The sequence below is a fragment of the Dermacentor variabilis genome, chromosome 1, assembly GCF_050947875.1.
Source record: "Dermacentor variabilis isolate Ectoservices chromosome 1, ASM5094787v1, whole genome shotgun sequence".
NCBI classification, from domain to species: Eukaryota; Metazoa; Arthropoda; class Arachnida; order Ixodida; family Ixodidae; genus Dermacentor; species Dermacentor variabilis.
The window spans coordinates 10,317,784-10,461,962 of NC_134568.1; the positions used below are offsets into that span (position 1 = coordinate 10,317,784).

Here is a 144,179-nt window from a genome sequence, read left to right on the forward strand (position 1 = left end):
GTTTTCAGCTCGCTTCGGCGCTTTCGAAGCAGCCGCTGTGTCCACGTGATCACGTCACGCCGACGGTGGCGCCAGCTTTTCCAGTGGTGGAGCTCGCCCTAGTGAAGTTAAAAGAGCTAGTTAATATGACTATGCTTCACCACTTGCGCGCATACATTAGTACCTTTTACTTCTTTTATTGGGATAGCAATCATATATGGACAGTCCAGGCGCATTTTTGCCGTCGCCGTGATATTCCGTATAAAGTTCAAGGGCGATAACACCATCGCTACGCGTGGTATCAAGTTTGTATAGGTGTTCTGTGGTGGTATGCTGTATGTGCGAGTGCAAGCGCACGAGGGAAGCCGACGATCGCGGCTTAGGCATGTGCGCGCGAAGGAAGAAAGCAGAGCAAACGCACCATCTTCCATCGCGCGAAAGGCCGCGGGGGGGGGGGGGGGGTGGAGGGGGGACGGTGTTGCGCTCCGGTAGCAACTGCGCATATCGCGACCGGGCGCAAAGGGAACTGACAATTGCGGTTCAATCTCGTGAAGGAAAGCGGGGAGGGAGGGGGGCGGCTTCGAACCACCAAGTGCGTGCACGGCCGCGCGCGCCTCATCTTGAAAGGGATCTGCAGACGGCTCACACCTTTGTGCGCGCTGCGTACCGCACGGTCAAATTCGCTCGCTGCAGCTGCCGCGTTTGCTCACACCAGCGTTTTGACAGTGTCCGCGCTGACACCATGCTCGTTAATTCAGTTAGTAAGCGAAAATTTCCAAGTTTATACGGCCGGTAAAATTACTATCCTTACTTCGTATAGATGTCTACTATTTGCTATCGCAATCGATGCTTCGCCTTCCGGGCGAAACTGCAACTTTTTTTTTAATCCTCTGTCAAATACAAGTTATGCCACTACGAGTATGAGAGGCAGTGCAATGGCAGGATCACCATCTGGCTTCACACAGGTTTGTTATTTTGTGGCAACACTAAAAACGTAGCATTTTAGCACAAGGGTATTTTTGCATGATTACTGCGTGAGAATGGTGTGAATAATCGTCAATTATTTTAAAGGAAGCTTTAGCTCGGGCCCACCTCTAACGTAGCCTATTCAAATACATGTCAAACGCAAAAACGGTTTTTTTTTAGATAACCCTGGACCGATCATAATGAAATTTGTTGCATTTGAGAGAAAGTTAAATTCTAGTGACTGTTGGAAGCAAAATTTCGATTTAAGGCCTGAATTTCATTGAAAGAATTTTCATAAATTTGAAAAGAAATAGAAGCACGAAGTTTAGAAATTAATAGCTCTCTGTCAAGAACAGATATTGCAGTTCTGTAAACGACATTCATTATATCATTCAAAGCGGACAAATTCGATATGTCAATTTATATATTATGTGGTTTTGTTGTGTACAAGGGTTCTGCAAATGCTGTATTTACACATTACTAAATTTTTTGTGATTCATGTGTAACACTTCAATTTTGTCCGCTTTAGATGTACTATAACATGCAATTCACAGAATTATATCATTTTTCATTGCCGAGTTATGGAGTTGTAAACCTGAGTTTCATTTTCTGAAAATTTATGATTTTTGCCAATTTTTAGTAAAATATTGACGACCTAAATCAAAAATTAAGAACCAACAGTCAGTAGGCTTTAAGTTTTTATTTTAAATGCAACAAACCTCGTCAAGTTTGGTGAAGTGGTTGCCGAGAACGAATTCTCCTTTTACATGTATTTAGATAGGAGCACCTGAGCTAAAGCTTCCTCTTAAGAGCCAGCCTTAAGTTCTCTTTATTTTAGAAAATAAGGGCTGCTACCTTCCGTCAAATTAACACCACTTTGCTAAACAGCGCATATATTAGCCGGCAGCAACTCTGCTTCATCGCGTACTGTGCATACAGACTGCAATATTATATGCTAACCTCTTGTAATACACAATTTCCACTTTCCTTTTATAGCAGATAATGAAACTATGAAAGCGCGAAACTTTACTTACGAGGCAAAATTCTGCATAGTGGCACATCCACATAATGGAAGTGCAGCTCAAGAACAGCTAAGGATGGTCGCACAACGACTAAGCGACAGTCATACAAATGTATGCTTAAGGTCAACTGTATCCTTTGATATCAAATGAGCGGTTAAAGTTTATTTCCTACTGCTGACTGACCTCGCGCCACCTCGTTCATGTTTCGTGGTATCCCAAACATTGCACAAAAATCGACATATCGCTACGAGGAATCATTAAAGTTAAAAAAAAAAGATTAAATTATGGGATTTTACGTGCCACAACCACAATCTGATTATGAGGTACGCCATAGTGGGGGACTCCGGAAATTTAGACCACCTGGGGTTCTTTAACGTGCACCTAGGAGCAGTGAGAGGTAGTGTAGCCGACCGAGCACCGAAACAAGGTTGTTCTTTCTCATCGTCGTTGTCTCTCTCTTAGCCACACCCCCACTGCTCCCTATTTTACAGTACAGTTATCTCCCCCGCGGAAAAGGAAGCCGTCTTGGCGACCTACCGGTAGGACAGCACAGGCGGATCATAGTAGGGCTGGAGATGCTGGGCATGCACACTTTCGCGTCCACGACGGCGATGATCCAAAGGTAGCTCGAGGGGTTCCACGATGGGGCCATGGCGGCCCCATCGAAATGGGGCCGCCGTGGCTGGGATTTGATCCAGCGACCTCATGCTTAGCAGCCCAACATCATAGCCACTAAGCAACCACCGCGAGTTAATTGTTAAAGTGCCACGTTCACGTATTGCAGGGACCACTTTATTCGTTTAAAATGATGCAAAGTTATTTTTTTGCTAATTGCTTCAATCGCAATGCAGCAATAAAATTTGAATGAATGCGACGAATGGAGGGCGTGACAATCACACAATCATGTGCTCAATATGTGCAGTCACTGACATTATTGCAGCACAAGCCAAATGAGGCTTTACATCATCCAAAAAATAAGTACTCCTAGTTACAACTGCACTACAACCATGGAACAAGCAGACTTTAAATATGTTAAGAATAGTTGCGCATACAAAAGGACGAACGCAAGAAAAAAACAAACACTGAAATACAACTTGTGTTTGTCCTTTTGTACGCACAACTCTTCCTAACATAGCCGTGCACCAACTCACCCAGCAAGTTCTTCTAAATATAAATGATATGTGCGCTGTACATGTATATGTAAACAAGTATAGTGGCTAGCAAACGAAGACTCTGCTCAATCTCGCGGCCTATAGGCCTAGGTAATTGGGGCCTGTCAAAATCACAATTAGAGTTTAACTAAATAATACTCTTTAGTGTCCCTTTTATGGCAAGGCTTAAAGTTTCTCCGGCAACTTGCTTGCCGAGCTAGCTAATGCCAGCAGTCATGGCACAAATACTTGGCACCCATACTAAAGAATGGTGTTGAGCATCGAGTGGCTGCTCTTCGCTGCCACATCTCACCTTTGGTGCTTGCTTGGATGCTAAACAGAAAATGTTCACAACTTTCAACCATGCAAACTAATCTAGAAAAACTGGAATGGGGCTTATTCAGCTTTCAACTCTTGGTGCAGCAGTCCACAATCATACCAGCAGCGGATGTTGGTACGCAAAATGATCCGAACTGTGCTTGCCGAGGAGAAAACTTGCTCTGCTGCAGCCATGTTGCTCCATGGTCACAGCGTAAAGAGCAGCAATGCCGTACAGGAGCTGGTGCTTCAATGGCTAGTCGACCGAAGCACTGTCGGGCAATGAGCAAAGCTGTCTGAAGTGAACTATCAGGTCACGAGGCGGTCAATCTGTCACTTGTGGCAACGTTGCATGCAAAACTGGGGTTTAGCCTCGTTAGTCCACTGCCTTTTTTACAGTACGGGGCATTTTGTGTTATGCTACACAATTAGAAGAGGGGAAAAAAAGGCATTGCTGCTATGTGAACTCCACCATGCAAGTGTATTATACAATGCAAAGGAGTTGTGAAATTTAAACAATGAACTCAACAGCATAACCTCAAAGGGGATAGATGCAGCATTTATCCACAACTGGCCCATTTTGAGTAATTCTTTGAAGGAATGCATGCTTTAACGTAGTCAGCATTCAGATTTGGTCCTCAGTCAGTATGAACAATGCAAGACAACACTCCTCTCAAACTGAGAAGGTGGGTAGAGGGGGGGGGGGGCAAGTAAAGTACAAGTAACTTTTAAAGCCAGCCAGACAATTGATAGAATTGGTGCGCTAAATACGTTTTGTATGATGTATCTGCCATGACTGCAGCCCATCTGTTTGCAAAATGGACTAAGCACGAGCTTTGACGATAAGCAACTGAATATATGTTCTTTACAATTCTACAAAATGTAGTGGCCTTGTACAGCTGCGTGCTAGTGGTTTATCCAGAATAACTATTTTTTGGCCTAGTTGGTGTTAACTGGCATATTTATTGCTAGATAGGCAAGACTTGTTTTTGAAGGAACAACACATCTTCTCCAGGTTATAAAAGCTGAACACAGCACAACCTGTAAATTAATGCGCATGGTCAATCACTAACATGGCCAAAAATATTGAACCAATTTCTCTTTATGGTAAACTGAAACTTTGCTAAGTAAATAACAAAGCAGGTCCAAAAGTAAAAACTGGAAAACCTTGCACTAAGTGCTCTAATGCCCTGTCCCTTGGCCTTTATTTTAGAAGATGGCTGTAAGTGGAAATACGGGGTTGTTTCAATAGAGGCAACAAAGGGTAAGTCAGTGCAGTAAAGATACAAATAAGTGATATTTTCGATTATATACATGTAACAGAGGACATCAGAAACTGCATGATAATTGCCAATAAAATTGACAAAAATTTCATTAAGCAAATGAGTAACCTCGCGGTACTTGCTGTAAGCACAAAATTCAAGCCTACTGGCATTCAGCGCATGGCCATAAGCTACGAATCTTGAAAACCCCCTACTACTTTTGACCCATTCAATCCCAAATATGTCTAGTAAAATACTGATATAAATTGGTGTTCCCCTGTATCATTACAAATGCAAGAGTTTCTTTAAAATTATCAGCTGAAGAAAGTGCCTGATGTCAGATTCAGAAGCATGCTACATTGCCGTACACTCAGAAGCCGGATATCTCAAAAGTGGTACCAGTCTGACATTCCTTGTATAGTGGCATGTACTGAGATATGACTGGCTTTAAGCCTACACTTGCAGCATGTGATCTAAAATTGAGAGAGATTAGTGAATTCTAGTAAGCTAATGAGGTCATTGGTGACTACTACACATTTCGTGAGTTTAGCTGCTGCAAATGATACTTCACCATAAAGAATTGCCTAACTTATCTTTACTGTCCTTATGAATTGCCAGCATCTACTGTATCACAAAGTGGAAGTATTCAGTAAATAAATGACATTTCTGCAGACTCCATATTTTATTTGCATCACCAATATTTTGCACACAATCAGCCTCTCGCAACGATCTTACTCATAATTTCAAGAGTTGAAATCTCTGTATCTTGATGTTTCATACATGTTCTTGTAGTCATTCTATGTACAAGGAACACTTGCAAGCCAAGCTATAGAGTGCATACTACACATCAACAATGCCAAATGGGCACTGTTATATCTCGTTCTGCTTGGAAGAAACATGCTAAAAACCTTACACTACAGCTGACAATCACTGCAGCAAAAATTGCTTCAACACACTACATAAAGTATAGTGTGATTATGCAACCGATCTCATGAGATCAGATTGAATAAACAAGTCAACAAGGTAAGATAAACAAGTGTGGAGGGCATATGTAGCAAGGTTACTAAAAAAAGCAAGCAACATTTGTGCTTGAGCCGCTTGGAACTAACCCTGCAAGTAGACACAGTGAAGTACAAATAAAGGTGCTGTTCAATATTACAGAGTGTGCAATTAAAGGATGCTGTCACTGCACCACAATGCACTTTGCTGACACACAAGCAACTTCGAAAGTAAAATTCAAAATTCTATCACAACAGCAAAGCTTACCAAAGTCTAGGTTGTTTTACACATGAGTTATATGTCCTCCAAGGCATATTTCTGGCTTTTGCCAATTTGCATGAACAAACTGTCACAACCAGTTAAAAAATGTGGACAGAACCAAGCAGGTTCAGACGTGCCCATAATAAGACAAACAAGCAGAGTCTGTATGTACTCACCCATCAGTATGGTGCCCATTTACAATTGCAAAATCTATTACACTGTTGGCATATTCCTTATTTTCTACAAGACAAAGAGAAGTAATACAGACCAGACTCTGTCTTCAGCAACACAGCCGCAACTTGAGCCTGCAACCACGGAAGAGTACTAGAACCTTGCATCAGCTATAGTATACTACAGCTATAGTACTAACCCACCAGTGTACTGCCATGGTGTTTCGGACGTACCTCTCTTTGTGCCAGAGCCTGCTGAATTAAGTTAGGAGTTTGAATTATGTTGAGCAACAGTGTGTTCAAGAGTACAAAATTAAGCACCTTTCTCACCACTACCAGCAAGTAACCGGCAAATAAACAGTGTATTTAAGGCTTCAGTAGCAGTGCACTATGTCACACCTACCCTGTAGTGTCAACAGAGCAAAACAAAAGATAGATGATGCAGTAAATGAGATTCTACCACAGAGGTAACCAGTAATGCATATTATTGCACAAGAACAGAACCCACAGCATGCTGCACAAATTCTAAAACAACCTTGCAACATCGTCAAGCCTGAACAGAACTTGTCCTTTTTGTGAGAGAGAAAGTGTAAAGCAAAGCCTGCACGACAAAGACAGTTTATGTTGTGTGACCTAACTAACCTAACTAACAGACTTTATACCAAAGATGTAGGTCAGTATTTCTCTACAAGGTAAAAGCAATTGCATGTCCTATTGCAGTTTAAAAATTAAATTATGGGGTTTTAGGTGCCAAAACCATGATTTGATTATGAGGCATGCCGAAGTGGGGGACTCCGGAATAATTTGGACCACCTGGAGTTCTTTAATGTGCACCTAAATATAAGTACACAGGTGTTTTTTCATTTTGCCCCCATCGAAATGCGGCCGCTGTGGCAAGGATTCGATCCTGCGATGTTGTGCTTAGCAGCCCAACACCATAGCCACTAAGCAACCACGGCGGGTCCCATTGCAGTTTGGCGGCTAAAATGTTGCCATGTACCTTCTACAGCAATGTGCACACTGCATTAAAACTCTAAATCTCTGAGCCATACACCTGCTATGTACAGCTGCAGTAACAAGTACAAAATAACAGCCAAAATCATTGTCTGTGAAAATGTGGTAGTCCATGTGTGCATACTATAGATAAAATAGAAGACCACCACAATCTTGATAACCTGGCCATTTGGGCTGAGGTAACAGGAAGGCGCATGACTCTCCACTGAATATTAGTGGTAAAATGTAGCAACACTTCTCTGTTTTTTTTCAATGTACATGGACTAAACCTGTGCCTCTCAAATGACCTGTTGAGGATGGTATGGTTCCATAACCTTCTCAGGTAAAAATACCTACTCAGTTGAGGTGTTATAACTGGTTAATTCAGTCTATAGTGTTTTTTTTTTTACAGGTTTCTTATGCTCATTACAAATAGAAATGGAATGACCAAGTTAGACCAATGAGTTACAGTTAAAAGACTTAGGGCTTTGGCTCTCAATCTGCAAGTTCTACAGCTGAGCTGATTGTAACTGGTTCTCCCGTTACATTTTCTTACGCATACATGAGATTCAACTACAGTTGGATGTACTGAAACCTACACGAGGACATACATGAGAACAATAAGCACACACAACATCCTCCAGTTTGTCATAAGCCTACAGATGACCTTATTGTTATGTGGAATATGAATTCACAAATCTGTATCCAGCTAATCCAACTACAGAATGTAAGTAACTTCAACAAAATTGCCAGAATGCACATTGTTCGGCATTTTTCCTATCCATTTTCCCTATTCAAGACAGTGTGTGTGGCAAAATGTGTGCAATGCATCAGCACAACTCACTAAGTGCAGAGTACAGGAAATAAGTGGGCCAATGTGATCACAACGATGAAATAGTGAAAAGTTGGCAGGCCTGCAGTGCTTATGAAAAACCAGCTCGCATGTAAAATAAAATGTCTGCGAACCAACGTTCGAAAGAAAACTGGCAGGGGCTGAGGAGCAGTTGGAAAAAAAGAGACCTGGCAGGTTACAAAAAAGAAAATAGCAGTTATGAGCCCTTAACTTCTTTATGCACTTGAATACCAAGTGATCTCGAGAAGAACCTCCAGGTACTCCTGGAGAACATTAGGAGCAGTTCAGTACCACTCAAACAACTAGAAACTCCTGGACCACATTAAGATGACCCTTCCCCTCCGTAACCTCAAGAAGCATGCATCAGTGAACAGATGTGCTGTCCATCAGTAAGTACACATTCAGTTAGTGAGCTCTCTAAGATAGCCTTCACTGAGCTTGCCTTTAGACCTGGCAAAATTTTTTTTATTTGCTTCACAAACCTGCAAACCTCGCAACAATCATGTGCAATGCAAGCATCACAGTGCACGTGTGGGAATGACACAAGCAACACGTCTTTATCAGTGCTGCATATGACTGGGCACCATGGCACAGCGCATGGGATGAGCCTGACGGAATGCCATCTGCATTTGTCAGCCCCCAATGCAGGTGTTATCTGTTAGCTTATGCAAAGCAGTTGTGGTGTAGTGGTTAGAATGTTTGGTTTGAAAATGCAAACTCGTTGGTTCGAACCAAGATTGAATATCTCGTGCCGCATTCTTTTATGTCACGAGCCTGAACCAAAGTGTGATGAATGAGTGCACCCATGAACAAATGAAAATAACCAAGCATGCAATAAGCAAAAGAACAAATGATATCTATAACACAGAGAGACAGAAAGATGGTAGTTGTGGATTAAATAACACGTACAGCCAGCTAATATTCTAGTGCAATTTCAGAGAAAGAAGTGGAGCTGGGCAGGTCACGTAATGCGCAGAGCAAATAATCAGAACTCTACTGGTGTAGGTGAATGGATGCCAAGAGAAGGGATATGCAGTTGAAGGTGGCAGAGGTCAAGGTGTCGGCTGACACAGAATGAGCAACTGGAAATTTTGCAGTGGATTTGAACAGGTTGATGATGATGTAGGGAGTCCTAGCTAAAATACAGCTGTTGTAGTGTGCCAAAAGATCCACAATGAATACTATGATGAAACCTGCACTATGAGCCTAATGCCTTGGAGGACTCGTCCTTCAGGTACATGCACTAAGTGGCTGACACAGCGTGTTGTACAGCACTGAAACATCTTGAATTAGGCTGTTAATGAGCATGATGCAGCCCCATGTTCCATCGTGTCTATTCTACTGTACATTCTGCAGCTTCAACGATCAGTCACACATGATAACCGTGGATTATTTGCTTTAGCGACTAAATGTGGCACCACAACATGAAGCCATGCCTGTAGTGTAGAAGCTATAGCTGTGGGAAAAAAATAAAAAGATAGAAATTATTAAAAATAACACTTAAAGTTGATACCATTAAAGAGCTTCCACCCATTAACAATGAATTTTGTATTTCTAATGTAGAATAAGATGGTAAGCTATTCCACTTTCAGCAGATGTGCCTTTATAACTTAAGGTAAAAGAGCATAGTAAGTGGAAATATACTTTTTACCACAAGTGGATCAGTCTAACTGCTTTCACTGACCCAACCACTCAGTGCATGCAGCTGGAGGACAGTCCCTGCAGGAATTGAAATTGGAAAATGGCCCCAGACCACACACACATACAGGTCTAGTAAGACATTAAAGTCTTAGAACAGCCCTGCTGGAGACTTGATAAAGAATACAAACTTTGACATGTGTCAAGTGCTACAATGGACACCAAAATGTTTCCGATTAAAAAGCCCACAACTGAACTGAATAAGAGGACATAACTACATCTAAACAATGCTTGTAGAACCAAAATATCAATGAATGCTTTAAAGTACACCTTTTTTTTTGCTTGCCTGACATAAACTAAAATCAAATCTTTAGTGCTTGATCTCAATGTACTATATATAGTCTGCATTATAGATTACCTGCTCAGCAATATGTGCAGATGCATGCACAACAGCCCAAACTGTCAGTGCAAAGTATTCTGTAGACATTGTGCTCTCTTAGGGCAGCACCATTATTCTTCCCTTAGAACTGTATGCCAAAATTAAGCACAAGTGTAGTGCATGTCAGGGAATTCAGAAAATGCAGCATCCACATAACAGGAAGGTCATCATGACTAGTTTCCTTCCGGCAAAGGCTGTAAGTACATAATATGAAAATAAGTCACTTTCCATGGTTAACAAAATGCTTCACAAAAGTAGAAAAAGGAGGAAACATTGCACTAAATACTCAACCAAATGCAATCTAAAGTTCCTGACACTGAGCTTTGTAACATTTAAAACATACATGCTGTGCAAGTGCAGAGTCTAAAGTGACCTGAGGATGACTGCATTAACGTCGACTAAACCAGACGTCCAAGCCACTTCTCGCAGCAGTGGTGGCTTTCCTTACTGTGACGGTAATAAACACAGTGGCAGAGATAAATGGCCAGCTGAAGAGATGCCATTTTCTTACTTTCTCTGCAAAAATCAGCGCTGCAGCAGATGCCTAATTTGGTACAGTTAGCCTAAAAGTGACCACCTCCAAACTGCTTCACGCTGTATGCATTGCAGTGCACAACCAGGGCTTGTTCTACTTTACACCGAGCCCCGTTTGGCTGCACTTTTTGCAAATTTAGCATGGTTCAGCAGGCATATCATGGTCACAGAGCTGATATCCAGTATTGCCTGCCTGAAGTCAGAGACGCTTGTGCTGCAACACCTTCAGAGCAGGGATTGTTGAGAACTATCCCTGTGAGATACATGCATATCTTCAGACTGAGTGCCACAGCTGTCTAAAGCTTGTTCTGCTTGTTCCAGCCCCACTGGACTGTGCAGAACAAGCAATCAACTCAAAAAGTGACCTAACAATCCTGTGCATTTTCTAAGCAAGTGCCACCTTGGTAACAAACAAAACTGCTTACGTAAAAAAGTGTGATAATAAGCAGTGTGCCTGTAGGTGACCATTCAAGATGTGCACAAGTGCTGTGTACTTTTGCAGGGATAAACAAGTAAAACTTTGTGAAGCAACTTGGAACTGATGGCATCCTGTTGTCAGGTGCTGTTGCATGCTGTCAGGTGAGCCATGTACACACTTTCAGCTGTCTTGACTCATGACAAAACCAGCGCCAGTAAACCTCCGAAGCAGCTTAACAGCCCAGGCCACTAATGTGTGCCAGGCACACATAACCACACTCCATCTCACGACACTGGTGCAGTGCAGCCAGAGCTACAGGATGCGATGTGTCACCTAGGACAACTGAAGTATTTAGTACAGTAGAAGCTCGTTAATCCGAACTCCAAGGGGACCGAAAATTTATTCAAATAAAATGGAGTTCAAGCTAAAGAGAGCCCAATCAAATATAGCACCCAATCAATTGTGCAGTACAGCACACAAAATAGCCATTAAGCTCGCATTGAAAGTCATCTTTCTTGTTTCGTCGGGTGCTTCTTCCAGCACACGACGACATGTGCTGGAAGAAGCCTAAGTTCCATATAAAGTCCAAATCAGATAAGATTGCGCCTCGTGTGCAGTTTGCTGTGGGTGTGAGAGAAAACGTGCAAACGTGAGCCGCTAAGTATGGTGGCTTGATGCACGTCATTCTCCTGCATGCCAAATGTTGGCGATGACGTGATCAAGCTCGCACTAAGGTCTCCTTCCTGCTTCTTCTAAGCCGGAAGGAAAAGGAAGGCATGTGCTGCTCTGCTTGCTCCAGTTCGGTCTCAGCTCCTAGTGCACCTTTTCCTGTCATTTTTATGGCGTGCAACATGATTGCAGCTAGCGATGCGTAAAGCCTTCGCCTTTGGCTCAGGTTTGTTTGAAAAGCGCTCCATGGAAATGAGAAATTTTGTTCAAAATAACTGCTGTGTGGTTTTTTGAGGTCGAATTCAAGGGAGTTCTTCTCAATTCGAATACAACACAGGACTTTGTCAGGACCCTGTTATCCGTCAATTCGAATTAAGAGATTTCAAATCATCAGGATTTCACTGTAGTATCATTGGCTGGGGCCAAGCAATGACACCTAACAGCCAGGCTGATGACAGTAAAGCGACTATGTGAGGGGCTCTGGCTTGGTGCCAGCATCTGTGAGTGAATTGCACATGCTGAGTAAGCGGGATACCACCATGAAGTATGGCAAGATGCTTCAATCTCTGCTTGTGGTGAGCATGGCTTGCTGTGCTTGTGCAGGACTATCTGCTCCAATCATTGCATTACACAGTGTGTAGCTTTGGCTGCACTACATAGACAGTAGATATCAGGGATTCCAACACATTTCACATAGGGTAGCCCCACCACTTTTTGAAAAGTACTGTCCTTTGCTCCTCATGGCACACATGCATGGACTCTTTGTGAATGTCCACACTTACAGCACTGAAATAAAAATAAAAACAGCACTTGTATTAAATCAAAGAGTCCACCTGGTTTATTAACCAAACAGTCACTGGGCAGTTTGGACAAGCCTCAAGTGTACTGCTATATCTATAGTTAGTTCCAGTACTGGGTGCACAAGGTACTTGAAGACACAGCTTCAAATCACCACAGACATCCAACGTTTTCATTCCATCTGTCTAGGTGGCAACTTCATTTTCACCAACCCCTCTGTCACCATTCTAGCACACTTATTCCAGGGTATCACCTTTCAGTCTGACACAAGAGATGAATCCATATGCTGTCCTAGTTCCTTACATAAGAAAACGAAGACTTGGACATCACTGCCTTATTGAATGTTGGCAAATTCTTTTTTTTCTTTGGGGGTGTGAGGCAACAGTTTATGGCCTTGGCCAATTATCACCCAAGACAAAGACAAAAAAGCAGTGCCAGTGGTCAGACACCCCTCAGGCAGTTGAGTTTCTCCAGCAAGTGGAGGCCATGATGAGCGAGAACCATGAAAGGTCAATAATGACCATCGCCGAGCAGCTTCAAGTGGCAGAGCCAACAGCCAGGCTTTCTGTGCATGAAATCACTAAGCACCACTCTTTAGTAATAGATTTGCTTACTCCCACAGGGCCTGCATGACCGAAGAGTGGCTGGCTGCGACCATCTACGGCCACGCCACCCTCAATGTGCTGTCCCTGGTTCCCAACATAAATCTACTACGCTGCTATGTATGGGCAGCGTCACTGAGAGGGAAGCTGACAAGCAGCCACGGAATGTTGAAAACTCGCTGCAAGCTGCAATTGTGGAAGAACTGCCCAACATTAACCCACACTATGTGAGCCAAGCATGCAGCCGTTACCAAAGTCGAATTCATTAAATAATTGAGGCTGAAGATGGTTTTATTCAACAGCCTCAGAAAACAGTGGTAAAAGAAACAATTTAATTCGGAACAAATATTCATATTCTTGACTGAAATATTGTTGCTATTCTTGAAGTCATCATTATGTAGTCAAACACCTTGCGCACCCAGTACTTAAATTTCACAGTGGATAGGACCGAGAACAGCTAGGTCATAGCACACTTTATGACAATAGAAAACAGCCCACCCACTCACCACCAGATGTCAGAGGTGTTTGAGATGAGAGCTGTCACCTGCATTAATTCTGGTTCAGACAGGGGCCGAAAACACCGCTTGTAAAACCTTTTTTTCCGGAGCCCAGCTTAGGATAAGTAAAACTTTGTTGGCAGGCATATCCCACGTGTCTTGAAAAAGACTACTTGCCAATATACAGAACATGAGATTCGAAAAATGGATGTGGGTGACAACGGCTGTGGGAATAAACAGAATAAAACAGCTAAGATAACCAACCAGTGGCACTAAAGGGGCCCTCCAACCCAAATTAAACTGTGGCTTTTCTTTTTGGTGGCTGTACAGTGCGGCTCTTGAAGATGCTCCTGGCATTTGTTCTGGTACCCGACATTGAAGTATTCATTATTGTAATCAGTCCAAGAAATCAAGGCACTAGTGCTGACTGCATAACCACACAAACAGAAGTGCTCTAAAGGAAGTGACTTCATCTGATGATCAACTATGCAACATTTTTGTCATTTTCTTAGAAATGCCCTGCTCCTGATATGACTGGTGCCTTGAACATTATGCCCAGCGCCAGCCTACAGTTTTCCTAAATTGATGTTTGCCTTTAGTGCCCTTCTGCATACAAAACGTAACATTGCTATAGTTTGTGGCTTCCCTACTTGCATCACATACTTGTCATAAAACCCCTCTGTGAGAACTACAGAGATCATGTGCATACTTCCAGAAGTCAAGGAGCGGATGAAGCGGGAAGCAGCAAGTATTGCAGCATTGCTAAAAAAAAAAAAATACCACAAGAAATTGCAACGGGAAATGCCTTCAACAGCAGGCACACACCAGGCACACAGCCAGGGTTTTCTTCTGGATAGGAAGTTTACTGATCAACTGAATCGGTGCATTTAATGTCTCAAAGCAACACAGCGGCTATAAGAGATGCTGCATAGAAAGCTTGACATTAATTTTGACCACTCGGGGCTCTTCTTAATGGGCACCCAAAGCTCTATGCATGAGCATCTTTGCATTTCCCTTTGACTGTGATGCAGCAGCAGCTGTGATGGCCAGAAACAAACTGGAAATTTTGTGCTCAGCAGCAGAATGCTGTAGCCACTCAGCCACCACAGTGGGAGAGGTGTATGCTAGTCTATTACATTAAATAATAGCTCCTCAGTTCAGCCAACTGCCATTTTGCCTGTGGCCACCCCCTGGCTATGTGACTGGCAAACACACATACACACATGCGTGCCATCAGTGGAAAGTTGGCAGAAAACTTCCACTATAGAACCGTGAAGGCTTCCCTGGGCACAATTGGCGCCATACAGAGCCGCACAGCTGCCATGCAGCAGGAAGGCAGAGGACGGCACAGACAAACAGCACAACCAGGTAGCCAGCCAGGTAGAGCAGCCGGTCCGGGGACCACAGCACACCGTATGTCAGCACGCGATCAGGATCTGCCATTGAAGAGACAAGCAGGAGTTTTTATTTATGCATTTTTTTTCCTCTGTGACTTGTACAGGACTAATAAATCAACAGTGAAATCGTGCATAGCTGTCCTGTTCTCAGCTCTGTACACTGCTTTGTTTAATTCGAGGTCACTGGCTGAAGTTCACCATACTACTACAGAACAAAACCTCGTTAATATGTACCTGCTTAAACTGTACCAACGGTCAAGATGTAGTTGCAATGAATCCCCCATGACCCAGTCTCCATAACCATTTCAGCTGTAGTGGCTTGTCGCATGCCTATCGGTTAGTGTGCACCACGCTTACTTTTTGTCGCATAAAGGTCAACTGCACTGCCTTGACTTGCAGTGTGGCTGACACCATGCCATGCCAGAAAAGATCTTCTGTCTTTTCAGAAAGTGCAGAGCCCAGTCTAACACTGATTCCTGCTTTGGTATGAATATGGTGATACCTATAAGGATAAGCATTGGAAATTCACTGAGGCATGGTGGCGACCTCAGCAAAGAATGTAACCATCATCAGGTGCGGCAATATGACTTATCGCTGCCAACCTATCGTTTAACTATCTCCTTGGCCGTGCATGTGGCATAGTGCATAACACCATTGTATACATACTGCACACTTTTAATAGGCGATTACAAATATTCACTTCCATTCTTAGCCGCCTTCTTGACTGAGATGGCTTCAAGTACACATTGCTTGCAGAAACGAAAGCAGCCTGCCATCATCATATAGGTTCAACAAGATGCACGACAGACCAATGCAGGGCCAGTATCAGCAGCAGCATGAAGAAAGCTCACTGCACAGACACTCCTACGAAACTTGGGGGCAGTCTGCCAACAAACATGCATGCATATGTTACAGCAAGCATCCAGGTACAATGACGGGGTGCGCTTAGAATGTCACACGTTGCACACATATCGCACAAGCTGATTGGCACCATGCAGCAGCAGGTAACACATTTGAATGAATAAAGCGGTGTCGCTTCTCACTTGGCAGCAGAGTGTTGCACAAACGTGTGCATACGTATTGGAGAAAGCCTGACGACCAAAGTTCTGAAATGCCGCTTGGTCGTGCAAGAGTGCCACAATTTTTTCACAGCTTTATAAAATAGAAATAAAAAAAATCTTTGTAGTGCAAAATTTAGGTAACAATTATGGTGGCATCCCATTTATTTCTTTGTTGGCAGCAGCAGCGCACGTCAAAAGACGCAAATTTGTAGATGGCAGTTCAGTAAATACCACTGTTAGTGTGTAGTTATGCCACATTCTCACCAGGTACACATTATTAAGGTTTCACTGTACCGTGTTTCATATTTAGCAGGCAACGCTGCAGAAGCTACAGAAGGAGTGCAATCACAGAAATCATGGACTCCACACATTTCACATTATAGTGGTTTCCAACCTTCAATGCCTCCTAAAGAGTGAATCCATTACACTATTACAATTATAGCTCGGGGAGCTAATGTTAGATCAAATCACCATTGTTTGTGCATGCTCATGTTATGTTATGCAAATACAAGTGTCATTCAGCTTGGTCCATGGTGAATAGGATCCTATCTCCAAAACAACTTATGTAATCATTTCTTCATTGATTGTAATTATAGAAGTTAACATTATACCGAATTACTAGAGATGGGTGAATATTAACTTTTTCGAATATGAATTGAATAGAAATAGTAAGTATAGTAATAGTAAGTAGGTATCGAATGGTCAAATGCAGACTTTATTTTTACAGCAGAAATATTTAGTTTGGTATAATTAGGTACCACACCTGTACTGAATAGCGCAAAAAAAAAAAAAAAAGCGAACTGTCAGGGACAAAGGATCAGTTTTAAACACAAGATCACTAATTGTCATTAAAATAACTGCAGAAATAGCCTCTCAGCTTCTATAGTTCCTGGTTGCAAACAAGCTTTCCAAGAATGAATTGCTGCTGTATGACAAGCTTTCAAAAAGCAATAAATAAATGGTTGCTGAAAAACATCAGAAGTTGTGTAAAAAGAAAAAAATAAAGCTGCTGAAAGACTTGTGTGGCATAAACATATGTAAAAGGGCCCATTGCAAGGAAAACATCACTGGTTGTAGTGTAAAGGCTAGAGCTGCTATTTGACTAGACTGCTGCATTACCCATTTTGTTACTGCCTTGCTTTGAAAATGTTTGTCATTGTTTCAATTCTAATAGATTTCGATACTTTGTGGAGATGGAGAACAGTAACAGGTAGGGTGTGTGCGAAAATTGAATAGTAGATTTCAAATCAAATATAGAGTCGAACATTAAAAGAAATCAGCAAAAAATATATTACAAAGTTTAGTGCTTACATCATCATCATCATCAGCCTGGTTACACCCACTGCAGGGCAAAGGCCTCTCCCATACTTCTCCAAAAACCCGTGTCATGTACTAATTGTGCCATGCTGTCTCTGCAAACTTCTTAATCTCATCCGCCCACCTAACTTTCTGCCACCCCCTGCTACGCTTCCCTTCCCTTGGAATCCAGTCCGTAACCCTTAATGACCATCGGTTATCTTCCCTCCTCATTAAATGTCCTGCCCATGCCCCCCCCCCCCCATTTCTTTTTCTTGATTTCAACTATGATGTCATTTACTGGCGTTTGTTCCCTCACCCAATCTGCTCTTTTCTTATCCCTTAACGTTACACCTATCATTCTTCTTTCCATAGCTCGTTGCGTCGTCCTCAATTTAAGTAGAATCCTTTTCGTAAGCCTCCAGGTTTCTGCCCCGTACATGAGTACTGGTAAGACCCAGCTAGTTATATACTTTCCTCTTGAGGGATAATGGCAACCTGCTGTTCATGATCTGAGAATGCCTGCCAAACGCACCCCAGCCCATTATTATTCGTCTGATTATTTCAGTCTCATGATCTCGATCCGTGGTCACTACCTGCCCTAAGTAGATGCATTCCCTTACCACTTCCAGTGCCTCGCTACCTATCGTAAACTGCTGTTCCCTTTTGAGACTGTTAAACATTACTTTAGTTTTCTGCAGATTAATTTTTAGACCCACCCTTCTGCTTTGCCTCTCCAGGTCAGTGAGCATGCATTGCAATTGGTCCCCTGACTTACTAAGCAAGGCAATATCATCAGCGAATCGCAAGTTACTAAGGTATTCTCCATTAACTCTTATCCCCAATTCTTCCCACTCCAGGTCTCTGAATACCTCCTGCAAACACGCTGTGAATAGCATTGGAAAGATTGTATCTGCCTGCCTGACGCCTTTCTTTATTGGGATTTTGTTGCTTTCTTTATGGAGGACTACGGTGGCTGTGGAGCCACTATAGATATCTTTCAGTATATTTACATACGCCTCGTCTTCACCCTGATTCCGTAATGCCTCCATGACTGCTGAGGTTTCGACTGAATCAAACGCTTTTTCGTAATCAATGAAAGATACATATAAGGGTTGGTTATATTCCGCACATTTCTCTATCACCTGATTGATAGTGTGAATATGGTCTATTGTTGAGTAGCCTTTACGGAATCCTGTCTGGTCCTTTGGCTGACAGAAGTCTAAGGTGTTCCTGATTCTATTTGCAATTACCTTAGTAAATACTTTGTAGGCAATGGACAGTAAGCTGATTGGTCTGTAATTTTTCAAGTCTTTGGCGTCCCCTTTCTTATGGATTAGGATTATGCTAGCGTTCTTCCAAGATTCCGGTACACTCGAAGTCATGGGGCATTGCGTATAGAGGGTGGCCAGTTTTTCTAGAACAATCTGCCCACCATCCTTCAAATCTGCTGTTACCTGATCCTTCCCAGCTGCCTTCCCCCTTTGCATAGCTCCCCAAGGCTTTCTTTACTTCTTCCGGCGTTACTAGTGGGATGTCAAATTCCTCTAGACTATTCTCTCTTCCATTATCGTCGTGGGTGCCACTGGTACTGTATAAATCTCTATAGAACTGCTCAGCCACTTGAACTATCTCATCCATATTAGTAATGATATTGCCGGCTTTGTGTCTAAACGCATACATCTGATTCTTGCCTATTCCTAGCTTCTTCACTGCTTTTAGGCTTTCTCCGTTCCTGAGAGCATGTTCAATTCTATCCATATTATTGTTCCTTATGTCAGCTGTCTTACGCTTGTTGAATAACTTTGAAAGTTCTGCCAGTTCTATTTTAGCTGTAGCGTTAGATGCTTTCATACATTGGCGTTTCTTGATCAGGTCTTTCGTCTCCTGCGATAGCTTACTGGTATCCTGTCTAACGGAGTTACCACCGACTTCTATTGCACACTCCTTAATGATGCCCATAAGACTGTCGTTCATTGCTTCAACGCTAAAGTCCTCTTCCTGAGTTAAAGCCAAATACCTGTTCTGTAGCTTGATCCGGAATTCCTCTAGTTTCCCTCTTACCACTAACTCATTGATTGGCTTCTTGTGTACCAGTTTCTTCTGTTTCCTCCTCAAATCTAGAATAATTCGAGTTCTTACCATCCCATGGTCACTGCAGCGCACCTTGCTGAGCATGTCCACATCTTGTATGATGCCAGGGTTAGCGCAGAGTATGAAGTCTATTTCATTTCTAGTCTCGCTATTCGGGCTCCTCCATGTCCACTTTCGGCTATCCCGCTTGCGGAAGAAGTGCTTACAAATTTTGGGCAAATAAACACAGCAATGCACATGCTCGGGACTCTCCTAGCATTGAATAACAAGAATGTAGCGAGCTATTAGTCATTTGGGCACACAGAAAATCAAGATATACAGTTTGGTCTACATTTACTAAAGGGAACTCCAAATTGGTATACCAGCACTGATTACAGCTCAATTCTAGCATAAAGGTCTCGAAAATATTTTTTTATCAATAGAATGTCAGTAGAATAGAATGATGTGATATTTTTACCTCTGAAGCTAAAGAATTGTGATGCTATGTTGCGTTGAATACCAATCAGGCTCTTAGTTTAATAGTAGACCTGTGTATTAGGCAACCTTTTATTGCATAGAAAGTTCTGCTTTCCAGTTTTTCCTTCAAAATACAGAAGGTCTTTCCCATTTTTATCGTAAGGTCAATTTGTGTGACAAACAAAAGTGCGGAACGTGCATCACGACTCAATCACCACTCTGTGCATACAGTTAGTATACTGTATATAGAAAAAGCTGGGTGGGAAAAGTGGCAACCACAAAGGTGCTGCCTTGCTGCAGCTGCTGACTTTTTTAGCATTGAAAATAATCAAAATATTGTACACGTGTCAATATGTTTCAACATGTCAACGTGTCAACATGTTTATCTTTCTCGAGCGACCACGCTTCACCGCTTAACAAATGTTATCACGCAGCGCCCCCGGAGCACGGACTTCTACCTGAGAAGACCAAGAAGATTGTGGCCAAGACAACCACAATGGCTGCCCCAGTGTCACCCATCGTACTTCAACAACCCAGAGAGCCCCCTACTTTCCGTGGAGCTACGTCGGAGGATCCTGAAACCTGGCTCGAAACCTTCGAAAGGATCTCGACCTTCAATAACTGGACCTCTGAGGTTAAGCTACGACATGTGTACTTCTCCTTGGAAGATGCCGCGAGGACTTGGTTCGAGAACCGGGAGTTCACCCTAGCAACTTGGGAACTGTTCCGCAGTAACTTCCTGAGGACGTTCACAAGCGTTGTCTGAAAAGAAAGGGCCGAAGTTCTGCTGGAAACCCGAGGCCAACTACCCAATGAGACCATCGCCATCTTCACAGAAGAGATGACCCGTCTTTTCCGGCACGCCGACTCGGAAATGTCCGAAGAGAAAAAAGTGCGTTTCTTGATGCGAGGCGTAAAGCAAGAACTTTTCGCCGGACTAATCCGAAATCCACCGAAGACCGTAGCTGAGTTCCTGACAGAGGCTACGACAATTGAGAAAACGTTAGAAATGCGCACTAGGCAATATAACCGCCAAGTGCTCACGCCTCAGTGCGCACCAAGCGCTGGGCTCCGTTTATCTCCAAGAGACCATAAGGGCCATTGTGCGCGAAGAACTGCGCAAGGTCTTGCCTTTGTCGCAGCCTCAAGTAGCATTGATTGCTGACGTCGTGAAAGATGAGGTTCAGCGATCGCTGGGAGCTCCTGAGGTGCAACCTCAATTACCGCAGCCCCAGCCAGAAGCGATGACCTACGCCGTCGTCGCAAGCCGTCAAGGTCCCCCTCCGCGACTGCGCCAGACCCTGTCACGCCGCAGTTCCATTGTCCGCCGCCACCGGTGCCAGCACGACCACCCGTCGCCCAGCGCACCTACGCGAGGCAGACGGACATTTGGCGTGCCCCCGACCACCGCCCGCTCTGCTGCCACTGCGGCGAAGCCGGCCATGTGTACCGCCGATGCCCATACTGTGACCTGGGATTGCGAGGATTCGCCATCAACGCACAGCATCCGAGGGAAGGTCAACGCCCTCGTGACATTGCCGACTACCTCGCCGCTACTCAGTGGAGCCCTCGACGACCGTCCCGTTCGCTGTCACCAGGCCGCTACCTGTCGCCGCAGCGCCGTCCATACACTGGCCCAGCCCGGGGCCAATCCGTGAGTCCATATCCGAAAAACTAAAAGCAGCAACCAATGGAGGTGTGGTTGCTATTCGTCGAACTGACGAAGATCCTCCGCCGCCTACGAAGACTACGAAGAGACTGCCTCGACAACATAACAACGACACGCCGCTGTCCCGACGAAGACTGGAAGCAAAGAATACGCCGACGAAAGACCACCTGACGACGCCACGTATCAGCCACAGGTCAACGTGACGCAGCCGTGATCCGACGCCAAGGCCTAATTGTAACGCAAGACAAAGAACCACCGACCTCAACGTGCTTCTCGACGGCCACGCAGTCACTGCTTTAGTAGACACAGGAGCTGATTACTCCGTCATGAGTGGTCCCATCGCAACCCAGTTGAAGAAAGTTAAGACTGCATGGGAAGGCCCATTAATTCGGACCACTGGAGGACACCTCATCACGCCGACTGGAATCTGCACGGCAAGAATTACCATTCATGACCGGACTTACCCTGCCACCTTCATTATCCTGCAACAGTGTTCACGAGACGTCATTCTCGGCATGGACTTCCTGAATCAACACGGCGCAATCATCAACCTGAAGTCGAAGTCAATAACGCTGTCGGAAGATCAAGTGATACCGCCAGAGAGCCCTCGTAGTCACCACGCCTTGAGTGTGCTCGAAGATCAAGTGAGCATCCCGCCTCGCTCCAGCATTGTTATCTCGGTCGGCACCGAAATGCCCGCTGACGTAGAAGGCGTCATCGAAGGCGACCAACGTCTACTGCTCGACCGTGAAATTTGCGTCGCAAGAGGGATCGCTCGACTGCATGGAGGAAACACGAAAGTGCTACTGACAAACTTCATCCAGGAGTTCAAGCACATCAACAAGGGCACGACGATCACATACATTGAGGAAATTCTGGAAACCAGCAATGCGTTTGTCCTCTCGGATTCTGTCGCATCTACCCCGACGACCGTAGTTCCCGAGCCAGACTTTGACAGAAATCGAAGTCTCCCTGTGATTAAGCGGCAACAGCTCAGAAGTCTGCTTCGACGATACAAAGACTGCTTTTCTACGTCATAGAGGATTCGACAAACACCAGTCGCAAAGCATCGCATAATAATCGAAGAGTGCGCTCGACCACTCCGCCACAGCCCTTACCGAGTTTCGACGCGAGAATGCGATGCTATAAGACAACAAGTCGACGAAATGCTGCGCGACGACATCATCCAGCCGCTGAAAAGCCTGTGGGCGTCTCCAGTTGTTTTAGCGAAGAAAAAGGACGGAACCCTACGTTTCTGCGTCGATTATCGTCGACTGAACAAAATCACAAAGACGTATACCCCTCCCACGGATAGACGACGCATTGAATCGGCTCTGCAATGCTAAATATTTCTCATCGATGGACCTCAAGTCTGGCTACTGGCAAATAGAAGTCGACGAAAGGGATCACGAAAAGACCGCCTTCATCACGCCAGATGGCCTCCATGAGTTCAAGATTATGCCATTTGGACTGTGCTCGGCGCCTGCAATGTTCCAGCGCGTGATGGACACGGTTTTAGCAGTATTGAAGTGGCAGACCTGTCTTGTTTACTTGCAGGACATCGTCGTCTTCGCCGGAAATTTCAATAATTACCTTAAGCGGCTTGCGACAGTATTAGAGGCCATCAAGTCATCAGGGCTCACTCTGAAGCCGGAAAACTGTCGCTTCGCTTACGATGAGCTTCTATTCCTAGGCCACGTCATCAGTAAACCTGGGGTACGCCCCGACCTGCAGAAGACAGCTGCCATCGCAAAGTTCCCGCAGCTAATCGACAAGAAGGCAGTGCGCAGGTTTCTTGGCACGTGTGCCTACTATAGGCGCTTTGTCAAGGATTTTTCACGCATCGCGGAGCTGCTAACACATCTAACGAAATGTGATGTCGAGTTCAAGTGGGAAACGCCGCAGACCGACGCATTTCAAGAACTCAAACGACACATGCAGTCGCCGCCGGTACTTGCACACTTCGACGAGGACGCCGATACTGAAATCCACACTGACGCCAGTAGCCTAGGCCTCGGTGCCGTCCTAGTCCAGAGGAAAGATGGACTTGAGCGGGTTATATCTTATGCTAGCTGGTCGCTGTCAAAAGCGGAAGGCAATTACTCTACGACTGAAAAGGAATGCCTCGCCATCATTTAGGCTACAGCAAAATTCCGCCCTTACCTCTATAGCAGGCCATTCAAAGTCGTCAGCGACCATCACGCATTGTGTTGGCTAGCTATCTTAAAGGACCCTTCAGGACGGCTGGCGCGGTGGAGCCTCCGACTGCAAGAATATGACGTCACCGTAATATACAAGTCCGGAAGAAAACACTCTGATGCCGACTGCTTATCACGCGCCCCCATCGATCCCCCGCCGCAAGACGACGAGGACGACGACGCCTTCCTTGGAATAATAAGCGCGGAAGACTTCACTAAACAGCAGCGAGCAGATCCGGAGCTAAAAGGCCTCGGCGAGTATTTGGAAGGGAACACCGAAGTTGTCCCTAGGACATTTAAGCGCGGGTTGTCTTCGTTCACGCTACAAAACAACCTGCTTGTGAAGAAGAACTTCTCACCAGTCCGCGCCAGCTACCTTCTTCTTGTACCGTCAGTGCTGCATCCAGAAGTACTGCACACATTACACGACGATCCAACCGCTGGGCACCTCGGATTCTCCCAGACGCTGTCGAGGATACAGGAAAGGTATTGCTGGCCGCGTCTGACCGCCGACGTCGCCCGTTACGTCAAGACATGCCGAGACTGTCAACGACGCAAGACACCACCGACAAGGCCAGCAGGTTACTACAGCCGATTGAACCTCCTCGTTGACCATTCCAGCAGATTGGGATGGATTTGTTGGGGCCGTTTTCGACGTCAACATCCGGGAATAAGTGGATTGTCGTGGCGACGGACTATCTCACCCGCTTCGCTGAACCTAAAGCTCTACCAAAAGGCAGCGCAGCCAAAGTGGCGAAATTTTTTGTCGAGAACATCCTGCTGCGACATGGTGCCCCAGAAGTCCTCATCACTGACAGAGCAACGGCTTTAACAGCGGAGCTCACCCAAGCCATTCTGCAATATAACCAGACAAGCCACAGGAGGACAACTGCCTACCATCCGCAGACGAATGGTCTCACGGAGCGTTTAAACAAGACCCTCGCCGACATGCTAGCAATGTACGTTGACGTCGAGCACAAGACGTGGGATGCGGTACTGCCATACGTAACATTCGCTTACAACACGGCGGTGCAAGAAACAACACAGATCGCACCATTGAAGTTGGTTTATGGCAGGAACCCGACGACGACGCTCGATGCCATGCTGCCGCACGTCACTGACGAAGAGAATGTTGATGTCACTACCTATCTCCAGCACGCCGAAGAAGCCCGACAGCTCGCCCGCCTACGGATCAAGAATCAGCAGCGCACAGACAGCCGACACTACAACCTCCGACGACGCTTCGTCGAGTACCAGCTCGGCGACCGTGTTTGGGTATGGACCCCGATACGCCGACGAGGACTGAGTGAGAAACTATTGCAACGCTATTTCGGACCTTACAAGGTCATCCGACGTATTGGCGCACTGGACTACGAGGTCGTGCCAGACGGCATTTCGCATTCACAGCGGCGCCGCGCACAATCTGAAGTGGTCCACGTGGTGCGTCTTAAACCCTTTTATGGACGCTGACGAACTTCTTATTTTGTTGTTTTCATTGCTACGAGTGCTTTTCTTTATTACTTTCGTTCGTTTGCAGCATCGGGTCTATGCTTTTTAAGAGGGGGGTATTGACACGTGTACATGTTTATCTTTCTCGAGCGACCACGCTTCACTGCTTAACAAATGTTATCATGCAGCGCAGGATGCGCCTGCATGTATAGGAAGTTTCTGGAATGTTATCAATGGTTCCATCCACTGTCTGTCACCGAACCTTGTGTAAATCTGTTTGCATGTATGCGCGACGCGAATAGTGTAGAACTTTGTGGAAGACACGCGGGTCCCAGCGACTAGTCTGGAACATTCAACGATTGTTGTATAAAAGCTGACACGCTTGACCCGCAGATCAGATTTTTGACGATCGCTGACCGTGTTCGCCGCTATCGTTGAGCTATAAGTGTAGCTTGTTTCTGTGGGCACAGGTTCGCCCAATAAATGTTAGTTTTGTCTTTCACAGTATTGCTACTGTGTTCTTCAACGTCACCACCACGTGACAATATTAAACAAGCATTTACATGGAGCATGTACATATGGACAAAGTTTACAGTTCATCCCATATATATTTAAGATCCGATTTCTATTTATAAAATACCTATGTAATATTTATGGTGTGTGAAATGGTATGTTTGAAGCCACCTGAACTAGATCCACCATTCCGAGGGAGGCTTGTAATTGCGTTGATTAGGCATCTCATCGTGGTTTCATCTAAATCGCATTTCATTGTCTGTGCCTGCATACCTGCACAGTGTAGCAGCATGGCAGTGCCCTTGCAGCTACCGATATAAATGCCGGGGCACTATGGGAGCTTTGCCTCTAGAGCTGGTTACAACAACTCTATGGCTCCGTGCGTAGCTATTGTTGGTACTGTGTGGGTCGACTGTGGTCGCCACTGCCGGTAAAGCAGGCACCTTTTCACCATCAGCCTTGCACATAAAGACAAAAGGCGATTCCTGCATTAGCGTTTCGTCAGTTTTACTTCACAAAATTTCAAATTTTCGATTTGGTTTGCTCATGGTTTCTCTGGCTTTCGATAGCTTGTCTTGCGATTTCAACTATTTTGTCAGCATTCCTGCACGTGCAGCGAGTGCAATGGTTGTGTGCATGTATGATTTTAACCACGCGCCACGCATCCTTGTTAAACCAGAATAATCTCTCTATTTAATTCACGAGCATTATTTCTTTCAAAGACTTGCAAAATGTGGTGGCATAGCATTAAGTTCTATTTGTGCCTTAACTGCAGGAAGATTGTGCACCAATTCGTCTTTTAATTTTACCACCACAAAAAATTCTGCAGATCTGAAATCTGGCCTCGACACTGTACCAAAGAATACACATTTGAGTATTCCTGTTTAACCGTCCGAAGGTCACTGCTGCGGACATACATTGGTGTAAACAAGTCCCAAATGGTCATGAAATACTGACGTACTAAGGAATTAAATGACTGAACGTTTGAAGAAACGTGCCTTTTCAGAACAAAGTGCTGCCTACAGTGTCACTATGGAGGAGCTGCAACTTTCTATGAGTCACAAATAATGTATTATGCACTACCACCCCTTGGCTTTTGCCAGAACTGAGCTTTTGCTTCATGCTATGCGGCCTGCAATAATGGTGGCCTAGGAGTATTACCGTTCACTTAATTTACTGCCATTTGCTAACGCCCGTGCTTGTATGCTTCAGATTCGGCATTGCTATGTGTGGCCTTTTGAGTTAAAGGTGCCATGAAAACTGATTTCTATTTTGTTTCCTAATTCTCAAAGCCTTGCCGTGAGATGCTCGCCCACATGGCTCTCCCGTACATGCATGATCATTCTGTTTTCAGGTGAGCGCTTGCAAAGCAACGATACTTCTACATGTATGTCTATTGCCGTGAAATGTGAAAGAACTGACCGTATCTTCTCTTCTCATTCGCCTCGTTTGTCTAACGCGTGCACAAACCTTGAGATTTCTAGCGAGCGTTCACATGGCATGCCTTGCTTTGTTGTGCATGTCCTTACGCTGTCTTCTTTAATGATCTAGACACAAGTGCTGACTTGATTATCAAAACTGGAATTTTTTTTTGAAGGAATGACTCAATAAGTCAAACCTTAATATAATGAAGTTGTTCATGCAACACAGAACTTTGCGAAATTGAGAATTTTGTTAATTCAAGGTTAGTTCAAGTTTCAGCAACAAAAGAAGCTTAAGAAGTTCCCAGAACGTTCCTGGTGGATAGCATCTTGTCCGTAAGCACTCATAAACAAACTGCAAAAGGTTGGGCTGTAATAGTGCGATTATTAGTGCCAGCACATGTGGTGCAGATTGCGCAGAGAGCAATGCATGGGCCCTGCTCATAGAGTCAGAGATTTGCGTGTGTTGCGTTGCATGACGCTGTAAATTTTGGATGGCATGGCTGACTGTGCTTAGTGCCCGCAGCTGTCATCATATGGTGGCCAGAAATAAAAACAGAAGTGTGAAACGATACGGATATTCGTACTGACAGGAAAAAAAAAAGAAACGCGAAAGTTACAGTTCCTCCAGAAAGATGAGCATTGATGGTGATAGCAAAGGGACAACTACACAAAGTAAGGTTCACAGTTATATCGGTATCACGAGTGCTCAGGCAGACATAAACAAATCTCACTCGATGACCGCAAACACTCGATGACCGCAAACACTCCCTGTCACAACTCAAGTGAATGCTTCGCATTAGGTCATGGAAACTTGAGATTATGCAACTGCCAGCACCAGACATGCAGGAACACGACGCGCATCAAAGTGCCAGCCATCTCGACTTGGCCTTTGCACTTGCCATAGATTACCTCCAAGATGCGGCGCATGGCACATGTATGGACAGCCATGTGCAGCCACGGCAAGGGTAGAGGAGGAGATGTGCACACAAGGGTAAGGGCATACAGGCGCTTGTCTCCTGTAATGTCCCCCCGTCCCTAGCATGTGCTTGATCACATTACCGCGCGTTCAACCCCTCCTCCACTCCCCGTGGCCTCCCTCTGCAAGTTTTTATGAATGCAACAAATGGCGCAGCAGTTTCCTGCATACCATGTCCTACCGTGGATGCTTCGAAGGCCCGCTCAAACGTTTTATGTGGAAGGATGCTTGCAAATAACTTTTGTATAATTTTTATATAGATTTACCAGTCATACAGACACTAATGACATGCTTGAAATGCCCGAAAACTTCATTAAATCGAAACCATGTTATGAAATTTGTTAAATTGTGTAAAAAAATAAATAAAGGCAGACGATTACGCTCCTTGGTAATGCGATCTTTGAGAGCAGCTGCTGCCTTATTTCAACAACAGGCAACCGCATACAGAACACGCAGTGCCGAACGGAGGCAGTTCTGCGTTTCGGATTGGGCAGCACACACAGTGATCCGCATCTATCGAGCTGGCACTCCGGTTTCACGCCGCTTTGCCATGTTATAGTGGGTCACCGCCATGGAGAGGAGGTGGGGGGGATGATTATCAATTATTATTTAATGTTTTTTCTAAGGTGGGATGAGGAAACAGGTGGAGAACAGGGGTATATAGCAGAGGTCATACATTCATTCACTCACAGACAAGCCTCAATGTGGCCGCACAAGGTTGGGGTGGGAAGCAGAAGTAAAGGGAAGAAACGCTATAACTGTCTTTCGAGTCAGCGCAACGACACTGTGCCAGGAGCACTGCCAGAGACGACAAACGCCACTGAGAAACGCGCCCCGCAAACGAGGAAGTGAGAGACATGGCTGACAGCCACGCAACGAGGAGACGGAGGAGCGGAGAGCCATGGATCACGTGTGAGGCAGCAAGGAGCGCCCACTGCCGGCACCGTGGCAAAGCTGCGACAGAGGGAGAAGGGAGGGCGAGGGCGAAGTGAATGGTAGCGGCGAGAGTCACTGCAACGGTGCTGTGTGGAGGAAGGGGGCAAGCGGATAGGCGAGAATATGTGATCCGGCTTTGGAGGATAAGGCAAGAGCAAGACTCGCGCTGTGCGAGAAAGATGGCAGCAGAAAGCAGGAGTGCGTGTAGCTCGAGCAGTGCTCAGATGATGACTTTGGTTACGGCGAGGCCAACAGCGACGCGAAATGTGGGAACGACCGCCAAAGAGCTGCGTTTCACACACACGCATGGACGCGCGCGCGCGCGTGCACACACACACACACACACACAAACACACACACACACACACACACGCACACACACACTTTTAAATGGAACTATGACAGAGAAATTAAAACAGCTCACTACATTGCAAATTTAGTTTAATCAAGGTTTGGCTGTATACACTGCAACTGTGCATGTGCCTGCAAGGCAACAAAAGACTGTGACAAGGGATTGTGGTTAGATCAGTTAATACAGAATACACAAAAGAAAACGGAATGGAATTACAAAACAATCAGAAGCAGTGTGCTGGTTGACTATCACAGATTTGCGTAATCTAAGAGGTCTCTTTTTCTAAGTTGATTTTGTCACCTAAAGTTATTAATTTTTTTCTTGGAATAAGTCACTGAATTTAAAATCTGCAATAGAAAATATGACTTACACGGGGGGACGCCTTTCTCGAAAAGATTTACCCTCAACGGGTTAAAGAAAGACGTGCACAGTGAATCAACCCTGTATGAAGGTCTCAAGCATCTTACAGGAGGGTACAGAAAGTGTGATCAAAGCAACTGCTGGGTTCAAGGTACAGTGCCCATGTCTATGTGGTGTACGTGTGTGAGGTTGCCCATCCATACATACAATACACCTAAAAACCAGAATCTGTGGTCAGACAGTGCTTTCTTTGCTTCATGGTGCACCATGTAGTGCTTTACACAAGGGTAATGCGCTCGTACATGTGTAAGGTAAACACAATCTCAAGTGGCATAAATGAATGAAAACCGTCTGCATATAAAGCCTTTCATTATTAGTTCAAATTAAAAAACCTCCACCCCCCCAATCATTCCATTACAGGAACAGACCTGCCCATAGTGCCCCATCAGCTAGCACTCACCAAGCAGTCACACTGCTGTCCTGCTAGGTTTCAGCCACGGTAAAATGCAAGCAATTTTTTTTCTGTCAGCTTCCGCTTTATGTAACATGTCTAATGATACCATTTTACAATGGTTGCAAATGAAAAGAGTTACACTTGTCTATCTTGCACAAACATGACAGATGGCAGATGTATGTGTCAAACATGCAGAGAAGCTCATTTTAGGAACCAGTTACTTGGCATCCAAAAACTAGGAAGGAAAAAAACTATGCTATAAGAGAACTCCTTCCCCTGACATGATGTTTTATAAATATGATGCAGAAGACTGAGACAAAACATTAAAGACAAGATGATTTTATCCTTGTCTCTCTGTCAGTGACTCTAAACGAGTAAAGAGAGAGAGAGGTGAGGAAGAAAAAGCATGCCTTCCTAACATTTAAGCACTAATTCAAACAAGAAAGCAGCCAGAAGAGGCCCATCTTGACTGCTTTCTTGCTTTTTTAGATGGTAGAGGACAGACCTTGAACTGAAAAACAAAAACAAAAACAGCCGCTCTTTATTTTGCAAATAGTATACTGGCTGTTTTAATCAAGACTTAGTGGTTCTTAAACAGAGCCAGTAGAGATAAAAATATAATTTTACAGCAACACCTTACTTGTGACCCAGTGTATGAGAAATTAACTAAGGTTTGCTAGTACCTTATTAATCAAAGGTACACTGAAGAGCAACATTAAATCATTTAAACTGGTAATATTCTCTCAAGACTACTGCATTTACCTGTGTGATGACACCTGCACTTCTAAACATCTTTTTTACAGGGTGTGGGCCTTACATGAGGCAGGCTTATGGCTACTCAGTGAAGCCTCAAACTGCACTCACAGCGCTATGAAGAATAATGCGATCACTGGAGGAGGCTGCCAGTGAACATTTTAATTCAGTTGTCCTCCTCATCACTTCCACTGCCCTTGTCGTTTAATGAGCTCGCCTCATCAGCGCCCTCACAAAGCTGGTCATCTTCCGTGCTGTCCAATCTGTTTGAGACGCATGTCACCTTCAAGCTCTTGACAATGGTCTCGAATGAAACTATATGCATATGCAATCACCTGGAGCTTGAAGGAGTACTGGCAAAGAAATTCCCACCTTTTCCCCTTTTTTTGGTATCCGTCAACTCCATTACATTATTACAAAGCCTCCATTCCTCCAGAGTACCACAAATAACTACCGAATTACAGCACCTTTCATACCACCTGTTCCAAAACATGCACCAAGTGTGGCAGACCCAAAAAAGGCTCATCCCGTCACCAAAACTGGAGGTCGCGGTCATGCGGTATCACAAACAAGAGTCCGCCAGCCAGCCTGGTGTGATGGTTGAAGGACATACAGTGATTATGTCGCCAAAAGCTGCAAAACTGGATCTTCTATATAGATTGGATTGGCTTCTATAGGAAACAAAGGGGCACATATCCTTCCATCTTGTCCTGTTGATTGCTGAATGGGCTCAGCTGTTGGGCAGCACAGTCTTAATAGAGTGTCTGTGTGTGTGTGTGCATGCGTGTGAACTGGTCTTATTAAAAGGTAATGTAACTAATTACATGTTGCACTCTTGTGGAATTGAGGCTCCAAAGAGTAATTACTGGGTAGATGGCTATTTAATAAAGCAATAAAGACGAGACAAAATTTTGTTAGCACCCCTTTGAAGGCCGCAGTACAGTAGAACCGTGTTGATACAATACCCATTATGTACAATTTCCCGGCACCAACGTTTGTGATCGAGAAAACAAAAAATTACTCAATACAACTACACTTCTTTTTTTCTGTTTCACACATTCCCAGAAAACAAGATCTTCTGGCATCAATGTTCAGCACATCGCCAAACTGTGATTGTATGACACATTATGTGGCCGCTACATCCCATGCAAACGAGAGGAAAGGCGCAAGACGCGCATAATGGAGAACAGTAGCTGCCCGCCGCAGTGGCTTCCCCACAATACTCGCCCACCCATCTAATGTGAAAACACCGGCGCACACTTAGCTTCCTATTCCAGTACCAGCAAATCCCTCCCGGGTTGTTGCATGCTGCATTCACAGCTATTGCTGCCAACCCTATCGCGATAAGCATCTTCATATATCTGTTTCACAGCGCATGGGGTGTAGTGCTGTTGCAAGTGTACTGCATGCTTTTAAAGGGACACTAAAGGTTACCAGAAACTCAAGTTAAAGTGGTAGAGCAATGTTCTAGAACGTCTAAGGCGTCAATATAATCGCGAACAGAGCTTTAGTAACCGAGAAATTGAGGTAAATGCATGACACGATTTGAGACCCCCCAGCGACATTCCGGTACTAGCCCGATGACGAAAGGACTCCTCATAATTTGTGTTACTAATACTCAACTACTCGTATTAAAAATATCATTTCATTCGATTATAAGACGGAAAAAAATGCTACTTGTCTACGTCTATTCGATTCTAAGAAAAAATAACATTTTGACGTTGCCCTTCAGTAATATGGGTGTTTGAAAGGTTTCGTTTTCGCTCGACTCTGCGCGCTCGACTCTGCGCCGCGCACGCTTTGGAGTTTCAGTAGCTTCGTTATCGCGTCGTGCTGTGAGGGTTCTGCTGGCTCGCGAAACTTTCATTTGGAACAAGCAGCGAGAATGCCACGTCCATGTGATGTCGTGGGAAGCCCTCGTTGCTTTCCCGCTCCGGAGAGCCGGTGTCGAGGCCGCCGTCGTAGTACGCAACGACGCCGGCAGTGCGAGCCCTCAGCAGCAGGTCGCGCTCGTCGGTGCTCAAATCGCTGAAGTTGAGCCCACCATCGCGAGCCAATCTGTCGGTGTCAGGGTCCATTGCGACGAGCGTCGAAGTTAGCGTCATAGAATGAAGTACCAGCTTATGGGCGTCTTGCGCTGGAGTTTGAGGTATAGTAGCGGCGCCTGGTGGCGGTGCGGGAAACGACATCTGGGTCGTGCCAGCTTGGGTCGTATTGAGCCCTGGCTGTGGCGAAGCACGTTTCTAGGCCGAGTTTTGCGTCGATTCGCACATTTTTATGCCCTGTTGCGAGTGTGAAAAGGCTCGTCGCTTCTTATAGACCACGCCGACCACGCTACGAGCTCGCCGCAGCCTATAGTTTAACGAAAACGGACTCTCTGTGTGCCGTGGGACGTAATGTGGCACGTAATTCGTTTCTCCTTCCGCTAGCCATCATACTCCCGCTTTCGCTCTGCTCTCGGCTCTGTCTTGGCTCTGTTTCTGGCCGCGCGTTCGCGTTTTCCGCAGAAAAGCCGTAGCGCCGTCTGCGGACGCCGTTCTACTCACCGATGGTGCAACGTCACTATGAGACCATGATGTCAGTACTCCTCGATCAGAGGGCGGGCGATTTGAACTGCGCTAGAGGTACGCGGACGCTTCAGAACGCATTTTCTCTTAAAATAAGTCTCTCCTTGGCACGAAACAAGCGTTTCGAGGTTTCTGTGATGGTATTTCAATAGTCCACGTTGACTTAATAGTAACCTTTAGTGTCCCTTTAATAGGCGGTAACCTAAACATGCCACTAGCTTGACATGTGCCGGCGTCTCATGCCGCAACGTTTTAGCACCAAGTGGGCATGTCAAAATTTCCCACAAGAATATCCTGCTCGAAGTAGCTGCTGAGCCAGGCCAAATTCGAGCAGCGCAAATGGAAGCTTGCCCAAAACCGCAAACGCAACGTTAGTCTCGGACTGCATGGGCCCCACCAGCTTGGTGCACATCAGCGTCTTGTGCTGCATTGATTCGCGCAACGCTTCGCATTACGGAGATGTGAACTACAGTTGAGTCTGTCAAATGTTTTAGTGACTTCGGATTGTACGCTTCCCCGGTTAATATGCTTTTTCTTGCTTCCCTTTCCAAAACACATGAACGAGGTTCCACTGTATATAGCGTTGGGTCCTTCCCCATCGTCACTAGTGAAATGCACCTGAAAGTATGTTGCAGCTAAACAATGTGCCACAGCACTGCTGATATCGTTGAAGCACACTGGACCTATGTCGTGTGATCTGGTGATTATGTGATGATGGGTTGTCAACAGGACTGTAACTATTGCCATATGGTAGTGGCTCGTGGAAATTAACCAGCACGCAGGTATGCACGTGACACTTAGTGCAAGATTTTCTTACCAATTTTCGTGCTCCAAAGTGAGGGTGCAGGCCTCGCACGCTGGTAGCCTTGCATGAGTAACTAAATACAGTATTTTCAAATTTTCATTGAAAAAAGGCAGATTACAAGGGGAGCACAACCTTTTCACGGCAAACCTCCTATTAACATTAATTTCATGTCATATTTTCATGGTTTCATGTGTTTTCATGTTTCATGTCAAGTTTTCAGATACCCTGACAGGACTGGCCATTTCTCCAGCAAGGCAGTATGATGGACACTGTGTTATTCCTAAAAGTGATCCTCAAGAATATGGCTCCAAGGAGAATAGAAGGCGGCAGTAGAGAGCTAAAAACTGTTCCGGCAGCATTTCTGTGTATTGCTTTTTTCCATTTGTGACTACCACCTTACCTTTTTGGGGAAAATTATCTGCATCAAAAAGAGCTCGTAACTGCTGACAACAACTTTTTTATGCCCTGTCGACAAGTGTGAGGCCTGTACCCTTACATCACACTACAGCTGCATAAATCACAAAAGAGAAAATTCAGAGAAGCCCAAACAAGGACAATGCTTGAGGAGTCCCTTCCCCTCCTCATGCACCACTTGCCGAGAATGGCTGCTCCAAAACCGACCCAGTGGGTGCCCATGCGATAGGAGCAAGGGGGCAGCCGGAGCTCGTGCAGGCGTCCTGCTGATAGGTCCATCCTCACGGGCCGCCGATTGGAGCCCAGGCGCAACTCCAGGTGCTCTACACTGCCGGTGTTCTGCTCGGCCACTAGGTGCACAGACTGCGGCATTCAGAGGAGACAGACTGTATTACAGCTCGAAGCACACCTTTTGAAATGTGGTTTTGTGCATTCTACAATTTCGTGAGCAAATTCCAACTCCTCCAAAGTAGGCGATCACATCTGGTGTGTATGTTATCTGTGTCATTGCCTTTACGTGCCTTATGCTTGAATATGTGTCCAATGCCTTAGCGAGCTTCATCAAACGACACTCGATTAACGGCAGAAACTGGTTTTACAGAGGACTTTCAAAAAGCTGAGGCAGAGAAAAGAGCTGAAATAGGCAACGGCTTTAGGTGCATCGTAGCGAAGCACATGCAAGCACACATAAAAGTTTGGTTGACACGTATTGCCAGCGCAGATGTAAGCCAAGAATCGACATCTGTGTATCAAACACTACGACTGATGCACTGGTCAGACATATGGGCCGCTGCTCCATAAGTGTTCATGTGTGCCTTGAGCTACAAGTAACAAGGCAGCTTGGGGACTCATCTTGCTCACGTCGTAGGTTCATAATGTGCTTCAAATGTGCATCTCTCTGTTTGGATGTACACTGTTCCCATTTGGCACTGTCTTTAAAGCTACCTCGATACCACATAATATGAAAATACGTCATCTTTAGAAACAAGTTTCGAAAATTCCAGATTTGGGGACAATGAGTGATGGCACTGATAGGGTATTGACGTAATAGTTCTGCGGAAACCCGCAAGGTGGAGAGAAGTAATTAATAAAGGAAAAATCAGACATCCACCCGTAGCATTTGCTTCGAGTTGTTGACAAATTCGACTTCGCCCCACCATCTGCTAGCCGCCTGGTTAGCTCAGATGGTAGAGCGGCTGCCCCGGAAAGGCGGTGGTCCCGGGTTCGAGTCCCGGACCAGGATGAATTTTTCTTCAACTGCGAGGCCTTTCTTTTGAGGAACCCGTATGGGTTTTCTTTGTAGCAATTGCTACGAACTGGTGAATGTCTGACTTTTCCTTTATCATTGATAGGGTACAGCCAATTTTAGCACAAAAACCCTTTCCAAATGTAAGCTGCAGAGTAAGAAATCCTCACCTCATGACGATGCCCAGCCAGCATCACGTCAGGTCTCAGTTCTTTCACTACCTGTGGATGTGTAAAAAAAGAAAAAAACTTTTGTGAGTAGTATGCTAAACCACAGAAGCCACAATACAACAGATGAGTGGTAGGTCAAAACAGATTGGCATCAGCATAAAACAAGTTCTGGCATGACATGAACTTGCAAATTAACTTTACACGACAGCATGATGAACACGTTGAAATTGTAGCGAGAATGAGCTTTGTGGTTGCTGGCAACCAGATACAATGCATTATGGCCGTGATTTCTCTGCAAGAATAACACCATGGTACAATACCAGTGAAAGGGGAAAATTGGCAGCTACCCGAATTGTAGCACGAAGCTACAAAGGGAACCAATACAAGTTTCTCAGAAAAGAAAGCCTTGCAGTTGAAGAAAAATTTGTCCTGGTCCGGGACTTGAACGCAGGACCAATGCCTTTCCGGGGCAGTCACTCTACCATCGGAGCTAACCAGGAGGTTAGCCAATTGCAGAATGAGGAGGAATTAATTGACAACTCGAGGCAGTGGGGCACTGAAATGGCACATCAGCTCTGCGGAAGCCCGCAAGGTGGAGTGTTGGACTGTTTGCAAGCCAAAATGCAAACAGCAGTTCATGTGGTTGCACAATGTGAGATGTTGATGCATATATGTCACAAGGATGAAGGTGATGTTTGTTGAAGGAAGAATGGTGAGGAGGGGTGCACGCAGAGAAAAGTGCGACCCATGTAAATATATTTAAGGCTTCTATAACTTTTCTTTCACAGTGGCACATACCCAGTCGCCCATGTATGAGGTAGGGCAAATACTATAATAATTAGAAGATAAAAAAAGCCATTAAATATCAGGCACTATACCACTGAAAGGTCTGTGTGCTTAAGAGATACCTGTGAGCTGATATTATACTTAAAGGTTTTATGCAGATTTATTGTTTGAAAATGCAGAGGCAGATTCACTAGCGTTACTTTGCTGGTCAAAGTTCCATGCTACGCCGTGTGCCCCAGCTAACGTTGCCCCAAGATGTTAAAAAAAATTATTAAAAAGACATGGGGTAAAATACAATTATAAGACCTACAATGTTCGTTTGTCAGGTCTCTGACAACCAAAGACCATAGGTTTTATAACTGAATCTTACACAATGTTTTTTAAAATTGTTTTTGCATTGAACAGCTTGGCTAATGTTATTTGGCACACCCTACACAAGCCGGAGCATCTGATGACGGCACATATACAGCTTGTAAGAATCGCGTAGCACCAATTAAGCAAATCAAATAAGCTGTTCAATATCGTGCACTGATTTATTAAGAAGTCTGTGCGCTTTAGAGATACCTATGAGGCTACATCATATGCACAGATTTTATGTGGCGATTTATTGTTTGGTTATGCAAAACACATGTGTGCTCACTGGCACTACTTTGTTGGTCAACATTCAGGGCTATACAAGTTGTTTATTCCACAAAAAATATGCACACCATTACACCTAGGGGAGTTAGGCAAAGAAAGCTTTGCTTTAAAAAGCACAGGGCACCACAGGCAGTGGTTCATCTCTAATGCCCTGTTTGGAGCTTCAACTCTTAAAAAGACACTTAAGAGAAACACTAAACCTGTTTAGACTTGCAATGTATATTATTTCAAAACTCTATTTACATTAATTTTATGGTAACAGGTCAATTTTTAAAAGATGAAGGCCAAATTTACATTTTCAAAATTTCATACCTAAGCCTCAGCGCCAGTACATCAGTATGACATCACGGATTTCAGCACATTCTTTCATATTTGGCCATTGCTGTGCAGTAAAATTTCTGCAAACTTGCTAATTGACAGGCTCCTTCATAATACCATGCAGTCCATTTTTACCGATGAAAAACTAACTAGGCCCAAGCCGACCCTGTCAAAATACACACCGTCACGGTGAGCTGGTGCAGGAACTTCAAGAAAGCATCGCTAGCTTCCTTCTGCGTCTTTTCTCACCTACCAAGCCTATTCTCACCATAAGAGTGACTTTTTTTTTTGTATTGTAGAAGGCTAATTTACTAATACAGCTTAACTAATTTTTCTCTTTAGTGTCCCCTTGCCAAGGCTTTATTTGTTTCCACAGTTCGAAACAAGGTTGTGAAAGCAGACTCTTGATATCCAGATTGCAGCAGTCTACATGAAAGGATCCACGTTGCTCAAATTATTTTGGGTCATTCACATCAGTTTCCAAAATGCAAACCAGAATTCTTTTTGGCCACTTAAAAAATTTCCAGGGCTGATGACAGTGCTTTTTAAAATGCTAGAGACAAACCTACCAGGTGGCACTCCTAACAAAGTAAAGCAGGCTAACTGGTGCATTAAAGTTGGTGCTACCATTTGGCAATCCTGGAGATTACGCTTCCCAAAGAAATTCACCCACATGCGCGCAGTAGGATGTAGGAGTGCATAGTGTTTATATGCACGCATCATATTTGCATTTTTCGAAAAGATGGCTGAAAAGTTTCGCTCCGGTGCCCAGCAGTTGTCTGCTTTTCATTCAGCATGAAGCATGTGATGCTACCAACATTGTGCAAACTATTGGCAAAGAGAATAAGAGGACATTTAAAGTATGACTTGCATGCTAATGGCCAACAATTCATGCACAGTTCACGGCACTGGTACTGGGCAAACTTAAGCAGTGATGGGGCAGTGCACACACAGTGCTGAGGATGCCAGTGGAGCATGTTGCATGCGCATTTGAATAAAGGCACATAAAGGCATGTGGATAAAGGCACGAGAGAGGATGAAGTGAACGTTGCTTCCCAGCTGCGGCAGGTGAGACCGGCAGGCATATGAGGATGTCACTGAGGTGCCGAATGTGTCCTCTGCCTGGCGTAATTGTTCAGTGGCCTGTTGTATGTGGCCACTTTTATGGTGGAATGCGAGTTTCCAGTGCATGTTTTCAGTGTACTTTTAAAGGGGCCGCCGGTGGCGGTGTCCTGCCTGTAGCGTTATGTAAGCTGGCTTCAATGTCGTGTTTTTCTTTGATAGGAAATTGACGGGCGCTGCTGGCAACCCAAACTTACGGTCGCTGTTATTATAGTAACATTAGTCTCGTGACTTGCTGTGGCTCACTGCAGCTCCCCGTGGCAGCTGCAGTATCTATGCTATGCAGCAGACACAGCTACGTGCAACTGTAGTGTGCATAGCGCAACATGTGCTACATTCATTTTCTTCACAAAATTGAAAAATCAGCTCAAAAGTTGTTTTGCAAAGATTGCTCAAATCAAGCTCAAATTGCAAAAGGAGGCTCAACTCCTTCCGGAAAGAAGACTTCCAGGACATATTCACAAAGTGGCAAGACTGCTGGGAGCACTGCATTGCTGGCTATTTGAAAGGTGATAGTGCTTCAATGCACATAAATTACTTTCTTCAAAACACAGCCAGTCTGGAACTTTTTGATGCCAGCATGTATTTCTGCCATAACGAGTTTGAGCCTTCTTGCAGTCTATTTTATAGTTTATTATTTCACAGTATATTAGAATGAAACTATATTGAGTGAGGTTATAGTAGCAAGATAGGCCATTTAGGTCGATAAAGATGATGTAAGTGACATTTCACCTGTAAGAGCAGCTTTTATATCAGAGAAAAGCAGAAAATTGAGCAGCAAATACTTCTGGAGTAAAGCAAACTGAAATTAGAAACAGAAAGTAATCCTTCTGGAACATGTTTGTGCACTGTTCAATACAAGTTAGTTAAAAAAGAAAAAGATCACAGTGTTATTAAAAATATCATGCACATGGATGTCAAGAGCATAGCACAATACGAAAGCAGAACAGCTTTGGTAAGGTACGAGTATTGTTTATACCTCCTCATTTTGCATCCAGGAGAAAGAACCTAGTAAGGTAGACAAGTGGGCTATTGGTGGGCCAATAAAAAAATCAGACAACAACATAGTTGGCATTGATTTCTAACACAACTTTCTTCACTAGCTGGCTTTCACAGAAGATAACAACAAGGAAGCTGTATGCATATTGGAATAATTGAAAGATATTCATTAAAAGTTAAGCTATTGTGATAAAAAATGTTCAAAAGCTAACACCAAGTTTAAGTGACATTGTTTTCACAACCAACCTCTAAAGCTAGAATGCATTCCACACCCACAAAGGAGAGATAAACGGTTGCACTAGCTTGCAATACAATTACTTGTTCAGCACAGAAGCGGCATTAAACAGCTCATACCTACTCAAACTTACAGCGTTCACTGCCCTGTAATGGGATAAGGCACTTTTCTACCTTACTGTCCTTTTCTGTTTGGCACTCTCCTGAATACAATGCTTTCTTAGTATCTTGTGTGAGAAAAACTGTAGCACACTTACATCCTTGATATAGTGACCATAACTTGTGGATAAAGGCACATGAGAGAGGACGAAGCGAACATTGCTTCCCAGCTGGGACAGGTGAGACCGGTAGGCATATGAGGTTGTCAGGTAGTTCACCTGGGCAAGCAGTACAGAGATTGGAAGGTACACTGTTGGTGAATGCAGACACGATGTCCCCATGTATTCATCATGCCGAACCTGGCTGCAAATATATATATATATATATATATTATTTTCACAGATATCACATTTCTGAGTTGATAAACACAGGTATGGCATGAGTGAAAAAAAAGTAGTAGTACATTTCTTTAACAGACAAATTAAAATTAAATTAAATGCTGGGGTTTTGTTTGTACATAACACATTACATGTCATTAATGCCAAAACCACGATATGGTTATGAGGCACGCAATAGTGGGGGACTCCAAAATAATTTGACCACCTGGGGTTCTATAACATGCCCCCAATGCAAGGTACAGGGGCATTATTGCATTTTGCCCGCATCAAAATGCAGCCACTGCGGCCAGGATTCACTTCCATGCCTTCGGACTTAGCAGCACAATGCCAAAGCCACTATGTCAACATGGTGGCTTTAGAGATAAATGATAGCAACAAAAATTATATGTTACAATAGATGGTATTCAACAAAAAAGTATGAATGCATAATAATTAGGGCTATAGAAAAGATAAATGTTAATGCTCATATGTATTGCCAATTGTGTATTTGGTATTCAAGTAAAGATACAAACTCAACTAAAGAATTACTGCCAGTTACAAAGCTGGACAGATCATTCCATTCCATACATATTGTGAGTCAACAAAAGAATGAATATTAATTACTGTCAATAAAAGTTAAAATGATATTCCTTTAGCATCAGTAAGTGTTTATCGCATGTTGGTCATGTATTACTACAGTTGAGCCCTGCAATAACGAAATCAGTGGGAAAAGTGAAGAAATTCACTTCCGCGAGAATTTCACCGTTGCGAAATGAGACAGCACAGACAGAAAATGTGTTGCAAAACAAAACTTAACAGTCAAAATTCCATTTGCCTACTTTGGAAAGCTTTGCTTGAGGTTATAGGCCTTGTGTACTGCACCTTTGAGCCGAACATGCCATTGCATAGTAGTAAACTATGGAGCGCCATGGTTAAGAGCTGAATTCCTCACAGAAAAAACAAATCACATCTGTGTACTCTTATACAGTCGCCAACTGATAATTTGGACTTGATGGGGCCACCAAAATGTCAGAATTATCGGAAATCCGAAATGCCAGATTCACCCAAAAATAAGTTACTTTATTCCACAAGCGGTTAAAAATGGTGGGCCATATTCTCGGATCATAACTTTCAGAAATACCTTCAATTTCACTCCACTATAGCTGAAGATGCATCGGCATCTATGCACTGTGCCAAGCATACCATCTTTCATGTGACTAGCGCGATATGCATCAGCATTTACAAGTGATGTCATTCTTGGCAGAGTGCCAAGCGCGCTATATTATCAGAGTGCGGAAATGCTGCCGCTTGTCAACGTGTCTGGTGCTAGCAGACTTGTACATAACAAATTACATATCGTTAATTACTTGTAATCAATTACATATCCTGGTAATTTTGTAATTTAACTATTACTTCATTTACTAGGTAACCTCACTGTAATTCAATTGCATTTTTTCAGAAACCAATTACATGTGAACAGTTACCTTTTTGACGAAACAAGCTGTAAAAGGCAACGCAGCGTTGTGAACCTGAATTTAGCGGCAGCTACAGTAGAACGCCTAAGGTCATGCCACGCAGCTGCCTTGTGGATGCGCATGCACACTGAGGTGGGCAAACCCGGGAGCTAAGCATTTGTTTCCTCATCTGAACAGCTCCACCAAATGTTAGTTAGTGAATTGAAGCGCTGCTGGTATGTCTCAATAGTGAACGCTACTCAGGATGTTAATGCCAGGAAATAGTATAGCACGATCAACTTTTTCAGCTTTTCAATGGCTCAGCTAGGAGCACCTTCTGAAGTGTTTCGTGAACAATGAAGTGGTTCTACTTCATTGTGGACCCAGATGCTGAGAAACCACAATGTTGTGTGCGAGATCTGTATGCATTACAACATTGCTTTACCCCCCAGCGTGCACATTAAGCGAGTTTTCAGTGTCACTGCTCACGTCTTCATAAGAAAAACAAGGGAAGACGACCGACGAATTAATCAGAAACCAACTGTTAGTGAAGATGAGGAATATGTGAAGGGCTGCAGAGAATGTGTTCAAAGTTCCAGGCCAGCATGTTCTGTTTACTGTATATGTGCAAGGTTCTTAAAGGGACCCTGAACCACTTCTTATCGAAGCTGAGAAATGTATTTGAAATTTAAATAGACTATCTCAGAAACACTTTGCTGCAAAAAGTACTTCAATGTGTTCAGCAGTAGCAGAGTTAGTGGCAATCAAACATCCCCAAACTGGTGCTTCCGCTACTTCAATGACTTGCATTGTGAAGGCTACAGCAGATTGGGTTGTGCCCACAATGTCCTGCCTACTGAACGCCACCGTGGTGCACAATTCGAAATTGATTATGGATGTTCACGTTGTTCCAGTGTCCACCAAAGAACATGCGACATGGAAGCAACAAGAAGAATGACCCAGTCTGCTTTGATGCGAACGCAGACATCGAGGATTTTGAAGCTAGCTTGCTCGTCGCGTACTTCGCTTACTTGAGGCCCTTTCTTGCAACTAACCAAAAAGCGGTTAGTTCCACGGCATAGAAAACACATTTTGCTGAATGCTAGGTAATGGCCACGTTCGTGGAAGCGGTTGCACCTAGAACATTTGAATTGCCTGTGTGTTTTGACCTGCACCACTTCCTTCTTTGCTTGAGCCTCATTTTGCTCAGAACATTCGGTGCATTGTTCACAAGCTGAATATTTCCATTGCCTGCACATTTTGATTGGCGCAACTTGCTTCTCTGCCTGAGCCCATCCACTGTTTTGCTCGGCACATACATCTTCCACTTTGGGCCTTATGAGGTCCTTAAAACTTTCAGCATCTTTTCAGCAGAAGTAGAAGACCCCACTACATCCGATTTAGGTGCCTACGACACAGCGGGCCACTGTGTGCTCAGCCAACAAACTTGTCGCGGTACTATGTGGCAACCGCGGTATCTACGCTACATAGCAGACCACAGCTATGTGCAACTGTAGTGCATAGGCACAGCGTTTGCTTTGTGCATGATAGTGCTCGAGTGCGTGCTTGCACTTGGCGCTCATATGCTCCAGTCTGGCAGTGCTAAGTAGTGCGGACCGGCTTTGTCCTGTACCAGCTTAACCGATGGATAACAGCCACATCCAACTTGCACATTTCGAAGTGCTTATCAGTAGCTCAATACAAAGTGAAGTCTACCAAGGCATCTAACCAGGAATGGCCAGAAGTGAGCGCACGCTGGCAAGCTTGCATGCGGTCTGATCTTCAGTTTCGCGTGGTTCGGTGTGTTGCGACGCCTGTTTCTCGAACCTCGACCGGCGTTACTATTCGGTAGCGTGGTGATGTTGGCAAGCTGCAGGCGTCCGGTAGACTATGGCGACCAGGCAGGGACGAGACGATTTCTAGTACGAAACTTGCACTGTTTATTCAATGGTTGGTGAAGGACATAGAAGAAGAGAATGAATGGATTGAAGAAGTACATTGCGGGGCCCCTTAAATAGGCCCACTAAAATCCTAGGCGGGATCTTGCTCTCGTCAACGTCACGTGGCATGCACGGAGTCCCCGTCATTGCTTTGCGGCTGCTCCTTTTCTCCTGGGTGATGTCGCACGTGCTTGCCTCCTCTGGTGGCAACCCGCAGAGTCTGGTCGGGGATGGGCGACTGATCCTTCTCGAGAGTCGGACAGTTCGCGGAAAGTTCTCCCCTTGGTCGCACAATTTGCAGACGGAAAGGGTCCTCCCTTAGAGTTGCACAGTTTGTGAAAAGGGCTCTCCCCCAGAGTCGCACACACACAAAGGGGCCTGTCATCACTGCGGGGCGCCTGCCAGATCGGCAACCACTCGAGACAACCATAGAAAATTAGGAATTCATCCTCCGTTTTGGTTAGGCATGGTCTTTGAGCATCCTTTCTGCCCAGGGTGTTATACGCCAACCGTAACAGCATCTCCGGCAGGGAAGGAAGATCCCGACACGTCGGGGCCAGCAGCCACTGGGCGAGCGATCGGCGTTTCAGCAGCAGAATTTCCCTCCAGGGTGATGAACCCTTGGTTCGTAGCCGGTAGATTCCTAGAAGTCGTTTATCAGTCCTCGTGGCGCAGTTGTGCCTTTTCTCCCTGGTCCGGCCCAGTGAAACTGGACTTGCAAACCGGTCTCGCAACTTTTCGTCTCCTGTTTGGGCAAGCAATCACTCCAGAACAGTGCCAGACCCACAACCACGAAGTAAGCCAGCACAAGGCCACCCCCCCCCCCAAGATACATCAAGCTCTTAAAAAAAAAAAAAAAGCCACTGCTTTCCCATCCCTTTCGCGTGTCCTCCCCCCCTAAACACTAAAAACAGCCATTTCTTGAAGTTAAGACATTACTAAAATAAGCTAACAATCAACTACAACTTCTCGATAATAATAATAAAAAAAAAACGTATGAAAAAGTACCAATGTAAAAAGGCCACGGAAACCCAAGTGAGCATGAGGTTTTCGCTACTCTAGGGGCAACGACTCAGACCATCGGCATTGCCGTTAAGTTTACCCTTCTTGTAGCGAATATCGAAGGTGTACCGTTGACGAGCGGGGGACAGTGGTCAGTCTTTATGGTGAACCTTGAACCAGCGATATAGCAAGCTAGCTTCTGCACCGCCCATACCACGCAGGCGCACTCCTTTTCTGATGCACTGTATGCTTCCTCACGAACTGAACGCTTTCTACTGGTGCACAGTACGAGGTGTTCATTTTTGTCAGCTCTCTTTTCACAAAGCACCACCCCCACACCACTGTCGCTGGCATCACACTGAAGAATGAATGGCATAGAGTAGTCGGGCGCGTTCAACACTGGCTGACTCGTTAGTGCCTCCTTCAGCATACTAAAAGCCTTTTATTTTGCGTCATCCTACTTTACCATTTGTGGTTCTGTTTTTCTGAGAGAATCAGTTAAATAACTTGCAATCTCAGAATAACGCAGGATTATCTTTGGTAATAGCCTGCCAAGCCAAGGAATGACCTGATGTCCGGCTTAGTGCGTGGTTGCGGGAAGTTGTCTATTGCGGTCAGTTTAACCTCGGAAGGCCGACGATGGCCTTGCCCTATTACATGACCTAGATAAGCTACCTCCGCACGTCCTAATTGGCATTTAGGAGCCTTGGCAGTTAACTTGGCCTCTCATAGACGACACAACACGGTTCGCAAGTGTTGCATATGGTCCTCCCATGATGAAGAAAAAATTGCTATGTCATCGAGATACGGAAGTGCAAAGTCCTCCATTCCACGTAGCACCTAGTTCATAAGGCTAGAGAAACAATAGGGAGCATTCTTCAACCCAAAGCTCAGGAAGCCAGTGAGAAGTACGTGGCGAGATGCTTGTGGTGATCTCGCCTCAGCATTTCTTCTGGATTTCTTAAGTTGACAGGCTGCCGCAGCAGCCTTCTTGCAATTTTTAAAAGGCCCCTTGTGGGGCCACTAAAGTGATGCCTCAGCGGTGCTCGCAAATTGCTTGCCACCCGTGACCTCTTTGCAGTTGTTATAGCAGTGCTATTCTTTAACACCGGCAGCTGCGACTTGTTACACGCGATCGGAGCGCCCAGGAAGCAGTTAAACAAGTGAACACAATCAGCAGCCGGGCGGAGGAAGGTGGTAGGGAGGGGCACTGGCCTCCCCACCATTATAGTTTTCTCACATCAGCTCTGCCATCCCCCTATTTTGATTTTTTCTTGTAACCCGGTTAGAACAATTATTGATTATAACGATGGAATTTTCGTGGCACTTGAATATTGTTATAAGTGGGTTGGACTGTATATCGTACCTCAAGACGGCGTTCAGCCCCTTCTTAAAAGAATTGCAGCCATAACGAACTATCCCGTACCTACCTGTACTAAACAGCTTCAGGTATTCCTCGGAATTGCGACATATTTGCGCAAGCAAATCGCCAACTTTGCAACTACTGCTGCTCCACTCATGGACCTGTTTAAGAAAGAAGCTCCATTTCAATGGGGACCTTCGCAGGATGCTGTTTTCTGGACCATAAACCACCAGCTGACACAGAGTCCTGTTCTGTGCCAATTCCATGAAGACTGGAAGACAGAAGTGTACAATGATGCTAGACAGGATGGTGTTGGGGCAATTCTGATCCAGTGCGATGCTAACGGACGTGAGCACGTCATTGCCTACATCAGCCGTAAACTCTCGGATGCGGAGCGCCATTACCACTCGAACGAACCGGAGTGCCTGGCCGTTATTTGGAGTGTAGACGAGAAGTTTCGTCACTACTTGTTCGGCCGCCAATTCACTGTTGTAACAGATAACTCCGCTATTGCATGGATGTTTGCAAAACAATACCTCAAGCACAAGTTTGCACGGTGGAACGTTCGGCTGCAAGATTACACTTACGACATCCGACACCATGCAGGAGCACAAAACCAGGTTGCAGATGCTCTATCACGAAACCCGATTGAGGAAGGCTCACTACAAAACTGAGAAGGCTGGCTCATGTTCTCCCAGCAAGATGTTTTGAAGGCCCAACGTTTTGACAAAGACTTGGTGCCGATTATGAATTCCATAACAGATACGGGGCGCAATTCCAAGTTTATTGGGCCCAAAGGTATGTTGTATCATTGTTATTGGGTCAACAAGGAAGACGAACGCCACCTTCTGGCCATTCCTAACTCCTTACGCTCAAGCATTTTGCGTGCCATAAATGATACACCTGAAGGAGGCCATGTGGGATATCGAGCCACCTTGTCCAAGGCATAGGAGTGCTTTTGGTGGCCGAGACTCGACTGAAGTGTGCGTTCGTATGTCGCAGGCGGTGAGGTGTGCGCAGCACAAACGACGTCCCGGGTGTCAACCTGGATACCTTACCCCTATCATGCCCCCCGAGACAATTTGGCACACTGTGGGAAAAGATTACATTGGGCCTTTTCAAGAATGGCAGCGGGTACCCGATATATTGTACTCGCTGTGGACCATTTGTCGAAGTTCATAGAGGTCACTGCCGGACCTTTGCTGCCACCAGCCGTGTCATAAAGTGCCTACGAGACCGCTTCAAATGGAGACATGTCCGCCCTAAGCTCATCTCTGACAGGCCGACCACGTTCCGCAGCCGCAAACTCTGCACTTGCACTCATCTACAACTAGCTGGAGTTGAGCACCACTTCGCATCAGTGCCCTACCCACAAGCAAATGGTCTGACAGAAATGTCGAACCAGACTATCCAAGCTTGTCTTGCACCGTATTGCAGAAACAAACCAGGTGAAGCTGATCGGGAAGAGCACCTTCAGGCGGCTGCATACACAGTTAACACGGCATTACAGAGCTCTACTGACACCTCCTTGTACGAGATCGAGTATGGCCAGCTTCCAACGCTGGGCACTACACTCAGTTTGGACACGGCTGCAAAAGTGGGACGTTCCATTGCACATCAGACACTCTGCCGCAACATCCAAACAGAGGAGTGCAGAGGAGTGTGCATGCCCCACAGGCGAAAAAAACGGTACTGCGTCGCTGCTGCCGTCTGGCATTGGATTGCAATATCGGTGATGAGGTGTGGGTGCAACAAGGTGCACCATCATCTTCAAAGAAATTAGGCGCAAAATTGGAAGGGTCCTTCATTATTACCGCACCCGTGGGCGAGAACACTTGGCGTGTGCGGTCCTCGGCATCTGATTTGCATGCAGACAAGAGAAAGCGAAACAACTTTCGCGTGTGTGTGTCGCTTATGAAGAACTGTGTCTGTCGGCAAACCTAACGTGCTGCAATGCCTTTCTTTCAATGGCACATCAGCCGCAGCGTGGCCGAGTATAAAGACAGAGCGGGCTGGGCTGCTCGCTCGGCAAGTGCGAGGAAGCAGAGGAAGATGATGCAGAATAGAACAGCCAGCCTGGTGATTGGGTGCTGTCTCTGTTTCTCCTTTACACTACACATGTAGCGTGGAGCCTGCAATTTCGCACCAAAGATTGCCTGCTCTTTCTTTTCAGCTTCCCAAAAGCTCCACTAGTTTTCACTTATATTTCCATGCACTTAGAAAGACTATGGTTCTTGGCTGGGTTTCTTTAGGCATCATAACTGAGCAGCAATTGTGGTGGAAAGAAAAAATCAACAGACATTTTAGCACATGCCAAAGAGGGTGAAGATGAAAGCTTGCGTGCTCAAGAGATATTCATTAAATTACTTACCATTCTCATTCAAATGCGTTGCTTATTGTTTTCTACAACCAAAGGTTGTGGGTTCGAGTGCCTTAATTGGCACTACCTTAATTAACTGTCTTAACTTTGCCCTAATTAACACCAAAAGTTGTGGGTTAAACTCCTACCAAAGGTCGTGGGTTCGAGTGCCTGAATTAACTCCATCTTAATTAACTTTGCCTTTTTTTTACATGATGAGCGGCATCGGAGCCAGCTATAGAAGAAGACGAACGGGCAAGCAGTGGCGCGAGCGTGTGTCTGCGCAAGGCAAGCTCACATTACTTTCTATACCGCACGCCACACTTTCCAGACCATCAGGGGTATGTGCTACTTAAGGTTTTCGCCTTAAAAATGAAATCTTATCATTGGTAGAGTCACGATACCACCTTTTGGTAGAGAAAAGCAACACTGTGACAATGCTACGACCTCTGAGGTTTGGCAGAACAGCCGATGCCAAAGCTCAGTGAAATAACGGGTGGAGCACGTCATTTCACTTGGGCATAATGGCATCACAGATTAAAGCACAGTAGGAGTGTACTGGGAAAGGAGGGGTAGGCACAAGGGTGTGGCAGGGCCAATATATTATTTTTACTAACTTTGCTCATATGAGGCACATTAAAGCATTTTCTTTTTGCATGAATAATCATGAGATGCCCTTTACTACAAGATTGTGCACCTTTCACAAGGGGTGTTGGAGGGCTGAACCAGAAGTCTATTTAGCCTCAAGCATGACAAGTGATGGTGCTACAAGTGGTGCTTGTGTGACTTCAGCTCATGGATTCGCTCTTGTCCACTACAATCCAGGAAGCCTAGTATATTTGAACGTTCAGTCACAACTAGCAGGATAATGTGCAGCAAGTATAGTCAAACCTCGATATATCGAACATGGATATATCGAATTATTGCATATATCGAACACTTTCTATAGCATCTGGAAAATCGCATGCATTTTAATTTTTTATTTCGAACGGGGTCAGACGTAAAATTGTTATATCGAACTCTGCCACGCCAGACCACGTGCGCTCTGTTGACAGGCGGTGAGCTTTCCCGCAACACCCCCGAAAATAGTGGTGGTGCAATGGGCATTCTCGACTGCTGCATACTATAGCTGCACACATCGAGTGCGCTGAGGGTGCCATTTGAACGTAGCGGCATAGGCACGCGGCAGCTTGGCTAGTTCGACAACGTCAACGACACATAGCATTTGTCGTACAGACTCCTCTTTGGTGCCGCGCTTTGCGCCAGCCGCACCTTGCGAGGACTGGCGGTTTGCATCCACAAAGAGGCACGACAGCACGTGTTGACTGGGCTCGCTCATTAGCACCTTGGCTGACGCCACTTATTACTTTGTTACTGACAGTGTTTCAAAATGCTTCGATTGACGGACATGAAGATCGCAGCATAAGTAGCGACCAAACGAAGATGATGCCGAGGTAGATCCTGTAAGCGCTGATGTTGCCCCGCTCCCGACTTCAACTGAGGCTGTAGCTGCTTCATCCCTTCTACGCCGCTACTGCGGTGCAATAGAGGTCACTGGCCTATCGCATGTGGATTGTTTAGACTATGTTGATGACTCTTGTGTTTAAGCACGCAGCTGCCAATAAGAAGCAGGCTACACTGCTGCAGTACTTTCAGCCAAATAAATACTTTGTGTGAAGCTTCAAGTGAGTATTTACAGTCAAACCTTGATATATCAAACACAGATATATCGAATTATTGTGTATATCGAACACTTTCTATATCACCTGGAAAATCGCATGCATTTAAAATTTTTTATTTCGAACGGAGTCGGACGTAAAATGGATATATTGAACTCTGCCACCCTAGACCCCGTGTGCTCCTGCACATGATTTAGGGTTTGTGGCGCAATCGACTGCGCGTTCCCGGCTGACGAAGTTGGCACGGCCTAAGCCAATTGCGCGTGGCGCAACCAAACACGCGCGCTCTGAACAGCGATCCCCAATCGTTCCCTTGGTTCATTGATTGATTTGCAGAAGTTTTTGACGTGTTTTTTACGTAATTCTATATATCAAATTCTGGCTATATCGAACTATTTTGCGATCACCACGCTGTTCGATATATCGAGGTTTGACAGTACATTGCCAAATGATCAACTTTAGCATTCATATAGAGCAACGGTAGTGTAACAGTTCAAAAGAAGTTTAGTTATTCAGCTGATGGTGTGCTTACACACTATGTGGTATTGCCATGGTCACCTATACTACTCTGTCCCTCAATGCACATTGCCAAGCAGAGAAAAATTATGCAGATCCATTGCACACATTGCAGTCTATGTGAAGCAAAGCTTTAGTGAAACAGTTAAACAAATGCTATACAACAGCGATGTGTTTACTTTCATCTTATGCAACGTGTAGTCGCATGCAACGGTTATGTCTATGCACTGCACATGTCACAACTTCTATATTCCTTGCTTCACACTGGCACATGCATGTAAATATGGTTAAAGCTTCTATGCCCTTTGTGTGACAGTGCCACATACCCCTTGACTTCTTGAACTGACGTCACGCTCCAGGGCCACTAATGAAAATTCCTGAGGTCTGTACATTGCAGACAAATGTGCCCTGCCGACTGACAATGCTTACCTTGATAAAGTCGATGCCACGATAAGTCAAGAAGGTGTCGTTGCGGAAGTAAGAGTTGAAGCGTTCCAGCTCAGCCTTACCCACGGACTTTCTTTCTCCACCAATATCGTTGTCTCCAGGAAGAAAAATAGCCTGCACAGTGCAGCGGAAGAAGCTTGTAAGGATTGATACTGAGCCACTGAACAATGCTTTTGCATGTACTTGTGCATACAGTGATACCTTGATTATATGCGCTTAACATCCTACAGTAATGCAAAAAGTTCTGAGAGACATCACAGTAAAACTTCACGTGGAGAAAAGTCCGTAATTATGCTATGGCTTTCAGTTCCATGGCTTATCAAGATTATTACACTAAATCGGTTGCATTGAATCCACAAGTTCATTTTATCAGGCAGATTTTACAGTATAAAATATGCTAAATGAACTTTTACAACTAATATAGAAAGCAAGCTCCTGTCTTGTTATAGGGTCAGGACTTAGGGATCTAAAGCCAAAATTTTTGCTGTGATGTTACAAAGCAACTTAGCCATGGTGCTCAATTTTTTTTTCTTGTGTACTGCCAGGAGATCAATAGACTAGAGTTTTTGCATTTACTGCAAAGAAACAAAGAACCTGACCCACAACTTTAAGGTCACTGGCATAACACAGTGATCAATGCATTGCAGAGCTGGCCAGACTCCTCAAATTCAGCAAAATTCTTACAAACCTGCCACCAATCACCTTCTCAAATAATATTTTTGTGGGAAACATGTCACACAAAGACATTCACAATGCCACAAGGTCAGCAACATAAAACAATACACTGCTTTAGCATATGTCGGCTAAATAAATCGTGGCTGGAAAACAACTGTGAAAAACATGAAGGATACAAGCTTTTACCAATTATTTGCTACCACAGGTGCATTTTATTTGTTCAGAAACATGAGAAATTGTATGTGAAGCCTTACAGTTATTTGAGGAACTGACTGCTATACATGTCTACCTTGAAACAACCACTCTTCTGTGGTCTCCACTACAGTAAAATCTCAATGATACAAATCTCTTGGGACGGCACAACATTTGTGTCAACCGAAATTTGTACCACCCAAGATCATTAAAAAATTGGGGAATAACATTTTCTCCCCTGCAATCTCAAGACCTTCTCTTATCTCATGGCAAAATATTTGCAAGAAATACAAATCAGAATGAGAAACTTACACTTTTTTTAGTGTGTTGCCTTTGAAATTGCGAAGAAAATTGGGCTGTGGCAGTGCTATCATACCGCTGATCACACGAGCGTGGCTTTCCATGAACGCAGCACTGCCATCTTGGTGTTTCCATAAACACAAGAGATCAAAGATGCAGACAGCTGCAGTGCTTTATTTCTCCATGAAGAAATAAAAGCATTCAAAAGCGAGTGTGAAAAAGGAAAACTTGAGTTGAACTTTGTTACTGCAGTCATGAGGTGCGCAGGTAGCGCTCCTATTGGCTAACGTGAATTTGAATCATTGGTGTGCTTGTTTCGTGCACACTTTGGCAGCAGCGAGTTGCACACTTCATGTGTTCCGAGGCCGACATTTCAAGAGCTGCCTGGTTATCAAGAGTTTCTTTTGTTGCTGCACCCTAGCTGCTACCCGATGGTGATAAGGACATGATTAGCGCAAGATAAGGGATCTGTTTACTTTTCTTTGTGGCAGCCAAGTTACTTGATATTGTGCGATCTGACGGGTGCAGCGGTAGAAAAGTTTCAAATTCTCATCCAGTGCCAAAGACAGCGGAAGGCATGGAATACAGATAAAAGACTACCCATGGAAGTGAATGCAGTCAATCTTGCTGACACGGCCAGACTGGGCCGCGTGTGATTGCCAGCTCCTGATAAAGTTAAAAGGTGTTTGAAAGCAAAATAGCTTTTTTTCTAAGGGGAGGGGGGGAGTCCAGGTGGAGTGACGTAGGTTGCCCTGACAACAGGAATGTAATCTGTGCGGCCGCTCAGCTGGCCTGTGCTACCGGCGTGTCGGGGCTTCCTTGCTGGCTCTGCCAGGGATCACGCGGCGGGCCAATTGTTCATATCATCTGCCATGGTGTGAAAAGTGGTTTGCAACATTAGAAATTTAGCATGCTGTAAGCTAATGGGCTTTGACCGGGATTTTCACAAAATTTGTATAATCCCAAAATTCATATCAGGCACGATCATATCATCGGAATTCCACTGTACTACTTCTAGAACTATTATGTTGTCATCACAGTGACCTATTACGCTTATTATAAGCAGATTAAAGTTTTTCACTTTTGCTGAGTCATTTGTGAAACGTCTGTTGCTTGATGCATTTTATTTGACTTAGTGGCATTCAAGATTTGGGAAGCCAAAAATAGTAAAGAGGTGTGAACACTTGGATTTGCGAGTCCTTTCACATGGTCAAACAAGTAGATGCCAGGGAATGATGCATTCATTTAGATCTGTAACCCTCATCACAAATGAAGAGAGCAAGTAAAAAACTGTCTCACCATTTCTTAATGCAAGCTTTGCTGTAATCAATTGTGAAAACTGGTCTTTAGTCATTTTTCCTCAATGCCTTCAAAAGGTGGCACCTCCCAAAACATACATATAAATGTATGAATTAAGTATTTGTTTCAAACAGGGTGAATTTTCAACTATATTGTCACATATAAGTTATAAACTTTGTGCTGGTGACCGTTTTTTCATCAGCTAACCAATGTTACAAAATTACCATTCAGTAAAGACTAGCCTACTGTATCCGAAATTTTCCCTGGATAAGCACAGTGCAGAGGTCTACACTACCTGCGTTGGTTGTCAAATTTGATCTGACAGGTCAAGTGCGTCAGCTATTTATACGCAACTCATCACACGTTCCAGTGTATTCACTGGGGCTTGTTATATTCGAAAAACGTACGATGCTACTCGTGACAAGCATGCAACGTGATTCGACAAGACTTTTTTGCTATAGAATCTGGAACAACATTAAAGAATTTTCGGATACAGTCCCAAGTGCCAAGTCAGGGTGCCTACCAAGTTGACATTTCCAAATTCCCCGAGTTTTCCAGGTTTTCCCTGAGTGCCTTTGCGAAATTCCCTGAGTGACGCAGAACTATGTTTTATGTCAAGACGAGCTGAAACCATGTCGCCCAATGCTGTCACTCTCTAGTAAGCATACGAAAAAGAAATAATAGAAAAAAAAAAACAACTCAATCCAGTTTGAATACTGAGGAGTAGTGTTTGTGTTAATCAAAAAGAGAATAGAAGGGAGGGGTTAGTAAAATGCACAGCAAATAAAATATCTTTGAAAAAAATCGCAAATGGAGTTGGACCATTCTCAAATAAAATAAAAAGTTAAAAAGGAGATGAATACAGAAGCAAATAATTTCGAATACGAGCTATTTCTATCAACTGATAGCAAGCTCAGTGGTATGAGGCCCGAACTTTGTCCCAATTGAGATTCTCTCTCAACAGCTCGTAAGTCAACCTGAACTGTCCTGACATACTCTCAGACCGCGCACGACACTTCAGTGTTGTGTTTCATTGCTTTAAAGTTTGTTTCGGTTTGGATGAGGGACACCTGCATCTCGGCATCAGCCAACACTTTGTTTTCTGAGCTCAAGCTCCTCCAAACCGCGGCAGCACGCTTCCTTTCTCTTTCATTCCTCAATGCGTAGGTACTTTTTGTTCTTGTCCTCCTTCCGCCACTCGTTTGCCCCACGGACCATTTGAAGCATATTTTTGGTCAGTTGCACAGTCCACATCAGATTTTTCGAACTCCCTAGGGACCGCGAAAACGTCTGAAAAATTGGCCGGTTGGAAAAAATAAATGCATGTCATTTACTGCCCTTAAGGGCTCAAACCACCCCAGGCACATTTGAAAGCGCTCTGAAGCCTGTTGGTACACGCATTAGGCATATCAGTGCTCCTACTGTGACAGGAGATACCGGGTGCACGCGTGTGTATTTAAGGAATACATACTGTGTCCTGTGGCAACAGCCCCTTCCCAGGCTTGTTACGCTCCACAGCAATACTTTTGCACATGCTTCACCATGTAACTATTGTGTACAGAGGCGAAGCTGACCCTCAGGAACCGGCATTATGCAACGCACCGTGCTTTCCAAGCTTCTAAGACAATCACGAGGACCACAAAAGCGGAGTCGGTGGCATTGCTGACAGCAGCGAATCCTTTCAATGGAAAACACGGCAAACAACAACAAGAAGCTTAATAGCGAACATCGAAGCAGCTAGGTCTAGCGTTACCATAGTGGTGGTTATGGGTGCCAGCGGATCTGCGTGCGAGAGTGCCGGTTCGAGGCGGCGAGGTAATCAAAACAGCAGCGGTCGTGGCTTTGATTAATGCCCATTTGGAGCCGCGGTCACGGCAAAAAACGCCGGAAAATCGGATGGCAAAGGGTTCTTGCGTCCGAAATTTCAGATGTTCTGATACATTGACTCTATGGGGTGCGTGGTGGTGCAGCGAAGATGTGCAAATTATTGGGCATCCAAAAAGTCGGTCATTGACTGTACACTGGCAACTCCTCCAGCTGACAACAGGGCATCAAAGACGATTCATTAAGATTCCTGTCTGTTACTTGAGCCAGCATTACCGCGACTTCAGACCCTTTACAGGTAATTTTCCCCGAGTTCTCCCCTGAGTTTTTCCAGACTACTTAAAATCCCTGAGAATTCCCAGTTTTCCCGGTTGGTAGACACCCTGCAAGTCTTGTGCCAAGTGACAACCTTCTAACAGTGGTAAGACAGTGAAAAACGGTCACCAGTAAAATCTAAAAAAATTATGCATGGCAATGTTACCTCCAGTCTGCTGAAAAAGCCCAACAATTTGCCCACATGTGCATCAAGGACCAGCAAAGGACCTACAACCAACAGTGCAATCTTCGATAGTGCTAAGTCCAATACAAGCGTGGACTGTGTTTGGGCCTGGATGCCAATACATCGCTGTGGACTTGGCGGACAACTGAAACGCTATTTTGGTGCAAACAGTAATACCTTGTGAACTCGAACTCTCGTATCTCAAAAAATCGCTTAAGTTGGAAATTTTCCGTGGCACTGAGCCATTTCCCATATGTGCCATATATTTACTGACCTTCATCTCGAAGTATTTTTGGGCCAAATTGCAGATATCTCAAAATCTTGACTGAGAGTGGAACGAAAACTCCACCGTCAGGCTGTTTAACAAGCTTCGTGCAAGGCGATTGCATCTACCACAAAGCGGACGCTTTCCCAGAATGTGAAGTCGGAATCTAGTGGCATAATAACATTGTCAAGGAACCATGTGGCACATCATGTGACAGGAGAGACATGTGCAGAGGCAGGCCCTGCAAAATAGCATGCTTGATGCAGTTAATTTTGTTTGCTTTATGCAATGCACATGATTTATTACCAGAGGTGTAATTTCCGGTTTAATTTTGTTCTATGCAATGTAGAATAAATATGCACATGCTGTGTGCATTGCATAGAATTTTATTTTACGTAACACATGCGGCACGAATTTACCAGGAATGGTGCTGCAGAAAGTGATGTGAGCCTTCACGTGTATGCGCTATGCGAGCAGGATATACCAGTGACAGGTGAATCTACTGACGCCGAAATCGCTGGAATGGCTACAAATGGAGGGGACGATGAAGACGATGGCGGGGACGATGAAGGACCTCGAGAGCTGCCGACATCAGGTGAAACAAGAAACATGCTTCGCTCGCTGCGAAATAAAGTTGAGTGCAGCAGTGGGAACGATCGGCTTTTGCGATGTGTGAAGTAGCTCGAGGATACCTTTCTATATCCAAGTGCTGTTGCAAAGCAGACCAGCCTTATGCAGTTTTTCTGCATGGAATAAAACAATATATTTATGGGGTTTAACGTGCCAAAACCATTTTCTGATTATGAGGCACGCCGTAGTGGAGGACTCCGGAAATTTCGACCACCTGGGGTTCTTTAATGTGCACCTAACTCTAAGTACACGGGTGTTTTCGCATTTCGCCCCCATCGAAATGCGGCCGCCGCGCACGGAATTAAATGGCAGTGCTGCAAAACGGAGCTGGTTGACATCTCTGGTATGTTTAAATTTTTTCTTTGAAACATTTATGAAGAGCCAGTTTAGAAGCTCTTGTTGGAAAGCTAGTTAGTCCTGGTGAATTTTTAAGAAAGAACTTGACTTTTCGCTGCAATTTCCGCAACATTGCTTATCTCGAAAATCCACTTCTCTCGAAAAGTTTTCTGGTTTTTACTACTTTGAGTTAACAAGGTATTACTGTATTGTTATTTTGTCAAAGGCCTAGAAAAGAAGTACAAAAGAAATAAGCAAAAATGCAACCAAAAGGTACAGCGAACACCTCCACTATGAAATGTCCTGTATAACGAAGGATCGACTATGTCCTGGCCAAATTGCTATCTTACATACATATTGTGAATGCCTCTACAACAAAGAACACTACAGGCGACTCACTTAAACAATACCAGTTTAAACAAAATATTGCTTAAGACAATGAGCAGCTGATGCACTGTTAACTTTTCTATGTGTTCTATGGTAAAATAACAGCTTACTACAATGCCCCCATTCCACCATTATTCGTTATAACAAATAAATCTGGCCGCAGGGTGTGCATTCCAAAAGAAAAACACCCAAAATTCTGAAAAAAAAAAAAATGCGTGTCTCTTTCTCACACCTGCCTTAGTGCCATGTACCCGTGTCACATTGCCTGGAAAATAATAATAATAATAATAATAAAAGCTTGTCACACCCTCCCTTGTGCCACGCACCCTGCATGATATGACCCTCTCCCTTCCACTCTCTCATTGACGTCAGAGGGGTGGAAGGGAGACTGGAGAAAGGCAACTAAGGTGTGCCTTGCAGGGTGCATGGTACAAAGGTAGTGGCAAAGTGGCTTGGACTCCTTTCTTTTTCTGAATTTTGCATTTCTTCTCTTTCTGGTGCCAACACCCAGTAGCCAGACTTAATTGCTATCGGACGCGAGCTCCACTACTGGAAAAGTGGGCGCCACCGTCGGCGTGACGTGGCATGAGGGATCACGTGGACACAGCGGCTGTGTCCGCTGCTTCGGAAGCGCCGAAGCGAGCTGAAAACAAAAGTTTAAAGTCCCACCTGTGCCGCGGTTCTGATTAAGTGGTGAGGCTTTACCGCCTTGGGTGTCAACTTGACAACATCTGAAACTACTATAATAGGTAGTGGCTGCCTTTGCAGGCGTGCGGCATGGTAGGCTACTGCTCGGAGCCGCAGTGCCGGACGTACGCAACGGAGCCAGGTGTCAGCCTTATTCACACGCAGCCGCAGGGCAAGGGGCAGCGTGAAGCTTGGCTGGCAAAACTTAGAACCGGCAGACAGCCATCGGCTACACTCGGGTATGCAGCAAGCACAGACGCGAGGAAGATTTCTGCTACGGCGCCGGGACTGCGTGATGTTCGGTGAGTAACAGAAAACGCACACCGAGACGCTCGCCCGCGCCCGCTGCATGGCTAATTTGGTCTATGAACTTGTTGATGCTAGATACTGGCAAATTCACTGGAACGGAAAGGGAGCGGTAAGACGCACATTAAAGAAAGGCATGGCATATGGTCATGCTTGTGTTAAGAATTAATGCACTGGATTAAAAAAAAGAAGCAGAGGGAAATCACACGCTGAGACCGATAAACATACAGTGCGACGCAACTTGAGAAATAATATTGAAATGTCCAAGAATTTAGAAGACAAAAAAAGATTGAATCGTCATGACGGCACATCACGGTCGCCGTAGGCGTCGAAGTTTCTATAACGAAATTATTTTTGAACAGTTCTGATAGCGTCCACACAACAATGGTTGCTTGTGCACTGTCAAATGCTCATATGCTGCGGCCTAAAGCTGACGGCATGGTGCGAAAACGCGCTCACAGCGAAAGCAAAACACTGTGTGCGAACATGCATGCAGACGAGCAGTCGGTCGCTGCGAACCCGTGCGATCGCTGGACTGAGGCTTCATTATGTGATGGCCCGCTTGGTTATACAGACAGGCCACTAGAAGAACATATTTCACATAGTTTACTCACAGCCCTTGCCTACCTTTCACGCAAGAAGCCGGTTCGGGAGACTCCATCGCGGCGACCGTGCGTAGTAGCTTTTGCTGTACGTATTCAGTAAAGAGATAGCGTCTGTAAACGATTCTGTGCTTTAAGTTTGCCCAAGATTATTATATCAACAGTCAAAAACTTCCCTCATTTTGAGAGTACCTACATAAATTTCCAGGAGGGCTGCTGCGTGGTGTTTTTATTGAACGCTGTAAGCAAAACCTATTAGGAGCGCACTTCTGACAGATGGCGACTCCGTAACTCCTCACCCCCAATATCCAATAATGTGGCATGGGAACATTGTAGTAAGATTTATGTTACCAAAAAACATACACAAGCATTAAGGGTAAGGTAGCTACTTGTTGTTACATTCGAGTATTAAAATTGGTAATGCTGTAAGTGGGTTCGACTGTGCTTCTTCCTGTCCAAATAAGATGTTTGAATGTTTGCCCCCTCTGTCTTTTTCCTGCAATCCAGTTACAACAATTATAGGTTATAACAATGGGATGTTCTTGGAACTTGAATAATGTTAAAAACTATATTCTGGGTTTTCTTGCACCAAAACCACAACATGATTATGAGGCATGCTGTAGTAGGGGGCGCCCGAATAATTTTGACCACCTGGGGTTCTTTAACATAGGCTCAATGCATGGTACACGGGAGTTTTTGCACATCACCTCCATCAAAATGCGGCTGCCCTGACAGGGAATTGATCATGCGCCCTCAGGCTTAGCAGTGCAACACCAAAGCCACTACGTCACCACAGTAGGTTTGAATATTGTTATAAGTGGGTTTGACTGTACAAGTTTTCCTGTACAATGCAGCAATTTAAGCGTCCCCGATGGCTGATTTGTAATGAATGCCATGTAACGGTGCCATCACTGCCCTCTGCGGATGCCACAGAGCTGCGCTCTGCACTAATGCTAACGGAAGCGTGAGCGGCGCACTATACGAGTGTGCCGATGTCAATGAGCGCTACGGTCCTGCTGCATTCCTCCAGGAATTGCTCAACTAGTACACTGCTTGGTGTAACACAGGAGTGGGTGAGACGGCTGACACATATGTTGTAATTGATGATGGCGTGATGATGTAAAAGGAGCTGACGACCAACGATGTCTTCAAAGCAATCCAGAGCGGAAAGGACGCAAATGTTAATGAAGGCAACAGTCAGGATGAGCTTGTAAATGAAGCAAGAATTTTCAAAGCAGCAGAGGCGACAGTGGCATTCCACAGACTGCAGCTTTAACTTGCGTCACTCCTGCATTTCGCCACAGAGCATGCAGTATACCTTGGCGCAATAGGTCAGTCGCAGTCGCACATTTTGTGAGATGAAGTGTGCCCAAAAACATTTACGGATTGTTTCACTAAGTTGTTCTAAAATTCATGCGAGATAAAGGGTTCTTTTTGTTGAATGTGTTTAGCCAGCTCTTATGTGAGCAGTATGGTGCACAATCTTTACAATGAAGTGACCTGTACAATGAAGGATTTTGGAGGCCCAATCACTTCCATTATAACGGCGTTCGGCTATACTCACAATGTAAGTAGCTAGGAAATTTTTCACACACTAATGTTACAGAAAGAAGTACAGTGTAACCTCATTAATACATTATAAGGAAAAAAAAAACAAGAAAGAACTTACTAACTGGGAATACATATCATCCAAAGTTACCAAAAAATTTGACACAGAACTGTAGTTAGTACTACATAATGCGAAGTGTGTGAATTATTGCAGCACGAGACATCAACGCGTGCCTATCTGGTGGAGCCCGAGCGGTGAGAGGTAGATTGATGAAACACACATTTTGCAGCTTCGGCAAGCTTATGTTCGTGCTCCTCGAATTTGGCCTGGCTCAGCGACTTGTTTGGGCAGAGCATTTTGGCAGGAAGTTTTGACGTGCCCACTCTAAGAGATTCACTGCAGCACGAGCTGCCAATGCACATAGAGTTCGTGGGGCTCAAGAGACCGCAGATGCATGTTACTGTTCAGTGATGGGAATTAAACAAAATCGAGCTGGTGGGTAATGCCGGAATACGATGTCGCCAGAATGAAACATGACACTCACTTAGTAATGTCTGCAGCAGGGAACAGTACCACATTTGGGTTATTGCCTATTAAAAGCAAGCAATACGCTTCCTACTTCACATGCGCTGCGACAGACAGGTGAAGACGCTTAGTGCACTGGGTTGACGGCAATATCTGTGAATGGCGACATGCGACGACTCCCCAAGGAGACTTGCTGGTACCGAAATAAGAAACTGAGTGCGTGGTGCCATTTTAACATGACACGAGCAGGTCAGTTCTGCGATGAAGCTGACATTGCAGGCACCTACTGTTCTCAGCTGTGCATGCCTCGCATCTTTTCCTCTATACATGGGCCTAACATCCGGAAAATGTGCCATATGATCGCAGTTTGGGGGCATACTGAATGCTGGTGCCGAAAGATCTTGTTTTCTAGGAATATATTAACTGGCAAAAAATAAGCGTAACTGTATAAAGTAATTTTTTGCTTTCTTGATTGCGAACACTGCATGGGAAATCGTACGAAACGAGATCATACCAACGAGGTTCTACTGTAATAACTTAAAATCAAGGCTTAAGTATACTTGTGAATTATGGCACTGCCAAGATATACTAAATGTACTGCCTAGTTTGAGAACAACTGAGGAACAAACAAAAGAAAGGTACTGGACGGAGTATGTTGACAAGGATCTAGCATGTGCTGTGCACCATACGGTTATTCTGCAATACAAGACAATGTCAGTTTCTTGTTATACATAAAGCGTGCATGAGACAAGGCTTTAAACAAAATCATGACAATTTACAATAACTTTCCTTCCCAATAAAGCGTAACATTACAAATACACATATTACATTATGAAAATCTCAAGACAAAAATGTTAATCAGTAAAACAAAATGCTCATGCTCTACTCATACTGTACCTGTTTGTAGTCAATGTGTGTGAAGATGTCAAAGAAGCGCTCTACATATGACCGGAAGTCATCATCAGTGGCGAACTCGCCCTCATCAGAGAGGTCTCCAAGAAATATGACCACATGTGGCTTGAAGTAGTCATTGGCCAGGGCAAATGTTTTGCTGATGTACCTGCAATTGCAAAGTCGAGACATTCAAAGTTTCTAGTGACTTACGTTAACTACTTCAAATATACACTGCTGAAAGCCACAAGTACACATCAGCCTATGTACAAGTCAGTTACAACCACAATTATGTGATAATAAAAATGTCACTGCTTTTAGGCCAAGCCAAGGCTTGGCTAACAATCAATGCTTTCGTCCCATTTCTTGACCATGAACCCCCCCCCCCCCCCAAAAAAAAAGAAAAGGGGATTCTGAGGAGCCCTGAGGGTTCAAAGTATCGCAGATACATGCTAAGAAGTAAAAATATAGTGCTAGTAACACTACAGGCACAAGTAATAGAAAATATTGAAAGTGATTAATCATAAAACCTCTCTGCTCAAAGCAAACCTACAAGCGCATGCCCACAAGCTAAAATAAAGAAAACTCAGCATGGACACTGAATTAGCAATGACTGGCCAATGTACACACATGTGTGGCACCAGTGAAAGAACCAAAAGTCTCGATGCAGTGCTGAAGGGTGAGCTTTTGCACTGTTCAGCCAATCATAACAAAATTTTGTAGGATGATTTACCTTCTTGCCGTTAGAATACATTTTAAATTTCATTACTTTGACACAAACAGAAAAAAAGTTATGGTCATCACATTGAGCAGTTGAGTGTGTCAGCTTAAAGGGGTCCTGAAGGTCAGCGTAATTAACGAGGAGAGTAGGGCTAGTTGGTGATGATGCAATTGATTACAGTTACAAGTTACTTTCTCAAGAATGTCATGAAAAAATTACTCAAAAGTAATAGATTGCTTCTATGTTATTTTCCTCTGAACATTTAAAGTGGTCCTGAACCACCCCTCGAGCTTGGTGAAGAAACGCAGTCCACAGATAGCATACACTGCTGCGAACATCTTAGCCAAATTTTGCAGCTGTGCACAAGGCGACTGCAAAATTTTCTCTCAAACACTCTCTTTTCAACAGAAGCCCACTCCTCACTATTTTCTGGATGCTTCATTTTGTAATAGAGCAGATTCCCATACGTGGTTGGTATTGGCCAATAGTTGACATCAATCAAGAAGGTTGTTTGGATCAGTGTACTTCTTCCTACTGTTACTGCATATATTCATTGATGCAGTTTAGTGAACAGACTGTAAGCGAAAATCTGTTTTCAAATTTTGATAATCACGTACTTCCAGAAGAAGTGGACTATCATCTGCTCAGGTTTAGCTGCAGCCGCCCATGTAGGAATTAAGATTTTGCCACCTTGCTTATCAGTGTTGTAGCCATCAGGCAAAGCTAATTTCGAATAGTATTGAATACCCAACTAGCCTCAAACCAGGGGAAACTTAAGTTCAGACAACATGCATGCTTGCCAGCGTGTGCTCACTCCTGGCCGCTCCTGGTTAGATGCCTTGGCAGACTTTGCTTCGTAATGAGTTATTGATGGCACTTCAAAATTGCACAAGTTGGATGTGCCAATTATGCGTTGTTCAAGTTGATGCAGGACAAAGCATGCCCGCACTACGAAGCACAGCAGGACTGGAGCATATGAGCACGAGTGTGCATCGAGGCCCTGTCGCACACAATGCAAATGCTGCACATATGCACTACAGTTGCATGTAGCTGCGGTCAGCTGCATAGCATAGATACTGCGGTCGTTGTGGGGGATCGCGACCAGTCTGCTGGCTGAGTGGACGGCGGCTTGCTGAGGACAACTGCGTTTGGCTATGTTTGGTGCATCGTAGGCACCAGAATCAGAAGTAGTGGCCTCTACATGAACATCCAAAATCAAATTTGAACTGCACGCCATGGTGATGTGCAGTAGGCAGAATGCTGCGGGCATGCCCCACTGAACTGTAGCCTTCGCAGTGCAAAGCATCGAAGGAACGGTCTCACATTCGACCTTTGATTGCCAATAACTCCGCTTTTTCTGAATGCATTGAAGTATTTTCGCGGCAAAGTATTGCTGAAACAGTCTATTTTAACTTCAAATGAATTTCTCGACTTTGAGAAAAAGTGGTTCAGGGCCCTTTTAAAAAACTATCATTTCCAAACTAATTGACATATAATAATTATTTTTGAACAGAAATCTTCTAGGTGTTCTATAATGTATTGGCGGCGAAGAGTTACGGAGTCGCCATCTATCAGAAGCGCCTCGCTGGCGTAGTATGAGGGATCACGTGGCGCGCTCCTCATAGGTTTTGCTGTCAACGCTCACTGAAAACACTATGCGGGAGCTCTCCCGGAAATTTCTGTAGTACTTTCGAAACGAGAGAAGTTTTTTACTGTCTAAATAATAATCTTGGGCAAACTGAAAGCACAGAATCGTTTACAGATGCTATCTCTTTACTGAATACGTACAGTGAACGCCACTGTGCGCGGTCGCCGCGATTTAGTCTCCCGAACCGGCTTCTTGAGTGAAAGGTAGGCAAATGCTGAGACCAAACTATTGAAATATGTTCTTATAGTGTTTGTATATCTAAATGGAGTGTAACAGAATGAAGCCTCAATGCAGTGATCGCACAGCTTCGCAGCGACCGACTGCGCGTCTGCATGCTTGTCCACGCACTGTGTCGCTTTCGCCGCGTGCACGTTTTCGCACCGTGCCATGAGCTTTAGGCCGCAGAATATGAGCATTTGACAGTATACAAGCAACTAATGTTGCAAGGGCGCTATCAGAGCAGTTCAAAAATAATTTCATCGTAGAGACTTCGACGCCTACGGGGACTGATGTGCCGGACGTCGCGATGATTCAATCTTCTTTTTTTTCTTCTAAATTCTTGGACGTTTCAATATTATTTCTCGAGTTGCGTCGCACTATATGTTCATCGGTGTTCTCAGCGTGCGATTTCCCGCTGCTTCTTTTTTTGTAATCCAGTGCATTATTTCATAACACAAACATGACCATATGCCATGCTTTTTTTTTTATGTGCCTCTTACCGCTCCCTGTCCACTCCAGTGAATGTGCCAGTATCTATAGGATCGACAAGTTCATAGACCAAACCGTCATGACATTAGTCGGGCAGCGGAGTCGGGCGAGCGTCTCAGTGTGCGTTTTTGGAACATTGCAGACCCGGCGCCGAAGCAGAAATCTTCCTCGCGTCTGTGCTTGCTGCATACACGAGTTGTAGCCAATGACTGTTTGCCGGTTTCATGTTTCGCGAGCCAAGCTTCACGCAGCTTCTTGTCCTACGGCTACGTATGAATAAGGCTGACACTGGGCTCTGTTGCGTACGTCCGGCACTGCGGCACCGAGCAGTAGCCTACCATGTTGCGCACCTTCAATGACAGCCACTACCTACTCTAGTGCTTTCAATCGTTGTAAAGGAGACACTCGAAGCGGGAAAATCTCGCCACTAAATGAGGACCGCAGCGTACGAGGGAACTTAAACTCTCCTTTTCAGCTCGCTTCGGCGCTCCCGAAGCAGCTGACGCGGCCGGCATGTCCACGTGATCCATAATAGCACGTCACGCCGACGGCAGCGCCAGCTTTTCCAGTGGTGGAGCTCGAGGCCAATATTATGGGCAGCCACTCATTTTTTTTAAATGCTACTTCTGTAAAGATCCTGCCACTTAAAAACCAAGCTTTTCTTGTTGGGTAGTCAGCATATGTCAATATCTGATATTTTCATTGTGTTAGAAGAAATAAAGAAACCTAAAATGTACCTTACCTTGTGCTTGGCAAAATTTCACCCTAGAAAGCATATTGAAAGCAGCTTTTTGCAAAGGAGTTCGGAAACTATAGTTTTCCTAAAAATGTTGCTTGGACAAAAAGTGCTCTTCAGTTGTGACACAGAAAGCACAAAATGCAAACAAAAGTGTGAACTCTGTACTAAAGAACACTGGTGCAGAGGCTCTCCAAATGCAACCAAATGCAAGCAGGCACCGAACAATACCCACTGTTGTACTGCACACTGGCAGTCCAAAATGAAGGCATTTCTTCAATCTCTTAGCTTTTAGTTCTGCAGAAAGCCCGCAAGGTGGAGGAAAGTACGTAACAGTGTAAAAATTGTCATGCACCTGAATTGCAGCAAGAAGCTACAACAGAAACCCAAATGGGTTTCTGGGAAACTTGTTTGGGTTTCCTGTGTAGCTTTGTTCTATGATTCAGGCGGATGACAGACAATTTTTCCCTTTCATGCTCTTTTCTTCTGTTACATTGCTTTCCTCTGTCTAAATCTTTCACACAGAACTTCTATAGACATTGATCACAGGCAACAGCTGGCTGTCACAAGGCACGTTTGTGCAACTGATAACCCAGAAATAGGCCTATTAATTCCTTATCATCCTCCATGTTGAGTGGCTGATTTTGGCAACAACAACAATGTAGCACAGTGTGATCTAACGCTGACGGACGAAAAGGATGGAACAATTAAAGAATCATTAAATAGTATGGCTCCTTCTGCAACAGCCTGGCCTCAGTGAGCAAGGATTACTGTATAGACTTGTGTAAGGGCTGCAACGCCGAGTTGGCAGCCCAACATTTCGAAAAACAAATTTCCAACTGAAAAGCAAGCATGTTCAGTGCACCAATGTCACATGCACATCGGAGAATTTTCGTGCACTGCATACTTCTGCAGTGCTACTAGATGGCGAGAGTACTAGATGGCGAGAGTACTAGATGGCGCTACTAGATGGCGAGAGCTGCGCATCAACCTCTGATGCAATGGTACATCCGGGGATCTGGGCTGTGCACAATTTTGACCATTTGAGCACATTTGAGACCCCTTGTGTGGGGTCTCAAATGTGCTCTTGGGAAAAAGGAACGACAACAAAGCAATGCAGACTATCACAAGGGCATTTAGTGTACCTTTCATACACCAATGCCAACTAGTAGAATTACCGCCAATAGAACATGCTGACAGGCACGGACAAATCGAGGAAATCCAACTCACCACGACAGGAAATTGAGTAAATATGTTCACCCCCATGCTGGACACCAATGCCTCATTGCTCATGTATACAGTCGACCCATTCTTTAACAGTAACGCACAAGTGGTGACAGGCCGGCTGGTCAACGTCCTCTAACCGCGCGAAACAATGAGATGAGTAAGAGTAGCGCGTGTGCACCACATTCACTGGAAGCCGTTATCTCCGATAAGCCGGGGAGCTTGCACCAAGTTAATTGTGCCAGGGGCTGTGTCGTGCTGGTGGGAAGAGCCTAGCAGATGAAACTTGTGCTTCCAGTGTACTACTGCACATGTGCTACTCTTACTGATTTCATTGCTTCGTGCTGTTAGAAGGCGCTGACTGGCCGGCTAGTCGACGCTCACGCAGTACTGTTAAATAATTGATTGACTGTACAGTCACGCAAATGGTGGTGCATTTGAACGATGATGTTCGTCCATCCTGGTGTCCCGCTTCAAAGCCTTTCTTGGGACAGTCCCGCGAAGTGTGTTGGCCAATGTGCGAGACAACCGTCGGCTCCAAGCTAAAGAGGCACAGGCTATACTCCCTTTTGCGCTCGAGTAACCCTACCGTTAGGTGGCATTAGCAGCAACACTCGTGCCATGTTTCGTACTAATCTGCAACTACACCAACCACTGGCTGTGCTTAGCTATGTGGGCAAGCCAGATTACAGGAGATGCAAGAGCCATGGCCATGCGGGGAAAACAATATCAGGGGATGTGTGAGAGCCAAGCGTTCCCACACGTACAAGCGCAACACATCTTCAAAACTGTGGAATAACAAAGTGCAGCCCTTACACAAGTCTATACGGCAGTAAACAGCATGCCACTCCTATAAGTTGACATTTTTTAGAAGCAGCAGCAGCAGGTTGATATGTAACACCCCACAAATGAAAGAGGCCTATTTAGAATGCAGAAGGCACACTTCATGAAGAGAAAGGTGGGACAAACAGGCGGAGTGGAGTTAGGTGGCATGCAGTGATTGTGTGAAACAGTAATGGCAGTGTGTAATTTGCTTTTCTTTTTTGACGTACTATACTCACTGTGTTTAATGCAGTAAACAGAGCATTAAGCTATGCACTACTGCAAAACTCAAAAACACTGCAATGTACGATTTTATACTATATCAAGTGGCTCTGGTACTGCTGATGCCTCCCTAGTAAATCATAGTACAGGTATGATTATCTGCAGACAGAAGCTATAAAGCTACTTGAATTTTCATTTAAAAAAAACTCGGGCAGATCCAATACACATGTTGGAATACGTGTGAAGAGAAACTTAAGTAAAGCGGTTAATTATATGCTTTACAACTAATGGCGATGCATACAATTTGGTAACGATAGGTGTATGTACAGAAAAGTACGACATGCACCAAGAAACAATTAGGGATTCTGCACGTCTTGCGCCACAGTGGGACATGCAGATTCTGGAGGATTGGCCCAGAATCCAGCGACACATCCTAAGTTGCTAAATCAAGGAAACCGTAAAATATAATTCGCCATTCCATTACCAGATCAGTGTGTTTTAGAGATGCCTGTGAGCCGACATTACTTGTGCAGGTTTTATGCAGGAAGTTAATTTTTTTTAAGTAGAAGAGGGCTGGACATGCGTGGTCAGCATACAAGGCTTATACGAGTTACTTCGTGGGTACCTTCACATAGTCTTTGTATACATATCCACAAATATATTTGGCAGGACAGCAGCCATGGTAAGGAAAGTCCAGGAGGGTTCAGAACACTTCACCTTAAAACGGGTGCATTAGTGCCTCATCTTGACAAAAAAGAAAACAATAGCCAGTGTTGTGGAGTGCGCTTGGTCCTGTAGGCTTAAACCCAATGTGCGACTCACCGATCAGCATCCCAGCGCTCAATGATGCCAAACAATCCAGGTGCCGTGTTGACACGCCCCAGCAACTGTGGGTCTGCCACCAACAGGAGCCTGGTGCCGATTCCAGCAGTCAGCGGGAGGTAGGGCCAGTTCCAGTAAGGTGCCACCAAGTACACGAGCCACTCGACAATTAGTGCATAGCCCAGCAGCAGAAACAGGGCCACTCTGCACCGGCGCCTGTGCCACCCAACCCCACGTGCGGCACAATAGTGAAGAGCAGTTCACAAAATGACAAGCAGTATGGGAAGGGGGGCTCATTGATACAAGAAAGTTGTCCTAAGAATGTCACCTAGGATTGTTAGTCATTCATGTGCAGTTGAGATAGCTTGTGCAAGCATAAATTGTATAAGCTGCCAACCTGTTGCCCTGAATAAGAACGTCAATTGTTTTTAAAAACCATAGCCCGTGCACGATAGAGACGAGAAAAGATAACAGTATCAGTAAATTTTATCTCGGTTTGGTGTACGGTATAAAAACTTTATTGGCAAAATAAAGATTTTCAGTGCCTTAGCTTCCACCGTCATTTGATTCCTGTGTTGATTTCCTTACATTGTACCACATGCTGCTTTGCTACGACAGCAGGTCAGCTATGCTGACGGGTTTCTGCAAGTGTTACGTTTTGTCACGTTTTGTCAAGAAAATTTGATGAAAAAAAAATGCAGCATATACCCGAGTATATATGGTAAATGCTTTTTCTGTTCTCAATTATGCAAATACCTGCGTCCATCTTGAGTTTCTGTCATTGTTCGAAGCATTGATAGCGATAGCAAAGTATTAGCCAACTACATGAAGTAAGGTTCGTAGCTTTATAGGCCATATAAAGTGCAGTAAACATTTGTTTACGAACTAAGCAAGCTGGTGCTACATGTGCATAGACAAACAAACATAGCTCACGCAATGACTGTGAGCAGTTCATGTCCCAATGCTGGCATGATGAAGAGCACCGGCAGCGAGGAGCGAATTTTTTGTGCTGCCTGTTGCCTCACTGGATCTCCAAAACTTGAGATTATGTGACTTACAACACTGGGCACGCATGAAGCCACTAGCCATCTTGGCTCACCCTTAATCTTTGTACCCACCGGTGCACAGACTAGAGAGTTTTAGAATAGGGGCCCCAAACGTTTTGGGGCCCCAAAGAAATAGCGTCAAAGCCACTGCGCATGCGCCAGACGCAAACTGCATTTGGGTTTTGCGTTGGGAACGCTATTTTACCAATTTAGCGGGAGCCCAAATAGCGGCCCCAAAAGCTTTGCGTCAGCAAACATGGCGGCACTCATCGAAGTGACGGCTCTAACCTAGCACAAAACTGGGTTCGATTCGTGGTAATGTGTGAAGTTCGCAAGCTAAGAGAAGTGACTGTGATTATTGCTTTCTCTCAACTAGCGTGCGTTATGAAGATTGATTCAATAGACGCTGCTGATTCCGAATTCGATTGTGGATTTTATGGCTCGTAGGCCTAACACGGCTAAGCTTGGCTGGTGAAGGCACGTAAAGTTGGTTTGCTCAAAACTAAGCGCAACTAATTGTTTGCTGCTTACAGAATAGCCTCTAAATTGTAATTAAATGCGAATACACACAAGTCAATACTACTATTCCTATCAAAAGATGGTATACTTTATTAAATTATTTCTAATAGCTTTTCTTTGACGCCGTAGTGGCGCTGTCAGCGCAAGACGCTATCCGCAAACACAAATCCCTATTCTAAAACTCTTCCCTCCTGTGTGCCCCAACGCTAACACCCGCAAAGCTCTTTGGGGCCCCAAACTATTGGGGCCCCTATTTTAAAACTCTCTACTATCTCCAAGATATGGTGCGCAGGCCACATATGCACTCAGTTGTGCAGACAGCCATGCGTAGCCATGACCAGGCTGGAGAAAGGCACCTGCTTGATCATGTGACATTGAACATAAGGTGCACATCAAGCCACCATCCTTCTTGGCTAACCCTCACATGCTTGCCAATGTGCCGCCAGCATAAGGCGTTTGGGCCGCTAATTCTTACTGCATTTGGCCTTTATATGGTACTAGTGGCAAAAATTTGCATGAAGGGTCCATATAATTGCTATTGCAATTATAAAACTGGCCAAACTGCATTTTTTCCAAAAATGCAATGTAGTTATCTTTTTCATTACTAGTGTCTGTGTACAATTTACCAATTATCAATGGGGCATCACACATCATAAGAGATGGTAGCTTATTTTCACAAAGGCGAAGCTAATCCTGCCTTGGGTATACGTCATTTTCTCTATTACAAAAGATATGTTCTATAAAGAAGTGATGCATTGGAAATCTTGCAGCTCCAATGTAACACTTTAGCCCGACTGCATATTTGCCTTTTGTGTTTCTTTAAAGAGCCCCTCACCAGGCCCCATTGCAAATTTTTGTTATACACAGGAGGCTGTATGGTGCTGTCTAGGGAGAATTTTACAGAAATAATTTTTAAAATCTGTTCATAATTGGAGGAGATAGAAGAAATTGAACTGTCCTGCTACCATGCTGCCAGGAAGTGAGCATTACTCTCAACAGAGACCCCCTCCCTCTTTGCCTCAGCTAGAGTCTGTAAGTGGCGTTCCTCCCCTGCCTTCTCCCATATGCAGCCTTCAAACTGCTTTCACTCCACAGGCCCGTTTAATACTTTGCATGCACTATCGCCAGAGCATGATCTATGCACTGCACTTGTTTGTTTGCAATGCTCAAACCTGGTGAGGGGCCCTTCAACTCCTTAAGTGTTTTCGATTACCTCGGCTCATCAGTACAACACTGTTTAATTTTGCTTTAGACGAGCTCAGCTCATCAACAGCAATAATCCCATTTTCAAAGCGATTTGAACAAACTAAGCACATCTACTTAGTCTTTTTCTTCCTTCTACTAAACAGACTGCTGCAGTGCAAGCATTTGAAATCCGTGGTTATTTTGCTCTTTTTTGTTTTACTACAAAGATGTCAGAACTTTTTCAGTGCCTCGAAGGCCGCGTTGATTCAGCCTTCATGCTCTACAACATTGATGGCAGCCATTTCATCAGCACTAGAGGGGCGCATTTATTGCAGTATTTGTTTTCTACTACATAGATGGCAGCAGCACTTTGAGGAGGACAACACTCAAAGACCGCACTTTTTGGAATTGTGCGCTTTTTGCGCCTTTTGGCAGATTCGGAATGATGGCGTCTGCCACTGACAGCTTGCATGTGAATTGCGTGTGCAAACAAAAGCTGCTGCTAGACTCTGACAGTGAAAGTGAGAGCGAAAGCGATGCACTGGAGTTTCGTTCGTCGAGCTAAGAAGATGATGATAGTCTTCACATCGCTTCTTCTACCAAAAGTAATGATTTGGAAAGCAAAAACAACGTTGACTTGGCCCGACAGTGATGCAGCGTTTTCATGCTTACAACATGAAGCGAATTGGTTGAAAAAGCTTTAGAAGGGTTTTCAATGGTGTGAAGTTTGAAAGTAAACTATAATGAAAAAAAAATGGTCCCTTTTGATTAAATTAATAAAGCACTTATTGAAAGAAGTATTGACACAAGATCTCCCTTTTTCTTTTTTTAAGCAAGGAGGCAGCTAACAACCTGATAATCATGGTATATAATCTCAGCATATGAGACTTAAAATTTTTATGACGCTTTAAAAATGCACGTCAACTCCAGTGTGGCTTAGTGGGTCAAAGCAATGTCATGGCAGCTGCAGAGATGTTCATGTGGCATCACAAGCCACTCACCAGGTTTAGATTAATGAACTTGCGTGCTCAGGGCTACTGGCCCCTATGAGAAGCCCATTCTCCCACAGCTAGAGAGTAAATCGTGGTTGTTTTTCTATACTGTCTCTATACTCTTTGTCTCACTTTCTTGTCCCATTCCTTGCAATGTTTTTTATTTTAGAACTATGTACCAACTAGCCCAACATCAAATTATCCAAATGAAATGGGGTTTAGGGCTGTAGCCTCCTCAATCTGGTGCTGCTGAAGACTGACTGATTGATTTCTGGGGTTTTACGTGTTGAACAATCTCTTCTGCCACCAAATACAGCCTCCAATTCTTGCTCACTCAGTGCTTCTTCACATTTTGACATAGGATAAGGCCACAGGGAAGGGTGAGAAGGATGCTCCATATTTCCTGAGAGACGACAGCCAAGAACTCTCTAATCAAGGCTTATCCTGTGTACAGAGAATAATTGTGCTGCGCAGGAAGCTGCAACACACTAAATTTTTGGCAGCATGGGGAGTCCCAATAACCATACAACTGGGTCCACCTGTGTGTTCAGCGGCTTGCGACACCATGTTTAGTCATAAGCTGCAATTACCATTATGACCATGCCTTCAACCCACAAAACTACTCCACTTTGCATTCATTTTGAACTGCATAAAAAAAACACTTTTATTTGACACAAGCTGGAGAAATGGGAGCTTTTCAAGGATAATTATCTGGCAACTACTTATTTAAAGTGAAAAAGAAAAGTAAAAGAAAGACAGAAATAAAGAAGTTTTTTTATTCTTTAATGGTATCCATGACCAACTACACCAGTGTGCACTGGGGCGCCCTGGTGCAAGGATTATTAGACGAAATGGCACACCAGGGTGCCTTTGTGTGCACCAGTGCAGTTTGTCGAGGACGCCATAAGACAAGTAGTGTAATCAAGTACTTCTTCCTTGCCCTGGAAATCAACTAAGTGTACAAAGCATGTATTACTTAAAGGGACTGACAACCAATTCTTAAGGACCTAGTTTTTTATGGTGCAATGGAAAGCTCATCTTTGGTAGTGTTTACATCTGCAGTGGTTACTTTCAAAAGCATGTGGATATTTAGTAAGCAGAATTTTTCAATCTGAGCAGCCTTTAAAAAAGTCAAATTCCCTCCTCCAGCAACGCTGAGAAGTGAGAGTGATGTCGATAGCCTGCCTCGCAAATTGTGAAAGCTGCCCATCGTTCTGCTTTCCACAGTGTAGGTGGTTAACCACAGTGTAACTGTGGTTAACCACCTACATTTTAACTTTTTCAACCACCATTGAAAATAAAAAGCTGGTGCAATAAGTTCGCGTTGTTGTACAGACATTTCTCATATTTGTACCATGTTTTTCCCAAAGTATACGCCTACGTCATGGCTGGCTGGACCCTGTCATGATTGTTCTGTCAATAGACGAGCCAAGCCCACTCATTGAAAATGAAGGCAAAGGCAACGCCACTTTTCTGCTTACTACAAACGAAGGCTTATTATCTGCACACTGTAAGTCAAGAAAACCTTAAAATAAAAAGTATACTGCCTTTCAATACTAATAAAAAGACCAGGAACTGTGTACACTAATGGAAGGTCACGTGGTGGGTCTCATGCAACTTCATGTTTTCGTCGTGTGGGGTGCCAAAGGTAATTTTTTGTGACTTTTAGTGATGAATTAAAAATACAAATCCATGTTTAATGAGAAAGACATGGCTCGTTCTGGCCACTACGATAGGGAATCATTCCATCAGCGGGATTATCTCGACTCATGTTCTGAGCAGTCGTCTGTCCCTTTAAACAGCAACTCCAACAGAGACACTGCAGTGGCTATGGATCACAAATGAACGAGGAAACAACATATACGAAATGCTGGTCCGACACATGGCACATTCTGTACAGCTAAGCCGAGTCCTACATCATACCCGCCATAAAAAACGTTACAATCTGGCACATGCTTGCCTGTGAATAACTTTCTAGTACTACAATAAATGGGTAAATTATAGGGCAAAGCAGAAATACCCATTTGATATTGTAATGGTATGCAGGAATGTAGCCAACTGAAGCAAAGGTAGAATACTTGTCTACATGAACAAAGAGGTTTTTTGGAAGAACAGCTGTACAATGCCTTTTCCCCAGAGTCGTAAACAGAGCCTGTGCGTCATCTAACAACTGTGGTTGCAAAGTGCACAAGGATGCTGCCATTGTCACATTATAATGAGATCGGTCATAAGTTGACAATTTGGTAACACATAAATCAGGCACTATGACTTTACTGGAGAATACGAAAATGAGTCACCAATCTTTTTTCTGCCTTGGTAATTCTAAGTCAGTGCACTTCCTCACAACAAAAACATGCTTCCCTGTGCCGAGACGCATAGACAACTACTACAGAAAATACCTTGGATAAAACCTTTCATAATACAATTTCGTAACTTGTGGCAGTCTTCATTGCTGGAGGCCAGTAAAAAAAACTTTTTTTCATAACTGTAATCTACTGGGCGACTGCCCACCACATAATACAGCATGAAAAGCACGGTGAGGTCATGTCTGAGTGTGAAAAAAGAAAAAAACTCATGAACTGAACATGAACAATTATTGAAAACGGCCATTAACCAACACTTTTTATAAATGTTTGCAGTCTGTAGGGCATTTCGTGGACGTGGTGCATATTGTTAAATTGAAATTCTGCCGATAAAGGAGGGTGGCTGATGGAATAGGCAATGACTCAAGATATTATGGCAATTTTAATCACTTCAAAGTGAATATTGATGACTTTCTTTTTGTTCACAAACAAGATGGCTATTGCACTTTTCTTGCGCTGGCTGCCAAACATGAAAACCACTCAACATCACAGCCATCACAACCAAAGAGCAGCATGCAGAAAACCTGCACAGTATTAAGCAAGCCTAAAGGGACAAAATCAAGCTTTGCAAGTTATAAAAATCTTTTTAGGCAGCTACAGTTTACAAGCAGCGACACAGCGTTCAATACCATCTGGGCATCACAAAGTGTGCTGAGATCCAGCACCTGCAGTTAACTAAGCAAGGATTGGCACTACAGTGCAGGCATCAGTGGCCCATCTAAAGGAGGGATAAACATTTCATGCCAGCGATTAATGAGTTAGTAAACGAGTCCAACCTCCTTGCAGCGTCTCTCCTAAGAGTGGGCTTGTCCATGCTTCTTCATTACTCCAGTCAGGCAAAGTTCATGCAAATGCATCTCCCAAATGCTGTAGCCTGTCTTGGTGACCTTGCACCATGGCCTTACATGTTCCCACTTGTCTCACTGCATTGTTGCAGGGCCTGCAAAGGAAGAAGGAAGGTGTCACATACAGAATTTATCAGAATGACAAATGTGGTCTTTGAGCTATGCAAAACAGTCAACGAATGCAACCAACTGTTTATTTGTTGATAGCCCCCTCACCACCACCACCAACAACAAAAAGAAGATAATGCCGGCGCATGCAAGAAGAGAAAAAAAAGCACAGCGTAAAGAGGAGGCATGTTGCAAAGTAGAGATAGAGAACAAGGGAGAGAGTTAAGGGTCAAGCTAATGGAATGCCATTACATTATCAGATGTCGTGGGGCATTAAAAAATTAATAAATTCTAGGGTTTTACATGCTAAAACTACAATCTTATTATGGGGCATGTTGTAGTGGGGGACTCAGATTAATTTTGACCCCCTGGGGTGCTTTAACATGCACCTAAATTTAAGCACACAAGTATTTTTGCATTTCGCCCCCATCGAAATGCAGCCACCATGGCCAGTATCAAACCCGCGACCTTGAGTTTAGCAATGCAATGCCATAGCCATGACGCGGCATTGCGCGCCAGTGACTGCTGCAGGAACAAGAAAGAAAAAAGTTAACGCTTTTGCTGCATACCTGATCGCAGAGCCCAACACAAAGCTCTAATACTGCGCTTCAGCATGGCCAATTCTTCCCCATTTACTGGTAGACTTACTGCCATTTCACCTAGCAGACTACTACTGATTTGTCAACAAAATGGAATGACATACTTTTCCGATAAAGGAAGCAAAAGCACAAATTTAATGACAAAATAATGCAACCAGTTAATCTATTTCAATGTAAACATAATTTTTAACCATCACGTGATGTATGGGTTGAATTGGGCTTTGCATGTACTGCATGCACATATTTTTGGAGGACCAATAAATTTTTACTACAGTCAGTGACAATTTAAGAATTAAGTGACAAATACACCACTGTCCAACTCTATAACAATGTGTACAGATGTGCCAATCGATTACATTCACTCGTTTTCATGACGTCATGGCAGAAGTGAACGACAATATCAGCATGTCTCGAGACTATGTTCTGGAGTGCTTCTGATGAATTCTTGTCACAGTGTAATTATGATAACAGTTAAGGGCCACTAAAGAGCAACACTAAATAAGTTTTCATTCAATTGCCAGTAAAAAATTTGATTGCCAGTGGACCAAATGAAGGCAAAATTTCCTTTTTTTGACGTTGATGTTGATACTACAGTGCTAGTGCATCAGTGTGACATCACAGATTTCAGAGTTGTTTATATTTAGGCTGCTTTAGCTTAGGCATTCTGGAACCTTGCTAAATCGTTGTTGATTCCTTAGGAATGCTATTTCGCCCTTCTTACCCACAAACAATTAACTAGACCCAACAGGATGCTGTCGAAACTGTCGAAATTCATGACACAGCCAGCTGGTGCAGGAACTTCAGAGTCACCCATCTCCATTCTTGCATTTTTTCAGGATTACCTAGCCTCTTCTGACAATAAGAGTGCCCATTTTTATATTGCAGCACCATAACTGAATAATACAGCTTATTGTTCCTCTTTAGTGTCCCTTTAAGGAAACGGCAAAAAAGAAAGCTGAAGAGGAACAGCAAACAGGTCACTACACTTAATGGTTACATGTAGGTATAACTACACATTTATACCACAGTTGAACACATGACCATGATTTTCAGTGCTCAGGTGTTCAACAATCTCTATCTGCAAAGAAACAAAAAATTAAACAATAACACTAGTACTACTATCAATCTTCAGCACATAGCAGCTGTTTATAGAAAACAATGCAATTGAACATGCTTAACCGTCTATGTGTACCTGTACACACTTGTGCTAACAAGGAGCTTGAAATCAAGCATGCGGACCTCAAGAGTCTTTTGAGGTCATCGGTGCGCATTCTTGAGATTCACCGCTTGGGTCACTCCCGATGTATCAAGTTAATATTTGCGTCTTCAACATTACCAGCGTCTGTCAAAGTGGGCTACGTGATACATTGTGTACGACCATTCGTTCTGAGGCCTGTTCAGTGCCGAAAATGTCTCAAGATAGGACACGTGAGCGCTGTTTGTAGAAGTAAAGCCGCCTGCTCACGCTGCGGTGGAGAGCATAATACCACCGACTGTGATGCGTTTTCATTTAAATGCCCCAACTGTACTGGCTCTTACGAAGTGACTTCGAAGGAATGCCTGAAGATGAAACAAGAAGTTTGTATTCTTAGAAAAATGGCAAGAGATCAATCTTCCCGTAAAGAGGCTGCTCAATCTGTTCGCCAAATAGACCAATACTCGCGAAAGAAGTGTGACAAAACCATTTCAGAAAAAGTACATGGCGGGGCACAAGGGGCACAAGCGCCACGACCACCTCTGCAAGTGTGTGCATCGAGAACGGTAACAGCGCCTAGTGCTAATTCAAGGTCGATGACAGCACGCGGCAAACATTCACCTCCACCAGCTGATAGAGACATGGAATGGCCTTTACTGCCCTCTAGGCCCACGGCCATGCCAGCGAGCCCTAGTGGTCCTCTGCACCATGAAGCCAAGAATTATAGGGCCAATGAAACCGGTGACAGTACAGGTAAGCAAGGAGTTAGACACAATGAGAAGGAGAGCGTACAGAAAATTCTGGTGCACCTGGTAGAGTCAATTCACATGATTCTCGGTGGTCTCGAGAATATGGCCGCCAAACGTGCCCTGCAGGTGCTCGCCGTGCTGGAGCCGCTTATCGCAGCTCTTTACATGCTATAAAGCTTCTGTTTGGTGCTTGTGCTGATCACGCAGAGGATGCAGACACACCAGCTTCGTCCTAGCACCTTTATCTTTAAGTTCACTTGAATTGGTGACTACAGACCTAATACGGAACCTGACAGTGGCTTCATGGATGAGATTTCTGAATGTTCATCATCAGTGTGTTGAACTTGCTTTCACCATTGTGCATCCCTCTTTCTATGTCATCATCATCCCTCATCACACCCTAATGTCCCCATTCCCCCTCCCCCTGTGCAGAGTAGCAGGCTAGAGCGCGTTAGCTCAGGCCGACCTCTCTGCACACCTTAATGTCCCCATTACCCCTCCCCCTGTGCAGAGTAGCAGGCTAGAGCGCGTTAGCTCAGGCCGACCTCTCTGCCTTCTTTCAATTAAATTATCTCTCTATCTGTGCTAACAAGTCCAAAATAAAGTATGCTGTACAGCACAATCTACAACCTGTGATAGTTCAGTAGTCTAAGTGGAGCTTTTTATGTCACATAAGACAGAGAATACAGGCACACATGCATTGTGGGCAAATTGAGCATAAACATAATCATGCATATTGAGCACTGATTTCTCCCCTATCATGCAAGCCGCATCATTGGTTTGTCAATATTTGCTCACCTGGAGGCATACATATTTGATTCCCAAGTAGATGCTTATGCCCTTCCAACATCTACTGCCTGAATTTCAGTTGGTTGAGATGTAAGCTGCTTAAAAGTAATCTGATATATACAGAATGGCTGAAAACAACTAACTTGTGTTCATTAGGTAAAATCAGCATGAGATATAGCTACTTTTGACCATTATTAATTGTTGCGATCATTTTATAACTGTGTTTTGAAGTGAAATGGTTAAATGAAAGTTTCATGACTGGCAAATATCATGTCACTATCCCCAACTTACATATAAATTGGTACACGTGAACAAATAAAACGAATGACCTATAATAGAAGGGCACACCTAGGTCCTCATCCTGTATGCATTTGGTTCCTGCGACATGAAATGACCATTGTAGCCCACCTGGCTCACATGTCCCCCTTGCATAATATATAGCACATTGCCTTCAATTTTCTTTTTCAAAATTCACTCGGAAGTGATTACTCAAAATATTCATTCTGGATATGAAGTCCAGTGCATATGGAACTGTATGGAAGAGGTTTACTCATATTCTTGTCAACTGCTTTCGAGAACTGTGACACTAAATTGATTTAAACTTCTGTGTTGTCACAGACAGTGGAAAGCAAGCTTGAAGTGGGTTTCGAATTATTTGAGACTGCATGAAAATCCAGAATGCAGCATCAACATGGCAATGCACTACAAATAGCTCTATCTTCATTTCTGCATTTAGGCAATGAAACAGTTTTTAACACAGCTAACATGAGGAAATGGTTACTTCTTCCACGTACATGGAGATGTGGCTTTTGGCATCTAACCGTGGTATTTAAATTAAAAAAAATTCTTTCACGTTCATGACATACCTGCAGACAATATAAGGTAGCTGGAAAAGTGATTATGTACCATAGCTGTATTCGGCTCTTAGGAGGATATCAAGTTTCTATTTGATATGGTTCCTGTGACACATGTGCCACCAGATGATCTCAGTGAGTGACTGACCTGCAGTGCAACTCCTAGATAAACAAGTAGCTTACGTGACAAATAGCAGCAGAATAAAGTTGCATGTCTATACAGTAGCAACCAGTGACATTTTTTTTTTTTTCGCAGCAAAGCCAAGTCTAGGCTGCTTTAGTCTACAGTTACCACAAACAATGAAATGAAAAGCAGCAATTGTTTTGCGAAATTATCGTCTCTAGTGAAGCGCGGGCCCTCCTCTAGATTTAAAAAAGCATTCTCGTTTTGTCTTAAACTTCCATCATCTCCTGCGTCAAGCTGTATTATAACTGATCTCCTAGATAAAGAAACGTATGCTTTGTCCAGCAAGGATGCTGCAAGAATACATTGGCAGTTTGCTCGCATAGTCGTGTAGTTTCTACACTGCTGAATATGCTGTATTAAGAAAAAACTGCCTCCACAGCAAAAGAGTAAATATTATTAATAATGAAGGCGCACACGTTTCCAGGTTATGAAGAGCGCGGAACTGTTTAGCGCAGGGAATACAGTGGATGAGTTTCAGTTGCCTTCACAAATCTGCACTCCGGTTTTGAAAGCACACGCTGCCACAGAAACAACACGCAGATTTCTGAGTAGGCGCACGAAGCTGTAGTTGAATATTTGTCCATCATAACGAAACTGCGGGTAGGACGCATACACGCATTAAATGTGATAACTGTGCCAACTGCGTAAAGACACATTCGCATACGAACACGCTGGCACTCGCGCAAAAGCGCGGCGTCAACAAAATACTTGGACGTTGCTGGTGACGCACCAAGCGATATAGGAGTGAGAAGCTCTGCAAAGACGTCAGATGCCTCGTGCAGTGATCAACAACTTCTAGCAGTATTTCCTTTATGCGCAATAATATGTAAGCCGCGGACTGAAAAAACCTTGCGCAAAGCGATTTTTCCAGCACCCACCTGAACAGCGCCGTTTCGCTTTGGGATGAGAGACGTGCTGCCGTCCTCAATGTCGCGGCGTCCTGGAGCCAGCAGCCCCTCCCTCGGCTTCTGCAGCGAGGCCCCATGGTAATTGAGCCACCGCAGCTGCATTCAGAATAGGGCCGTTGGAGCAGCTGGTGACAAATGCAAAGAGGAGAGCGGCGACACTGCACGCAGCCCAAGCGCAGCTCCCGCCATGGCAATGCTACGTACGAGAGCAGCAATGGCACCCAATCTCGGAGCACATGCAATTTGTTGCGCTGTTTCTTTTACGCACACCAGAAGGCAGCAACATCTACATTCATCATCATCATCATTGGTTTTAATATTATTGAAAATTTGCATACGCGTCTTCCGTAAATATTTGGTTGTCAAAAAAAAAAAAAAAGAAAGAAGTTGTCAAGGAACGTTTCGTACGGTTTGGATAGCTGCCAAGGAAGCTTCGTGTTTGAAGGTTTGAAGCTCAAGTAACAAAATATTACATCCCTTGAGATATGTTTATGTTACTCTGAGAGAACCGTAGGACTGTAGCACCGTAGTTGTACGCGTAAGCAGCGCATTAGAACCGGTTGGAACCTATGTGACATAATCATATTTTGGCGGGAAAAGTTTGAAAACTTCGTTTGTCTGATCTGTACCGAAAGAACTCCTAGACCGCAGCAGCTGCATTCACAATGCTCGTTAAAGTACGTAGTGCGACGGCGCTTGTGGGTGCTCACATTTCGATGAACGCTAAAGGACAGCAGATGATTAAAAATATTCCAGAGACACCCGTGAGTCTCAGTGTGTGCGAGTCCGAGAGAGTTCAAGTGGGCGCGAGTCTCAGTCTGAGTCGTGATGAATCTGCGTAGTTGTGAATTACGAGTCAAGGCGAGTAGAAGTGGGCGTGAGCCCGAGTGAGTCGAAATGTTACATTTAAAACTAAATTCTGGAGTTTTACGGGCCAGAACCGCGATCCGATCATGAGGCACATCGTAGTGAGGAACTCTGGATAAATTTCGACCGCTTGGGATTCTTTAGCGCGCACCTAAGTACGCGAGCGCTAGTGCATTTCGCCACCATCGAAATGAGGCCGCCGTGGCCGGTATTCGATCCCGCGACCTCGTGGTTAGCAGAGCACCGTCATGGCCACTGGGCTACTGTGGCGGGTCATGAGCGAGTGCCGGTGAGTCTGAGTGGTTTGATATATGTCTGAACTGCATGTGATTTTTGCCTTTTGAAGTCCACATAACTACAAACGGGGCTCAGTCCACATGATTCAGAGTCGGTGTATCTACAAGCGGGTGTCCGTCGGAACCACTTAGCCTGAGTGAGGACATGGGGACAACGGAATCGCGTGTATTAAATGTCAAAATTTAGCGATGTAACGTGCTAGATTTTGCACTAAACTATACGTTACAACCGTTCACCACACGAGTTAGGAAGCATTACTGAAACAACATTATCTTCAAAATACTTAATAGCCTGGAACGTCCCAACACCCCGACGCACACAAATAGACAGACACACATACGTTGGAGCTGCAGCGGGTTAATAATGCAACCTGATGATTGTGACGACATGCTGTCAAACCTCGATATAAAGAAGTTATATTACTTACTTCGTTATATCGAAATTCGACCTTCAATGCTATAAGTATAGACGCCATCGAATTTCTCTTACGCGGAACGGGTCATAAAATTTTTCAATTTATCGGGCAATTTAAAAAAACGAATATCTATGAGAAAGAAACCATTTTGTTGAATTTGAGAGTCGGCGGCCAAAGATACGGTTTCCTGCCGTGTCGACGATATTTTCAAATCGGCAGTACAAAACCAAGACTGCGACGCTTTCGCATCCACTCCGCCGCGGCGACTGATAGGTGCACCCACAGTAGGACGACGAGCGCCGGCAGAGGGGAGCGACTGCTTCGTCTGTCTCTTGCTTCAACGCGTCTCCGACCCTCGAGATTACGCGACCTCTAACACTAAACGCGCGGGAAGACAGAAAACTGAAACAACGGCGATCTCAGCTCACCCAATCTCTTTGCACCCGCTGTAGATTGCCTTCCAAATAGGACTGGCGCGTCTCGTACGCACTCAGCCGGACTGACAACCAGGCGCAGCCACGGCCGGGATAGAGGAGACGCACTCTCTCTTCCACGCAGAGTGTTCCCTCATCTTGTGGTTTGTCATGCTGTTTCCTGAGCCACTTGACTCTGGCTTGACGTCGAGCCATGCATGTTTTTTGGTATAGGTGCCACCGAAATCATTTTCTTGGTCTCGGTCGACACTTCCTCAAACAGACCAACACCTCTCCCAAGTGTTGGGGATAGCGAGGAATTCCCACTGTCGCGAGAACTGCCCTGCACATGTGGGTTTAGCTGTTCCCTCTGCGAGATGAGAACTGATTCCTTTAGTTCGGCGTAAGTGTTGCGTAATCCAAGTGCCATCGACTTTTCGGTTGACGTGCACTTGCGTAACTCTAAAGCAGCCTTATAAGCACTCCTAATTAGGACGTTTACTTGTTTTTCTTCGTTCTGGTCGAGTGAGTGGTACAAGCGGTACGTCACTTTAATCATGACTATGGCTTGAACGAGTCGGAGCGTGTTCAACCCCTGACTGTGATGTGGCATTCTGTGGATCATTTTCGCTATGTTCTTTGTTGTGATTCGTAGCGTTTTGACTGTGTGCGATGCCTTGCAGTTGTTTTGGACCCAAAGCCCTAGTATTCGGGTTTTGGAGACTTCCGAGACTGCGTGTCTGTACACTTTTAGACTTACTTCACCTCTGTTCTTTCAGTATTTGCAATGGAGTGGACGCGTATGACTGGATTTCTCCGGTGCGCAGGTAAGCCCGCTCATCCTGGCGAAATCCGATACGACGTCTGCTGCTTCCTGTAGTGTTTCTTACTTTTTCCCTAGCGATCCATACGTGACCCAGAGAGAGATATGTCGTCCGCGTAGAGGGTGTAACCCAACAGCGGAATGGCATCCAGTCTCCTGGCCAGGCTGCACATCGCTATAGGTTGAAGAGGAGTAGCGAAATTACAGCTTCCTGCGGTGTTCCTTTGTTGGGCATCAGGAATCAGCTCGATCTCGTTTGGCCGATGCCGATCGTTGCAGTTCTGTCTGTTAAGAAGGATTTCACATAGTTGAATACGCGTTCTCCGCAATGGGCATTTTCCACTTTTTGCAGGACTGCCTCGTGCGAGACATTGTCAAAGGAGGCGCCCTTGAGGTCGAGCGCCAATATTAGGTTCTCGTTCCCCTGGGCTATCACTTCCAGGACCTCCACCTTAACCAAGAGAAAAGCATCCTGTGTCGACAGTCCTGCTCTGAAGCTGATGATTGTTTTCGGGAAGGAACTGTGTTTATACATGCAGCTTTGGAGCCTGGTTTCTATCACCTTCTCGAGAGCTTGCCCTTGCACGACGTGAGCGAGATACCCATCTCGCTCACGTCGTGCAGCGCCTCGAGAGATCGGGTCTTTCCAGGTTTGGGGTTCGTGATGATTTTGGCATCCTTCCATTCCAACGGAACGGATCCATTCTCCAAGTACTTGGGGTTTAATATTTCCGTGATTTGGTCCAAAACTTTGCCATCGAGAACGGATCACGGCATTTGTTATTTTGTCTGCCCCCGGAGCAGAGTTCTTGGTTATCTCTCTATGGTTATCCTTGAAGTGTTGTTGTTGTGGTTCTTGTTGTTGCTACTGCCGTTGTCTTTTATGCCGACAGCGCCCTTTAAGTTTGCTAATGAGTTCCTCGATCTGTGCTTGTGAAGTCGTCCGCTATCCGTCGGTGTCGGTGGTTCTAGTGTTCTCCGGATCCAGCAAACTTCTGGGGATCGCTCGCGTTTGATATATTTGTAGTAGCTTCGACGGGGCGGCCGGACGCGGGACCTACGGCATGAGGCCTGGCGCGAAGCGCCGCAATGAAAAGCCGGACTGCCCGAGTCGGGGACCAGACAAAGAATACGTTTATTCCGGTGACGGTCAATACATCAGGGCACACTTACAGCGTTAGGCGCGGAGTGGCGCCAGCGGTCATAACCATTCGAAACCGAAATAGGATATTACATCACCTCTCCCTCGAAAGCCTTAGACGCCATTCAAGCTTTGGGCATTGACATTCAAGGGCCTTCGCTCACATGTCAATAAGTATGAGTGAGGAGTTACAGTTGACCCAAGCGTTCAACATTCGTCTGTGCCACACAACGCTCCAGTAGAGTTCGCCCATCTGTTCTTAGGACAATTGGGATTTGTAAAGGGCTTCATCCACGACGTTCGTCTTCGAACTTCAGTGCAACCAGTCTCAGCGAAAGTGCGTCCTCTACCCTTCGTTCTCCGTGAGTAAGTCTCCGCCGAGCTGCAACGGCTGGAATCAGCTGATATCATCGAACGAGTCTTAGGGTCCGAGTGGATTTCTCCGCTTTTCGTGGTTCGGAAGAAAGACAATTCCATTCGACTTTGCGTCGATCTTAGTAAACCCAACAAGGCTGTCATCATCGATGCCTTTCCACTACCGAGGGCTGACGAAATGTAGCATCGATTCGCTGATGCTACTGTCAGTAAGTTGGACTTACAGTCCGCTTATCATCAGGTTTTATTGTCTGAGAAAAGCCGTGAGCTTACTACATTCATCACTCACGACGGTCTCTTTCGCTTTAAGCGTGTGTGTTTCGGATTGGCATCTGCGCCTTCCGCTTTTCAGCAAATAATGTCTTCTGTTTTGAAAGATTGTCCAGGCACCTTGTGCTACCTTGATGTTCTTGTGTGGAGTCACACTCAACGTGTCCACGATGGAAACTTGCGAACTGTCGTGCCCAGAATACATAAGTAATGCAGGCATGCAGCTTAACCATAAGTACATATTCAGTGTACCAGAATTAACTTTCCTAGGACATAAAATTTCTACAAACGGCATTTCGCCGATGGTTAGCAAAATCCAGGCAGTCGTGGAGGCACCACAGCCTAAGGACAAACAGGCTCTACATTCATTTCTGGGCTTCACGGGATATTACGCTAAATTCATCTCGCAGTATTCCGACTTCGTGGAACCGCTAAGGAAACACCTAAGGCAAGGACAAGCCTTTGTCTGGGATCGGGATACTGAACACAGCTTTCAGGCGATTAAAGACGTACTTGCATCACGCCCGGTGGTACGCATGTTTCAACCGAATCTTCCTCGTAACGGTTGATGCTTCTGACGTTGGCCTCGGAGCCGTCCTCCAGCAAAAATGTGTGGAAATGAGCTCTTTACAGTAGCCTTTGCATCTCGTACGTTATCTACCGCAGAACGACGGTACTCCGCGGGCGAACGGGAAGCATTGGCATGTCTATTAATTTTGCATGTGAACATTGGCATATTTACTTGTTGGGTAGACAGTTAAAGGGACACTAAAGGTTACTATTAAGTCAACGTGGACTGTTGAAATACCATCCCAGAAACCTCGAAACGCTTGTTTCGTGCCAAGGAGAGACTTATTTTAAGAGAAAATGCGTTCTGAAGCGTCCGCGTACCTCTAGCGCAGTTCAAATCGCCCGCCCTCCGATCGAGGAGAACTGACATCATGGTCTCATAGTGACGTTGCGCCATCGGTGAGTAGAACGGCGTCCGCAGACGGCGCTACGGCTTTTCTGCGCAAAACGCGAACGCGCGGCCAGAAACAGAGCCAAGACAGAGCCGACAGCAGAGCGAAAGCGGGAGTATGGTGGCTAGCGGAAGGAGAAACGAATTACGTCCCACGTTACGTCCCACGGCACACGGAGAGTCCGTTTTCGTTAAACTATATGCTGCAGCGAGCTCGCAGCGTGGTCGGCGTGGTCTATGAGAAGCGACGAGCCTTTTCGCACTCGCAACAGGGCATAAAAATGTGCGAATCGACGCAAAACTCGGCCTAGAAACGTGCTTCGCCACAGCCAGGGCTCAATACGACCCAAGCTGGCACGACCCAGATGTCGTTTCCCGCACCGCCACCAGGCGCCGCTACTATACCTCACACTCCAGCGCAAGACGCCCATAAGCTGGTACTTCATTCTATGACGCTAACTTCGACGCTCGTCGCAATGGACCCTGACACCGACAGATTGGCTCGCGATGGTGGGCTCAACTTCAGCGATTTGAGCACCGACGAGCGCGACCTGCTTCTGAGGGCTCGCACTGCCGGCGTCGTTGCGTACTACGACGGCGGCCTCGACACCGGCTCTCCGGAGCGGGAAAGCAACGAGGGCTTCCCACGACATCACATGGACGTGGCATTCTCGCTGCTTGTTCCAAATGAAAGTTTCGCGAGCAGAACCCTCACAGCACGACGCGATAACGAAACTACTGAAACTCCAAAGCGTGCGCGGCGCAGAGTCGAGCGAAAACGAAACCTTTCGAACACCCATATTACTGAAGGGTAACGTCAAAATGTTATTTTTTCCTAGAATCGAATAGACGTAGACAAGTAGCATTTTTTGCGGCTTATAATCGAATGAAATGATATTTTTAATGCGAGTAGTTGAGTATTAGTAACACAAATTATGAGGAGACCTTTCGTCATCGAGCTAGTACCGGAATGTCGCTGGGGGGTCTCAAATCGTGTCATGCATTTACCTCAATTTCTCGGTTACTAAAGCTCTGTTCGCGATTATATTGACGCCTTAGACGTTCTAGAACATTGCTCTACCACTTTAACTTGAGTTTCTCGTAACCTTTAGTGTCCCTTTAACACTATAAAGTGGTCACCAAGCTCTGATACATTAATGTCTTCAAATTTTCTGGACAGCGTCCATTAATGATTTCAAGGTGGAGTGCAAGATTAATATATTACGATTTCACCATTGAGTACTGTAAAGGTGACCAAAATGTCATTGCAGACGCATTATCGCGCCTACCTGTTCCTCCCGAATCTGAACCAGCCTTAGATGAGGAAATAGTGTCTTTGGTTTCGGCATGTATTACAAAGGAAGGCTTCCAAGCCGCTACACAGGCAGATCCAGTTTGCCGAGATTAAAAGAAAAACATGGTCAAAGGATGGAGAAATCCTGCGAATCTTCCACCAGAATTACAGGCATATATGCTGCCGTACAATCCGAATTATCCCACGTGGATAATCTGCTTCTCCGAGGTGAACGTATCGTTCCTCCTGCTTCCTTGCGTCAGAAGCTCCTTTCTATTGCTCATGAGGGTCATGTAGACATAACTAAAACAAAAGCTCCGACTGAGCGGCATCTACTGGTGGCCTCACTTGGACAGTCAAGTTGAGGAAGTTGTGGGAAACTGCTTTGTGTGTCAACAAGCAGATAAATCTGCCAAACCGTCTTTTGCTCCATTACAACCTGCCGAATGGCCGTTGAGACCATTGGAAAAATTAACCATTTTTGATCGTGCTCCACAGTATGCACGTTTTGCTTTAGTAATCGTTGACTATCATTCCAAGTGGCCTGAAGTTGCTTTTATGTCTTCTGTCACATCCGAAGCCATCATACGCCGTCTTATGTCCATATTCAGTAGAGAGGGATTTCCTGATGCTATATAGTGTCCGCGGCAATGGACCACTATTTGTTTCTGCAGATTTTCAGAACTTCCTGAAGAGAGAGGCATTAAGCACTTCTTGTCTTCTATTTACTACCCACAGGCCAATGGCCAGTTAGAGAGATTTAACCGTGTCCTTAAAGAGTTAATACAGATTGCTGTTTTGGAACGGCGAGACCTCAGGCTGGTGGTCTTAGAATACCAGGCAATTTACAGGTTTACTTCACACATGACTACCGGTGTGTCTCCAGCTATGCTGCTCCATAGTCGTCAATTGTGAACTCGTCTGGACGTCGCAAACATGCCTCCGATTCATCCTGAATTTGCTTCTCCGAAGCTGCGCCAGGAAGTGCAGAGTAGAGTACGTCAAAAACAGGAAAATACCAAAAAGTATGTAGATCGTCGCCGCGCAACCAAATTTCCTCAGTTTCAGCCAGGAGATTTGGTTAGAGCACGTACCTCAAGGTAATCTGGTCTAAATACTCGGTAAACAGGATATTACACTATTCCAAGAGAGTCCTGTAGAGAGCCGCAAAACTGTACCAAGCCCTCGTGAGACAGCTTTGCTACATATTCGTTGGCTTCTCTGGTCAAATGGGCTATGCGATTTCAGAGCGCTTTGTTATATCTTTGTCGTTCCCATCTTTTAACCAATTCCTGCCATTTGTCCCATAGGTTGACGTTGTGCCTGTCCACCGCCGGTGTTTCGGCTCTCCTCGTCACCTTTTCGGACGACAACTCGTGTGCTTGCCTGACAAAATCAGGGTCTGTATGTCCGTCGGGGTGCCTTCGCCTTTTAGTACCTGGTGTTTCCTGTAGTTTGTCCAGTCCGTCAGGGGGATCCTGGGGATTTTGGGGGAGGGTACTGACCTGCTGATTATGTCGTGGTCACTGTCTAGATTCTCGCGAAGGTTGGACCACATGACTCTCTTGATGTTGTAGGTTAGTGTCAAGTCAGGTTTTGTGTCCTTGCTCACACTATTCCCCTCTTCTAGTGGGAGTCGCCGGGTGTGTGACGAGTCTCAGACCAAGTTCATCGATCGCGGACTCCATCAGTCGATCCTTGGGTGAATCCTTAGCGTAACCCTATCCTGTGTTGGGAGGGCTGAAGTTGCCTTCTACGACTAGTCTGTCTCTGGTGCCCGCGAGGAATTTAGTTGGCGCAAAAAGCTGGGGAATGTCTTCTCTCTTGCTTTTAGTTGGCTGCATATGTTCATTATCAGCATGTGAGTGTTTCCTCTTTTATTCGGAATCACGCTGATCAGCTTACGATTGCTCTATCAATTGGTAGGCTATAGCTGTGCGTTAGTTGCAGTGATTAATTTGCTCACCAGTGTCGCGACCTATAGATTTTGGGGGTCGCTCAGGGTGCAATACCCTTTCAGGTTGGCCGGTTCAGCACCCACCTCCTGCAGGCATATCACATCCAGAGCGACTGCAGAGTTTTTGTATAAATTGTTGGAGAGCTGACACTTTCTTGCTAAAAGAGTGGCAGTAATCGATGCCAGGATGTTCTCGCTTGAGTGCCCGGATAACGGCTCTGACTCTTGGCTCAAGTTCACTTGTAAATGCCGAGAACAGGAGGTACTCGTCGTGGTTGCTAAGTGGCTATGGTGTTGGGCTGCTGAGCACAAGGTCGCGGGATCGAATCCCGGCCACGGCGGCCACATTTCGATGGGGGCCAAATGCGAAAACACCCGGGTACTTAGATTTATGTGCACGTTAAAGAAACCCAGGTGGTCAAAATTTCCGGAGTCCTCCAATACGGCGTGCCTCATGATCAGATCGTGGTTTTGGCACGTAAAACCCCATAATTTAGTATTCTTTAAGTTAGAACGGGAGCTAAAAGCATTTCATGCTTAAAAGACGGTCTTTGTCAGTCGCTCAGCATGGACTGTTCACTACTGAAAAATTGACTGTGCAGAATCTGCAGAATCTGACAAGTGCAGCTTATAAGTAACCGTAATGCAATGCACGAAGGCCAGCGTTCCGGTAGAAACGCTGCCATTTGCGTGGACCGATCCCGGCGGTTGGGCAGAATCGCGTCAGAAGAATAGCGTCATTTTGAGGTTTCTCTTATTGTTTCGCACTTCTAATATTTAGGTCTGAGAAGATTTAACCTAAAAGGCATGCTCTGTCTGTGCTTTGCTTCATGACATTTGCTTGTGGGCTGTCATTCTTAAAATTCCGAGGAATAGCTTTGTCTAGAGTGTAAGACAAGGTATGTGCAAAATTAGTGATAGAATATGTGTGGGAATATAGCCCCTACATACTGCATGTCATATAGCAAGGCGTGGCTTATACATATGGCTAAATATCTAGGGAAATTTTCGCTTACGGAGAACTCCACCGGCACCGACAACGGATCTTCTGCGACACGGGGTTCTTAACGCTGTCGCGTTAGAACGTCCACTTAAATGGCAACATGCTCAGTGAACTGTGCAATATCTACTACGTTATGTCCCGCAAAAGTTATGCAATACTCACAAATATGAGAAACTCGCAAATAACCTCGCATAGTCGTTTGGAGGATGTTGGTCTGAAGTGATATCCCTCCCAATTCGATGAATACATGTCTTTCATCTTAACCCGTTGCGCTTACTGGACGGTATTGCGAGGAGCTTCTTGCGTTCGCTGACACTATTTTGGCATCCGAAGGCGCAGCAGGTCATTGTAATGGAACATGCCGTTAACTGACGTCGCACTTGCCACAAAACTTGGTTCAAGGCGTTCGCAAACCAACACAACACGGAATAGCAACGGCGCAAACATATGCTTCTCGCCACTTGGTAGACGCTTGTCAAGCATAAATGATGGTGGAGAACGACTATGAACAAACGAAGCCCTCGTGAGCGCCCGCGTGAAGCCAGTTGGCCAATAGCGACGCTGTGTCGGCCTCGCCACAGGCTCGCGAGGAGGAGGCGGTATTCCTTCAAAGAGTGTCGCTATTTTTACCAAGTTTCAGGAGTTTTAGTGCATCGTCTGTTCAGCGATGACGCCACCGATACCATATACGGAAACAAAGTGTTGCATGAGCGGAGTTCTGTCTGCGGCGGCTGTTGTGAATCGCGCCCAGGCGTCGCCCACGCGTCACCCACGCGCTGCCTCTCGCGATCTCCCGATTAGCAAGGCAGTCACGCCACACTTCCCTCCGCTTGCAACGTGCCGCACGAGAAAGATTGTCAGCGCCAGCCAATATATCGCAAAATGAAAACACGTATACAGCTACGCTCAAGTTTCGCATTTGGGAGTCTCGTAATCGGTGATTTTTTTTTTATTTTCAAAGCCATTACTTTACCTTGTTTACAGGAATCTCCCTGAGAAACTTGATGCCTATCCGAGCATCTTTTGCGTGATTTTACTCTTTGCGCTGTCGGTCATATTTGGTACCATATTTCGCTCACGCCGTCGCCGACAGATTTTCGCCTGATGGGGAATATAGTGCTATCGCATTAATAAATGTAGCCTAAAAATAAGCGCAAAAAATATGCTCCTTGAAGCTCATTATTTCTTTCATAAAGCGAAGGTTTCTAGGCATTCTTTCCCCGGTCTGGGCGCATCTGTTCGGCTGGCGTCTTGCCGAGTTAGGTGAACCGTCCCTGGATTTGAGATAATATAGCGGCACGACGTATTGCCGCCGTCGAAGTGAGTTATGCACGAGGCATGTACTGCGACATAGTTTCTCTTTCGCGCTTCCCTAAGAACACTATCAGCGCCATCTGTGGCTGCCACCGCGAAGCCTGCGCGTGGTCTCCGAAAGGCATGACGCTCCGGTGGGTGCGAAGACTAAGAAATGCGTCATGCGGCAACCGGGATGTCTCTCTCGAGATTCTTTCTGGAGACACTGCACTATCTATAGCGGCACTGCCCAGACGTCCGAGCCTGGCCTCCGAGACGAGAAGCGTGGCCCTCTGGTACGTGTGGACGCTGATAACTGTTTCATCGCTTGCTCAGTGGCACATAGTGATACAACTTGGCGAGGGCTTCATTCAAGACTAGCACATACTCTGTGCATTCATAGCGCAGCTCGCCAAAGCGACGGCGTGAAAGGCATTCATTCAAATGCGGCGCATTCCCAGTGCGGTTGTCGCGCAGCCTGCAAATGCTCCGGGATGCTGTTCTGGAGCAACCCCTGTGACGCGGGTTCGATTCCTCTCAGCATCGCGGACATTTAAGGGATCTTCTTTTTCGTCACTTTAGAGTGGCACCTTCCCAGTGGCACATGCCCAGTTACCCAAGTTGGCATCAAAGAGGTTGACTACAGGCCATCACAGACCAAGTGGCGCATACCGAGTCTGTGTTAGTCTGTGTTAGCGAGGTGTACTATGCAGTATCGGATTACATGCACACAGTCTCGTCGCCTGTAGCGGGTTATATAGGTAACTGTGCCACGAGGACAATGGCGATGTATGCTGCTTGTCGAGAGAAGAGCGTTGATGAGATGCGTACGTGAACAGCGAATTATGACAGATATGCGAGTTAATCTAAGGCATAATGTCACACACTTTGTGTCACATCAGCACGTACCAAATATGAGGGAATGGTACAGAATAGGCATATACCTATAGTTTCAGATACCCAGCAGCCGAAGTGGTTGTTTATTTCTCGAGAAATATTATTTACGCACACCAAACCGACGGGAGTTAACAAAGAAGGCATTCGTTCAGAAACACACTTTCAAAAATAAATTTGTCCTATTATTTGCGATACACTTATGTACATCGATAACTGAGAGCCAAAAACTGGAATGCTATAAAAGGTAGCTCTTCCGCGGAGAAGATGATGAAGCCTCAATTGATGGCACAAACCCAGATAATGGGCGCCACCGAGGAAAAAGAAGCCCGGCACTCCACGAGCCATTGCACGGGCCTCGAGCGCGCGGCTCGAACGTCTATCAGAGCGGCGGTGGCTCGGACCCCGGCAGGAGGCCGTGCTCCCAGCGCTGGCGTGGCTCCTCCAGAAAGCTCGTCCGGGACACCGCTTGGCTGTCTGCTCCTAGGCAGACGACAGCGACAGGTTGGTTGGCAGCGAGTGCGGACGGAGGCCCGAGGACCGAGCGGGGACCACCATGGGGGAGGAGCCCGCCAAGAAGGGAGCGGCCGCGCCCAAGAGCAGGACCAGAACGACGAAGCGGCAACCGCCGGCTGCCGACGATGACGGCAGTCCTTCTCAAGAGGCCCCGATTGTGAAGCGAGCACGTGGAAGGACCGCCAAGGACCAGTCTTCATCTAATGAGAGGACCCGTTCCATCGCCGCAACGGCTTCCAGAAAGACGAGAAAGGCCGCTGAGGCACCGACACCCGGCGCCGATGCGAATGTCCCGTCCAGCAGCAAGGGACCCACGTTGCACAGGGTGAGCCGGAAGACGCGCTCGAGGAGCTCCTCCCCGAGCGACGCTCACACTGCTGCGGCCAAGGCACCGAAGCGTCGGCACCGCTCGCGGAGTCGCTCCCACGGCGGCAGCAGTCACCGCGCCAAGAGGGGCAGGAGCCGCGGGAAATCGACGCATTCGTCTCGCAGGGGTCACGGTGGCCGCAAGCGGAAGGGCAGCCGCCGTGGAGGGTCCACCACCAGCTGGCAGAGCAGCCGCGAAACAAAGAGGAAGAGCCGCCGCCGTTCCAAGAGCCGCACCTCTGCGGCGAGCGCGAGTACCAGGAGTGGCGGGAGACGGCGACACCACGCCCGTAGCACGCGTTCGTCGTCAAGCCGCGGAGCAAAGCGGGGCAAACCAAGAAAGGCAGTGAGCAGTTCCTCGTCGAAGTCCCGTCGGGCCAAGGGGACCGCTGGCAAGGCTACCAAAAGGGGCAAGCGCAAATAAGAAAGACCGCGGTGACCGGGAATACATGTGGGCCGGATGCGGAGAAAAATCAACACTTGGCCTCAGCCTTGCCTCCCCTTCACGATCGAGGAATGAAATGGGGAGATGCCGTCAATGAATTAAGCTTGGCCCGCGCAACAGGACGACAATGTCAAATAAATTTCACTGTCGATGCGCTCTACTGTGTTTACTGTTGCTCAATCACCCATTGTAGGAAGCGTTCCAGATGGTGCATGCGATGATCTTCCTCTCTTGCGCCCTACAGTAATTGTGTAGGCAACACGGAGGCAAGCGAAAGAGAATGTCAACAACGTAAATTAGAATAAATAAATAAATAAATAAATAGATGAACAAATAAATAAATAAATAAGTAAATAGAACTGCACAACAGAAGCTTTACGGCAGAAAAGTTGCAGGAGGAAACAACTTTATGCAAGAGAAATTTCAGGCCGCTTGTTTGCGGCGACCTTTTCCGCTTATAGGCAATGATTACTTTTTGTGCTTTTATTTCGGGGACCTTAATAGGATCTCCCATGTCCTGAGGGAGCTGGCAGAAGCTCTCTGGGCGGGGGAAGGCCCTCACATTCCCAGAGGATGTGACTGTGGTTTGCTGTGGTGCTTTTATTCTAGTCCTTGCATATTGGGTCAACGTCTCCACTTGTGAAGATCGCTAAGCGATGAGGAGTGGTAAGGGTGTTATTTTGAATTAGGCGGAGGATAGTGCGTGCCCAGCTGCGCTCTCGTGAGGTTGCCGTGTCGTATAGTGTATATTGTATTGTCCTCTTTATATAGGTTAGTAAGTTAGTTGTAGGAAGCCACTACCTCTCCTATGGGAGGGGGGGTCCGGCTCCAAGGAGAGCGCGACCCGGTTTGCTAACTACCGGGATGTCCCGAGTGAGCGGGGACCTAGACAAGACTGACTTTGATTCTGCCTTCCTGATTGAAGTTTCTCAGGATCTTGGCGGTATTCAGACCCACACTGCCTCTGAAAAATCTGAGAATAGCCCTCTTATAGAGTCGCTAAAGACAGTGTGGGTATAGTTGGGTTCTCGATGGCCAGCGCTATATATATATATATATATATAATTTTAAGTTCTTCATCCATGGCGCTCGGTTTGTATATGTCGTGTCCGTGGTTGGCGGCATCGACTGAGATCGCGGTTTGGTCTTGCTTGTGCTTTTGGCGTTGTTTGTCTGCCCTGGCTTTTTTCCTGGCGTAGCGCCTGCCCGCCGGGGTGTTTTGAGGTGTTGGTTTGATCTTAAGGGCTTCGTCATGAATGTCTAGTTCCACGCTTCTAGATTTCGAAACGGCCGTGTAAAGCGAAATAACTGTCCACGCAATTATTTGTTGAAGTTACCCGATTAAACACGCACCACTGCGAAGCGTGGCTTGCTGTGCCATCTCCACGCGTGTCGTAGTAGGCTGCGTATGATGAAGCTTATGAATAATAATAATAATAATAATAATAATAATAATAATAATAATAATAATAATAATAATAATAATAATAATAATAATAATAATAATAATCCTATTTTATGTCCACTGCAGGACGAAGGCCTCTTCCTGTGATCTCCAGTTACCCCTGTCCTGAGCCAACCAATTCCAGCTAGCGCCTGCGATATTTAATAATTTCCTCGTTCCACCTACTTTTCTGCTGTCCTCGACTCCGTTTCCCTTCTTTTGGTACCCATTCTGTAACCCTAATGGTCCAACGGTTATCTAACCGGCGCATTACATGACCTGCCCAGCTCCACTTTTTCTCTTGATGTCAATTAGAATATCATCTATACCCGTTTGCTCTCTGTTACAAACCGCTCTCTTTCTGTCTCTTAACGTTATGTCTAGCAATCTTCGTTCCATCGCTCTTTGCGCAGTCCTTAACTTGTTCTCAAGCTTCTTTCTCAGTCTCCAAGTATCTGCCCCATATGTCAGCACTGGTAACATGCACTGATTGTATACTTTCCTTTACAATGATAATGGTAAGCATCCAGTCAGGAGCTCACGATGTCTGCCGTGTGCGATCCAACCCATTTTTATTCTTCTGTGAATTTGCTTCTGATGGGGGCGGTGGGGGGGGGGGGGGGTCAGAGTTCCCTGTGATTAGATGACCTAGGTAAACGTACTCCTTCACAGACTCTAGAGGCTGACTGGCGATCTTGAACTCTTGTTTCCTTGTCCGGCTATTCATCATTGTCTTTGTCTACTGCATATCAATCTTCAACCCTGCTCTTACACTCTCTCTGTTAAGGTCCTCAATCATTTCTTGCAACTCGTCTGCATTGTTGCTGAACAGAACAATTTCATCGGCAAACCGAAGGTTGCTGAGATATTCGCCGTCGATCCTTACTCCTAAGCCTTCCCAGTTTAATACCTTGAATACCTCTTCCAAGGACGCAGTAAATAGCATTGGCGAGATTGTGTCTCCCTGTCTGACCCCTTTCTTTATAGGTATCTTCCTGATTTTCTTGTGTTGATCATTAAGGTAGCTGTAGAACCTGTGTAGATATTTTCCAAGATATTTACGTATAAGCGGCCTGTCCTCCTTGATTACGTAATGCTTCTATGACTGCTGGTATCTCTACTGAATCAAATGCCTTTTCGTAATCTATGAAAGCCATATAGATAGGCTTATTGTACTCTGCGGATTTCCCGATAACCTGATTAAGAACATGGATGTGATCCATTGTAGAGTATCCCTTCTTGAAGCCAGCCTGTTCGCTTGCTTGACGAAAGTCTAGTGTTGCCCTTATTCTATAGGATATTATACTGGTAAATATTTTATATAATACTTGGAGTAAGCTAATCGGCCTATAATTTTTGAATTCTTTAACATTGCCCCTTTTGTGGATTGGGATAATATTTGCATTTTTCCAGTTTTCTGGGAGTATGTATAAAGTCTGTTAAGGAAGCGCTCAGTTTAGCCGCGGCTGCTTAAGTGATTATGCATCCAATAAGGAATTGCGTGTAGTGCCAATCGAAGGAAGACCCTAGGAAGTGCAACGGCAGCTTCATTTCACGCCGCGCTTTTGCGTCACACAGGGACTGGGGCTGAGCCGCGATCCGAGTGAGTAATCATGTAAATTGAACACATAATTTGGCGCCAGGTATTTCAGTTCTACATAGCCCCTTTAGAAATGTAGAAAAATGTAATTAGACTTTTATGATAATTTTCTTGAACAATGTAAACATGTGCCATACACTGGTAAGTAGAAAGTTATTTATTGCAATTAGCTTAATTTTAAATAAGTTGTCTTGGTTTTTGTTGCAGATGGTGTCCGCCTGGGCACACAATTCATATGTAGTGAAGTAAATCGAGTGAACACACAGACATATATACAGACGCACACACACACACGCGTGCACTCAGAATGCTCAGAATGCACCGTCTGCTTGGATGCTTATACCTAATATCATAAAGCTACAGATCGCTAGGTCTTGCATCCTACTTAGAAAATGGCTTATTCATGCGCACATTGGTTCAAGCATACGTGCACGGGTGCGGGAATGGCTACGGCTACTATAAACCTGTACAGTACACCCTGGTCAACACGAAAACAAGTACCATTGTTCTCCTAACTTAATGTTACTGCAGCAGTAGCGCGACCAGTACATCATATATATATATATATATATATATATATATATATATATATATATATATATATATATATATTGGCTGCCTTTCCCTTGCCGCCGCGAGGCGCCCCCCAGAGCCAGGATCATTTTCGCATGTGATGACTCGAGAAGAGCATGGCCGGCGGTTCCCTGAAAGGGCCCTTCCCCAGGTCTGGACATTTTGAGCTGACAAGCGCAGTACATACAATACGCGCTAACGATCCTTCTCTGCTAAGTATTACGTCGATACGCGCCGCGGAAAGAGCTGCAATTTCAAACCGAACGCCGTTCGCCCTTCTCGCGTGCGCCGCGCTCCCAGCCGGAGAGTAGACGTATATTGCACTAGTGCGCCTACGTGCATCGCACTGCTGTGATGTCGTTCGTAGTGACACGTCACTTCGGGAATTATTCAAGACGATGGGCGCTATAACGTAAAGCTATTCCAAACTTTTCTATTCCAATTCTGCAGTCAGCCCCCAGCGATTGGTTAGATACCTTTTTGGACCACTTCCACTTCGCCCGTCTGTCACGCGACATCAAGCAAACCGCGATAGCTCCCTATCTGATATGACGTGTACACACTGATTACGCATGATTGGACCGAACAAAAGAAAAATAGTTATTTCTCATTCGACGCCTTTTCGATATTAGACCTCGGCTATAGGTCAAAAGTTTTAGGGCTGCACCCACTTCACCTTCTTCTCACGCAACGTCTCAAAACCACGAGAACTCACCGCGTCAAAGTGACGCTTATGAGACACGCCGTGGTAGGGGACTCCGAATTAATTTTGACCCCCTAGGACTCTTTAGCGGGCACCCAGTGCACGGCAAACGGGCGTTTTTCGTATTTCGTCCCCCCCCCCCCCGCGCTTATCGAGATGCGGTCGGGGCCCCCGGGGTTCCTTCAATTTAGCTCATTAGGCACGAAACACTGCGAAACGCGGCTCCCAATGCAACATCTCTCCCCTCGCCCTCTGACGTTGAAGCTTGCCCATACGGCGCGATAAAGAGGTCTGCGTCGCCCCTACCGCTGAAGTAACAATGCATCCAATCAGGAGTTGCACACAGCGCCAATTGGAACAAGGCCGTGGAAAGTTGCAAGTGTGACGGTAGCTTCGTTTTACACCCGGATTTTACGTTACACAGGGTTGCGGCCAACGGCTATACTAGATTAGAAAAAGTTCCAACGGAACGCTTCCGCTGCCAACCTGTATTTTCTGAGCAGACTGAACTTTAGCTTACCGTAGACTTGTCGTGCGACCGATTTCGTCCGCAGTCTCTCCAGGTACCAATGTCAGAAGGCGCTCGGGCCACAATTTCCAGGGGAGCACTTGCTTTTTAGCACGTTAGCCCAAAGTTTACCCAGAACTGACAAATATCGTTTCCCAACTTGTACGTCCCTCATGGCACACAAAGAACCGCTGTGGGCACTCGCCATCTATGTAAGCAAATATTGGACATAAATCAAATGTGGTGCGAAGTACCGACAACTGTTGATGCAACGAGAACGTAAGGAGTACGCATATTCTTGAAAAGCAATAATAAGGTGTATGCAAGACTGAAAAAAAAGCCACATAAGGTATCGTATACATACTGATCGCAAACACTTCACAACTGTAAAAAAATTGCGGCAGAACCCATCTCACGACCACACGTCGACGGTAATGCGTTAGCATTGGATCAATATAGACCACAACGCATTGTCACCGTTGACACGGGTTATGCATGAGGTGTGTACTGCAGCGGGACTCCTGCGCACTTCACTAAGAACACTCGGTGCCATCTGGCCCCACCGCCGTGTGACCTCCGAAATGTACGGCATGCCGGTGCGTGCTAACGCTGAGGAACGAGTCGTGCGACAGCCCTGGGCTCCCCTCTCGCGCTTGTTTCTGAACAAGCTGGGTCATCCGGTGGCGCTGTCGAGAAGTCCGCGCGTCGCTTCCGAGACGAGGAGTGCCGATTTGCGGCTCGGCAGCTGACAATTGTAGGTTGCGTCGTATCCAAGGATGGGATTCTCTCCGATCGAGTCAAACTTCGGTCCATCGCCGAATTCCCTAAGCCAACGTCCGTCAACGAATTCTGCAGTTTTGTAGGTCTCCGCTCTTACTTCAGACGCTTCATTCGCAATTTCGCCGCCATCATATCATCGCTGACGAAGCTATAGTATACTTTGAAACAACGCGCTTCTCACTTCGTGGTCGTCCGACTGCGACGAGGCCTTCACAAAGCTCCCTCGTTTGCTAACGCCTCCGGCAATTTTGCGCCATTACGACCCGACAGCCCCTACCTATAGGTGCACACAGATGCCAGCGGCGTTGGTCTTGGCGCTGTTCTTGTCCAGCGCAAGCAGGGGTTTCCTGAATATGTCGGGGTTTATACAAGTCGTACGATTACGAAAGCTGAGAGAAATTAAACTGTGGCAGAGAAAGAAAGCCTGGTCATCATATGGGCTCTTACTAAGTTCCGGCCTTATTTGTACGGCCGTCCATTTGATGTAGTCACGGACTACCGTGCACTATGTGGGCCGTCATCCTTGAGATATCCCTCCGGCCGCCTTGTCCGATGGGTACTTCGGCGGCAGGACCACGATATCCGCGTGATGTACCGCAGCGGACGCCAGCATTGTGACGTCGACGCCCATTCGCGCTTTCCCTTGCCTGAGGACAATGTGTGCAGCTAGCTTACTATCCCCTTTGCTGTTTCTTCGCTCGACCTTACCCCCATTGCTTCCCTTATAGACTTGCTTTCTGGTTCGTTAGCATGCCACTCGCGCGTTGCGTCGTCAAGCTCATCATTTCGCCATTCGCGACAACTTGCTTCACCGATGCAATTATAACCCCGATAGGCCACCAGTGGTTGTTAGTCGCACCTCGCATTCGGCGTTACGAAATATGCGCAGCTTTCCACACCGATACAAAGTGTGCAACCTCGGGAGTTCTCAAAACGTACCAGTGCTTTCGACAGGAGTAGTGCTGGCGAGGGATGTGAACCTACGTTCAGAGGTTAGTTCGCTCTTGCCCCGATTGTAGCGCCGGAAATCACTCAGCCTCTCGCCAGCCATTCTGCAACCTTTACCTTGTCCTACCCTGCCGTTTGGGCGTGTCGGCATTGATTCGTATGGGCCCTTTCCAGTGACATCGGCTCGAAACCACTGGGCCATTGTGGCAGCCTATCACCTCACGCGATACGCCGCAACTGTCACCCTCCCGCAGCTACAACGCGCGACGTTGCCTCCTTCCTGTTTCGTCGATTCATCCTGCTTCATGCATGGGCCACCTCAGGCGCTGTTCAGTGATCTCGTAAATGTCTCCCTGTCCGAAGTAGTTGAAGCCATTCTTAAAGAGTGCTACGTTATTTAACGTACAACTACGGCGTACCATCCTCAAACCAATGGCCGTACAGAACGCTTCAATCGTACGCTCGGCGACATGCTTGTCATGTACGTCCCATCCGACCACACAAATTGGGACGTCATTCTGCCCTTCGTAACCTACGCGCACAACACCGCTACACGGAGCACCACCGGCTTTTCACCATTTTTCTTACTGTACGGTAGGCACCTGTCGCACACCATCGACACAATTCTACCATACCGGCCGGTGCATGTGAATGTGCGCCCGTTTCTGCCACTCCAAGACATGCTGAAGAGTGCTGCAACCTCGCGCGGGACTTCACCTCCAAAACCAAAAGCGCCGGAATAGCACTCGCGGGGACACCACTTCTGCGCCCACCTTCCTTCCTGGAGCGCTTGTGTCTCTCTCGGTTCCTTCCACAGCACGTGATCTCTCTTCAAAACTACTGTCTAAGTATGAAGGGCCATACGACATCGTCGAACGCGCGTCCCCCGTCAACTATGTGATGGAATCCATTGAACTGTGTTCAGACATGAGCCGTCGTGGACGACACATTCTCAACGTCGAACGCCTGAAGCTGTACTATGATCCACTCATAGCGAGCAGCTGTTAGGTCGTCGGGCGGCTCCTTTTCCGTTCCCAGAGTTAATTGCAGAGAAGGATTGGAACGGTATATAGTGAGCCATCTTCCCCAGCGCTTTCTAGTTGGTCGATCTTCCCCAGCGCTTTTGCTCGGGGGACGCCGCTCGTGCTGAGAGTCCGTGCCCTGCTCTGACGGTGGGCCCAAACGCTGGTGACTAATAAACGGCTTTACAATATATATGAACGAGAAGAAAGGAAACCGAGGAGCCCGCTTTTTATCAATAATAAGAAGCCATATCTGTGCAGCGCAAGGTCCATTGGATTGCCTCTCTTATAGACTTGCTCCTATATACAGGGCGTTTAGCGAACACTTTCAATTTTTTAAAAGTTGGCCACGCGACTGGCCCCTCGACGCACTTTGAGTGTATTCGCGGGCTTCTTTCACGCCCGGAAAAACACTTTTATGTAGCAGGTATTCAGGAACAGGAAGCTGTATCGAGAGTTTTTCATGTCGCTCAACAATTCTCTCCTTGACACTTTTCATCTAAATATAATATTTGAGAAGTTGATTAAATAATTAAGACTAATTAAGTAATTAGGCGTAATGAAAAAGAAAAAGGTCGAGTATCTCCAAACGACGGCAAACAACATTGCCTTTGTTCTGTCCAGCTAGGTGGCATTTCCCCATTTTTAAACTCTGTCTAAATTTAGCTGGGCCACCCTGTATACATTCTCTAGGCATATGCTAACCATGTCATTAGAAATACTCGTTAGTTGGCTACATCGTTCTCTTTAAAAATATGATAAACTTTGTCCTCCGTATATATTTAAATATAGTGTGTTCCTGCATGGTGTTCTAAGTGAAAGTAAAAAAAAAAGTAAAACCAGTTCCATGCAGTGAAAGCTGTCAAAACAGCGAAGCTGGTGATCGTTTTCTGAAGTTTGAAATCGTGTTTAGAAGTCTTTCGTCTCTTTGTCGTTGGTTTGCCAGATTCGAGCGCCGGTTCCGGATTGCGCACACTCTTCACTTGCGTGAGGTTGTGATCAAACCAAAGTCCATCACACACCTTGACTCTGTGGCCGCACTCACGGTCGAGGAATTCTTTCTTGAACCGTCCAATGGCACCCTCAGTGGGAGTAATCTTTCTGCGTTGACGTCGCTGCTCGGCCTCCTACTCTCGAAGTTGGGGGTTAGCTTGCCTCTGCAATTCCTCAGCTTGTGTTTGTAGTCTTCCCGTGAGCGCCCAATGCGAGGCGTCCTACTGACCTTTGGTTCCCACCGAGTCCTGATTGTAGCCCTGATTTCAAGCAAACAAACGCATTTCCAAATGTAAGTCCTGGAACCATTACACATTTCCACATAGACTGGAGAACCTCGTACCTATTGTATCCCCATAGCGCTCTGTGCTTCATTGTGGCTGTATTTCTCTTCCCCTTCAATGAAACCATTTCTTCCTGTGTTTCCGTATATCTATTGCCTTCGTTTATCCATAGACCAAGGTATTTATATTCTGTTACCCGAGGTATTACCTGGGCTTGTATTGCCACAGTCTCTTCACTGTTTTCAGTAAACGCCAGAACACCTGATTCTCTAACACGAAATTTCAAACCTAAATTCTTGCCTTCCTGTCCACAGATATTAGCCAGACGTTGCAAATCACTTTGCTTGTTAGCTAGCAACACAGTGTCGGCCGCATAGAATAAGCCTGGAAGCTGCTGCTCTACGACTGTACCCGCCTGTTTGGATGAGAGATTAAACCCGATATTACTTGATTGTACCCCCCTCTGTGCGCCTCTCGGGCAGTGAGACCCGGAACCTGCACCCCTGCGTGACACCGGATGGCGCAGGTTCGACTTAGAACAGCTCCGCTGTTAAAATGTTGATGTGAGAAAATACGAATGAGGTAGCCGCCGCTGGTGCTATTAATGCACTTGTCCTCCTGTTGTCAGGATTTGCAGAAATAAAACGAAAAGATGAGTTATGCGCATCGCACCCACAATGATGGAGTAAGCTTTTAGCCACAATAAAATTTTAGGTGAGAAGGTAGAGGCAACTCAAAGGAAGCCTCAAATGATGCGCGTTACAGAACTCTGGTAATCACACTTTAGGAGGGACAGGGTAACTTCGACATCGGCGGGAGGAGGGGGGCTCTACCCCCACCCCTACCCGGAAAACTTCGCAGGGGGCTCGGGCCCCGCAGACGCCCCGTTGTCGGCGCCTATGCTGCCAACGATCTCCAACTGCCCTTTTCTTTGGCTTGCGGATTCCAAGGTTTGACTGCGACTTTCCTTATTTCACCGCACCACCACCCAATTCTCCGCTATCATCAACTACGCTTCCCTTCCATTGGTGCCCATTCTGTATCTCTAACTGTCCACTGGTTATCTGCCCTGCGCATTACACGGCCTGTCCACCTCCATATTTACCGCTTAATATCAACTGGAACATCGGCAATACCTACGGTTGCTCCCTAATCGACGCCATTGTCTTCCAGTCTCATAGAGTGAGGCCTAACATGTTTCGTTCCATCGCTCGTAGCTTGGCCCTTAGTTTCTTCTCAGGCTTCCTTGCTAACCTACAAGTCTATATATCGTATGTTAGTACCTGTAGAAGGCAATCATTGTACACTTTTCAAGGAATGTCATGATCTGGCAATGCCTGCCATGTGCGCTCCAACCCATTTTTATTTTTTCTGTGAATTGTATTCTCACGATGATGGTCCGCTGTGTAGGATTCCCGTAGATAAACTTACTCCTGCACAGACTCTAGAGGCTGATTGGCGATCACGAATTCTTGTTCTCCTGCCAAGCTATTGAACATTACCTTTGTCTACTGCATATTAATCTTCAACCCTACTCATGCATGTTCTCGGCTAGGATCCTGAATAATTTGTTGCAATTTGATTTATTTTCCAACAAATTTACGGGCACCTTACTGGAGAGAAATACTGTCATAGATAGCTTCAAGAATTGCCGGAGACTCGTACGCATAACAGCATTTTTAACAGCTTTATAATACTGCACTGGGTTTCGTTGTGAACATGTGCACAAAATATTTTAACATTATTATGAAAGTACCTTGTATACCATGTGAATAAACAATCGATCTTAGAAAGAGGTAGTACAACTGAAATAAGAAAAAAAGCATGTCATAATATAAGGCACTCATATTACTGATGAATCAGAGCGCTTGAAACTGACAAGTTCACGCACACATGAAAAACAACATGCACGACATTATGTACGTCCTTTTCCATGTGTGTTTGAGCATGTCAGTTTTAAGTGCGTTGCTTCATCAATTCCATGGGTCACTCATCATATTCAATTAGTAGAATATTATTTCACATGACACTCGGCATATTATTATGACATCGCGTTAGAACATACGGCACTCACGATGCACATAAAAAAATTCGGAAGTTGTTTATGCACTTCCCGCAGATTGGCACAGCAGAATATATATAAAAAAAGGCAAACACAGTATCCTCAGCTTGAAACGAATAATGTTGCGTGGTAGTTCTGCAATGTCACGAAGATTTTCTGAGCACGAGAGAACCATTTTATAAATGAAAAAAGAATACATTGATGCACTGTAATTAATTTCGTCCCAGTTTTGTTTTTGTATTGTATTCACATACACACACTGTTTTTGCCTCACCGATGTAACATTTACCCTATGTAATACCCTCCCTAGAGGGCCGTTAGGGTTATTGTGAACTAAATAAATAAATAAATAAATAAATAAATAACGGGTTCAATACACCAGAAAGAGCATCTGAGAGAGAGAGAGAGAGACAGAGAGAGAGAGAGAGAGAGAGAGAGAGAGAGAGAGATAAATTTATTTGTAATTAGATAGGGTGACTTCCTCGAAGCACCTGAAAAACATAATAGAAACGGCATCTTGCATTTGAGAATGCGCAGTCGTCGAAGAGTGTACGAGGGCAACCTTAAAATTCGCTCTCTCTCTCTAAATCACGGCGGTTCGTTGTTAGGTTATTGAGATATGAATACGTCTCTAAGATTCCATTCGCATAAATCGAAATTCAGCAAGTAACCATATTTTTTTTTGCAGATGAAGTTTGCCATCATTATTGAAGTGTACCCTAAACATCTGGCAAACGGAAACACATATTTTTAGAATAAAGACATTCAGCCATAATTATTTCTATAAATTTTTCGAATGGTTCAGAGTTTATTTCTTAAATGAAGCTAACGCCACGTGACGCACCCCTCCATCTTCAGTTACAGCTTATGGAAGGAATAAAGCACCCACAACTTCTCATCTCATAGAAACGAACCTCAACTTCTTCTTGCACAAAAGGATGCACTCTGACGTCGCTGTCCAATGATACAGTTGAAAACGCTTCACCCAAAGAAGAAATAAAGGTCGTTTCTAGCAGCGCACATTTTAAATTATTACTTTTACAATTCTTTCATTTCATTTCAATTATTTCACCTTAAAGACCCGAAGGCATTACATAAGGTTATTACAGGGCATAATATACAATTAAACAAAAAACTCAAAGAGAAGAAAAAATTAGTGATATTTGTGAGTTAAATCCTAGAATTTCTTTTAAAAATTTTACTTTTTCGATCTGTTAATCTGTCTGTTTCAATTGCTAAATTGCACATTAGTTGTAGTTTCCTCAAATATTATGTAAAATTTCAGGTGCCATATTCTTGGCCGATCCCCCTGGGTGGACACGAGCTATAATTTAGGGACATCACCATCATTATCATCATTACCAGTCCAGCATTACTTCCCGCTCTTTTTTCGTCGTTCTTCTCTTCGTCTTTCTGATTTTCTTCTGTCTGTGAACACAGCTTCACCCAGCATACAAATGGATATTTTTGTTCACTTCCACAGCCGAGATGTGATATGAAATGCAAATTCTCCGTACGTTTTCTATTCCGCTTTCTTCCACTATCTAAATGAGAGAAACAAACGTCAGCAGGTATACGTGGCACTCGGCGCGAGGAGAGACGATGACGTTTCCTCCGCGTGCCTCGTGTTCCGATGTGCATGTTAAGGATCGAGAAGCCAGCCAACAACCATTTGTCACGTCAGCAGTCGTGCCTAAGGGAAGCTCCCACGAGTCTTTGCTCAAGAGCGCGTCGTTCTCGAACGAGAGCCCACGCAAGAAAGCCATCAGACTCGGCGTGCTCTACGCCTTGCTGCTGCTCCCGAGGACAACTTCCGACGATCCTGCCCACTTCTACCTGACTCTTCCTCGCCTCGCAACGCATCCAGAGCGCCAACCAAAGCCACGTCAACGGATACGCGAGCTTCGGCGGCGACGTGTCCTACTACCGAGGCAAGCAATTCCGCTGACACGTGCCGGCCGGGCCAGCGCCTACCAAGTTCGCTGCAGGCGGCGGAGCAACCTCACTCCGGCCGACATCCGCCACTGCGACATCGCCCTCATCCGTCCGCAACATAGCGCGTTTGCCGAGAGCCGGACTTCTGACAACCACGGCGCAGTGGGACATCATTCGTACCGGCTTCGCTGGGAGCAACGAAGAGGCGACGCTGCGCCTCGAGAGCTTGTAGGCAACCCTTTGTCAAAGCCGAGGTGCAGCTGGGCCTGTGACTCCGCTGGCGCTGAAACAGCCAAGTTCGTGCCTCCGCAATTGGCCACGACAAGACGGCGCCTTCTGCGGGGGGTGATGCCGGGCTCAGTTCGACAAAGCTGGCAGATTGCCACCGGAAACGGCTGGCAGCCACCTCAGGACCACAAAGAATGTTTCCGTCACCGGAACACGCCCAGCGCCTTTTCGAGTTGTCCAGGTGGGGACATCGAACAAGACACACAGACGCCCTCACGACGTTTTCCAACGGCCGTCGCCCATCGCGCAGCCACGCAGGCGGCTTCAAGGCAAGGAAGCCGTTGCGGATTCCGGCTGAAGCTTCGCCCTGTTGGCAACAGTCGCGCTGGCCATCGCGTCCTCTTCGTCCAGTCAGGTGCACGATGTTGCCCTTCGGGACAATCAGCGAGTCTGGCGATGTCTCTGCTTTCTCGCAAGCCACCTAGTACTGGAAGAAAGGCGCCCGCTGGAGCGCTATCCATCGCGACGTCAACATCTAGCGCGAGAACGCGGCTGGCCAATCCAGCCTGCTGGACTCGTCATCCAGCACCATCCGCGCAGCAGCAGACGCCGCTTGTCCTCGGCCACCTGCTACCCGTGACGCAATGGCCACCTTGGTGTCTTTCGTCGAGGAGAAGAAGGCTCGGTGGGCCGTCGCGAGGGCTGCTACTCGCGCATAACACCGTGCGGAAAAGCAAGAACAGCACCACCACAACACCTAGGTCGAAAGTGTCGCCGGAATGTAAGCTCGAAGGAGTACATAAGAACGACATATTCCTTCTCGCTTCTTCCTGGCTCACTGCTGCTGCGCTGTTCCGTGATATTTTCAAGGCTGCCTCTTCCCGGGCACGGCATGGCGCTCGGGGTTTGTTTCGTGGTCGTCGAGCCAACAGCGACGCCCAGCGGACCTACTGCCATGGCGGATTGCTGATGCCCTCCAGTCGAACCCGATTAGACGCCGCTGTCAGCTGTGCCAGGTGCTCCCGTGTAAGCCGGCGGCAAGTCTATTCACAGCGCCCGAGAACCGCTAGTTCGAGCCCTAGAAAGACTGCATCCTCGCCAACGGCAAAAGCTGCCGCCAAGAAGAAGAACAGGCGCCGGCATCGCACGACGCCGCACTTGGCTACGCAGTGAAGCTGGAGCCAAAGAACACTCTTGTCGGTGTTCACACTAGCGCTGCCATCGCTCGTCGTGTGTCTGAGTTGCATAGCCAGGCGTCGGAACAGCACCTTTCTTTTTTCACTGCCGTCTAGAGTTGTCCTAAAATGCAAGTTGAGATTGGACCAAAACTATTGTAATGTATCATGCCAATCAACACATTTAAGAAAGTATAATTAATTGTTCGAATGTAATCGATATATAAAGACAATAAATGAATCGTTCTTATCGTTGTGCTGAAACTGGTAGTTTTATGCTTTGACAGAGCAAGGCGTTTCGGTAAACAGGATGCCCCGTTTGGAGTCCAAATTAACAACGCTGTACACAGTTTGTATTTCTTAAATGCATCTGCGCCGTACATGTGCACAGGAAGGTGCAAGCTAATGTATGGACTTGTCGATCAGCATGCGTACGTGCCGCTTGGATTGATACCAACGGCTGCCACCATAATGCAAGTCTGCCAGCGTACGGCTACGGGGATTACGTCGTTGAGTGACTCACCAATACGCGATGCGCGAAACAACGCTCGAGAGAAAAAGAAAGGACAGTAAGCTTTCCCGCAATGCGTGCCTGCTTAAGGGCGTATCACCCTAAAGTCTTCCTCTGGGGACCCGCTGAATTCGTCAGGCGTGGTGCGACGGCGAGGTTCTCTAGAAGCCGCGGTGATATGATGGTTGATGAGAAGTTCCCGCGTTCTGCGAAGCAGCCGGACGCTGCAGTTTCGCCTTAGAAACCTACGATTCAGCGGAAATGATTCTCCAGCTGTTTATTTGGCTTCTGTATCGGGATGGAGTAGCAATAGTAGTAGGTTGCAGGTGCTTTCACTTGCCCACAGCTAAATGAAATGGTACATGCTGCATTAGCACACCACTTACAGGCATAAATTTAAGCGCAGCTCTTACAATACTCCTAGATGCAGAACTGCCTCCCAGGTGTTTCAGTGCATTTGGAACGGTGCGCAGCAAACTAACCCATTGCTGGCACCCTGGTTAGGACAACCAATGGGTAACAAATTTAATGTCAACAAAATATACAGACGCCATTATATGTGCAAATATAAGGTCGCAGAACTTTTGGCGCGGGCCAGGCTGAATAATCGGCGCTAATGCTGGTGATCGTAGTGGTATTGGTGGCAGAGGTCACGACGACGACGATGATGACATCTTAAAGTGACACATGCCGAATCTAGCAGCATGGCCAAAAAATGAAATTGAGGGAGGGGTGATAGATTTAATTAAAGTAGCATAAAGGAAAGGAAAAAGATTCAGTTGCTAATTATTATTCCAATCATTATTCCTTACAAAGCTCCCTGACTTTACTGAATTTCGAGTTTACGTTTAGAGCAGTCGAACTTTACATTGCCTGCAGAATTCGCAATGACTTCCGGTGTAGCTCAAGCGAGATGGCGGTAAACTGATTACCCGGAATATGAGAAGAATTGGAAGGCAGAATCCAAAACACAAGGATAAGTGATTTCGCAGTAAATAATAAATGAAAAGTCGCAGTCACGCCCGACAGGCATAGAAATTATTACGATAGCGGATCCTTACAAAGCGATACGAAGCGGTTTTAACAGCTGCATAATCTGCTTTAAACATTCGCTTACTAACGAAATTAACGAACACGTTGTCACGCGCGCCAAGGCTAACACTAGTATTTCTCACTCGATGACCGCTAACAATTGGAGTCAGATTGCCAGCGTGATGAAGAGCGGAAGCAGTGGCGAGCGAATGCCCCTTCTTATGTCTCTCACTTCAGCGCGAACTAGGCGCGCCAAAACACAGCGCACACGAAGCCATCAGCTACCTCAGAAAGGCTAGCCTTCGAACCCAGCGCAGATTGCCTCTAATATAGGACGCGCGCGGCCACGCTCAGCCGCCGAAGCTGTAGTAGAACAGCAAATGCGCACAAAAGCCCCAACCAAATGTACGCGTTGAAACCCGACCGCAAGCGCCGCGCTCACTCAACGTAGGGTCGTGCCCGACGGAGGCACGCACACAAACGATGAAAAAGCTGCCGCAAGTTTGCGCGCCTTTCTTCGTGATGGCGCGCTATCGCTAGGTTGCCAATGTTTTCTGTTGCCTAGCTTTCGCTCAGTGGCCACTTAAGCAATGTGTCAATGACCAATGAAACAAAATGAGTTCTAACTCGCAATTATTTTTCCATTTTTAAAGCATATTGGAGGATTCCTGGAGGTTAATCAGCTCAACTGCGCCTTAACGCGAATATTGGGAACCTGGTTGAAATCTGCAGCAGCGACGTAGCATTCCTTAATGCCGCTCGGTGACTGCCATGAACCACCACAGAACAATCAAGACGCGCCGGCGCTGAGTGCGGTCGCGTCTTGATTGCGGTCGCTGAGTGAGCACACTCCCATATTATATGGTCTAGCGTAACTTTTTGCTTACAAATTTTGCAGATGGCGTCGTTATAGTCCCTCGTCTGTGTTAAGTTAATACAATGTGGTGATGTATAATTGTTTCCCTGGAGGCTTTGCCAAATGCGAGCGTCCTCCAGAGAGAGAGACCGATGCGGAGGCGGAAGGATTCTTCTTTCGGCTTTGTAGTGATCGACAATTTCCCTGTACGTGATCATGCTATCTTTTATCGCTGGAACTGGCTGCTCTAGAGTTGCCCGGTAGTAGAGTGCTCGTGCGAGCTCGTGAGCGGCTTCGTTGCCTGGGACATCTTCATGGGCCGGTACCCAAATAAAAGTTATGTCCCTCCTGGGAGGGTTTTTGAGTAAAATGTGGAGGGCTTCTTCCGAGATTCTCCCTTTGTTACAATTTCGGATAGCTAATTTGTAATCGCATAATATTACTCCCGCTTTTGTACCCGCATAAGCGAGCACTACTGCAACCTCCTCGGCTGTACAGGCGTCCCTCGTGCACGTGGAGCACGCTATCTTAACGCACCTGTTGCCATCAACCACCGTCGATACCGCAGCCCCGTCTCTGCCGCAAACGGAAACACCTGGGAGGTAGTGTTGCATCAGAGGGGTATTATAAGAGCTGCGCTTACATTTATGTCTGTATACTACTACCACTGCTAATCCATCACAATGCAGAAGCGGAATAAACAGCTGGAAAATCCTTCCCGCAGAATCGTCGGTTTCTAACGCGAAACTGCAGCGTCCGCTTGCTTCGCGGAACGGCGGGAGCTTCTCATCAACCATCAAATCACCGCGGCTTCTATAGAAGCTCGCCGTCGCACTACGCCTGACGAATTGAGTGGGTCCCCAGAGGAAGACTTTAGGGTGATACGCCCCATGGCAGGCGCGCATTGCGGGAAAACTTACCGTCCTTCTCTTTCTCTGGAGCGTTGCTTCGCGCATCGCGTATCGGTGAGTCACTCAACGGCGTAATCCCCATAGCCGTGCGCTGGCAGACTTGCGTTATGGTGGCAGCCGTTGGCATCAACTCGAGCGGCATGTAAACGCGGCCATTGACAAGTCCATACATTAGCTTGCACCTTCCTGTGCACATGAACGGCGCAGATGCATTTAAGAAATACAAACTGTGTACAGCGATACTTAAGTTGGACTCCAAACGGAAAATCCTGTTTACCGAAACGCCTTGCTCTGTCAAAGCATAAAACTACCAGTTTCAGCATAACGATAAGCACGATTCATTTAATGTCTTAAAACATCGATTACATTCGAAAAATTAATAATAAATATACTTTCTTAATGTGTTGATTGGCATGATACATTACAATAGTTTTTGTCTAATCTCAGCTTGCGTTTTGAGACCACCTCTAGACGGCAGTGAAAAAAAAAAAAGGTGCTGTCCCGACGCCTGGCTATGCAACTCAGACACACGAAGAGCGATGGCAGCGCTAGTGTGAACACCGACAGTTGTGTTCTTTGGCTCCAGCTTCACTGCGTAGCCAAGTGCGGCGTCGTGCGATGCCGGCGCCTGTTCTCCTTCTTGGCGGCCGCTTTTGCCGTTGGCGAGAATGCGGTCTTTCTAGAGCTCGAAAGAGCGGTTCTCGGGCGCTGTGAATAGACTTGCCGAAGGCTTGCTCAGGAGCACCTGACACAACTGACAGCGGCGTCTAATCGGGATCGACTGGAGGGCATGCGCAATCCGCCAGGGCAGTAGGTCCTCTGGGCGTCGCTGTTGGCTCGGCGACCACGAAACAAACACCGAGCGCCATGCCGGGCCCGGGAGAAGGCAGCCTTGAAAATATGACAGAACAGCGCAGCAGCAGTGAGCCAGGCAGAAGCGAGAAGGAATATTTCGTTCTTATGTATTCCTTCGAGCTTACATTCCGGCGACGCTTTCGACCTAGGTGTTGTGGTGGTGCTGTTCTTGCTTTTCCGCATGGTGTTACGCGCAAGTAGCAGCCCTCGCGACGGCCCACCGAGCCTGCTTCTCCTCGACGAAAGACACCAAGGTGGCCATTGCGTCACGGGTAGCAAGTGGCCGAGGACCAGCGGCGTCTGCTGCTCCGCGGATGATTCTGGATGACGAGTCCAGCAGGCTGGATTGGCCAGCCGCGTTCTCGCGCTGGATGTTGACGTCGCGATGGATAGCGCTCCAGCGGGCGCCTTTCTTCCAGTACCAGGTGGCTTGCCAGAAAGCACAGACATCGCCAGACTCGCTGATTGTCCCGAAGGGCAACATCATGCACCTGACTGGACGAAGAGGACGCGATGGCCAGCGCGACTGTTGCCAACAGGGCGAAGCTTCAGCCGGAATCCGCAACGGCTTCCTTGCCTTGAAGCCGCCTGCGTGGCTGCGCGATGGGCGACGGCCGTTGGAAAACGTCGTGAGGGCGTCTGTGTGTCTTGTTCGATGTCCCCACCTGGACAACTCGAAAAGGCGCTGAGCGTGTTCCGGTGACGGTAACATTCTTTGTGGTCCTGAGGTGGCTGCCAGCCGTTTCCGGTGGCAATCTGCCAGCTTTGTCGAACTGAGCACGGCATCACCCCCCGCAGAAGGCGCCGTCTTGTCGTGGCCCGGGCCAATTGCGGAGGCACGAACTTGACTGTTTCAGCGCCAGCGGAGTCACAGGCCCAGCTGCACCTCGGCATTGACAAGGGGTTGCCTCCAAGCTCTCGAGGCGTAGCGTCGCGTCTTCGTTGCTCCCAGCGAAGCCGGTACGAATAATGTCCCACTGCGCCGTGGTTGTCAGAAGTCCGGCTCTCGGCAAACGCGCTATGTTGCGGACGGATGAGGGCGATGTCGCAGTGGCGGAGGTCGGCGGGAGTGAGGTGTCTCCGCCGCCTACAGCGAACTTGGTAGGTTCTTGCGCGGCCGGCACATGTCAGCTGAATTTTTTGCCTCGGTAGTGGGACCCGTCGCCGCCGAAGCTCGCGTATCCGTTGACGTGGCATTGGTTGGCGCTCCGGATGCGTTGCGAGGCGATGAAGAGTCAGGTAGAAGTGGGCAGGATCATCGGACGTTGTCCTCGGGAACAGCAGCAAGGCGTAGAGCACGCCGAGTCTGATGGCTTTCTTGCGTGGGCTCTCGTTCGAGAATGACGCGCTTTTGAGGAAAGACTCGTGGGAGCTTCCCTTAGGCACGACTGCTGACGTGACAAATGGTTGTTGGCTGGCTTCTCGATCCTTAACATGCACATCGGAACACGAGGCACGAGGAGTCTCGTAATCGTCGGTGATTTTTTTTTCTTTTCAAACCCATTACTTTACCTTGTTTACAGGAATCTCTTTGAGAAACTTGATGCCTATCCGAGCATCTTTTGCGTGATTTTACTCTTTGAGCTGTCGGCCATGTTTGGTACCATATTTCGTTCACGCCGTCGGCGACAGATTTTCGCCTGATGGGGCATATAGTGCTATCGCATTAATAAATGTAGCCTAAATATAAGCGCAAAAAATATGCTCCTTGAAGCTCATTATTTCTTTCATAAAGCGAAGGTTTCTATGCATTCTTTCCCCGGTCTGGGCGCATCTGTTCGGCTGGCGTCTTGCCGAGTAAAGCCTGTTTCACATGATGCGATTTTCGTCGCACCGGAAGTGCGATTTCCGTCGTTTGCGATGAAAATCGCAGTCGCAGTGCCGACCCCCCGATTTTCGGCTGCGACCAACCGGTTCGATGAAAATCGCACCGATCGCTGCGATTTTCCGTCGAAATTGCGCGGAGAGCTGTCAACGGAGCTATTTCGCCGCTTTGTTTTGGAATATGGCGTCTCGCACGACAAGTGCAATGCGCGGAGACGTGGATCGTCAAATTCGGTACGTACGCGAAGGGAGAATGAAAAACTTGTACCGCAGATTGAATTCTCCGATTTTTATGCGTTTGTTGACACGCTACACAGCAAATGAAGCGCATTTTCACATTTGCTTCGAACGCCTTTGCGAGTTGTCAGTGCTAGGAGGTGTTCGATCCCCAGCAATCGACGAGGTCGTCACAATTTTCTTTTGCTGAGTAGCGTGCAGAAATCGCGCTTACAAAGCAGCTTGAATTACTTCAAACTTGGCAAGGGCAAATGACAAGACAGCAAAGTACCCGAAGTTTCAACGTTGCGCTGAACGCGGTACCGTTCAGTTGCATTTTCTTGTCGGTTTTCAAGCATGAATTTCCCGATGGATCTTGAAAGCTTATCTTGCCTCTTATTAAATTTGACAGAGCGAAAGTGTAGGCTATCGTAATGAATTTGTTACGATAGCATTAAACGCGTGCCTTGAATAAAACATTACATGCACGTTAAGTTGCACCTCTTCTCTGGATATTTTTTTTTCTTGCACAGAAACCAATAAACATTGACTATGTTGCGGACTTTGTATCCTTACTGCATCTGTATGAACACATGCTCTGCAAGGTACTTAACTGTACAGCTAGTAGATTAAGTAAATTGCTTGCTATAATGGCACAGTGACAACGTACCCTCCTGCACAATTATGTAGAACTCGTGCAACAATGCGAAAAGCAGGCAAATGGCCTGTTCTTGTGGGGATAAAACAGTATAAAACGACACGCTGAAGAAAAGTAAATCAAAACTGTGCAGTGAAGTCAGCCAGTACAAGCAGTTCTTGCACGTTCACGGCTGATCAAGTGTGCAGAAACATTCATGCCTTACATGTTTCTAGTAAGTTTCTAATAAGTTTGTGATCACATATATTAGTGTGTAAAACCATATAACGATATCCGCTGCGATTACTATCTTTATAAATAATGAAATACCATGCTACTTGCAAGAACATATATCACCCGAGGATTTTAGAACAAATTTCTGCATTTCAACTATACACAATATGTGGTTTATTCAATAAAATAACACAAACTGGGCTTTTTTGCAATGACAAACTTATTCCAAACTTTACTTACATACAGGCAAGAAAAAAAATTATAGACAGAAATATTGTTCTTCAATTTGTTCACCTGCCACTGTGGCTATAGCATTCTGCTGCTAACACAAGGCGAGGGGTTGTTTTGCCAGCCATGGAAGTCGCATTTCAATGGGAGTCATAGGTGAAAAAAAAAAGCTCTTGCACTTAGATTTAGTTCATCACCTTTTATTGAACCCTTACACTTCAATATACTATTGCATAGGGGGGCATGCTTATGCAAAATCTAACACCAATAGAAAGCAAAGGGCAGAATTGTAAAACAACCATGTTTCGTGATAATTCGAGTGTGTAAATATTCATTGCATCAATATGTATTGTTCAACAGCACTGCACAAATAAGCATGATCAGGTATAGCAAGTACTCTGTCAGGAAGCTGGTTCTACAGATGTATAATATCAAGGCATGAATGCTCATACTACATATACGTCGCACACATAGCACAAAGAAAACCTTTTTCAAGAGTTGTCCCTTCTGGCAGATACGAGTGGGCCATAAGCAGCAGGAACTTTATTGCAGGACATTGTGTAATACCGCTTATGAAAGAATGAAGAGAGTGAAGAGGCTTTTAACAGGAGTACCTCATGCTGCTCTAATAATAGGAACGATGAGCAAAAACATTTTTGGTAGAGCACTTAAACAGTAACTTTCTGAAAGGCAGAAAATTCCAGGTGAGAGTTGGAGGTACATTTGGCCCACACACACCAACAACACGGGCATACTACAAGAAACACTACAGCCTATGGTGTATTACAGTCTATGGGAAAGCTATCTTATGCAGAAATCAAGAATGATGCAACAAGCCCTCGACAACACTTCAGACTTTCTTGGCCAGTCTGGCCTCTCGCTTTCTGATAAGTCAGCTCATATCAACGTCGGAAAAAAAAGAAAGACTAGAATCAAGAACTGCCCCAGATTGCACATTGTGATCCACATAGCTGGACAAGTATGCCCACAAGACAACATCCACAAATCCTCAGCCAGTGTAAGCCCATGACGACAGAGCCAGCACGTGGGTGAAACAATTATACAATGCCTGGACGCAACTTCCACACCTGGTGAAAAGAATAATCTCGAAATAATGGGGCTGGACAAGTGGATACTATAGAAAATCGCAGATGCTGTCCTTGTGTCCAAGGTATGGTACGGTATGAATTACCAGCAGCACACAAAAAAGACAACTCGTCGAATACAGGCATCGGGTAGTAATAACAGGTCTTTCCAACTTTACCATGCTTGAAGACCTCTATGAGAAAGAGCTAACGAACAAGCACCTAGACAGTAGAGTTGCAGCCTGCAGCACCAATTCTTTGTCTCAAGAGCTCAGAACCTCGTCCCAAGATACTATGCCAGCTAGCATATGAGATGCAAAGACGACTACCCCTCCCTTCAGAAACACCACCTCGGGAGTGCCTGAACTTGAAACACAACAGGCCCATACCGTGGAATATGGGGGCAAACAATTAGGCCAGGAGACTATATGCAACTGCCAAACACCCAGAGGAGGTTGCTAATCATGAAGATGCAAGCAATCATAAGGCACATATGGCATGGCAATAGCAGTGTAACAGTAGTATGACACTACATATAGCTAAACCATATATAAGTGAGTACCATTCCAGGTCATCCTACACCTAGAAAAGCTGAACTGAAAGCAATCAAAGCAGCACTTGTAGTGCAGATTACACCCTGCACAACACCCTGCATGGATTCACTAGAAACTATTTGGGCCTGCACATCACACAAGATTGTCAGGAAAATCAGGAGATTGACACGCGACTTGCAAGCACATGGCCAGAAATTAAATTACAGGATACATAGCCGTGCAGATATTCCAGGACACAAGCAGGCTTATAAGCTCGACATAATAACTGAAAACTAGATGAGTTTGTGTGTAATCATTATTAACTAAAGTGCAACAGATTGACAACAGACAAGAACGAAGTGCTCTGTGTGTTCACTTCGTTCCTGTCCATCGTATTTCTGTTGCACTATAGTTAATTACTATAGATTGTAACACCATAACTTGATACAAACATGCACACTATAGGATGCAGACAAATGCTCAGGACAAACTCCAGAATGTTTGCATCCTGATACTTATAAAAGTGAACGGTTTCATTCCATGGCTGTCAATGAGACGGAGAGAGAAAACTTGATCGTGTTCGTGGAACAAAAATTCATTGATAAGCTTAGACATGTAGTCATTGCTTAACACTTTCGAAATGAATAATTATAGCTTGCTATCGACATTGAAGCAGCCTTTCGACAGCAAGAAAAGGAATCAGTTTTTCCAGCTCTGAACATCGAATTGCAGGAAATGCAAGCAGACACAAAATTCTGCCAATATAATCTGTTTAGGAATACCAAATTGGAATAAACATGGAGGCTTGCATTTGTACTTTCTCTGGCTGAGCAATCCAGTTTGAAATGACTCCCATAAGCATGTCGTAACAATGTTGATCTAATACAGGTTAAATGCATGACTATCTTAAGAAATCTGGAAGATTGCTATAAATTACAGTGAAGAAACTATAATATCTAATAACATTGATAATAATATTTATTTCCACACAACAGGCTAAGCGTGAGAGGCGTGCGAGGCTGAGCAGAAAGCTGAAAAATTCTACGGCAAGTGCGCCTGCCGTGGGCCCACGATCCTGCATTATGGATAGCGCGTATTGATATGGTCTTCTTGTTAGAAGTTCCGAGTATAGTACCAGCTCGAGACACGGGACAACAAAGTGGACGAGAAGTGTGTCTTTTAGAATGCTATGTTACAACGTACAGGTTTCTACAAAAGTGACGGTAACTGCTCGAAACATTTGATTCGTCGGCTTTTGCGCCTTTAGGAATATTTATAGAGGGCTCCCATATATATATTCGCAGCGCAAGCACGGCGATGGACGAACCAGGCTAGCGCTAAGGTTGAATTTCACAACACAATTTTCATTCCACGTCGTAATCACACAGATCGTTTGAGGCTTCGTTCAGGGGCACACGCGGGCGTTCGGGTTGGTGCTTCTCGATGCGTTTGGCGTAAGAATATGGCAAGGAGCAGGCACTATATATGCGCAATGACGGGCAATGTACACGCATCATTTCACCAAAAGCTGACGCCGAGCACGGGTAGCGCGAGGATCTTGTTGGGCTGACACGACAACTTCGTGCAGCCGAACTCCGAATACTGCATGTACGGTGAGGGCAGCTATATGAACTTGTCGATAGGCCATCTTGTAGATTGTTGTAGCGCAGGCAAAACGAAACGGTCATAGAAGGTAGATAAGACAACACGCAGCGCTGAACCATAGAATAAAGAATCGCTGAACCACCTGAGAACAGCTGTTTACGTGCGCGATGTTGCACTGAACTACAGAAACCGCCGTCGCGCACTCCAAGACAAATCTTAACTAACGGTATTAAATTAGTAAACGTACATATTATTTGCTTCTAATCAAGATAAGTCAATAATATTATAGTGTAAACGTTTTATTCACTACAATAAAGTAATTATGCAGCGTGTGCCGCGAAACCTGGCTGTAAGCAACCCTGGGCGTCGCACCAGTCGCATTGTTGAAATCGCAATCATGTGAAATGAGCCCTCTAAAAATCGCATTGCGACGCGCGCGACAGCACCGATTTTCGTCGTTGCAGTCGCAGCATGTGAAACAGCTTTTAGGTGAACCGTCCCTAGATTTGAGATAATATAGCGGCACGACGTATGGCCGCCGTCGAAGGGAGTTATGCACGAGGCATGTACTGCGACGTAGTTTCTCTTTCGCGCTTCCCTAAGAACACTATCGGCGCCATCTGTGGCTGCCACCGCGAAGCCTGCGCGTGGTCACCGAAAGGCATGGCGCTCCGGTGGGTGCGAAGACTAAGAAATGCGTCATGCGGCAACCGGGATGTCTCTGTCGAGATTCTTTCTGGAGACACTGCACTGTCTATAGCGGCACTGCCCAGACGTCCGAGCCTTGCCTCCGAGACGAGAAGCGTGGCCCTCTGGTACGTGCGGACGCTGATAACGGTTTCATAGCTTGCTCAGTGGCACGTAGTGATACAACTTGGCGAGGGCTTCATTCAAGAGCAGCACATACTCTGTGCATTCATAGCGCAGCTCGCCAAAGCATCGGCGTGAAAGGCGTTCATTGAAATGCGGCGCATTCCCAGTGCAGTTGTCGCGCAGCCTGCAAATGCGCCGGGAGGCTGTTCTGGAGCGACCCCTGTGACGCGGGTTCGATTCCTCTCACGATCGCGAACGTTTAAGGGATCTTTTTTTTTCGTCACTTTATAGCGGCACCTTCACAGTGGCACATGCCCAGTTACCCAAGTTGGCATCAAAGAGGTTGACTGCAGACTATCACAGACCAAGTGGCACATACCGAGTGCTTCATTGAGGCGTCGTCAAAGAGTTCTTTCGAACAGCTGCACCTACCCAGTCCCGCGTGTTCGGGGACACATGCTGGCGTGTAAGAGGTTCGTTGAAGAGCGCCACGAATGTTCACACCGTCACATGCTCGGTGACCCAAGCTGGTTCGATGGTTGTTTTCAAGCCAAGTTACCTCAGCCCATCAGCCCGATGTGCGACTCGTCCGCCCCCGATCTACCCAGTGACGCAGGTATAGGCCGGAAAATGGTTAGATACAAACATAGACAGATAGATATATAGATAGATATCCCCGGGAAAGTGCGTGATGTACCTAAAGAATGCTGACGCATTAAAACACGCAGATGCAACGCAATGTTGCAATCTAGACGTCGCGAACCAAGTCTGCGTTAGCGAGGTGTACTATGCAGTATCGGATTACATGCACACAGTCTTGTCGCCTGTAGCGGTTATATAGGTAACTGTGCCACGAGGACAATGGCGATCTATGGTGCTTGTGGAGGGAAGAGCATTGATGAGATGCGTACGTGAACAGCGAATTATGACAGATATGCGAGTTAATCTAAGGCATAATATCACACACTTTGTGTCACATTAGCACGTACCAAATCTGACGGAATGGTACAGAATAGGCATATACCTATAGTTTCCGATACCCAGCAGCACAAGTGGTTGTTTATTTCTCGAGAAATATTATTTACGCACACCAAACCGACGGGAGTTAACAAAGAAGGCATTCGTTCAGAAACATACTTTCAAAAATAAATTTGTCCTATTATTTGCGGTATACTTATGTACATCGATAACTGAGAGCCAAACACTGGAATGCTATAAAAGGTAGCTCTTCTGCGGAGAAGATGATGAAGCCTCAATTGATGGCACAAACCCAGATAATGGGCGCGACCGAGGAAAAAGAAGCCCGGCACTCCACGAGCCATTGCACGGGCCTCGAGCACGCGGCTCGAACGTCTATCAGAGCGGCGGTGGCTCGGACCCCGGCAGGAGGCCGTGCTCCCACCGCTGGCGCGGCTCCTCCAGAAAGCTCGCCCGGGACACCGCTTGGCTGTCTGCTCCTAGGCAGACGACAGCGACAGGTTGGTTGGCAGCGAGTGCGGACGGAGGCCCGAGGACCGAGCGGGGACCACCATGGGGGAGGAGCCCGCGAAGAAGGGAGCGGCCGCGCCCAAGAGCAGGACCAGAACGACGAAGCGGCAACCGCCGGCTGCCGACGATGACGGCACTCCTTCTCAAGAGGCCCCGATTGTGAAGCGAGCACGTGGAAGGACCGCCAAGGACCAGCCTTCATCTAATGAGAGGACCCGTTCCATCGCCGCAACGGCTTCCAGAAAGACGAGAAAGGCCGCTGAGGCACCGACACCCGGCGCCGATGCGAATGTCCCGTCCAGCAGCAAGGGACCCACGTTGCACAGGGTGAGCCGGAAGACGCGCTCGAGGAGCTCCTCCCCGAGCGACGCTCACACTGCTGCGGCCAAGGCACCGAAGCGTCGGCACCGCTCGCGGAGTCGCTCCCACGGCGGCAGCAGTCACCGCGCCAAGAGGGGCAGGAGCCGCCGGAAATCGACGCATTCGTCCCGAAGCGGTCACGGTGGCCGCAAGGGGAAGGGCAGCCGCAGTGGAGGGTCCACCACCAGCTGGCAGAGCAGCCGCGAAACAAAGAGGAAGAGCCGCCGCCGTTCCAAGAGGAGCACCTCTGCGGCGAGCGCGAGTACCAGGAGTGGCGGGAGACGGCGACACCACGCCCGTAGCACGCGTTCGTCGTCAAGCCGCGGAGCAAAGCGGGGCAAACCGAGAAAGGCAGTGAGCAGTTCCTCGTCGAAGTCCCGTCGGGCCAAGGGGACCGCTGGCAAGGCTACCAAAAGGGGCAAGCGCAAATAAGAAAGACCGCAGTGACCGGTAATACATGTGGGCCGGATCCGGAGGAAATCTACACTTGGCCTCAGCCTTGCCTCCCCTTCACGATCGAGGAATGAAATGAGGAGATGCCGTCAACGAATTAAGCTTGGCCCTCGCAACAGGACGACAATGTCAAATAAATTTCACTGTCGATGAGCTCTACTGTGTTTACTGTTGCTCAATCACCCATTGTATTTAGAAGCGTTCCAGATGGTGCATGCGATCATCTTCCTCTATTGCGCCCTATAGTAATTGTGTAGGCAACACGGAGGCAAGCGAAAGAGAATGTCAACAACGTAAATTAGAATAAATAAATAAATAAATAAACAAATAAATAAATAAATAAATAAATAAATAAATAAATAAATAAATAAATAAATAAATAAATAAATCAATAGAACTGCACAACAAAAGCTTTACGGCAGAAAAGTTGCAGGAGGAAACAACTTCATGTAAGAGAAATTTCAGGCCGCTTGTTTGCGGCGACCTTTCCCGCTTATAGGCAATGATTACTTTTTGTGCTTTGATTTCGGGGACCTTAATAGGATCTCCCATGTCCTGAAAGAGCTCGCAGAAGCTCTCTGGGCGGGGGAAGGCCCTCACATTCCCAGAGGATGTGACTGTGGTTTGCTATGGTGTTTTTATTCTAGTCCTTGCATATTGGGTCATCGTCTCCACTTGTGAAGATCGCTAAGCGATGAGGAATGGTAAGGGTGTTATTTTGAATTAGGCGGAGGATAGTGCGTGCCTGCGCTCTCGTGAGGTTGCCGTGTCGTATAGTGTATATTGTCTTGTCCTCTTTATATAGGTTAGTAAGTTAGTTGTAGGAAGCCACTACCTCTCCTATCGGGGGGGTCCGGCTCCATGGAGAGCGCGACCCGGTTTTCTAACCCTCGGGCCACTTTACGCGCTTCTTCGTTCCCGGGATTTCCCGAGTGAGCGGGGACCTAGACAAGATTGACTTTGATTCTGTCTTCCTGATTGAAGTTTCTCAGGATCTTGGCGGTATTCAGTCCCACACTGCCTCTGATAAATCTGAGAATAGCCCTAAGAATATATATATATATATATATATATATATATATATATATATATATATATATATATATATATATATATATATATATATATATATATATATATATTGGCTGCCTTCCTCTTGCCGCCGCGAGGCGCCCCCCAGAGCCAGGACAATTTTCGCCTGTGATGACTCGAGGAGAGCATGGCCGGCGGTTTCCTGAAAGGGCCCTTCCCCAGGTCTGGCCATTTTGAGCTGACAAGCGCAGTACATACAATGCGCGCTAACAATCGTTCTCTGCTATGTATTACGTCGATACGCGCCGCGGAAAGAGCTGCAATTTCAAATCGAACGCCGTTCGCCCTTCTCCTCGCGGGCGCCGCGCTCCCAGCCGGAGAGTAGACGTATATCGCACTAGTGCGCCTACGTGCATCGCACTGCTGTGATGTCGTTCGTAGTGACACGTCACTTCGGGAATTATTCAAGACGATGGGCGCTATAACGTAAAGCTATTCCAAACTTTTCTATTCCAATTCTGCAGTCAGCCCTCCGCGATTGGTAAGATACCTTTTTGGACCACTTCCACTTCGCACGTCTGTCACGCGACCTCAAGCAAACCGCGATAGCTCCCGATCTGATATGACGTGTATAGACTGATTATGCATGATTGGACCGAATAAAAGAAAAATAGTTATTTCTGATTCGACGGATTTTCATATTAGACCTCGGCTATTGGTCAAAAGTTTTAGGGCTGCACCCACTTCACCTGCTTCTCACGCAACGTCTCAAAACCGCGAGAACTCACCGCGTCAAAATGACGCTTATGAGACACGCCGTGTTAGGGGACTACGAATTAATTTAGGCCCCCTAGGACCCTTTACCGGGCACCCAGTGCACGGCAAACGGGCGTTTTTCGCACTTAGCACCCCCCCCCCCCCCCCCCCCCCCCGGCGCTTATCGAAATGCGGTCGGGGCCGCCGGGCTTCCTTGAATTTAGCTCATTAGGCACGAAACACTGCGAAACGCGGCTCGCAATGCAACGTTGCTCCCCTCGCCCTGTGACTTTGAAGCTTGCCCATAAAGAGGTCGGCGTCGCCCCTGCCGCTGAAGTAACAATGCATCCAATCAGGAGTTGCACACAGCGCCAATCGGAACAAGGCCGTGGAGAGTTGCAAGTGTGACGGTAGCTTCGTTTTACACCCGGATTTTACGTTACACATGGTTGCGGCCAACGGCTATACTAGATTAGAAAAACTTCCAAGGAACGCTTCCGCTGCAACCCGTATTTTCTTAGCAGACTGGACTTTAGCTTACCGTAGACTTGTCGTGCGACCGATTTCGTCCGCAGTCTCTCCAGGTACCAATGTCAGAAGGCGGTCGGGCCACCATTTCCAGGGGAGCACTTGCTTTCTAGCGCGTTAGCCCAAAGTTTACCCAGAACTGACCCATATCGTTTCCCAACTTGTACGTCCCTCATGGCACACAAAGAACCGCTGTGGGCACTCGCCATCTATGTAAGGAAATATTGGACATTAACCGACAACTGTTGATGCAACGAGAACGTAAGGAGTACGCATATTCTTGAAAAGCAATAATAAGGTGTATGCAGGACTGGAAAAAAAGCCACATAAAATATCGTACATACTGATCGCGAACACTTCGCAACTGTAAAAAAATTGCGGCAGAACCCATCTCACGATCACACGTCGACGGTAATGCGTTAGCATTGGATGAATATAGACCACAACGCATTGTCACCGTCGACACGAGTTATGCATGAGGTGTGTACTGCAGCGGGACTCCTCCTGCGCACTTCACTAAGAACACTCGGTGCCATCTGGCCCCACCGCCGTGTGACCTCCGAAATGTACGGCATGCCGGTGCGTGCTAACGCTGAGGAACGAGTCGTGCGACAGCCCTGGGCTCCCCTCTCGCGCTTGTTTCTGAACAAGCTGGGTCATCCGGTGGCGCTGTCGAGAAGTCCGCGCGTCGCTTCCGAGACGAGGAGTGCCGATTTGCGGCTCGGCAGCTGACAATTGTAGGTTGCGTCGTATCCAAGGATGGGATTCTCTCCGATCGAGTCAAACTTCGGTCCATCGCCGAATTCCCTAAGCCAACGTCCGTCAACGAATTCTGCAGTTTTGTAGGTCTCCGCTCTTACTTCAGACGCTTCATTCGCAATTTCGCCGCCATCATATCATCGCTGACGAAGCTATAGTATACTTTGAAACAACGCGCTTCTCACTTCGTGGTCGTCCGACTGCGACGAGGCCTTCACAAAGCTCCCTCGTTTGCTAACGCCTCCGGCAATTTTGCGCCATTACGACCCGACAGCCCCTACCTATAGGTGCACACAGATGCCAGCGGCGTTGGTCTTGGCGCTGCTCTTGTCCAGCGCAAGCAGGGGTTTCCTGAATATGTCGGCGTTTATACAAGTCGTACGATTACGAAAGCTGAGAGAAATTAAACTGTGGCAGAGAAAGAATGCCTGGTCATCATATGGGCTCTTACTAAGTTCCGGCCTTATTTGTACGGCCGTCCATTGATGTAGTCACGGACTACCGTGCACTATGTGGGCCGTCATCCTTGAGATATCCCTCCGGCCGCCTTGTCCGATGGGTACTTCGGCGGCAGGACCACGATATCCGCGTGATGTACCGCAGCGGACGCCAGCATTGTGACGTCGACGCCCATTCGCGCTTTCCCTTGCCTGAGGACAATGTGTGCAGCTAGCTTACTATCCCCTTTGCTGTTTCTTCGCTCGACCTTACCCCCATTGCTTCCCTTATAGACTTGCTTTCTGGTTCGTTAGCATGCCACTCGCGCGTTGCTTCGTCAAGCTCATCATTTCGCCATTCGCGACAACTTGCTTCACCGATGCAATTATAACCCCGATAGGCCACCAGTGGTTGTTAGTCGCACCTCGCATTCGGCGTTACGAAATATGCGCAGCTTTTCACACCGATACAAAGTGTGCAACCTCGGGAGTTCTCAAAACGTACCAGTGCTTTCGACAGGGGTAGTGCTGGCGAGGGATGTGAAGCTACGTTCAGAGGTTAGTTCGCTCTTGCCCCGATTGTAGCGCCGGAAATCACTCAGCCTCTCGGCAGCCATTCTGCAACCTTTACCTTGTCCTACCCTGCCGTTTGGGCGCGTCGGCATTGATTCGTATGGGCCCTTTCCAGTGACATCGGCTCGAAACCACTGGGCCATTGTGGCAGCCTATCACCTCACGCGATACGCCGCAACTGTCACCCTCCCGCAGCTACAACGCGCGACGTTGCCTCCTTCCTGTTTCGTCGATTCATCCTGCTTCATGCATGGGCCACCTCAGGCGCTGTTCAGTGATCTCGTAAATGTCTCCCTGTCCGAAGTAGTTGAAGCCATTCTTAAAGAGTGCTACGTTATTTAACGTACAACTACGGCGTACCATCCTCAAACCAATGGCCGTACAGAACGCTTCAATCGTACGCTCGGCCACATGCTTGCCATGTACGTACGTCATATCCGACCACACAAATTGGGGCGTCCCTCTGCTCTTCGTAACCTACGCGCACAACACCGCTACACGGAGCACCACCGGCTTTTCACCATTTTTCTTACTGTACAGTAGGCACCTGTCGCACACCATGGACCCAATTCTACCATACCGGCCGGTGCATGTGAATGTGCGCCCGTTTCTGCCACGCCAAGACATGCTGAAGAGTGCTGCAACCTCGCGCGGGACTTCACCTCCAAAACCAAAAGCGGCGGAATAGCACCCGCGGGGACACCACTTCTGCGCCCACCTTCCTTCATGGAGCGCTTGTGTCTCTCTCGGTTCCTTCCACAGCACGTGATCTCTCTTCAAAACTACTGTCTAAGTATGAAGGGCCATACGACATCGTCGAACGCGCGTCCCCCGTCAACTATGTGATGGAATCCATTGAACTGTGTTCAGACATGAGCCGTCGTGGACGACACATTCTCAACGTCGAACGCCTGAAGCTGTGCTATGATCCACTCATAGCGACCAGCTGTTAGGTCGTCGGGCGGCTCCTTTTTCGTTCCCGGAGTTAATTGTAGAGACGGATTGGAACGGTATATAGTGAGCCATCTTCCCCAGCGCTTTTGCTCGGGGGACGCCGCTCGTGCTGAGAGTCCGTGCCCTGCTCTGACGGTGGGCCCAAACGCTGGTGACTAATAAACGGCTTTACAATATATATGAACGAGAAGAAAGGAAACCGAGGAGCCCGCTTTTTATCAATAATAAGAAGCCATATCTGTGCAGCGCAAGGACCATTGGATTGCCTCTCTTATAGACTTGCTCCTATATACAGGGCGTTTAGCGAACACTTTCAATTGTTTAAAAGTTGGCCACGCGACTGGCCCCTCGATGCACTTTGAGTGTATTCGCGGGCTTCTTTCACGCCCGGAAAAACACTTTTGTGTAGCAGGTATTCAGGAACAGAAAGCTGTATCGAGAGTTTTTCATGTCGCTCAACAATTCTCTCCTTGACACTTTTCATCTAGATATAATATTTGAGAAGTTGATTAAATAATTAAGACTAATTAAGTAATTAGGCGTAATGAAAAAGAAATAGGTCGAGTATCTCCAAACGACGGCAAACAACAATGCCTTTGTTCTGTCCAGCGAGGTGGCATTTCCCCATTTTTAACTCTGTCTAAATTTAGCTGGGCCACCCTGTATACATTCTCTAGGCATATGCTAACCATGTCATTAGAAATACTCGTTAGTTGGCTACCTCGTTCTCTTTAAAAATATTATAAACTTTGTCCTCCGTATATATTTAAATATAGTGTGTTCATGCATGGTGTTCTAAGTGAAAGTAAAAAAAAAAGTAAAACCAGTTCCATGCAGTGGAAGCTGTCAAAACAGCGAAGCTGGTGATCGTTTTCTGAAGTTTGAAATCGTGTTTAGAAGTCTTTTGTCTCTTTGTCGTTGGTTTGCCAGATTCGAGCGCCGGTTCCGGATTGCGCACACTCTTCACTTGCGTGAGGTTGTGATCAAACCAAAGTCCATCACACACCTTGACTCTGTGGCCGCACTCACGGTCGAGGAATTCTTTCTTGAACCGTCCATTGGCACCCTCAGTGGGAGTAATCTTTCTGCGTTGACGTCGCTGCTCGGCCTCCTACTCTCGAAGTTGGGGGTTAGCTTGCCTCTGCAATTCCTCAGCTTGTGTTGTATCTCTTGAAAGTGGGGGTTGGCTTTCCTCCACCGGCGATTGGCTTGCGCTTCTCGCTCTCGAAGCTCGGGATTCGCGCGGCGTCGGCGCTGCCGCTCTAGTGCGAGCTCCCGCTGCCGCTCGCTCCGAGCGGAATCCACAGGGCTAAAGGGCGCGCGCCGGCGAAATACCTGCTCGTATACCCCTCTCCTCACCCCTGCCCCGGCGCTCGCTCTGATTGGTCCGCTCCTCCTCCCTCCGGCGCGCCCTCTGATTGGTCCGCTACCGTGCCGGCGGGGCCCCGGATCGACCGATGAATGTTGAGCGTGTTGAGCGATGTTATGAGCGTCCCCTTTGGAAAGGGGCGGTTCCAATAATTCCCATAAATTAATTCCCTTAACCATAATTGTGAACTTTGTTTCTGTACGCCTATTAATAATATCTATTGCGGATATGTTTACATTCCCCCTGATCCCGGTGAAACCAAAGGCTTCAAGGATGGTTCCTAAACCGACCGCTGGGCAGGTATCTTCACATTCTAATTAAACAGGCTCCATAGTTTCCCTAGCTTTACCGCTGCAACCACAGGCTTCTTCTTCCTTCTTGTATCTCGCTTCATAAGTGCGTGTATTAAGGCATCCTGATCTCGCTTCGAAAAGTAATGAGCTTCCCTTTGAGTTATCACAAATTGTTTCTTTCCTGATTTCGTTTTTTTTCCTCTTAAGTAGTTATTCATGGCAGGTTTGTTTTCCACTGCCGCCACCCATAATGTTATTTCAGCCTATCTCACTTTCAGCTTGACGTTCTTTGTTGCTGTGTTGCTCACCCTACAGGCCTCATACTTTCTGGTAAGCTTCCTAGTTCTTTTCCTCCACTGTGAATGAATGTTTTTTTCCGTACAAATACCTGGAACCCACTCCCGCCCCATTTAATTTCTTCCATATTCCTCAGTCGTTCTTCATAATTCATATTACTGTGAGCTTCCTTCACTTCAAAACTTGTCCAGCCCATATCACCCTGCACAGCTTCATTTGTAGTCTTCCCGTGAGCGCCCAATGCGAGGCGTCCTACTGACCTTTGGTTCCCACCGAGTCCTGATTGTAGCCCTGATTTCAAGCAAACAAACGCATTTCCAAATGTAAGTCCTGGAACCATTACACATTTCCACATAGACTGGAGAGCCTCGTACCTATTGTATCCTCATAGCGCTCTGTGCTTCATTGTGGCTGTATTTCTCTTCCCCTTCAATGAAACCATTTTTTCCTGTGTTTCCGTATATCTATTGCCTTCGTTTATCCATAGACCAAGGTATTTATATTCTGTTACCCGAGGTATTACCTGGGCTTGTATTGCCACAGTCTCTTCACTGTTTTCAGTGAACGCCAGAACACCTGATTCTCTAACACGAAATTTCAAACCTAAATTCTTGCCTTCCTGTCCACAGATATTAGCCAGACGTTGCAAATCACTTTGCTTGTTAGCTAGCAACACAGTGTCGGCCGCATAAAATAAGCCTGGAAGCTGCTGCTCTACGACTGTACCCGCCTGTTTGGATGAGAGATTAAACCCGATATTACTTGATTGTACCCCCCTCTGTGCGCCTCTCGGGCAGTGAGACCCGGAACCTGCACCCCTGCGTGACACCGGATGCCGCAGGTTCGACTTAGAACAGCTCCGCTGCTAAAATGTTGAAGTGAGAAAATACGAATGAGGTAGCCGCCGCTGGTGCTATTAATGCGCTTGTCCTCCTGTTGTCAGGATTTGCAGAAATAAAACGAAAAGATGAGTTATGCGCATCGCACCCACAATGATGCAGTAAGCTTTTAGCCACAATAAAATTTTAGGTGAGAAGGTAGAGGCAACTCAAAGGAAGCCTCAAATGATGTGCGTTACAGAACTCTGGTAATCACACTTTAGGAGGGACAGGGTAACTTCGACATCGGCGGGAGGAGGGGGGCTCTACCCCCACCCCTACCCGGAAAACTTCGCAGGGGGCTCGGGCCCCGCAGACCCCCCGTTGTCGGCGCCTATGCTGCCAACGATCTCCAACTGCCCTTTTCTTTGGCTTGCGGATTCCAAGGTTTGACTGCGACTTTCCTTATTTCACCGCACCACCACCCAATTCTCCGCCATCATCAACTACGCTTCCCTTCCAATGGTGCCCATTCTGTATCTCTAACTGTCCACTGGTTATCTGCCCTGCGCATTACACGGCCTGCCCACCTCCATATTTACCGCTTAATGTCAACTGGAACATCGGCTATACCTACGGTTGCTCCCTAATCGACGCCATTGTCTTCCAGTCTCATAGAGTGAGGCCTAACATGTTTCGTTCCATCGCTCGTAGCTTGGCCCTTAGTTTCTTCTCAGGCTTCCTTGCTAAGCTCCAAGTCTATTGCTCGTATGTTAGTACCTGTAGAAGGCAATCATTGTACACTTTTCAAGGAATGTCATGATCTGGCAATGCCTGCCATGTGCGCTCCAACCCATTTTTATTTTTTCTGTGAATTGTATTCTCACGATGATGGTCCACTGTGTAGGATTCCCGTAGATAAACTTACTCCTGCACAGACTCTAGAGGCTGATTGGCGATCACGAATTCTTGTTCTCCTGCCAAGCTATTGAACATTACCTTTGTCTACTGCATATTAATCTTCAACCCTACTTATGCATGTTCTCGGCTAGGATCCTGAATATTTTGTTGCAATTTCATTTATTTTCCAACAAATTTACGGGCACCTTACTGGAGAGAGATACTGTCATAGATAGCTTCAAGAATTGCCGGAGACTCGTACGCATAACAGCATTTTTAACAGCTTTATAATACTGCACTGGGTTTCGTTGTGAACATGTGCACAAAATATTTTAACATTATTATGAAAGTACCTTGTATACCATGTGAATAAACAATCGATCTTAGAAAGAGGTAGTACAACTGAAATAAGAAAAAAAAGCATGTCATAATATAAGGCACTCATATTACTGATGAATCAGAGCGCTTGAAACTGACAAGTTCACGCACACATGAAAAACAACATGCACGACATTATGTACGTCCTTTTCCATGTGTGTTTGAGCATGTCAGTTTTAAGTGCGTTGCTTCATCAATTCCATGGGTCACTCATCATATTCAATTAGTAGAATATTATTTCACATGACACTCAGCATATTATTATGACATCGCGTTAGAACATACGGCACTCACGATGCACATAAAAAAATTCGGAAGTTGTTTATGTACTTCCCACAGATTGGCACAGCAGAATATATATAAATAAAGGGAAACACAGTATCCTCAGCTTGAAACGAATGATGTTGCGTGGTAGTTCTGCAATGTCACGAAGATATTTTGAGCACGAGAGAACCACTTTATAAATGAAAAAAGAATACATTGATGCGTAATTAATTTTGTCCCAGTTTTGTTTTTGTATTGTATTCACATACTCGCACTGTTCTTTGCCTCACCGATGTAACATTTACCCTATGTAATACCCTCCCTAGAGGGCCGTTAGGGTTATTGTGAACTAAATAAATAAATAAATAAATAAATAAATAAATAACGGGTTCAATACACCAGAAAGAGCATCTGAGAGAGAGAGAGAGAGAGATAAATTTATTTGTAATTAGATAGGGTGACTTCCTCGAAGCACCTGAAAAACATAATAGAAACGGCATCTTGCATTTGAGAATGCGCAGTCGTCGAAGAGTGTACGAGGGCAACCTTAAAATTCGCTCTCTCTCTCTAAATCACGGCGGTTCGTTGTTAGGTTATTGAGATATGAATACGTCTCTAAGATTCCATTCGCATAAATCGAAATTCAGCAAGTAACCATATTTTTTTTTGCAGATGAAGTTTGCCATCATTATTGAAGTGTACCCTAAACACCTGGCAAACGGAAACACATATTTTTAGAATAAAGACATTCAGCCATAATTATTTCTATAAATTTTTCGAATGGTTCAGAGTTTATTTCTTAAATGAAGCTAACGCCACGTGACGCACCCCTCCATCTTCAGTTACAGCTTATGGAAGGAATAAAGCACCCACAACTTCTCATCTCATAGAAACGAACCTCAACTTCTTCTTGCACAAAAGGATGCACTCTGACGTCTCTGTCCAATGATACAGTTGAAAACGCTTCACCCAAAGAAGAAATAAAGGTCGTTTCTAGCAGCGCACATTTTAAATTATTACTTTTACAATTCTTTCATTTCATTTCAATTATTTCACCTTAAAGACCCGAAGGCATTACATAAGGTTATTACAGGGCATAATATACAATTAAACAAAAAACTCAAAGAGAAGAAAAAATTAGTGATATTTGTGAGTTAAATCCTAGAATTACTATTAAAAATTTTACTTTTTCGATCTGTTAATCTGTCTGTTTCAATTGCTAAATATCACATTAGTTGTAGTTTCCTCAAATATTATGTGAAATTTCAGGTGCCATATTCTTGGCCGATCCCCCTGGGTGGACACGAGCTATAATTTAGTGACATCACCATCATTATCATCATCACCAGTCCAGCATTACTTCCCGCTCTTTTTTCGTCGTTCTTCTCTTCGTCTTTCTGATTTTCTTCTTTCTGTGAACAGAGCTTCACCCAGCATACAAATGGATATTTTTGTTCACTTCCACAGCCGAGAGGTGATATGAAATGCAAATTCTCCGTACGTTTTCTATTCCGCTTTCTTCCACTGTCTAAATGAGAGAAACAAACGTCAGCAGGTGTACGTGGCACTCGGCGCGAGGAGAGAAGAAAAGGTTTCCTCCTCGTGCCTCGTGTTCCGATGTGCATGTTAAGGATCGAGAAGCCAGCCAACAACCATTTGTCACGTCAGCAGTCGTGCCTAAGGGAAGCTCCCACGAGTCTTTGCTCAAGAGCGCGTCATTCTCGAACGAGAGCCCACGCAAGAAAGCCATCAGACTCGGCGTGCTCTACGCCTTGCTGCTGCTCCCGAGGACAACGTCCGACGATCCTGTCCACTTCTACCTGACTCTTCATCGCCTCGCAACGCATCCAGAGCGCCAACCAATGCCATGTCAACGGATACGCGAGCTTCGGCGGCGACGGGTCCCACTACCGAGGCAAGCGATTCCGCTGACATGTGCCGGCCGCACAAGAACCTACCAAGTTCGCTGCAGGCGGCGGAGACACCTCACTCCCGCCGACCTCCGCCACTGCGACATCGCCCTCATCCGTCCGCAACATAGCGCGTTTGCCGAGAGCCGGACTTCTGACAACCACGGCGCAGTGGGACATCATTCGTACCGGCTTCGCTGGGAGCAACGAAGACGCGACGCTGCGCCTCGAGAGCTTGTAGGCAACCCTTTGTCAAAGCCGAGGTGCAGCTGGGCCTGTGACTCCGCTGCCGCCGAAACAGCCAAGTTCGTGCCTCCGCAATTGGCCCGGGCCACGACAAGACGGCGCCTTCTGCGGGGGCTGATGCCGGGTTCAGTTCGACAAAGCTGGCAGATTGCCACCGGAAACGGCTGGCAGCCACCTCAGGACCACAAAGAATGTTACCGTCACCGGAACACGCCCAGCGCCTTTTCGAGTTGTCCAGGTGGGGACATCGAACAAGACACACAGACGCCCTCACAACGTTTTCCAATGGCCGTCGCCCATCGCGCAGCCACGCAGGCGGCTTCAAGGCAAGGAAGGCGTTGCGGATTCCGGCTGAAGCTTCGCCCTGTTGGCAACAGTCGCGCTGGCCATCGCGTCCTCTTCGTCCAGTCAGGTGCACAATGTTGCCCTTCGGGACAATCAGCGAGACTGGCGATGTCTCTGCTTTCTCGCAAGGCACCTGGTACTGGAAGAAAGGCGCCCGCTGGAGCGCTATCCATCGCGGCGTCAACATCTAGCGCGAGAACGCGGCTGGCCAATCCAGCCTGCTGGACTCGTCATCCAGCACCATCCGCGCAGCAGCAGACGCCGCTGGTCCTCGGCCACTTGCTACCCGTGACGCAATGGCCACCTTGGTGTCTTTCGTCGAGAAGAAACAGGCTCTGTGGGCCGTCGCGAGGGCTGCTACTCGCGCGTTACACCATGCGGAAAAGCAAGAACAGCACCACCACAACACCTAGGTCGAAAGCGTCGCCGGAATGTAAGCTCGAAGGAATACATAAGAATGACATATTCCTTCTCGCTTCTGCCTGGCTCACTGCTGCTGCGCTGTTCTGTCATATCTTCAAGGCTGCCTTCTCTCGGGCCCGGCATGGCGCTCGGTGTTTGTTTCGTGGTCGCCGAGCCAACAGCGACGCCAAACGGACCTACCGCCCTGGCGGATTGCGGATGCCCTCCAGTCGAACCCGAGTAGACGCCGCTGTCAGGTGTGGCAGGTGCTCCCGTGTAAGCCCGCGGCAAGTCTATTCATGGCGCCCGAGAACCGCTCGTTCGAGCCCTAGAAAGACTGGATCCTCGCCAACGGCAAAAGCGGCCGCCAAGAAGAACAGGCGCCGGCATCGGACGACGCCGCACTTGGCTACGCAGTGAAGCTGGAGCCAAAGAACACTCTTGTCGGTGTTCACACTAGCGCTGCCATCGCTCGTCGTGTGTCTGAGTTGCATAGCCAGGCGTCGGAACAGCACCTTTCTTTTTTCACTGCCGTCTAGAGTTGTCCTAAAATGCAAGTTGAGATTGGACCAAAACTATTGTAATGTATCATGCCAATCAACACATTTAAGAAAGTATAATTAATTGTTCGAATGTAATCGATATATAAAGACAATAAATGAATCGTTCTTATCGTTGTGCTGAAACTGGTAGTTTTATGCTTTGACAGAGCAAGGCGTTTCGGTAAACAGGATGCCCCGTTTGGAGTCCAAATTAACAACGCTGTACACAGTTTGTATTTCTTAAAAGCATCTGCGCCGTACATGTGCACAGGAAGGTGCAAGCTAATGTATGGACTTGTCGATCAGCATGCGTACGTGCCGCTTGGGTTGATACCAACGGCTGCCACCATAATGCAAGTCTGCCAGCGTACGGCTACGGGGATTACGTCGTTGAGTGACTCACCAATACGCGATGCGCGAAACAACGCTCGAGAGAAAGAAAAGGACGGTAAGCTTTTCCGCAATGCTTGCCTGCCATAGGGCGTATCACCCTAAAATCTTCCTCTGGGGACCCGCTCATTTCGTCAGGCGTGATACGACGGCGAGGTTCTATGGAAGCCGCGGTGATTTGATGGTTGATGAGAAGTTCCCGCGTTCTACGAAGCAGCCGGACGCTGCAGTTTCGCGCTAGAAACCTACGATTCAGCGGAAAGGATTCTCCAGCTGTTTATTTGGCTTCTGTATCGGGATGGAGTAGCAATAGTAGTAGGTTGCAGGTGCTTTCACTTGCCCACGCTAAATGAAATGGTACATTCTGCATTAGCACACCACTTACAGGCATAAATTTAAGCGCAGCTCTTACAATACCCCTAGATGCAGCACTGCCTCCCAGGTGTTTCAGTGCATTTGGAACGGTGCGCAGCAAACTGACCCATTGCTGGCACCCTGGTTAGGACAACCAATGGGTTACAAATTTAATGTCAACGAAATATACAGACGCCATTATATGTGCAAATATAAGGTCGCAGAACTTTTGGCGCGGGCCAGGCTGAATAATCGGCGCTAATGCTGATGATCGTTGTGGTATTGGTCGCAGAGGTCACGACGACGACGATGATGACATCTTAAAGTGACACATGCCGAATCTAGCAGCATGGCCAAAAAATGAAATTGAGGGAGGGGTGATAGATTTAATTAAAGTAGCATAAAGGAAAGGAAAAAGATTCAGTTGCTAATTATTATTCCAATCATTATTCTTTACAAACCTCCCTGACTTTACTGAATTTCGAGTTTACGTTTAGAGCAATCGAACTTTACATTGCCTGCAGAATTCGCAATGACTTCCGGTGTAGCTCAAGCGAGATGGCGTTAAACTGATTACCCGGAATATGCGAAGAATTGGAAGGCAGAATCCAAAACACAAGGATAAGTGATTTCGCAGTAAATAATAAATGAAAAGTCGCAGTTACGCCCGACAGGCATAGAAATTATTACGATAGCTGATCCTTACAAAGCGATACGAAGCGGTTTTAACAGCTGCATAATCTGCTTTAAACATTCGCTTACTAACGAAATTAACGAACACGTTGTCACGCGCGCCAAGGCTAACACTAGTATTTCTCACTCGATGACCGCTAACAATTGGAGTCAGATCGCCAGCGTGATGAAGAGCGGAAGCAGTGGCGAGCGAATGCCCCTTCTTATGTCTCTCACTTCAGCGCGAACTAGGCGCGCCAAAACACAGCGCACACGAAGCCATCAGCTACCTCAGAAAGGCTAGCCTTCGAACCCAGCGCAGATTGCCTCTAATATAGGACGCGTGCGGCCACGCTCAGCCGCCGAAGCTGTAGTAGAACAGCAAATGCGCACAAAAGCCCCAACCAAATGTACGCGTTGAAACCCGACCGCAAGCGCCGCGCTCACTCAACGTAGGGTCGTGCCCGACGGAGGCACGCAAACAAACGATGAAAAAGCTGCCGCAAGTCTGCGCGCGTTTCTTCGTGATGGCGCGCTATCGCTATGTTGCCAATGTTTTCTGTTTCCTAGCTTTCGCTCAGTGGCCACTTAAGCAATGTGTCAATGACCAATGAAACAAAATGAGTTCTAACTCGCAATTATTTTTCCATTTTTAAAGCATATTGGAGGATTCCTGGAGGTTAATCAGCTCAACTGCGCTTTAACGCGAATATGGGGAACCTGGTTGAAATCTGCAGCAGCATCGACGTAGCATTCCTTAATGCCGCTCGGTGACTGCCATGAACCACCACAGAACAATCAAGACGCGCCGGCGCTGAGTGCGGTCGCGTCTTGATTGCGGTCGCTGAGTGAGCACACTCCCATATTATATGGTTTAGCGTAACTTTTTGCTTACAAATTTTGCAGATGGCGTCGTTATAGTCCCTCGTCTGTGTTAAGTTAATAAAATGTGGTGATGTATAATTGTTTCCCTGGAGGCTTTGCCAAATGCGAGCGTCCTCCAGAGAGAGAGACCGATGCGGAGGCGGAAGGATTCTTCTTTCGGCTTTGTAGTGATCGACAATTTCCCTGTACGTGATCATGCTATCTTTTATCCCTGGAACTGGCTGCTCTAGAGTTGCCCGGTAGTAGAGTGCTCGTGCGAGCTCGTGAGCGGCTTCGTTGCCTGGGACATCTTCATGGGCCGGTACCCAAATAAAAGTTATGTCCCTCCTGGGAGGGTTTTTGAGTAAAATGTGGAGGGCTTCTTCCGAGATTCTCCCTTTGTTACAATTTCGGATAGCTAATTTGTAATCGCATAATATTACTCCCGCTTTTGTACCCGCATAAGCGAGCACTACTGCAACCTCCTCGGCTGTACAGGCGTCCCTCGTGCACGTGGAGCACGCAATCTTAACGCACCTATTGCCATCAACCACCGTCGATACCGCAGCCCCGTCTCTGCCGCAAACGGAAACACCTGGGAGGTAGTGTTGCATCAGAGGGGTATTATAAGAGCTGCGCTTACATTTATGTCTGTATACTACTACCACTGCTAATCCATCACAATGCAGAAGCGGAATAAACAGCTGGAAAATCCTTCCCGCAGAATCGTCGGTTTCTAACGCGAAACTGCAGTGACCGCTTCTTCGCGGAACGGCGCGAGTTTCTCATCAACCATCAAATCACCGCGGCTTCTATAGAAGCTCGCCGTCGCACCACGCCTGACGAATTGAGTGGGTCCCCAGAGGAAGACTTTAGGGTGATACGCCCTATGGCAGGCACGCATTGCGGGAAAGCTTACCGTCCTTCTCTTTCTCTCGAGCGTTGCTTCGCGCATCGCGTATTGGTGAGTCACTCAACGGCGTAATCCCCATAGCGGTGCGCTGGCAGACTTGCGTTATGGTGGCATCAACTCGAGCGGCATGTAGGCGCGGCCATTGACAAGTCCATGCATTAGCTTGCACCTTCCTGTGCACATGTACGGCGCAGATGCTTTTAAGAAATACAAACTGTGTACAGCGATGTTAATTTTGACTACAAACGGGGAATCATGTTTACCGAAACGCCTTGCTCTGTCACAGCATAAAACTACCAGCTTCAGCATAACGATAAGCACGATTCATTTAATGTCGTAAAAGATCGATTACATTCGAACAATTAATGATAATTATACTTTCTTAAATGTGTTGATTGGCATGATACATTACAATAGTTTTTGTCTAATCTCAGCTTGTGTTTTGAGACCACCTCTAGACGGCAGTGACAAAAGCAAGGTGCTGTTCCGACGCCTGGCTATGCAACTCAGACACACGAAGAGCGATGGCAGCGCTAGTGTGAACACCGACAGGAGTGTTCTTTGGCTCCAGCTTCACTGCGTAGCCAAGTGCGGCGTCGTGCGATGCCGGCGCCTGTTCTCCTTCTTGGCGGCCGCTTTTGCCGTTGGCGAGAATGCGGTCTTTCTAGAGCGCGAAGGAGCGGTTCTCGGGCGCTGTGAATAGACTTGCCGCCGGCTTACACGGGAGCACCTGCCACACCTGACAGCGGCGTCTACTCGGGTTCGACTGGAGGGCATCCGCAATCCGCCAGGGCAGTAGGTCCTCTGGGCGTCGCTGTTGGCTCGGCGACTACGAAACAAACCCCGAGCGCCATGCCGGGCCCGGGAAGAGGCAGCCTTGAAAATATCACGGAACAGCGCTGCAGCAGTGAGCCAGGCAGAAGCCAAAAGGAATATGTCGTTCTTATGTATTCCTTCGAGCTTACATTCCGGCGACACTTTCGACCTAGGTGTTGTGGTGGTGCTGTTCTTGCTTTTCCGCATGGTGTTACGCGCAAGTAGCAGCCCTCGCGACGGCCCACCGAGCCTGCTTCTGCTCGATGAAAGACACCAAGGTGGCCATTGCGTCACGGGTAGCAGGTGGCCGAGGACCAGCGGCGTCTGCTGCTCCGCGGATGATTCTGGATGACGAGTCCAGCAGGCTGGATTGGCCAGCCGCGTTCTCGCGCTGGATGTTGACGTCGCAGTGGATGGGGCTCCAGCGGCCGCATTTATACCAGTATTAGGCGGCTTGCCAGAAAGCAGAGACATCGCCAGTCTCGCTGTTTGTCCCGAAGGGCAACATCGTGCACCTCACTGGACGAAGAGCACGCGATGGCCAGCGTGATTGTTGCCAACAGGGCGAAGCTTCTGCCAGAATCCGCAACCCCTTCCTTGCCTTGAAGCCGCCTGCGTAGCTGCGCGATGGGCGACGGCCGTTGGAAAACGTCGTGAGGGCGTCTGTGTGTCTTGTTCGATGTCCCCACCTGGACAACTCGAAAAGGCGCTGGGCGTGTTCCGGTGACGGTAACATTCTTTGTGGTCCTGAGGTGGCTGCCAGCCGTTTCCGGTGGCAATCTGCCAGCTTTGTCGAACTGAGCCCGGCTTGACCCCCCGCAGAAGGCGCCGTCTTGTCGTGGCCCGGGCCAATTGCGGAGGCACGCACTTGGCTGTTTCAGCGCCAGCGGAGTCACAGGCCCAGCTGCACCTCGGCATTGACAAGGGGTTGCCTCCAAGCTCTCGAGGCGTAGCGTCGCGTCTTCGTTGCTCCCAGCGAAGCCGGTACGAATAATGTCCCACTGCGCCGTGGTTGTCAGAAGTCCGGCTCTCGGCAAACGCGCTATGTTGCGGACGGATAAGGGCGATGTCGCAGTGGCGGAGGTCGGCGGGAGTGAGGTTGCTCCGCCGCCTACAGCGAACTTGGTAGGTTCTTGCGCGGCCGGCACATGTAAGCTGAATTTTTTGCCTCGGTAGTGGGACCCGTCGCCGCCGAAGCTCGCGTATCCGTTGACGTGGCATTGGTTGGCGCTCTGGATGCGTTGCGAGGCGATGAAGAGTCAGGTAGAAGTGGGCAGGATCGTCGGACGTTGTCCTCGGGAACAGCAGCAAGGCGTAGAGCACGCCGAGTCTGATGGCTTTCTTGCGTGGGCTCTCGTTCGAGAACGACGCGCTCTTGAGGAGCTCGTAGGAGCTTCCCGCAGGCACGACTGCTGACGTGACAAATGGTTGTTGGCTGGCTTCTCGATCCTTAACATGCACATCGGAACACGAGGCACGAGGAGTCTCGTAATCGTCGGTGATTTTTTTTTCTTTTCAAACCCATTACTTTACCTTGTTTACAGGAATCTCTTTGAGAAACTTGATGCCTATCCGAGTATCTTTTGCGTTATTTTACTCTTTGAGCTGTCGGCCATGTTTGGTACCATATTTCGTTCACGCCGTCGCCGACAGATTTTCGCCTGATGGGGCATATAGTGCTATCGCATTAATAAATGTAGCCTAAATATAAGCGCAAAAAATATGCTCCTTGAAGCTCATTATTTCTTTCATAAAGCGAAGGTTTCTATGCATTCTTTCCCCGGTCTGGGCGCATATGTTCGGCTGGCGTCTTGCCGAGTAAAGCCTGTTTCACATGATGCGATTTTCGTCGCACCGGAAGTGCGATTTCCGTCGTTTGCGATGAAAATCGCAGTCGCAGTGCCGACCCCCCGATTTTCGGCTGCGACCAACCGGTTCGATGAAAATCGCACCGATCGCTGCGATTTTCCGTCGAAATTGCGCGGAGAGCTGTCAACGGAGCTATTTCGCCGCTTTTTTTTGGAATATGGCGTCTCGCACGACAAGTGCAATGCGCGGAGACGTGGATCGTCGAATTCGGTACGTACGCGAAGGGAGAATGAAAAACTTGTACCGCAGATTGCATTCTCCGATTTTTATGCGTTTGTTGACACGCTACACAGCAAATGAAGTGCATTTTCACGTTTGCTTCGAACGCCTTTGCGAGTTGTCAGTGCTAGGAGGTGTTCGATCCCCAGCAGACGACGAGGTCGTCACAATTTTCTTTTGCTGAGTAGCATGCAGAAATCGCGCTTACAAAGCAGCTTGAATTACTTCAAACTTGGCAAGGGCAAATGACAAGACAGCAAAGTACCCGAAGTTTCAACGTTGCGCTGAACGCGGTACCGTTCAGTTGCATTTTCTTGTCGGTTTTCAAGCATGAATTTCCCGATGCATTTTGAAAGCTTATCTTGCCTCTTATTAAATTTGACAGAGCGAAAGTGTAGGCTATCGTAATGAATTTTCTACGATAGCATTAAACCCGTGCCTTGAATAAAACATTACATGCACGTTAAGTTGCACCTCTTCTCTGGATATTTTTTTTTCTTGCACAGAAACCAATAAACATTGACTATGTTGCGGACTTTGTATCCTTACTGTATCTGTATGAACACATGCTCTGCAAGGTACTTAACTGTACAGCTAGTAGATTAAGTAAATTGCTTGCTATAATGGCACAGTGACAACGTACCCTCCTGCACAATTATGTAGAACTCGTGCAACAATGCGAAAAGCAGGCAAATGGCCTGTAATTGTGGGGATAAAACAGTATAAAACGACACGCTGAAGAAAAGTAAATCGAAACTGTGCAGTGAAGTCAGCCAGTACAAGCAGTTCTTGCACGTTCACGGCTGATCAAGTGTGCAGAAACATTCATGCCTTACATGTTTCTAGTAAGTTTCTAATAAGTTTGTGATCACATATATTAGTGTGTAAAACCATATAACGATATCCGCTGCGATTACTATCTTTATAAATAATGAAATACCATGCTACTTGCAAGAACATATATCACCCGAGGATTTTAGAACAAATTTCTGCATTTCAACTATACACAATATGTGGTTTATTCAATAAAATAACACAAACTGGGCTTTTTTGCAATGACAAACTTATTCCAAACTTTACTTACATACAGGCAAGAAAAAAAATTATAGACAGAAATATTGTTCTTCAATTTGTTCACCTGCCACTGTGGCTATAGCATTCTGCTGCTAACACAAGGCGAGGGGTTGTTTTGCCAGCCATGGAAGTCGCATTTCAATGGGAGTCATAGGTGAAAAAAAAAAGCTCTTGCACTTAGATTTAGTTCATCACCTTTTATTGAACCCTTACACTTCAATATACTATTGCATAGGGGGGCATGCTTATGCAAAATCTAACACCAATAGAAAGCAAAGGGCAGAATTGTAAAACAACCATGTTTCGTGATAATTCGAGTGTGTAAATATTCATTGCATCAATATGTATTGTTCAACAGCACTGCACAAATAAGCATGATCAGGTATAGCAAGTACTCTGTCAGGAAGCTGGTTCTACAGATGTATAATATCAAGGCATGAATGCTCATACTACATATACGTCGCACACATAGCACAAAGAAAACCTTTTTCAAGAGTTGTCCCTTCTGGCAGATACGAGTGGGCCATAAGCAGCAGGAACTTTATTGCAGGACATTGTGTAATACCGCTTATGAAAGAATGAAGAGAGTGAAGAGGCTTTTAACAGGAGTACCTCATGCTGCTCTAATAATAGGAACGATGAGCAAAAACATTTTTGGTAGAGCACTTAAACAGTAACTTTCTGAAAGGCAGAAAATTCCAGGTGAGAGTTGGAGGTACATTTGGCCCACACACACCAACAACACGGGCATACTACAAGAAACACTACAGCCTATGGTGTATTACAGTCTATGGGAAAGCTATCTTATGCAGAAATCAAGAATGATGCAACAAGCCCTCGACAACACTTCAGACTTTCTTGGCCAGTCTGGCCTCTCGCTTTCTGATAAGTCAGCTCATATCAACGTCGGAAAAAAAAGAAAGACTAGAATCAAGAACTGCCCCAGATTGCACATTGTGATCCACATAGCTGGACAAGTATGCCCACAAGACAACATCCACAAATCCTCAGCCAGTGTAAGCCCATGACGACAGAGCCAGCACGTGGGTGAAACAATTATACAATGCCTGGACGCAACTTCCACACCTGGTGAAAAGAATAATCTCGAAATAATGGGGCTGGACAAGTGGATACTATAGAAAATCGCAGATGCTGTCCTTGTGTCCAAGGTATGGTACGGTATGAATTACCAGCAGCACACAAAAAAGACAACTCGTCGAATACAGGCATCGGGTAGTAATAACAGGTCTTTCCAACTTTACCATGCTTGAAGACCT

At 46.3% G+C, this 144,179-nt stretch overlaps 1 protein-coding gene across 4 annotated transcripts; it reads right to left on the minus strand.

The window, feature by feature from the left end:
- Window positions 1-5,361: 5,361 nt before the first annotated feature.
- Window positions 5,362-81,918, minus strand: LOC142575377 (uncharacterized). 4 transcript variants are annotated; one of them, XM_075684712.1, is made up of 9 exons: window positions 81,673-81,918; window positions 76,374-76,408; window positions 69,364-69,579; window positions 62,467-62,629; window positions 51,476-51,607; window positions 40,515-40,634; window positions 36,160-36,210; window positions 34,926-35,106; window positions 5,362-15,005 (listed from the first exon to the last, which is right to left on the minus strand). In XM_075684712.1, the coding sequence occupies exons 1-9, from the start codon at window positions 81,802-81,804 to the stop codon at window positions 14,803-14,805; spliced, it is 1,233 nt and encodes a 410-aa protein (XP_075540827.1). In that variant the 5' UTR covers window positions 81,805-81,918; the 3' UTR covers window positions 5,362-14,802. The 4 variants fall into 4 exon arrangements, with proteins under 4 accessions (XP_075540827.1, XP_075540853.1, XP_075540835.1 ...); XM_075684738.1 differs by having other exon boundaries at window positions 69,364-69,567; window positions 76,245-76,408; window positions 81,673-81,779; XM_075684720.1 differs by having other exon boundaries at window positions 76,245-76,408; window positions 81,673-81,779.
- Window positions 81,919-144,179: the final 62,261 nt, after the last annotated feature.

Bases quoted from the DNA above. Each gene is read 5' to 3' on its own strand.
- LOC142575377 (XM_075684712.1), bottom strand. From the start codon at position 81,804: ATGCAGCTGCGGTGGCTCAATTACCATGGGGCCTCGCTGCAGAAGCCG. The intron at 69,580-76,373 runs GTAAGGCCATGG...TGGGTGGCACAG, and splicing joins AGTGAGACAAGTGGGAACAT to GCGCCGGTGCAGAGTGGCCC. The intron at 36,211-40,514 runs GTAAGTGTGCTA...ACACATCCACAG, and splicing joins ATGGTCACTATATCAAGGAT to GTAGTGAAAGAACTGAGACC.